Raw genomic sequence first — 144,179 nt, 5'->3', positions numbered from 1 at the left:
GATGGGGCGAGGTTCACCGCTTTGTCAACAACTGCGTGAGCAAACAGTCCAACAGTTGAGGAACATTTCTCAACATACAAGTGCAAGAAACGTTCTGCATGTGTTACAACCGTGTGGCTTCATAGTAAAAGACTGAGTCTCACAGTCTCCCGTTGCAAAGGTGGGTGTGGTCCGTCATGAAGCGCAAAATACTTACAACGGAGACACGGACTGTTGACTACATGGAGTTGTACATCAAGCAAGGATGAGACAGAATTCCACCGACAAAGCGTCAACGATTAGTGTCCTCTGCTCCCAAACGATAATTGAGTGTTGTTCAAAGGAAAGGTGACGTAACATAGTGGTAAACACGCCCCTGTCCCAGGTTTTTTTTGGGAACGTGCTGCAGGCAATCTAATTCAAAAATTAGTAAATATTTCTAAAAAAACAATAAAGTTTATCAGATTGAACATTAAATATCTTGGGTTTTTTTTTGTCGTGTATTCAACTGAATATAGATTAAAAAGGATTTGCGAATCATTGTACTGTTTTCATCGACGTTTTACACAATGTCCTAACATCTTTGGAATTGGCATTTGTACTTTGCACAAACTCTGGAGCTAGAACTCTGGAATGTGAGTGACTATTCACACTCACGTTCACATCTATGGGCAATTAAGTAAGTCCATCCATCCATTTTCTGTACTGCTTCTCCTCACTGGGGTCACTGGCGTGCTGGAGCCTGTCCCAGCTATCTTCGGGCAGGAAGTACAGTACACCCTGAACTGGCCGCCAGCCAATCACAGGGCACATAGAAACAAACAACCATTCACACTCACATTCACACCTATGGGCAATTTAGAGTCTTCAATCAACCTACCACGCATGTTTTTGGGATGTGGGAGGAAACCGGAGTGCCCGGAGAAACCCCAGGCAGGCATGGGGAGTGTGTTTCAGGTGTGCCTACTTCAAATACATCCACAGGTGTCTCTCTAACGCAAATGTTGTCAATAAACCTATCAGAAGCTTCCAGAGAAATTACATCATCATCATCATCATCATCATCTGGGCTTCCAATTTGTTTAAAAGGCATAGTACTTTTACTGTATGTAAATGTCTGACTTAGCAAGAAGAAAGTAAGTACCGGTCAGTAAGAAAGCCTTGAAAAATAATTCTTTCATTATTCTGGCATTTAGCAAATAGAAATTATTTTGGTAATCCTAATTGACCTAAAACAGGAAAAGTATAGTCTGATTTAAAAAAAAAACGAAAAACCATGTCTTTTTATATAGTGTATGTAACTGACAACATCTGGTTTCAACTGTTTGTAAACCACGTTTTCTAAATTGATTGATCTACCAATCAAACTATTCAATCCAAGAATTTGTTATAACATCCACACTGAAGGATGCCTCAACATGAAGCAGAGAGTGGCATCACTCAAATAATAAGTGTCCTGTTTCCATGTTTTCCAAAGCCAAATCCTTACAGACTAAGCTCCCACCACTACATCAATATAGAGGGAAACCCAAATGTTTTCTGACTTGTCTTCCATTCAGGTCGGTACAGTATATGGCACCTAGAACAGGTCTTCACACCCTTGAGACCATTGACCCAAAGTCAGTGGTCATCCTTACCAGCTCCAGCCATGGCACTATGCATTCACTGTGGAAGTAATGGAGGCAGGGGAGCTTCCGGGCAGATTCCCCTAATGAATACTCCTCCCTACAAATTGTACACTCCAATCTGCACTCTGTGAAACAGGAACAGGAAGTAAGAGCTTATATTGATGAGAACAAGACAACAAGCAAAAAGATACCAGTCAGAACATTGTGAACGATTCGTCACAAAGATTCAAATGAAGGCCGTCGAATAATTTCGTGATCATTTTATGTTGCGGTGTTCCGTTAATACAGTGTCACTAAAGGTTTAATAGGCCTTGCATTCCTCGATGAAAGAGATGTTTCTCGAAACTTTATGAATTGTCACCCGCTTTTTCTCTACAGTCAATAAGTCACAGTTTTTATGGTGCGCTGAGCACAATACTTATTTGTTGTTATCTAGGTCACATCGGAGTGGAGCGCCATACCTCCAACTATCATTTTTCATCTCTGGCCATGCCGCTTGGCTAGTAGTCAGCAGCATATCAAGTCATTCACTTCTTTAGACATCGTGGCCATAGTTATGTTATTGGGTTTTCGCACAGCTCGTCGTGCATGTGCGCTGTGGCAACATCCAGCCAATTGCAAGGCACATACTTAAAAATACACAAAAATTCTAATTCACACCCATTGACAATTTTGAGTCTTCAATTAACCTAACATGCTTTTGGAATGTGGGAGGAAGCCATAGCACCCGGGGAGTGGGGGGGGCAGACTAAAAACTAACAGCTTCTGGCAATAAAAAAATTCTCAATCTAGTCTGTTTCAGTTATCGTTAGCTAAATCTGCATTTTTTGTTTGTTACTCAGTTCATAATTTGAGCAAAGCTATGGAAACACTTTTTGTTACCATAAAGGTTGAGCCAATGCGAGCTAGCGCTTGGTTAAAGGTCCCATGCCATAAATTTATTTTTTAAAATAGATTTTTCTGAATTTTTTATGTCCCTCTATCAGGTTTGGTAGATAATTTGGGTTGGAAATGCCCAGAATGCCCTGTTTCAATTCATTCTACTCGATATTGATTCATATAAATAAGCGTTGCTCTTATCTGATTGCTGTGATTCTGAATTTAAATATTGAAAACAGCTTTGCTCTGATTGGTCCTCGGTGATATAACACGTCTTGTGGCGGCCAAGCGTTCATAGCGACGTCGCATTTGGATCCTACTATGTAGGGTCTCACTCTGATTGCGAAGCAGAATCCATCAAGCTTTGGATTGTTGGCCCACAAATAGAGAAAGTGAGCTGAAAAGGGCCGTGGGTGAAACTAAAAAGAGGGGGCTATAGGCAGTAACAAGCCGACATTCTGCAGGCTCACCCAAATCACCCATTTTGCAACCCTTATGCCGTTTGTTACCTTTTGCAGTCAATCGACAAACCGCATAGATGTCAAACTTAAAACATTTGCTGGATTTTGTTGGCATGGGACCTTTAAAAAAACTGACACAACATGATTTTTGTTTATTTAATCAGTATGGGCTGGTCAATAAAAGTTTTTTTTGCGCATTCTTTTTTTCTTGCTGCACTAAGTTATTAAAACAAGTGTTCTATGTAAAAAAAAAATATATATATTATAATAATCATTGTTTTCTTTCATATTAAGTACATTTCAGTCTGTACTTTTTTACTTTGACTAAAGTTCAGGAGGTGAACTAATTCTTATTTTACCAGATTCCTTTAACATACGTATCTGTACTAATACTTAAGTACAGTGTGTGAGCACTTTTACCATTGCTGATATATTTACATAAACTTGACTTAAAAACGTAGTGGAACTGGAAAAAGCTGCTGAATCTTGTTTTCAAGCTCTCACAGATGCATAATTGCATAATAATTAATTATGCAAAAGGTTTCAGTCATAATTTCCCACACTGACAACAACGGGTATAGAAGTACCCTGTGGAAAATAAATTATTATTGGAATAATATTATGAATAGATTATTATTATTATTATCAACAGAGTGCAGAAGCAAGATACATCATTCACATTCTATACATTTATATTGAGGGAAGATAGGAAGGCCAAGGAAAGGGGGAGCGGGGGGTGGGTGTAGAAACAAAGAATGATGTAAAGGGAGAAGGCAGTGGAGATAGGAAGTTGACAGCAATTTTTGTTTTCTTTTTCTATTTTTTGCAAATGAGTGGCAAGATAAGTGAGGATGGCTTAAAAAGATGAAAGTTTAAAAAAAAAAAAAAAAAAGATGAATTCAATGAGAGTATAGCAGAAGCAAAAACATAGGATTCAAAGGAATAATTTCTTGTTGATTGTTATGAAGTAGATGACTTGTTGTGGATAAATACCAGTGCCATAATGGGATTCCCACCTGTTTGCTCTTGAGAAATGTAAACTGTCGGCAAGGATGAGATCATGTTCTTTTCAGCAGGGGGTGGACCTGTGTTCTCCAACTGTCCTAACAACTGGGATGACAACAAACTGGGTTGCAATGGTGATGTGATGATGTCAGAGAACAAGCTTTGCCTTTTAGCTGGATTTGCACTAATTGTAATGGTTCAAGAGACCCAAATTGATTTGTATTCCTCCCATGTGGCCCAGTTTGGACAATCCGTCAGGACATTTTATGCATGAAAAAAAATGCGGTGCATCAGAGCTCCTCAGATGTGAATTAGGTTTCAACTACTCAATCCATCCATCCATCCATTTTCTGAGCCGCTTCTCCTCACCAGGGTCGCGGGAGTGCTGGAGCCTCTCCCAGCTGTCATCGGGCAGGCGGCGGGGTACACCCTGAACTGGTTGCCAGCCAATCGCAGGGCACATACAAACCAACAACCATTCGCACTCGCATCCACACCTACGGGCAATTTAGAGTCTTCAATTAACCTACCACGCATGTTTTGGGGATGTGGGAGGAAACCCACACGCAGGCACGGGGAGAACATGCAAACTCCACACAGGCGGGGCCGGGGATTGAACCCCGGTCCTCAGAACTGTGAGGCAGATGCTCTAACCAGTCGTGCCGCCTCAATTACTCAATGTGGATTAAAAATATATATATCTGCCAATGTGCAGTAAGTTAATGTGCCAATGGATGACAATGGCACAAACGTCTACGCCCAAACAACACACCCAGTGGGGGTCCTAGCTTGAATGGCACCCTTTGACGTGCCACCTACATTTCCCATCGTTCCCCAAGACTCCCACGGCCCACCAGAGGGCAACTCCACAAGGGGGTGCAAATTCCCCATACAAACTGCAGTGATCAATGTTATGATGTCATCGCCCAATCGAAAACCATTTCACGTAGCGTCTTTTTTTAAAATTTTGGGGCATGTTGCAGCACTTCAAATGCAGAGCACAAATGTGGCCTTTACCTATTTACTGCAGGATCCAATGCTACTATCCTTCACGGCCTCACGTATCCCAAGATTCATGGTGCGCCATTATTCAGTCCACGTTAAACCAGACATGTTAAACTTCATGGACCTTGAAAAGGTTACATTGCCGCCACAGGAACAGAACTCTGTCGTAAACAGTTTGCTCACTGCTGCTTACATTTCTGGAAAGGTGTACACTTGTCTACCATTCGAATGCATCAATGTAGAGGGAATTACGAATTGCACTGCAATTCCACAAAGACAAAAAGTGTATAGTCTGACCTCTGTGATGACTGTATCCAGACCCCCCTGACCCCATGCATAATCTGCAGGGTTTGAGTACAGCTGTAGCATGCTTGTTCTGACAGAGAAACAGAAAGTGAAGAGGAGAGTGCGGTCACTCCTCAGTGAGATGAAATCAGGAGTAAATAATGTGATGTGAAAATAGCTATTATTTTGATTTTTTTTTTTTTTTTTTAAAAAGGGGGGTGATTACAATGCAGCTGGTGAAGCGCCGGGGTTTGCGTTGGTCGTAAACAGGTTGGCCAAGTAGTGCTGCACAATCCTTGAGGGAGCAAAAAAACAGACCGTAAAGATCGTTGCATCCTGTCAAATGAACAAATCAAATGACCCTTGCAGCTGATCTAAGGCAAATAAAGTTTTTATTTTGTTGTGATTGTCTTTCTACCTTTACCTCACTGTCATGTGGCTGAAATAATCAATGCATACTTGGATTCAATTGTAGCAACCGCGAAGCTGCGTGGTTCCCAGCATCCATCACGCCATGCAATGCTGAACCGTTGCTGTAATAAGGATGTTAATCCTTATTGTTCAAGTTGCCATCAGGACGCCGCAGCTTCATAGTCAGCGTGGAGGTAAGTGGTTGTTTAAATTATTCGTTTTTATTAGTTTCTTTGCAAGTCTAGTCAAAATATGTCTTTGCATGAAACCGGTCCGTGATGCAAAACAATTTGGGGACTGCTGCTCTAGTGCACTTAAGTTGATGATGTTGTGTACCATCTCACATACCCTTCCACTTCAGGCCTCTGTGACCCCTCCTCTCCGGGCAGAGACAGAACCCGTAGCTCGCTGACCTCAGCATTGCCTGCTGGCACTAAAGGAAGACGACTTTGAGCGCTAAGCAACCTCTCGCTGTCCTCCTGCTCTGACTCCGACGACGGCGGGTGCGACAGCAGAGCAGAGCGCTCCATGAACAACAGCTGCCATAACTTGTAGGGATACAACAGGAAACAGTGAATCAAAACTTTGGGGGAAAAAGGAGTCGTCATATTGAAATATAATTAGCAACGGATTACTTCTGAGTACAACGAGTTAGAGTCTTCACTGGTGTCTGGCGTGTTGTTCTCCAGGAGTCTGGACATCATAGGAAAAATCAGGTTCAGTAGTGGAACCTTTTTTTTTTTTTCTTTTTCTTTTTAAATTTTTCTTAATTTAAACAGGAGCTCAATCCCAAAATGGTCCTGTACCTGGAGTCATCTTCCACCTCCTCAATAAAATCGGACTTGCACCTGGGGCAGACAAAATCCTTGGAGAGAAAAGAACATCCTAAATTCCCCACAGCGATGTAAACATATTTCACTTGCAAGCATTGATCATTCAACTAATTAATTCCTGAAGAAAATGCATACCCAACTCAAGTGCAAATTCTCTAATTAGGGGCAAGCCACAACATTTTGACCGCTTACAAAGAGCTCATTTAAAATTTTGACAGTCAGAGAGGTCCAGTATTCATTTCACAATATGTTCATCATTGTGATCATAGTTCACAGTGGCATACAACTGAATCGCATCATCCTACGTGAGAGTAAGAGCTATATTATACATTGTTCAATTGGTAGGTGTGTACTCTGTATTTTATTTTTGTCCACAAAAGTAGTTGTCTTTCGGATCCTTTAAGCTATAAGCGCTGTAAGGGTCCAGTAAACCTAAATCAACTCACTTCACTACAAGCAGCAGTTTGGCAGATAGTAAACTATTATTCAATAAAAAAGCCTCAAGCTGTTTAATGCCACTCCCAGTTGAAGTTTACCATCAAACCTAACACAAAACAAAGAGAATTAATAATTAATAAATATAAACAACAACATACAGTGCGGTGAAAAGTCGGTGCCCCCTTCTCAAATTATTATTTTTCTTTTTTTGTATAGTTTCCCCTCTTTAATGTTTACGACAGTCAAACAAATGTAAATATCAGACAAAGATAACCCATGTAAACATAAAATGCAGTTTTTAAATGGTGATTTGTTTTGTTTTTTTTATTCAGGGAAAAAAGTCAATTCAAAGCTACGTGAACCTTTGTGCAAAAGTGAATGCCCCCCTTGTTAAATCACTGAATTAACTGTGGCTAATCCCATTTTTGGGGAAGCGGAGTTCATTTTCAATGACCACATCCGAGCCTGATTACCTCCAGACCTTCTCAGTCAAGAAATCACATAAGCAAAACCTGTCTGACAAAATGAAGTTAGTCAAAAGATTTTTTTTTTTTTTTTTTTTTTTTTTAAAGCTGCATCAAAATGCCACAAACCAAAGAAATTCAAAGAACAGATGAGAAATAAAGTAATTGACATCTATCAGTCTGCAAAGGGCTACAAAGCTAGTTTTAAAGCTTTAGGATTCCAGCAAACTACAGTGAGAGCCATTATCGTCAAATGGAGAAAACATGAAACAGCGGTGAACCTTCCCAGGAGTGGCCAGCCTACAAAACAATTACCCCAAGAGCAGAGCGACGACTCATCCAGGACAACATCTAAAAGAACTGTAGGCCCCCCTTGCCTCAGCTAAAGTTAGTGTTCATGACTCAACAATAAGGAAGAGACTGGGCAAAAATGGCATCCATGGCAGAGTTCAAGGGTAAAAACCACTACTGACCAAAAAGAACATAAAGGCCCGTCTTACTTTTGCATTAAAAAAACAAAAACAAAAAAAAACCCCATCTGAATAATTCACAAGATTGTTTGGATAATATCCTATGGACTGACGAGATAAATGTTGAACATTTTGGAAAGAGTCTGTCTTGTTATATCAGCCGTATATGTATGACAGCATTTCAAAAAAAGAACATCGTACCAACAGTCAAAAATGGTGGTGGTAGTGTGATGATCTGGGGTTGCTTTCTCCTCCAGGACCTGGACAACTTGCTGTCATTGATGGAACCATTCATTTTGCTGTTTACCATAAAATCACAAAGGAGAATGTTCGGTCGTCAGTTTAGGACCTCAAACTGAAGCGCACTTGGGTTCTGCAGCAGGGCAATGATCCAAAACACACCAGCAAGTCAACTTCTGAATGACTTGGGGAAAGAAAAAAAAAAAAAGAAAAATAATAATACAAAGTTTCGGCATGGCGTTGTCAAAGTGAATCCGATTGAAATGCCGTGGCTAATCGGACATGGTTTTGCCGATGAAACACCAATATAGTGTTCATTTCTAATGAAACAGTAAATGCTGTTAAGTGCCCTGCAGAATGATGTCATTGCACTGGAGGGAACTCTGACTCCATTACAATCATCCATCCATCCGCTTCTCCTCACTCAGGTCGATCAAATATGCATTTTTTTTTTTCTTTTTTCCCTGAGACGAAGACGTTGTTGTGCCAGGTCTGGCGTGGCCGCGCGCAAACACAATCAACGCTTACAACACCCGTGGTGACGAGCAGGAGATTTCTTTTACCGCAAAATCTCCTGCTGCTCTTACATCCCATCAGCAACAAGTGGAGATGGAGAATATCTTTTCATACCTTCTTAAATCCACCGGATAGAACAACCAGAAGGGCATCCAAGAGAAAGTTTTGGGTGAGATTCAGCGTTTGCATGTTGAAAATTCCTCTCTGTATCGGTTAGGCCCTAATTAAGACATCTGGGAATATTTTTGACACAGAGACACACCTTTTCATACTCACATTCACACTGCATCTTGCTTGTTCGGCATAAGCAAGTTATTACTTTTCTCAACCCACTTGTCACTAACATTATTGTCTACAGGGAGATCAAAAATGGGATTATTGAGCAAGCAACGACGTCATGGCAATACCGGGAGATCGTAACACTCGATTAAGCATCCAAAAGTGCTGATGTCATCCATCCCTATGCTGCTCACACCTCCCATGGGACATATTTGCATGGTCCATCATTACAGTCCTCATTTCTCGTTTAATGTGCAATTCAAATGACAGTTTTCAGCAAACCCAACATGAATGTTTTCGGAATGCGGGCGGAAGCTGCAGTACCCCGGAGAAAACCCACGCAAGCCTGGGGAGGAACGTCCGCACAGGAAGGCCGAGATTCGAACATCAGACCTCAGGACTGTGAGGGAAGCAGAGGTTTAAACCTAGTCTACGTACTGCGGCCTTGCAGTGCGTTTCCACCCACTACAGACCACAATCACATTTGTGTAACGATACCTCTCTGACCATAGCACTCCAATCAGAAAATGATGATGTTTTAAAAAAAAAAAAAAAAAAAAAAAAAAGACATTTGTCGATACGGATCTCATGACATTGTTCAAGCGGTCATATCGTCATGGTTTGTAAATATGTTTTGAAGTGAGCGTCTGTTGGGGAAATGCGTGACTCACAATGCCCAGCCCCCCAGCCCCCCCCCCCCCCCCCCCCCTCTTCACCCCGTGTCTGGCTTACAACATGATGCAAGTAGCGACAACTGGACACCGGAGGAGCCTTCTAAATATGGCCATGCAAGTGTATCACCAAAGATGTTGACATGTCTCGTGCATAAAGGCAAGCACCAAACACGTTCACCCAAGTACAACAATTGTACATTTAGAAATGCTCTTAACTGAAGAAAGTATATAGGCTGCTAGTGTTACATTTAGATCAGCCAACTTTAACGTCAATCGCAAAGCATGAGGCGCATGGAAGTGTATCTAAAAAGGAAAAAAAAGAAAAGAAATGCATGTCATAAGGTCTTATCAACTCCAAATAACTTGCCGGGAGTAAGGGTTGCGTTTCACGCTTGCAGCAGTGACAGAAGAAGCGGTGCTGAAGTGTAGCCGCGGCGGCCTCCGCCATGTTCCCGTCGAGGCGCACAGGATGTCCTTATATGTCCTTATAAGTCAGCGCGGCAAACACAGCAACGAGACCGTTCGCGTCACGTAGCGCGTGACGCGGTCCTTTCCACGTGATGACACGACGTCTACCGTCCTGTGTCACAGCTGGACACGCGCAAACAAAAACGCTCATTTGTCTGTCTGCATACATGTTCTGCAAGTGCGCGTTGTTTCAAACTCAACTGTAGCGCGAGCGCGTGCGTGACGTCATGCACGCCCTCATTGCGACATCTTCCTCGTACTGGAGGCATCAATCTTGCTCCTTGAACAACGGGCAAGTGGAAATGTGAAGGGAGCATATGGTGTATTTTAATTGGAGAGAAAGATTTTGGCTGGTTATTTATGATCGTTTTATGTTGTGTTATTTATGTTTTGATTTGTGCAGCTTGTTGTACATGTGTTCATTTATTGAATTGCCTTGCTTTCCTCTTCTACCTGCAGCCAGGTTGGCATTGTGGAAAAACAACAACAATTGCCTGACCTGGATAAATGAAGGTTCAACAAAACAAACATAAGAGATAACAAAGCAGCAATAAATGGACAGCTCGTGTAAGCAATGCGTCTCAAGTGCGGCAGGTGTCGCCAAAAAGAGCACAACATAGTACCCGTAGCGTGGTTGTCGGCACATCTGCCATACAGTCCAGAGGTGCTGGGTTCGAATCTCGGCTCAGCCTCTCCTGTGTGGTGCTTGCGTGCATGTTCTCCAGGTGACCCAGTTTGCCCCCACAATCCCAAAACATGCACGTTAGGTTATTTGAAAACTAACATGCATGTTTTTGGACGCCGCTCCTTTCTTTAATCCTGCCCACAAAACATGTACATCATCAAATGTCCAATATTTCCCCCCCCAGATTAGATTGCTTTTGCTGCATTATTTTCCAATCCATTGTATTCATTCATCTTGTTAAGTAATTGGTCAATTGCCTCATCTTGAAAAATATATTTTAAAAATTTATAATGTTACATACAGTATACATTATGTAGCAATCCTATTAACTGTGTAAATCGTCACCAAGTTATTTCAAATAATACATTTTTAAAAATGAGAATGTAATATTCTATTTTTATACTATAGATAGTATTTGATATATTTTGACTTTTTTTTTTTTTTTTTTTTATACACACATGACCAGATCCATCTGTCCATTTTAAAAATCAAATGTAGCCCCTCAAGCACAAGCACTGCTTTGGTGCACTCTGAAAATGTTCTGTAGGTTTGAATGGGAGGGTGAATATGTCGATATGTGCCCTGCGATTGCCTGGCGACCCGTCCAGGGTGTACCCCGCTTTCTCACCCAAAGTTAGCTGGGATAGGCTGCAGCTTTTGATTGAATCCATTACATTGTTATTCATCACTAACAATAACTAAATCAATGACTGCGGTAGACTCAAAGGTATGCATGTCAATATATTTGCATTAAAACAAAGACGAGTCATAACAACAAGATGCACCAACATAACGATACGTCAAACAACATATATGCATTTCTTACAGTGTGTGAGAATTTTGGGCAACAACGTAACTAGGCATTCTTGTTTGGAATTGTTAGTTTTATACAACAAAAGCATTTTGGTACAAATTGAAAAATTAGGCTTTAGGTGTTTAAATGGAGACATTTTAGCATGAGCTCATAAACAAATGGCCTTAATTCGATGGTTGCAACCGCATCAACGTCATTAAAAATGGAAGCGATCGAGGCTCGTGCGGCTCCCACATTGTAAATTTGGCACTCTTGTTTCTCAAAGCCTTTGCCCTGTATTCACTCAAACCTTCACAGAGCCAATGAATGTAACGCCAGCTGTATGAATCAACACTTAGAAATGTTGACTTGGTATTAAACACTTCAAATAACCATTTATACACATTATGCAACCCCCATGGTCTCATGCACTTGTTTAGTTTCCTCTGGGTAATTACAGAAACTCATGTACGTCACCCATTGAAATCTAATCACCGGTGGGAAAATCAATATCCGCCTGATCCTTTATCAGACTGAAGGCCTTCACTCAAACTTACCCACCCCAAACTACCGAGTCCCTCTTAATCAGCGGGGTGACGTGAAGGCCCCTTGAGCAGCATTGGCAGCAGCGTTGGCAGTAGCTTGGCGGACGGCCTGATTAGCCATGACTCCAGTGGCGAACTCGGCCTGGGCCTTTTGAAAACTGGCATCGGTCTGCCTGTAAAGACCATGGACCTGCACAGGGAAAGACGATGCGTTATTGGCTACATTTTCTTGGACAGCAGTAACTTTGTTCTTTATTTATTTCTTATTCTAAATTAAGTACCATGCACAGTCCAAATAGCGTCTCAACATTGCATTAAAGTGAGTTTCATGCTCAAATCACGCATATCTCAAATAATCTTTCCCTATTGAAATGAATGACAATGCCATTAATTAGTTCCATCCCCCCCAAAAAAAAAAAAAAAACATAAGAAAAATGTTTTTAACAAGGAAAATAGCACTCTACATAGCGTGTCAAACTCATGGCACGGGGGCCAGATCCAGCCCACCACATCATTTTATGTGGTCCGCAAAAGCAAATCATGTGCGCCAACTTCCATGACTCTTGCTAAAATCTGTACTAAAATGTCTAAATGTCATATGTAATCAATTATTATGTTGAGATATTTAAAAAAAAAAAAAAAAAAAAAAAAAAAGCTTTGCAATTCACCCCCATCTATCTAGGATACCAGCTATACAGGTGAATGTAAAACACTTTCTGCACTAATAAAATGTATGAATGGCATGAACAATTTCTTCATCAAACCTCATAAAGGTTGTGGAGGTCTTTTATGGGTCCCAAAATTATTGCGCAAAATGTTTGAAAAGCGCTCAGCTTCATAGATTATTCGAGACATGGAATGAAAACCTAATAAAGGTTCTCTCTCGTCCATTTTCTATTCGACTTAAGTCACATGAGGGTTGCTGATGAGCTGCAGCCTATTCCAGCTGACTTTGGGCCAGAAGCAGGGCACATCCTGGACTGGTCGCCAGCCAATGGCAGAGCAAATATAAAAACTATTCACACTCGCATTCACATTTATGGAGAATTGGGAGTCTTCAATGAACCCAACATGCATATTTTTGTAATAATAATAATAACAACAATGAGAATAATGGGTGAGTTTATCTTTTCATGGATTCAATAAATCCCAGAGACATTTAAGACTAACTTTTGCCCCGGGGTAAAACTTCAGTTACACCAGTTTCTGTGATATTCCATTAGGTGCAAAAACATATGCTGAATGTTCTTCAATGGTTACCTTCTTCAGCATGAACACCCCAATTGCAGCCTGGGCAGTAAAAAGGATGGCGTTCATCATGGTGATTACACCGACAGCGACACTTCGTTTGAGAGCAGTCAAGCTCACGATCCATCCACTGGGAGAGAACGACAAGAAGAAAGAAGACGTAGTGATAAAGTAAAAAAGACACGAGGAATGAACAAATAAATGTACTTTTTTTTTTTTTTTTAATTAAGGATATACACTAACCATAGTGCTCAGAGTCATTACCTGAAACCCCATCCAGGGATGCCAATTGTCATGATGACGTAAACAACCACTTGAGCAAAGAAAACAAAGAAGAAGACGAAGAAGTTGAAGGAGCTGTCACTCCTAAAGGGAAGACAGAACAGAATTGTTGAAAAAGCAACAAAGATAGTTATAGTTTACTATTGCAAGAATGTAAAGAAACTAAATCGCTTGCTTGTATGTGATTTTTATGGTGCAAATAAACCCAAATGCTTAACAGTTCCATGTTTTGAGTGACAATGAAGTTATAAAAGATCTGTCTCAGCTAAAAAAAAAAAATAAAGTTTTTAAATTATTCAAGACATCAGTTCAAGACATTTAAAAGGGCAGATGAAGGTAATTAAACATCATTGTAATCCATTACCCAAATGAGAACCGTTTCCCTTAACATGGAGGTTGCACCTGAAGGCTTTGTACGCAGGCCGATACCAGCAGACGAAGGAGCATGGTGTGAAGAGAAGCGCCCAGAGGATGGCAAGACCCAGACCAACACCAACGGATGTGTCGATGCAGAACATGGCCAGCGAGGAGATCAGGTTGAAGAGCAGAGTTCCAGTGCCGACTGCACATTGACAACAACAACAAAGAAAAGACAGCACAAAAAAGGGTGAGTAAGATTGGTAAAATTGTTGAAACATTTGTTTTTGTTTTTTTAAAGTACTGTCGCAGCAAAATTATTTGCAATAGCATCATACATTTTGAGCAATATCTATGCAAAAGACATCACCGGCTAGCTGCCACAATAAGTGGTACCAAAAGGTAGAATGTTTAATTTTGTACATTGCTTGATAGGTTCCCTTCTTTTTTCACATTTAACAGTTATTATGTTAAAACTTGAGATGCGTGAGACATTTCACGTAAAACATTTTCTGGACAGTTAATACATTAGTGTTCATTCCAACAGTTTCACCACGGAACGGGTTCATTCCATTCCAGTGGAAGAGCCATCGCTGAGTTAATTTTTTGCCTTACGTTGCGAGCCAAAATTTGAAACATGAGCGAGCGCAAGATAGTCTGATGCGCGAGTAAAGTGGGCGAACCGACAGTCACCAATACCGTTTACTGAACGGGGCAAACACACAAATGCAAAATAAAAACACTCGAGGGAGCATGGAGGAGACGCTCAAAGTCGGAAACCCCACTGACCCGTCAAATCACTCGTACCAATTTTGTGACTTGCAGCTTAAATAGCTTATCTTAATTCAGCTTTACAAAACCATTTTATTTTCTTTGCATTGGCTTTGATTACGATTTATCATGTTTTTATATTTAACAATAATGTGCTATTTAACTGTATTTAAAACCCATAACCAAAAAAAATATGTTTTTGTGGAGGCTGGAACAGGTAAATGGCATTTCAATTCATTTGCAAAAGAATGATTTGACTTACAAGTAAACTGAGTTACGAGCGCAGTCACTGAACGAATGAAACTCGTAAGTCAATCTACCGCTGTATTTCCTCTGAGACTATTTGTTTTGACATCTGAACAAATCCGAAAATCCCTCTGTGAGGAGTTTGCATGTTGTCCATGTGTTTTGGGTGGGGTTTCGCCATCTTCTTAGCACATTCCAAATGCATGCATGCAGGTTAACTGAAGACTATAATTCCCCAAAGGTGTGAAATTGTGAATGTGTGACTGCCCCCTTTATGCCGTGATTAACTGATGACCAGCGCATTGTTTACCCTGCCTCCCACCGTAAGTCAGCTCGGACAGGCTACAACTCACCCGTGAAACTGAACAGGATAAGCGCTAAAAGTGACTTGTGCTCTGGACTCGCCTGCATACTTGAGTTAGAAAACATCCCCTCACTGATTGTTAACAAGTTAATAAGTGCAGTTGCAATTGTAGTAAAAAATATGAGAAACTCACACAACCAAAAGTAGTACATGATGGTGACGGTACGCTGGAAGCGCTGGCTAATCTCCACATTGATGTCCTGGTAGAAGCATGGACCAACGGGACAGAATGAAGGCAGGGGAGGCCAGTTATTCTGACGGGCTGAAGCGGAGCACAAAAATGGAACCAGTTATTTTCCAAATGAAAGTGTCCTTGGGAGAAGGGAATATAATTTAGAGATGGCAGGTTTTGTAATTTTGTAAGGTTTTGTAACTAGGCATCACTTGAGAGCCATAAGATACATTTCTCGAGTCCATGTTCAGAGACGGGCAGACAAAAGTAGAGACTATACAGTATATGACTATTAACATTTGGAAGCGGGCACATTATCTCTATCTTATCTTGTTACTGGATGATACAGTGGAAGGAAAAAGTATGTGAACCCTTTGGAATTTCGTACATTTCTGCATAAGTAAATCATTAAATGTAGTCTGATCCTCATCTAAATCAAAAGAATAAACAAGTCTGCTAAACTAATAGCACACAATTACATGTTTTCGTATTTGTATCCAGCAAAACATAACTATTCACAGGACAGGAAGGAAAAAGTAAGCGATCCCTTGGATTTCATAACGAGTTGAACCTCTTTCGGCAGCAGTAACCTCAACCAAACGTTTCCCGCAGTTGCAGATCAGACGTGGACAATAATCGAGATTCATTTTGGATCAATCCTTTTTACAAAACGGATGCAGTTCGGCAAGATTACTGGGATGTCTGGTGTGAAAAGCTCTCGAGGTCATCCCACAGATCGAATCGAGATTGAGGTCAGGACTTCGAATGGGCCACTCCAGAACCTGTATTTTCTCCTTCTGTTTTGGATAATTTTCCTGGTGCAACACCTATCGTCTTTTAAGCTTTAACAGTTGGATAGATGCCCTCAAATTCTGCAAGGCACACCCATACTATAATAGGCATGGTACACATCAGGCAATCCTTCTCTACAAGAGACAATTCTGAACTGGTGTGTTTTCTCATGGCCAGAGCAGCTTTCAGCCACATCCCCAATCTTTTCTCATCGATAGGACTCCAGGTTGGCTCACACCTGACTCTGATTAGCTTGTGGAGAATCCGTAGCCTCAAGGTACATTTGCTTTTCCTCCCATCCATCCATCCATCCATCCATCTTCTACCGCTTATCCAAGGTCGGGTCGCGGGGGCAGTAGCTTCAGCAGAGACGCCCAGACTTCCCTTTCCCCAGCCACTTCATCCATCTCTTCCGGGGGGATCCCAAGGCATTCCCAGGCCAGCCGAAGGATGTAGTCTCTCCAGCATGTCCCGGGTCGTCCCCGGGGTCTCCTCCCGGTGGGACCTGCCCGGAAAACCTCACCGGGGTGGCGTCCGGGAGGCATCCGAATCAGATGCCCCAGCCACCTCATCTGGCTCCTCTCAATGCGGAGGAGCAGCGGCTCTACTCTGAGATCCTCCCGGATGACCGAGCTTCTCACCCTATCTCTAAGGGAGAGCCCGGACAGCCTGCGGAGTAAACTCATTTCGTCCGCTTGTATCCGGGATCTCGTTCTTTCGGTCACGACCCACAGCTCGTGACCATAGGTGAGGGTAGGAACGTAGATCGACCGGTAAATCGAGAGCTTCGCCTTTCGGCTTAGCTCCTTCTTTACCACAACAGATCGATACAAAGTCCGCATCACTGCAGACGCTGCACCGATCCGCCTGTCGATCTCCCGTTCCAGTCTTCCCTCACTCGTGAACAAGACCCCAAGATACTTGAACTCCTCCGTTTGGGGCAGGATCTCATCCCCGACCTGGAGAGGGCATGCCACCCTTTTCCGACTGAGGACCATGGTCTCAGATTTGGAGGTGCAGATTCTCATCCCAGCCGCTTCACACTCGGCTGCGAACTGCTCCAATGAGAGTTGGAGGTCACGGGTTGATGAAGCCAACAGAACCGCATCATCTGCAAAAAGCAGAGATGCAATACTCAGGCCACCAAACCGGACCCCCTCTACGCCTCGGCTGCGCATAGAAATTCTGTCCATAAAAGTTATGAACAGAATCGGTGACAAAGGGCAGCTTTGGCGAAGTCCAACCCTCACCGGAAACAAGTCCGACTTACTGCCGGATATGCGGACCAAACTCTGACTCCGGTCGTACGGGGAGCGAACAGCCCGTATCAGGGGGTTCGGTACTGCTTTTCCTCCCTGTCCTTTAAATGTTTACGTTATTTTCAATAAAATTATGAAAACAATTGTTTGAGTGGTATTAGTTTAAGTAGACTGTGTTTATTCTTGTGATTTAGAAGACCAGATTATATATTATGACCAATTTATGTAGAAATGTAAGCTACTCCAAAGACTTGACATACTTTTTTTTCCACCCAGTGTATCCCTAAAACATTAATAATGAATAAAACCTTATTCATTATTAGATCTGTGAATTTTTCCTTGAACCTCTCCCTGTCTTACAGGCTCCAGGACCCAAGCTATGAGACTGCAGTTCCCGCTCTCTCCTTTCCAGCTCCTGCGCTTTCCTCTCAAGCTCTTCTTGCTTTTTCATCAGCTCTGTTGTGGTGGCATTTACTGCAGTCTGAACGAGAAAAAGAAATAAATATATATATATATATATATCATAAAAGCATAAAAAGAAATTATTTCATATGTTGTTTCTGTGGAACCCACAAGAGGGGAGTATGTCAGTCCTACCTGGGAGTTGTGGGTGTTATAGGAGCCATAGTTACGAGGCTCAGTGGGTGTTGTCCGGCTGGGTGGGGTCTGTGCAGGCACAGATGGAGCAGAGGGAGAGGTGGCTTCATATGGCGGTGGAGGCTAAAATACAAAAGGGTAAAGAATTTAGTCATACTTCTTATTCGAATGGCGCACAGGTTTGGTGGAGCGCTGACCTTCAAAAGGGTTTAATTAAATCTGGTAATAAGGAAGTGTATATGGAGGATGCCTTGAAAACATGGGAAGTGACGTACTGCAGGGTTGAACTTCAGAAACAAAACTCTTATTCGCCAACAATAAAGATACACCTGTGCTTTTACAATGAAGAATTTTGAATGTACACATTCAAGCAACTTGTGCAAAAACGTCTATATACTGTATACAAACAGCTGAAACTGTATGTACAATATCCCTTAACGACAAAGAAAAACATTTTCAGGCATTTGTGTAAATTCATTGAAAAAAAATGTAAACATTCAAACATAATAGGTACATAAGTATTCACACCCTTTGCTATGACACTCAAATTTAAGCTCAGGTGCATCTGATTTTCACTGATCATCCTTGAGATGCTTCTACAACTTGAGTGGAGTCCACCTGTGGTAAATTCAGTTGATTGGACATCATTTGGAATGGCACACACCTGTCTATAGAAGGTCTCATAGTTGGCAGTGCATATCAGAGCAGAAACCAAGCACTGAAGTCTAAGGAGTTGTCTGCAGACCTCCGAGACCGGATTGTGTCAAGGCACAAATCTGGGGATGGATACAAAAGAATTTCAGCAGCAACGAAGGTCCCGAAAAGCACTGTGGTCTCGATTTTTCAGAAATGGGAGACGTACGGAAGCACCAGGACCCTTCCTTGATCTGGCCGTCCCATCAAGCTGAGTCACCGGGGAAGAAGGTCTTTGATCAGAGAGGTGAACAAGAACCCTATGGTCACTAAGGCGCAGCTCCAGTGTTCCCTTGCAGAACTAAGAGAAATCTTCCAGGTCTTCTACCATTGCTAACACACACCACCAATCAGGCCTTTATGGTAGAGCGGCCAGACGGAAGCCACTTCTCAAAAAGGCACACGGCAGCCCGCTTGGAGTTTGCCAAAAGGCACCTTAAGGATTCTCAGACCTGCAGAAACAGAATTGTCAGGGCTGATGGACATAACAGAACATTTTTGCCTGAATTGCAAGCGTCAAATCTGGAGAAGAAGCAGTACTGCCCATCACCCGGCTAACATAATCCCTACTGTGACGCATGGTGGTGCTGTGGGGCTGTTTTCCTGCTTCAGGAACTGGGCGACTAGTCTGCAGAGAGGGTAAGATGACAGCTGCCAAATATAGAGAAATTCTTCAAGAGAACTTGCTCCAGAGTGCTCTGAAACACAGACGAGGGCGTTGATTCACTTTCCAACACAACAATGGCCCAAAGCACACAGCCAAGATAAAGGAGTGGCTTCAGGAGCAGCCTGTGAATGTCCTCGAGTGGCCCAGCCAGAGCCCGGACTTGAATCTAATCGAACAGCTCTGGAAAGACCTAAAAATGGCTGTCCACCGACGCTGCCCTTCCAACCTGACTGACCTTGAGAGGATCTGCAGAGAAGAATGGGAGAAAATGCCCCAAAACCGGTGTGCCAAGCTCATAGAGAAATACCCAAGAAGACTTGAGGCTGTGATTGCTGCCAAAGGTGCTTCAACAAAATATTAAGCAAAGGACGTGAATACATATCTACTATTATGTTTAAATGTTTACATTTTCAATACATTTGCACAGCTGTCTGAAAATATGTTTTTACGTTGTCATTATGGGATATTTTATGTAGATAGAAAACTATACTCAAATCAGCTTTAGAATAAGTCGAGAAACATAGCAAAATGTGGCAATGTTTTATATTGATGTTATTATTTGTACTCTCTTTTGTGGCCTTTGAGTACCGTAATTTCAATCCTCTGTATGTGTTACGCATATAGAAGAATTGACAATAAAAGCACCTTGAAACTTGAACCTTTAAAGGTGAAGGGGTGTGACTACTTTCTGGTGCATTGTATGTATCATGATATCCATCCTCATTCTCAATACTAACCACGATCATAGTAATCTCAGTGCACTAGGGATGAAAGTTTACCGATAAACCATGGTGTAAAAAAAAAAAAAAGGGGGGGGGGGGGGGGATTGTATTACAGTTTCAAATTTTAATTATTGTCATGTTGTATATGGAAAGACGTTAATTGTCTCTGAAAAAAAATCTTTCATTTTTAAATGTATCAAACGAAAACACAGAGGTGAATGTTTTCATAATGCCAGCAGATCAGTTATAAACCTCTGCAATAAATGCCTGCCCGTTTGCTTTCTGATCCAGTGCTTGCTCATTCCAACAGCTGACGGGAGGCAAGCACAGACCCAAATTGTTTCTTAGCAACAATCTTAAAAAGGAAAGCAAAAGTATAGGATAGTCGTAATATGCATCATTTTCAGAAGAAAAAAAACAATGCACTGGTCTAATGACTTTCTGCTGGTACAAGTACATAACAGGAAAGGTCCAAAAAATTGGGAGGTCTTGGGAATGGGGATAAAGCTTAATACACAGCCAGTCTAATAAAACAATAACGTACCTACTGCTTCCAGTCACAGTGAGAAAGGTACGTTAATAACTATAGCCAGAGTAATTATCAAATCATGGTGCGTTAACAATGTTAATAATCCACATTGCTTATGTAAAAGATAAGATTCACATATACTCACTGCGACCACATTAGGTTAACCTACCTGCACAATCTAATTGGATCTATTACAAGAGCTGAATCAATAACTCTGCCTTGACACAGAAGATAATTATTATGTTGATTGACACTATCAAAGCAATATGAATTTACTTTACAATTCAATTACTGTGTTGCAGTGTAACGAATACACTATTCTAATAGTGTTTTCTAATGTGCTGTATTTGTATTTACCTTAATTCATATGAAAGGGAGGAAATATAAGAAACATCCATCAAGCATGATGCAGTGCAGTTCGATTATGCAGGTGTACCAAATGTGGCGGCTGGTGCTTGTACTTTATGTACAGTAGTACTTACGGTACTGTACTGAACTGTGTAAACACCTTAGGTCTGTCATTTCCCTGTTAAGTGAATTACCTTTTTTTCCACAGTGTCATTTTGGCATAGTCCAGTAAAACAAAAAAAAGTAGCACGGATATAGTTAGCAACATTTCACACACACAAAAAAAAAAACACACACACAAATAGAAACAGAAACAATTTCCCTAAAACTCTGTAGAGGGCTGGTGCATGGCCTAAGCAAGAAGCCATCAATTGTTGGTAAGGATCTGGATAAAGGGGGTTCTACCCCCCACCCCCACCCCCCCAAAAAAAAACACGTAGTCTTTTGAAGGGGAACTAATCTTTTCCCCAAGCAGAATAAATAGTAAAGCCTAATACGATGGCTCCCTTTAATCAGTTTGTAGCCACATATTCATCTAACCCTAAATGCCGTACCTCAACTGTGCCCTCAAATGGGTTGTACAGGTCCAGTGTGGCGTAGCCCGTGTTGCTGCTGTGTTGAGTAACTGCTGGGTCCTGAGTACAAAAAAATAATAATAAAGTGATTACTTAGAACAAGAACAATAACCGAACCGCTGTACTGTGCTGTCTTAGTATGTTTATCACGAAAGGAAGCTACAAGTGGGGCAAAACAGTTCAGCAAAGAAAACTCGTGGTGTCACATGATGAGCGACAACACGCTAGCTATGACTTGCCACCCACTCGAGTGTCGGCTTTTTTAGTATATGGGCTCATTGGAGCATTTTTTCTTTTTTCTTTTTTGTCACACGTCACTCACCTGGAAAGGGTTCTGGTCGTCCAGTGGCTCGGGAAAGCTGGTGTATTTTGACATAATGGCAACTAAATAAGACCTCACGTCAAAGTGTCAGCGTCAGTGTCGGTACGGTAAATGGAGTCAGCGTCTTTGAAACGAAACAAACAGGCCATGCGGCTAGCTAGCCATTCATTCACATTGCAATTTGAACGACGGTTGAACGTAACCACCCCCCCCCACACACACACACACACACACACACACACAGGTAAGAAGCTGTCGGTGTATTTTCTTCTTTCGGTTAGCCGAATGTATCCGTTAGTTTTCCCGGCAGGAGAGCAGAACGTCATACAGGAAGTAATGAGCCAAAGTCATGGTCATGTGACCAATGACCACATGCGGCGAGAAAAAAAAAAAAAAAAAAAAAACAACAACAACAACAAAAACGAGACAGCTCGAAGGGGCGCGGTCGGGTCTCTTCGGATCTGCCATTTGCTCGAAACCGCGATAAACGAGATTCACTGGTGGAAGTTTTATGATGATTGAGACTATTGTACACGTCATAATTTCTGCATTGAAACGATTATATACGAATTCCAGTGTTATATGCGACTTTCGATAGATTCAAGTATAGGCCCCCTCCATGAAATTTCAAATAATCCATCCACAAATTACTGAAACGTGCACTTGTTATGTATATGTATATATGATCAAATGGTAAATGCTAAATGTTATTTAAAATATCAAATATCTCTTGAGCAGCCCCTGAAACGGCTTTTTTCCCCCTCTTGACCCTCCCTCTTGATGACCATATCAAATATAACAGATACATTCTAAATCATTTTTTGGGATGTGTGATTTTGTTACGTTATCCTTGTACGCAGGGCTTGACGTTTACACCCGCCAAATGCAGGTGCCTTTTAGCAGTGGCGGGTAACACCGCCAATCCTACTAGCCACCTTGCCAGGTTCAATTTCATATATAAATATGAAATTGTAGTTTTCTCAAAAGGCATCTGGACTACGAGTGTACGAGACTACAACTCCCATGAGCGCCACGTTCACTCAGTGTTTGCTCATTGGTCCATTTGTGAAGCCTTTTGCTGACGTAGAAAGAAAACGAGAGGAAACCTGATGAGATGGAGGAATGGGAGATGGAAAATAAAATGTTTTTAATGGAAAGTGTCATTGGTGTTTGTAGCAAAATAAATAATGATTACAGTTGCACTTGTCTGCACCCCTTATTTCCCAACAGGAAGACAAACTTTGGATGTCGCGCTTTGTTAAAATGAAGAGAGCACTGACGAGAGAAATTTGGTGGCCGTGTTTTGTGATATTTCATTTTACGATATTAATTTCAGTATATAGAGTTATGTTCCTCCTCAGTTTCTTAATCAGGTGCTCTGAAGGGCACTTGGAACTTTTAAGCACGTGTAGTTACATTATGTTTAAAATATATAAATAATGGCTATTTTTGAGTACAGTATTTCTCAATTGCTAAAACACAAAACCGTATTGTCTGAACAGTACCTTGAACCCACTTGTTGAATTGGTCACGCTTTTGGTAGAACCTTAAGCACTTTTCACCTAGTCAGACAAACATTTTCACCCACCAAAACTTCTTCTTTACCTTTCGGTTTTGTCCCATTAGGGGTCGCCACAGCGCGTCATCCTTTTCCATGTAAGCCTATCTCCTGCATCCTCCTCTCGAACACCAACTGCCCTCATGTCTTCCCTCCACGACATCCATCAACCATCTCTTTGGTCTTCCTCTAGCTCTCTTGCCTGGCAGCTCCATCCTCATCATCCTTCTACCGATATACTCACTATTTCTCCTCTGGACGTGTCCAAACCGTCGTAGTCTGCTCTCTCCAACTTTGTCTCCAGAACATCAAACCTTGGCCGTCAGTCCCTCTGACGAGCTCATTTCTAATTTGATCCAACCTGGTCACTCCGAGAGCGAACCTCAACATCTTCATTTCCGCCACCTCCCGCTCTGCTTCCTGTTGTCTCTTCAGTGCCACTGTCTCTAATCCGTACATCGTGGCTGGCCTCACCACTGTTTCATAAACGTTGCCCTTCATCCTAGCAGAGACTCTTCTGTCACATAACACACCTGACACCTTCCTCCACCCGTTCCAACCTGCTTGGACCCGTTTCTTCACTTCCTGACCACACTCACCATTGCTCTGGACGGTTGACCACAAGTATTTCAAGTCCTCCACCCTTGCTATCTCTTCTCCCTGTAGCCTCACTCTTCCCCCTCCACCCCTCTCATTCATGCACTTATATTATGTTTTACTTCGGCTCATCTTCATTCCTCTCCTTTCCAGTGCACGACTCCACCTTTCTAACTGTTCCTCCAGTTCCTCTAACTGCTTTCACTGCAGATCACAATGTCATCTGCAAACATCATGGTCCATGGGAATTCCAGTCTAACCTCATCTGTCAGCTTATCCATCACCACTGCAAACAGGAAGGGGCTCAGGGCTGATCCCTGATGCAGTCCCACCTCCACCTTAAATTCCTCTGTCACACCTAAAGCACACCTCACCACTGTTCTGCTGCCCTCATACATCCATCCATCCGTCCATTGTCCGTACCGCTTTTATCCTCACATGGGTCACAGGGGTGCTGGAGCCTAACCTTTTTCCTTGTATGATTTCCTGTACTGTCAGGTTCCACCATCAAGTCTCCTTCTCTCCTTTCCTGCCAGAAGATACACTAAGTACTCTCCTGTCCGTCTCTCCGATCACCTTGGCTACAGTGGTCCAGTCTTCTGGAAGCTCCTCCTGTCTCACCTCTTCCCGAAAAGCTGCACAACACTCGTCCTGTCTCAGCTTCCACCACATGGTTCTCTGCTCTGCCTTTGTCTTCCTAATCTTCCTCCCCACCACCAGAGTCATCTTACACATCTCCATGCTATGCTGTCTAGCCACACTCTCCCCTACCACTACCTTACAGTCGGGAACCTCCTTCAGATTACATTTTACACAATCCACCTGCGTGCTTCTACTTGTACCTCTGCTCTTGTAGGTCACACTATGTTTCTGCCTCTTCTGGAAAAAAGTGTTCACTACAGCCATTTCCATCCTTTTTGCAAAGTCTACCATCATCTGCCCCTCCAAGTTGCGATCCTTTCCCACCAAAACACATTTTTCATCATGGTAAAGACAGGTAACAAAAGTGAAACTCAATGAAAGCACAGGTATCTCAACATAAACACAGCAAGTGAAAACTGATCACACTTACGGGTAATGATGTGAAGAAACCAATATAAAGGAGTTGAGTGAATACTGGTAACAATGGATAGAGACAATCAGAGAGACAGGCAGATTAAGAGTAAGAGGTGGTCGAGGAGGAAGAGGAGGTACCAGAACATTGATATTTTTCAGATGAAATATGGGCAAATTGTGTCGACCTTGTTCTTGTCCACGTTTTGACAATGAAGGAAGCGGTAATGCAACCCAAACTAAACAGATTCATTGTTTCCATCATTGTCTGGAGATTCAGAGACGTGAACAGGTAATTGCTTTTTTCATTACGTACATGTTTACAATATGACTCTATATAGTGCTGTATGCAAAATTTTGTTTCAATACATCCATTTTCCATTATACTTGTAGTTCTAGTACTTTTTTTTATATTTTTCATTTTCTTTTTTTACCACAAGTGCTAAACAAAATATTTGTTTTGTTATGCAGAATGCATTGCTATTGTGACCAATAGAGATTATTTCTACAGTTTTAGGATCTGATCCTTGTGTTGTCCTTCCATTGTGTTTAATGACTTTTCAGTGGTGTGGGTTTTTTATTTATTTATTATTATTATTATTATTATTTTGAATGACTCGGGGTCTGTTTTGAGACAATGGTTTGGTTTTGCAGGAAGAGCCAGTGGTTTTGTGAATATAGCTTGAATTTTTGGATTTGTGTTTGAGGTATTGAGGCATTGGGGGGTGGTTTCAAGGAATGTGTTTCAGCAATTGAGAATAAACGTCATACATTGGTGGGCGGGGTTAACGAGCAACAGTTGAGAACCCGCTTTTGTTTAATAGTATCTCGAGGAACATTTTTTAAAAAACATGCACCTTAACTGTTCTCGCAGCAGATGTCCCTCTTCCGCCTTTATGGATTATGGATTTAATGGCCTGCTACTGAGGATAAGCCCTGTAGAAAATGGATGAATGGATGGTTTGACACCATCGTGTACATTCAGTGTGTGCGTGTGTGCATGCGTGCGTGTGTGTGTGTGTGAGAGAGAGAGCGAGACACGAAAGTATGTATTTTCTTTAGTGCCTCTCTATCTGACTCCCAATCACTCCCAACATCTCATCGTATTTATCACTTTCTTACATTTATCTATTACCTTCTGAACAGGTGTTGCCGACCTGAATCCATCGTCAAGTCAGAAATTTGAATGAAATTACAATTATATAATTTGAACTTTCATCTACCATCATTTTTTTCTAGAGTAAAAATGTTGTCTTTGGTTTCTTAACGGAAAATTTAAATCCCCATTTGTATGAACAGTCCTCTACCTTTTTTAAATAGCTTCTTGTATTTTCCTTACAATAAACTCCAGATTCTTTCCTCTTTTCCAAATTGCTCCATCATCAGCAAAGAGTGATGCACTCATCTCATTCCCTTTTCCCCAAAACACATCATTTATCATTCATGAAAATAGCAGAGGACTAGTAATACTTCCTTGCGGTGTTCCATTATCTATAATATAGTTACTTGAATATTTCTTTCCGATTCTAACTTCATTTTTTTGTCCTCTAAAAAACAAATCCTTAGTCCATCTATAATTTTCCCCTGTAATCCCTTAGTTTACTTCCATCCAGCCATCCATTTTCTGAGCCGCTTCTCCTCACTAGGGTCGCCGGGGTGCTGGAGCCCATCCCAGCTGTCATCGGGCAGGAGGCGGGGTACACCCCGAACTGGTTGCCAGCCAATCGCAGGGCACATACAAACAAACAACCATTCGCACTCACATTCACACCTACGGGGCAATTTAGAGTTGTCAATTAACCTACCATGCATGTTTTTGGGATGTGGGAGGAAACATATTTGACCCTTACCTGGTGCTGTCCTTTTGGTCTTTATTATTAAGTTCAGTTTTTGTAAATGGCTTATTATTAAGAAGCTAATTAGAATCATCCTCTACCTGTAAACCTTTTTAGTTGACTCCCTTCCCTTTTTCCCCAGCTTCACTAATATTATGATATTAACTTTGACAAAATGTTTAACAAGCATTTCTGCTTTCATTTGTTCTTTTATTGCTATTATTTATTTATTTTAAAATTAAACATAATATCCATAATCTCTTTTAATTCCATTAATTCTTGTAACTTTCTGCATTTTATCAGTATTAGTTTCCCTTCCCACTATGTGACAAAAAGATTTACGATATTCTCTTTTTGCTTCCTTTATAGTTCTTCTTAACGTCACTTGTTTACATTAGTATTCAATTAATTTCTGATAGCTATGATTTCTTTTTATTTCTTAAGTTTAAAGGCTTTATTCCTATTGCACTTTTACATTCTTTTGTCCACTAGGGTACAATTTTCCTCTTGTGCTCACCTCCCTTCTTCTGAATGGACAACGACACTGCTTCTAGAATACGTAGACTTACACTTTGATTTAAATGCTCAACATTCATTTTTACTGATTCATATCCATTGTTTGCGTTTCCCCCCCCCCACAGTTATATCGGAATTTCTCCCAATTAGCATCATGAAAATACCACGTTTTGATTCCTATCTCACTTTTTGCTAAATTCACAAAAACTTCGAAAATTAATGGATCACTGTCCCTACCTGTAGTTGTTCTCTTAATTACCTCCCACTCAGACAGAACGGCCTGATGCTATTAAAGGTACAGTATATTGCTGTTTCTGATCTTGTTCTCATATTCCTACTTGTTCCTTTTCCATCCTTCACACACACAAGGTTTTTCATCTCTATCATTTCTTCCACTACTATTCCATTGTCATCATATTTGCTATCCCATAATGTCATATATGCACTAAAATCAGCACGCCATATCATCCTACCTGTCATGTACAAATTACAGTACTAAATGGCCCGTGGTGCTACAAAAGACAGTACAAATAATAACATCAATATAAAAAGCTAAGTAAAACTATGGTATATACAGTATAAAAAGTACTAATGTAATGTGCAAATATCAAAGATCGGGTGACGTGTGCAACATAGTCAAGGCCAGAGAACCAAGGCAAATAAGACATATAAATTAGATGACAAAACCCCAACGCTGCTAAAGTGGCTGGTGTGACCCTGAGTCTGGTGTGTGTGCGTGCGTGTGTGTGTGCGTGTGCATGTGCATGTGCATGTATGTTGGGCGTCAGAGTTCAGGTGGGCAGAGGACAGTAGAGGTAGAGGGGGCAGACCGGGAAGAGAGTTCAGATTCCTGACAGCCTGATGAATAAAACTGTCTTTGAGTCAGCTAGTCCTGGCCCGCAGACTCAGCAGTCTCCTCCCTGATGGCGGCAGACTGAAGAGGCTGTGTGATGGATAGGTGGCAGCCCCTGCTATGCGAAGGGCTTTGTGGGAGAGGCGGGTGCTGAAAATGTCCTGCAGGGAGGGGAGAGAGGTTCCGATGATCTTCTCAGCTGCCCTCACCATGCGATGGAGAGTCTTGCGCCAGGATGCGGTGCAGGCACTGTACCGCACAGTGATGCAGTTGGTCAGGATGCTCTCGATGGTCCCATCTGTAGAATGAGCACATGATGGGGGTCGGGGCTCTGGCTCTTCTCAGCTTGCGCAGGAAGTAGAGACGCTGGTGAGCTTTCTTGGCCAGTGATGAGGTGTTGCTGGTCCAGGAGAGGTCCTCGGTGATGTGCACTGCCAGGAACTTGGTGCTGCGCACTCTGTCAGGGCTGCTGTTTCAGTCCAGCCCATGTGTGTGTGTGTCATGAGTGCTTTGCAGGGTTGACGTGTTGGAGTCTAGGAGCTGCACCTTGCCATCCTAATTACACCTGACTGCTCTTAAGACTCTGTGGGACTCCAAGTCGTCGCCAGACTATCAACGCTCTATGTCGAGTTCGTAGCCTAGCCGCCTTGTCCACCTTTTGTTTCCTGAAGACCTCATAATTTTATTTGTATTTCTAACCCATTCTTGCTATTTGTCCCCAGTCTGCCGTTTGCCTTTGCCCCCCGCAAACCAGCGTTCACCTCCTGTGGCCCACCGTCAACCCGGACTCAAACCCTACCAGACTGGTTCTCCTTGGAACCCTGCTAATCCTGGATCTAGTTCTCGGAGGCCTTTTTGTTCGCTTCCAAGCCGCAATAAACCTTTATTCACAAACTCACCTCCCTGTCCTCTCTGCATCTGGGTCCAACTTGCAACCTGAATCCTGACAGCATAGTCTTGCACGTCATGGCCCCAGCGGAGACAGATCCCCTTCGCCAAACAGTTACCCGACAGAGCATGCTTTTGGACCAACACGGCCAAGCCCTCACCCTGCTGATTCAAAAGGTACGTGACTTCTCACAAGCTCTCGCATCCCTCCAAAATCAATTTGCCTCACTCCGACCTTGCGCACATGTGAGCGCTCTCGTGGGCCACGGCGGAATGGGAGAAACCCTCAGCCGTCTGTGCGTCATACTCTTCTTTTTCCATGGAGATGAAGATTTTTGACCACCCGGTGCGCGGGAGGGAGGCCGCTAAACGGCTGATGTCACTCCTGAAGTCTGCAACAATCTCCTAGTGGTAAGCTTAAGTGTAAGCTTCTTAAATGGATTATAGTAATTTATTATTTTAATACTACCTTCTTTTCTGCGATTGGCTGGCGATCAGTTCGGGGTGTACCCCGCCTCCCGCCTGAAGATAGCTGGGATAGGCTCCAGCAGCCCGCAACCCTAGTGAGGAGAAGCGCTAAGGAAAATGGATGGATACTACCTTCTTTTGTTAACATTTATATTACTTTAGATTTTATTTATCCCTGTATCCCTATAATGCGATATTGTCTAACATGTTTGATAACAATCGCACATCCACGTCCACTCCTCTCCTCTCGATCTCTTTTAATGTTCTTTCACTTCATTCGCTACACACGTTTTACAACATAATGAAACGAAACACATTCTGTCTCTACAAATCAGCATCAGGGAGGTATTATTTAACAATATATTTCATCTTGAATTTGTAGTCTGAAGTGGTGTAAAATTGACATGTTTGTAATATTTTCCTAAGGGCTGAAGTTTTTTTTGTGCTTTTTTTTCTCATGAGATTTTGCAGGTGTACTCAAATAGTCCAAACTGCAACATCTTAAATTTAACCAGTGGTTATTGCCTAATCCTTGTAGTCCATGCACTATATTGCCCTACAAGTCACATGGGGTCACATGGGTGAGGGCAGTCATATGATTCAGGCACATATGGAGTCTATCCTGCGGTTGCATTCCTTGTACTCTCTGATTATTGCCGATACATTAAGAATGCTTCAGTTTGCAACATGTGTTTGTATATTTTAAATTTGTAAAACCTTTGGGCTCGCCATGCAAATGCCGAACAGAAAAATGTTGGGAGTGGGACTCTTGGACTCTTATTGAATTATTTCCCCCCCCCCCCCATTTCCATTGGAAATAAAGCATACCCTTCCCAAGCAATCTGCAACCAATTTGCAGAGAAGACCCACCCTTGCATATTTAAGACGCCAAGGACAAGAGAGCCAGTGTACTGGATTGTTTTACTTCTGGAAAAGTACTTCTTTTCCATTCCAAAATGTACCTTTAACATAAAACAAGAGAGAGAAAAACATGATCTGTGACAATTTTACCAAAACCAATGAATCATTGACTTTCCATAGCTCTTTAAAAGGCAAATAACCTGTTTGGTTAACTTAAACGTTAAGCCTTACAAGGGTTAAGGGTCAACTTATATAGGTTGCCATATGCCTCAATCTACTTAGCGACTAGGAGAAGGTGATTGACCCTACATACCTTCACTGACTTTGCTCAGAATGGAAGTAAAACGGGTCAAATCCAGCTATCTGTATGTGTGTACCCGCTAAAGTCTGTTCGGTGTAAAGTCAAATTATTAGGGAGAGCTCGAGCCCGTTCAGTATGAGCTCATCCCTCACCCATTTGCTTTCAAAGGGGCGAAGAAATGATATTTTCATTCACTGCATTGACGTTGCGCTAGGATGCAGAATCACAAAAATACTACACACAGTAAAAGGCATTACCTCAATGTACGCTTTATGAACAAAAATACCTCGCCTGAATCCATTTTTATCCAATAACATTATAAAAACCTAAACAATGTAAATTAAATATACCACACTCACCAGAGGTACTGATCATTAAAGATATGTGTGCAGAATGCTGCAGACGTGGTTTGCTAATCAAACTTGCCTGTACCAGATTTACACATCTGCACGTCTCCGGTAAAGTAAGCATCAATTATATTTCGCCGACCACCGCGAGTTAGGACGAACTATAATCCATAACAGGTGGTTTGGATAGAGGGAGGATGGAAACAGCTGCTGGTACTCTTTCAATCACTTTACTGAACGAACGGTAACAAAATACAGTAAACACAAGCAAATTCTTGCCGACCTGCGATGACCTCAACTGACGCTGTCGTTCCGCACACACAGCGGCTAAGGCTAAAGTCAGTAAATAGCCGGCCCTTTGTGCATCCTCATTTGCTGACTTCCACGTCACTCAACAGGCCAGCCCCCCCCCCCCTTTGAAAGTACACATTGGATGTCACAGTATTTCATGGAATGAGGGAATTCCGATCCCAAGTGTACAAAAATAATACCTGTACCTCACTTGCGTATATTGATTGTTGGTAATACAGCATGTGCATGAAGCTATGAAATATATATTCTTGGTGCTACTTCACGATTTCGTCTATTGTGGACGTGACCTGGAACGTAACGCCCTCGATAAAGGAGGGATTACTGAAGACAAATCTAACATCCACATACACAACTCAAACATCTTTGAATGAAGTAGAACGGAGATTGTGAGCCATCTCCTGTCTTTCAACATCAGTGATGTCACAAATATTCTTCCAGATGAATGGACAAAGAAAATCCCACAGACACACTGAGTGGAAGTAGTTAGAGCTGCTAAGGGGGAATGGGACATTTTTTGTTGGCTGCTGTCTACTTATCAGGTTCAGGTCATGCACTTCGACAGCATCTTGTGCTGATATGTTAGTCAGCAGACTCTTGGAACTCTCCTGTAATACCCATGATTGTTTCAGATGGCCCCAAATCAAAAGTCAGCCTCCGGTGTCTCTAGGCTCTAAAACCGCAGTATTCCAAAGCTGATTGTGCTACACACAAGGCCCCATTACATCACTGCTGGGGGAATGAACTGGCACCACGGTTCTGTGTGGAAAATGACCCGGTTAACAAAGAAGGATTGAATGGTTTCGAATTCTCTTCCGAGGATAACAACTTTTCGTCAAGGGCCGTCATTTAGGTAGATTCAGTATGTGCCTGCCAATTTTTTTTTAAGAGAGAAAAAAAGCAGAGAACTTTCCATCCACCCTGGAGTGCAGTAAAATGTCTGTGTTTTTTTTTCCCCCTCACCCAACGATGTGTGCGTGGTTCAACGAGGCCATTGAAAACCTTCACCTTGATGCATAAAAGTGATGAGAGAACTTCGTAATGAGGACTCGCTCGTTCACTCATTGAGGTCATTGAGTATATAGTATTTATCTCAGCATTGTATCCATGAACTGGATCTATTAAAATATATTTTGAGCCTGTTAAAATTGAGACTTTTGGCATAAAATGGCTGTAAATACTAAATGGCTTTTTTTTTTTTGTGTAAAAAAAAAAATGTAATTAAAGATGAAGGTCTACACTTCAATCACATGTTGATTTCAATTCCATTGTGGTCTTGCATACAGGCAAGACTTTGGAGGACTGCTTCATCGAGACTCATTGCACCGTGCACTGGTCTTGGCCGGCGGGGAAAATTGATCCGCTAACGCACAGATAGGAATAGGTAGGTACGACGAGCCCCTTTTGAGATGCGGACGCTAAGCTCGTGGAGGTTAAAGTCATCAGCACGTTCCATGTGTGTGGACGGCAAGATAGCCAAAAGAACACGGGTGCAAGCACGTTGTGCTGCATACGGGTCGCCTGCAACGGCAATGCTGTACAATCACCACAAGAGAAGTGGGAATACCCTTTCACCGTTTAAATTAAATGTTTGAATTTAAAAAGATTTTTTTTTTTTTTTTTTAATATTCAATCTGTATTGATAGCACATGCTTTGGCACTGACAAAAAAAGTCAACCTTGTGCAAATCGGTTGGAAATTGAGCAAATTGAGACTACTTGTATTGTGTTACATTGTTTTTGCACAGCAGAAAAAATGGAAAAGTGGAGGGGGCATCTCCCCCCTGACACCCCCACCCCATAAATTATACCTATTATGCTTGGACCTAACAGTAGTGCCTTTTTACCTTTAAGGGAGCCAATTGTCAACAGTGTTGCCCAAATGATTGCTGTACTAGTAGAAGCGGTAGAAGTACAATATATGAGTTGTAATTTTCGCACTACTCGCTTAAGAGTCGCTGTCAGTCATAATGGTAGCCAACGGGGTCTGCGTGGTTGGTACAGTGGTAATTGTTGCATTCCAGGCATTTATAAATGGAGTGATATGCAATGCCACTAGCAATCGTAATGTGGTGGACCTAAGCTTAAAGGGCAAAAAAAAAAAAAAAAAAAAAAAGAAAACCTCAATGTTAGACAAGTAGAAGTGAGACTGCTGGAACCCATTCAGTGAAGCAGTTCTTCCCTCACCTCAAAATACATACAGTAATTGAAAAACATGAAAATGACCACTACGCTGCAAATAAAGACGAATAATACTTTGTACATTTCTTTATAGGTATGACTATCAATATGGCGGATCTTGACTTGGCGCTCCAAATTTGCCAAGGGCAGTTGCTGTGCACAACTTCAGATCACAACACAGTTTTTAATTGGTTGTGCTCTGACTTGGCCATTGCAAAATAGGATTTTGATCACTGTGTTATATTTGAAAAGCATAATGGATCACGTTTATATAATAAAAAACTTTGACAATGGTTTTGAAAATAAATGTGTCATCTTTTTGTTTGATACATCAACACTCCATTCAGGTTTGGTGATACAAAAAAGTAACTCCTGCACATTGGACACCAGCCTTAACTGGAAATAACAATTGATAAAAAAAAAAAAAAAAGAACTATAACCACCATTGCTATAACAGCTTCCAGATGCTGAGATTTCCCCATATCAACAAAAGTAATATTTCATAATTCATTGATTGTTAAGTGTCCCCATAGCAGATCAAGGAAATAGACAAATTTGTAAAGATTCATGAAATGCCCATCCCCACTTTGCGTGGCTAATAATTTGGGGAACTAAGAATCCAAGCAAATTTCTAAGTGATTACCGAAGCGATTGACACATTATGTCGACGGAATCATTTTCTGCAGGTGGAACTAAATTGGCCTCACTCAGAAGACAAAGGGAAGAGCAAGATGAGGAACCGTGACGCATGTCCGAGGCACAAAGGAGGAGTATTGTATGACAGCCTCGTCACGTCCTCATTCCCTTTCATAAACTCTGGTGCAGACAACATCCCCTGCTGTCATTGTCTGGGGAAAAAAAAGAAAGAAAAATGGTTTAACCAAGAAGCCGTGAAGCCTCAGGCTGAACAGTCAGCATTTATATGTGTGTTTGGAAATAAATCTTCACTCAAATGATTTACCAATATAAGCTCTCCATCATTAGTCAGCTCTCGAGTCCAGGCTGTCTTGGGTCCCTCGCCTTTCTGTAAAGTCTGCGTACAACTGATCTTGCTCTCCGATTCCCAGGTCGGAAAACTCTTCATAAAAGACAGAAAGGCCAAAAAGTGCTTCGGGTTTATTTAACCAAAACGCTCACATTAATTGCAGTTTGCCAAAATGGCCTTAATGGCCTGTCAATGGCTGGGTCCTTTACCACCAAGTATTAAAACTAAGACCAGAACCCGGCAACATCACACTTCCACTACAATGATTGCCGTATGTTTTTTCTTCTCTGTGCAAGTGTTGGTCTTTTCCACTAAGGCAAGAATCCATGTTCTAATGCTCAACGTTAAATACCGTGCAGGGGCGTCCATCTACTGTGGTCTCATTGAAAGACTGACCCACAGTGAAGGAGACATGGGTTGTGCGGATGCTGGTGGATGTTTTGATGGACAGACTCTCCCCCTCCTGGGTGATTTCCACTGCAGGACTGGAGGCTGCCGCCCCGGCTATTTTCCTCACAAATACATTCACACCTGAGCACAAAGCAACAAAGAAGTCAGGTCAAATCGACAGCTGTGTTTTTGCATCCCTCCAAATAGCTGCGACCAAGTTGCCCTCTTTTTGCAGCTTGTGGTTTTGGCTAATACAGTTGACTATCAATGTGCGTTAGGAAGGTGATCCAATTGCATCTTTTTTTATTTTTTTTTTAAGTCTTGCTGCTCCATCAGATCATTGAAAACAGTGGTGCCTTGAGCTACGAGTGACCCGACTTAGCAGGTTTTTTTTTGTTTTTTTTTTTGCTTTGACTTGGGAACAATAATTCAAAGTGAACTCAAGTCATTGACTTCACAACAAGGAACAGTTTGGCAGATTTGTGAACAATTCTTCCAAAAAAGAGACTCCAAGCTGTTTAATGCCACGCCCAGTTGAAGTTTACTGTCAAACTACACATAAGAAAAACAGAGAATTACACAATGTGCATTTCGCTAGCGTAATGCTAACAAACAATGCAAAATGCCATAGAAGGGCTAACGAATAGCACCAACGCATGTAAACAGACAATATGACAAAACTCACAGGAATGTTTTCTTTATCCTCTCCAACAAGTGACTAATATTACTGCAGCTTACTGAGTCACAGTAGTTATGAAAGCGTTCTTCGTGTCTTCATGACTTTATTATACTGCCCCCGGTGGCCAATTTGCACACACCAGAGAGCGTCGCAATGAACCATGACGCACAAACTGTTTAATTCTTTATATTCTATTTATGCTATTACTATACGTTTGAGAACGTAAATATTATCAAGTGCTATCTTCCATCTTAATTAAAAAAAAAAAAAAAAAAAAACGTACAAAATATATGGGTTGTTTGCGGGGGGGGACTGGAACGGATAAGTGGCATTTCAATTCATTTCAGTGGGGAACCATGATGTGAGATGCGGGTCTTTTGGGTTATGAGCATGGTTACAGAAGCAATTTAACTCGTATCTCAAAGCGCCGCTATTTTGAATGTGTAATATATATGTATACTTATACATGGGAATGTTTGATACCACTTGTTTTTCAGACCGAAACCAGGACTAGTATTCACTCTTCAGTACTCACAGTTACCGATATCGAGTACCAATACCACGAATACTTTTGATGCATGGAGTTTCAATGAACAAAACGACACTCAATACTTTCTTTCTGACGTAAATGATGATTTGCCAATGTCGTGACATATTAAGAAGCATGACTTAATCGAGTAGGATGTCACATTTTTGCAAGCGAATTACCTCTCGGGACCATTTTAGGAGCTAGACACATCCAAGTCGCATATACTTGTATACAAATTCATATCATATCCTGCCGTTCACACCGGATGAATACTACCATTTTTAGAATCCATCAGAACTGAAATATTGGTTCGCGATTCACTGTGTAGTTTGTCGGGACGTGCATGCATAAATGTGAATATTAGCTGTTGAAAAGGGAAGTGAACAACATACTTTCAGTGCGCCGTCCTGCTCGTACCATTAAGGGAAGCGTAGCGCGCACATACCGCATTAGATTCGGTTTCGGGGAGGCCCCGGGCCGTGCGGAGAAGTCTGTCCCGTAGCTGCTGGATGGCCGCGGGGGCCCATGTCGAGGCTCAGTTCCGTTTACACTGACTCTAATTACGTCCGCATGAGGAGTACCCTGCTTCAGATGAATCTCACATTCCTCCCCAGCTTGTTTGTCTTTTGATTTTTAATGGATGCCACGAGTTGGCCCCTTCCTGGCCTCTCGCGCGCAGTTCCACCTAACAAGCGGTCTTGGCCTTTCATTTGATAAGAAGAGCATTTCCTGCGACATAAGTGATTGTTCACATTTGAAGTGGGACTTTATAAACAGTTCTTCCTATGGTTCTTCCTATGTGGCATGATTGCAAACATGCAATTACACGTTAGGTCCTAGAGTTGTCACTGTTTTAATAGACTAGAATCTTAGCTCGATAGATGGATGAATGGTTAGATAGATAGTCTGAATAAATGAATACATATATTATGTATTTAATACATTCAAGAATATAACAGGGTCTGGTCTTTGAACGTTTTCAGTGACAGTATACCGACTTTAAGGGTCTTTAAAAGGTCTGTTACTCACCCAGCGTTTTCAAGAGCTCCTCAAAACTTTCCGACGACTTCATTTTCCATTTTCCAGAGAAGTCCGGGATTTTATTCTCCATCTTGACGATCTGTGTGGATGGTTTCTTTCTGCACAAGATCTGCGTGCGTGCGTGCGTGCGTGCGTGCGTGCGTGCGTGCGTTGTGTCGCCGTTAACCAGGTCTGCAAAGTCCACTCCTCTTTCTTGCATCTGCGTCTCTTTCCTATTGGCTAATAGCTCGCCTGGATGTGAAGAAGCTCCAGCCAATAAGAAGAGCAAGCAGCGCTCTTGCTGCTGCACCCTCCATCAGCGAGGTGAGACATTTGGATTCGAGATGGAAAAAAACGAGGATCTGCCAGACTGGTCAATATTAAAGCAAATAACTGTGACTTTGCGCCATGCCAGTCCAAAAAACTGAAATTTGACGTACCTAAAATTCCGATGAACACATTTATTGTTTCGGAGTTCTAACTTCTTGCAACGTTGACGCCAGAAGGGGTTTCACAGCTTGGCAGCAACCAGCAGAGGGCGAAAGATATTCAAGCCCAATTTTGCAAAATCAATTCGACATTCAGATATATATATATATAACACCTTAGCATATCTTCTAGCCAAGGTTTCGGCTTGGTATCATATTTTTAGCTCTTCCCCCAGGCTAGTAGGCTGAGGTATGTATTATATATATTTGTTATTTTTCATTGATTTCCACAAAGTGATGAAGGATTTTTGCTTGAATACCCACCCAGCCTTCCAACATCTGGAATGTGAAATCTGAAAACCGGTTACAGTGTACAGGTAGGGGGTTTGAGAGCTTTTAACTAACAACGAGCAAGCGATAGGACTTCCACCTGGAGGCATCCAACAGCTATTAATCCTATTGAACCCACTTGGACTTTTGTTTGTTTTTGTGCCCGGATAAGTTTCATGTCTTTGGGGCTACATACCAGGTTTACTGACGAAAGAATTTGCAGAAGACCTCCTCAGTGAGCTCAAAATGACGAGACTTTCGACTCCCAAGATAAATATCTCGTCAGGTTTAATTCAGAATATACGTCTCTGGATGTCCACAATCCTGGAAAACAGCATAACAGAGACCAGGGAATATTTTCTCTCATTATTGTTCAAAGTAATGCGTTCAACATTTTTGAATACGCTTATTTCTCCAAGGCTTTGGCCCACTAACTCTCCAAGATATGGCAGCTGCTGTTTATGTAGTCGGCGGCACGGTGGGCCAATGGTTAGAGCGTCTGGCTCACAGTTCTGAGGACCGGGGTTCAATCCCCGGCCCCGCCTGTGTGGAGTTTGCATGTTCTCCCCGTGCCTGCGTGGGTTTCCTCCCACATCCCAAAAACATGCATGACAGGTTAATTGACACCTCTAAATTGCTCGTAGGTGTGACTGTGAGTGCAAATGGTTGTTTGTTGTATGTGCCCTGCGATTGGCTGGCAACCAGTTCAGGGTGTATCTCGTCTCCTGCCCCATGACAGCTGGGATAGGCTCCAGCACGCCCGCGACCCTTGTGAGGAGAAGCGGCTCGGGAAATGGATGGATGGGTGGATGGATGTTTATGTAGTCAGACCAGGAGGAGAGCAATATGCTGCCTAGTGCTCAAAGTGTTCTTCCTCTAGTGTCAATGGGAAATTCTAATGTCACAGGGCTACAGTTTCTGTCCCTGCATGCAGAGGTCACCCCAACCTGTACCAAGGCCTCGAGCCAAGTGGAAGGGTGTGTGACACGTGTATTCAACGTGCAGTGTACAACATCTTCAGCTAAACACAGCGGAATGCTTATTACATTTTTCATTACGTCTAGTCAATTTTATTTATATAGTGCCAGTTCACAACTGAAGTTACCTAAAGGCACTTTACACATTACACCAGCAAGACAAAAAACAAAAAAATTCAAATTCAAAACTAACTGAACCTCGCATGAGCAAGCACTTGACAATGGTGGCAAGGAAAAGGATGAAACCTTGGACAGAACCCGGACTCTGTGGGGCGACCCTCTGCCTCCTCCAGTTGGGTTTGGATGGAGAGGGACAGAGAGTAGAGAGAGAAAACAGGGTTGAGCAACCAGAAGAGGGACAAGAGAATAATGGGCACAACAGCCCTATCAACAATAGTAATAGTCCCATGATGACAGCAGCAACAACAATACTGTCTCCCAAATAAAACAATTTGTTGTTGTTGTTGTTTTTTTACAATAAAATCAATTAAAAATGCCTTTTACATTGAGGGGACTTTTACATTGATTGCTAACATCTACAAACTATTGTAGATGGTCTTACTCATCCTGAAAGGTTGTTGATAAAATTAAAATCCAAACCAAAAAAAATAAAAAATAAAAAAATCCCAAAAAGAAAGAAAATTAGACTTGAGTCACCATTACTTAGACGTTCATGAAGCACAGTCAATTAAATGAAGGCTTTAAAGTGTCACTTTGATGAAGGTAACCTACTGGACATGCGGAACCTTTGAGAAAACGTTTCTGTTTCTAGACGGTCAGCATTTTCGCTACCACTGCCATCGTCATGGCGAGACATCTTCGCTTCGTTGCCCGGACAGTGATGGTCCAAGACGGCAACGTGGATGGAGCGTACAAACATCTCAACAGGTAAAATGTATCAAATTATAATATTTATATTGCTATAAAACTTCTTTTCGACCAATAATAAGCCGTCTATTCAGTGTTCGCGAGCCAACGTGAGCTAAGCTGGCCTACCGCTCAATGTCAGGCAACTGCGCCTGCGCAAACGTCTCGAGCGTGTTGGCCCGTTTCTGGGATACGTAAGTGCGTCCGCCATATTGAATGTGTTAGCGCTGCCCCGTAAACGAACGCAAGTCAATAAGAATAAACTTCATAAGGCGCCTTTCGACAAATTACACAAAGTATATGCCTCTCATATCCCCATTCGGACACACACTGTAGTAGTCTCAATAGCTCTGCAGTAAGCAGTGTGCTATAATGTGAATGTGATGGAGGACTAGCATAGATCTTTAAGTGCACTTGAATGAAATCTGGGTTTAGTCAAGATTATGATCAAATATATCTTCCCTCACTATGTTTAAGATCCCACATTTCGAGTTTATTCTCATGAATTACCGTTGATTCCCATGTAAGGTTTCCAACTTGATAAATTCCTGGAATGTTGCAACGCCACGCACAAAGTGTTATCGCCACCAACGATCACTAAACCAGATGTCTGCGCCGCTGGGCATCCAGACTGCAGGAAAATACAAAGAAAAAAAGAGTAGGCTACTCGCTAACTCTCTTTAGGTTTTGCAATCTAAAATACGGAACGTGTAACTTTTGCGATCGTGAGCCCTCGCAATCAAGCAGGCGAGGCAGAAAAGATCCCTCTTGACACAGCCCGGCCGGCCCATACCCCGAGACAATCTTTCAGGATAATCTTTTCGTGACATCTGACAATCGGGCGTCTGCTGACCTTCATCGGAAAAGAGCAAAACTCCTCCTATTAGGCTCGATTATGTGTCCACCCCGCTTCAGATGTCTCTAAAAATGAAATGATGTTATTTTCTTTTTCTGTATGTTTATCTCCGGCATTGACAGACATTAAGCATATATTACAGGATCCTGACCCAAGATGGGATCATTGAGACAGTGAAGCGCAAGCGCTACTTCGAGAAGCCCTGCAGAGAGCGTCAGCGGAAGAACTATGAGAACTGTAAGCGTATCTACGACACTGAAATGGCCCGGAAAATTGGTTTCATCTCCAGGACAAACAGGACGGATCCTTGGCTCGGCTCTTAGTGAAATGGCGAGTCATAAGGGGATGTTCACAGTGGAATGGTTGAAATGGAGTCTGCAAGGTGGAAAAAAAGGAAACTCGGCCCAGTATTAGTGTCACCAAATGGAGAGATGGAAAGAATGGGATACATTTTCTCACAAGGAATGTTGTAGTCCCACATTATTTTGTTTTGGCACAAACGTTTGTATGAAAAAATACTGTGGTTGTCCTTGGAAATTATATTTTTCCTCCTTATGAAAACGGTTGAATCCATTATGTATTTAAAACATTTGTTGAAGTAAAAAATGGATTTCTTTATTATTATTTTTTTTTATTTCTAAGGCTCCCCAAATATATTGTATAAAATGTTTCAATACTGCTGGATACCAGACTGTCAGATCAGTTGAATAGATTATTATTGACACATTGAGTGAAATCCATGTTTCATCTTTCATCCATGTTTTCTATAGCACTTGTTCTAATTATATTGTGGGTGTGCTGGAGCTATCTCCAGACTTCATTTATCAGGATGACATTTTAAGTAGTTTTGTCTGTTCACACTAAAGCTGTAGGGAAGCTTCTAAACTGGTAGAAAGTGTATTGTAATTTTGTTTTGATATCACACTTGGCCTATAAACTGAGCAGACTTTCGTTACCCCCCTGTCAAAAAAAAAAAAAAAAGTGTCAATATCTGAGGAGTCATTCATGTCACAAAAATAGTTCCATGTGTAATCTGTAATGGAAAAAGTTTCTTGCAAAAGCTCGATCGCAACAATTTTCACCAATGTGGATTGCAGAAATCCGTATCCGAGAATTGGCTTTGTCATTCAAACGATTCCTAAGAGAATTGCACAGTCGACTCTTAAAAGTAAATGACATAAGTAGCAATATAAAACGGGGAACCTGCTCGGACCATATACATTTTGGCCTTCGTTGCAGATATTGTATTTTTGCATGAAAATAGGACTATTTTCAAGGTTAAAGATAGCTGAACTGTATTTCACTCATGCAATGCACCTAAAGAAAGAACAATGTATTGTGAATAATAACTAATACAAATTTGATGAATATTTTACTGCATGAGAGGCTGTAATTGAGACTAAAATAAATTCATAACTCAAGGCTCCATATGTTCCTATATTGCCATCTGACTTTTGCGAATTGGAAGTTGTGTGTACAGTATTGCAATGCTATTGCAATACAGACATCATGCTAATACAACCGATGAGGTCAATGGACATTATGACTTTTTTTAAATTAAAATTATTATTAAAATATGCATTATAATATCAGAATTCAGCACCTGGCTCAGTCAAGTTACATGATAGTCTCTGTACACGTCCATCCATCCATCCATTTCCTGAGCCGCTTCTCCTCACTAGGGTCGCGAGCGTCCTGCAGCCCATCCCAGCTATCATCGGGCAGGAAGCGGGGTACACCCTGAACCGTTCGCCAGCCAATCGCAGGGCACAAACAAACACTCCCACTCACGTTCACGTTCACGTTCACACCTACGGGCAATTTAGAGTCTTCAATCAACCTACCACGCACGTTTTTGGGATGGGGGAGGAAACCGGAGTGCCCGGAGAAAGCCCACGCAGGCACGGGGAGAACATGCAAATTCCACACAGGCGGGGTCGGGATTTGAACCCGGGTCCTCACAACTGTGAGGCGGATGTGCTCACCAGTCGCTCACCGTGCCGCCTTCCCTGTACACGTGAGTGTCAAATACTGTACATCTTGCATTCCAATTTCACCTGCTTTTAAAGCTACAAATCTGCGTACAAAGCCTTTGTTGGGCCCTGCGCAGAATTTGATTGGGGTACTCACACTTAAGTAGAAGTGAAGTTTCTCTCATGTAGCCCACTGAGGTTACAGTAAGTAAGCGCGTACTCTGAAATGTACTCAAGTACAAAATGTAAAAAAAAAAAAACATTATTATTATTATTTTTTAAATACAATAGGCCAACCGATTTGAAAATCTCAGCACACAAAATAGTTTGCTCTTTTATTAACTTATGATACCTGTACAGGTCAGGAAAAAGAACCGGTTAAACGTCAAATGTTTTGTTTTGTTTTGTTTTTACCAAGAGTTGCAACCATTTGCACATTTCATGCTATCAAAATATGTTCCTATAGCAATTGTTAACGTTGGGAACGGAGTAACTGCAAAATTAGCTCAAGATAACCACTCAAATACTAAATACAACACGCATCAGCTGTAAATAAATACTCAAGTATTTGTACTTCGTTACTACCCTTCGTTTCCAAACCACACGTATCAAGTCAACAGACGCAGGCTGCTGCCTCGTGACGCCTCGTTTCGCTGCGCCGCCACACTCACAACACGTGCAGCTTCAGCATTTACAGCCAATCAGGCCCAGGAAGCCTGCTGATTGGTCACGCCTCCCAGCCAATGAAAAAGGGGCGCAGAATTCATCAGCCAATCCGAGGTCTGTACTCATCCCGCACGTGTATTCCCTGCTGCTGGAGTTGTACTTGGGCATGATGATTCGACTTGTCAGTAGATGCGCCCGCGACGAACAAGAGGGAGAGACGTCTGTAATACTCCAGCCATAGTTTGAATTCGCATCATTATTATATTAGCTGCTGCAGGTCTTTCGCCGGCCCTTGCCTCGATCGGTTTGAGTTCATAGCCACAGTTTCAGAACACCACTTCGGCCGCTACAAGGTGAGACTCTCAAATGATAATAAATAGCTTCAGTTCGATGACAACGCGCGTACGAATGCGTTGTCCTTCCTCCATGCTCTTGTGTTTTTGAAAAATAAATACGTGCATGTTTAATTCGGATCAGTCACGCCTTTTATTATTATTATTATTATTATTTTTAGAAGCTGTGAATGTCCCATTGCGATGTAAACTGGTTTTAAAGCAAATTCCAATAAGCACAAACTGTATATGTTGCTGTTCATGTCTGACATTCGCTTTTAATGCATTGAAATTCATGTCTACTAAAATAGATTCTAAAAATCTGTTGCGCACGGATTTGAGCGTGACTCATGGAACGTGACACTGAAAGTTTGCTGCACGTGTATATCAAAGCGTCATTTTTAATTTTTTCTTCCACCAGATTTGCTTCAATAATGACTCAAATAAAATGTAAACAGAAACCTTCACTGTATATATATATATGTGTGTGTGTGTATATATATGTGTGTGTGTGTGTGTGTATATATGTGTGTGTGTGTGTGTATATATATATATATACACACACACACACACACATATGTATATATGTAAGATGATACCTAAATTCTTGACTCTTAAAGCTGTAAAATGTTTAGTCAGACAACCACAATGTATCCCACTGGGCATGCTGCGATACAGTTTATGTTACCACAAAAGTTGATCAGGTTACGATAACAAGGTGAACAGTATCAATGGATAGACTGATTTGCTTTCTTGTACCAACCGGGCACAACATGTTTCCCATTTGCGCAATCTAATGAAATAATATTGTATTCTTAAACAGAAACGTTGTTTTTATTTTTTGGGGTGGTAATTATTCATTCTTATCAGTGGCACCTGTCTTGCAAAAAAAAAAAAAGGTTGTCATAATGTTTAGTAATCGTGCTCCTAACTCTCCCACCAATATTTCTATCTGCTGAAACTTTTTGGGAATTACATTATGGGAAAGCTGTCATTACTTGATTCAAATTGAAGATAACATTTTTGTTCCTTGTTGAGATCTTGTGTAATCTTTGAATGTGATTGAAATAAAGCTGCAACCCGTTTTCTGCGCACAACATATCCATGGTCGACACAGCATACTGATGACTTTGTAGGCCCTCTCGTTCAAGTTGAAGCGTGGCTGACGTTCAATGTAAAACATTTTTGAAACATTGTGTATATTGCCAGTGAGATAATCACCATTACAGTGAGGAAATAACTTATAAGTTGCTATTGAAGGGTGACATAGAACTGTATCATTGGCCCCATGCTGCTAGGATTTAAAAAAAAAAAAAAAAAAAAAAAAGACCTGAAGCATTGAATAAATTCAGTTTAAGAATAAGACTGGCCAAGATTTCAACAGGAACATTAATTTTTGTATTTTTATTTTTTTCCCCTACCTCACTTTTTCTTACTATTTGTCTTCAGATATGAATCAATTGGGGACTTCGTCTCAATGGGCTTCTTATGACCTGCACCCAACCACCCCGAACTACATTCTTAGCGAGAGTGAACTGACTGAAGATGAAGCTGACATTTTGTCAGAAGGAGAAGAGGAATTGGGCACATGCAAGGCTTTATCAGGCTTTGAGGAATGTTTCCGAGGTCGCTTGGATAAGATGTACTCGAGGTCTAAGAGAGCCCACCACACTGTACATGTTAGTGGTAGAACCAGGTATCACCTTTCTCCCGGTGCACCCGCAAGGGAATCATCACCTTCAGCAGGAGACATCGCCTTCACTCAGAAGGTTAGTGCTTGGAAAATGTGTGTTTTTGTTTTTGCTTTCTGCTGAGTGGCTGATCACCTGTATTTCTCCATTTTCTAGTGTACAGATTTACGCAAATTCATCTGTCCACTGATGGAGCTTCTTCACGGACTTAAAACTGGCAGATTTGATAAAGGTATGCGTTTGAGCTATAGAGAACATGCATTTGCATCCCATCAGTCATGTTTGTTTGTTTTATTGGAGTCAGTTTAAATGACATTGACATGACAAATGACGCAAAGATATGACAATTACACATTGAAGATATTTTAAGATCTTTGACATACATACTCATACATAGCATTTAACACAAAAGCATCAGTCCCTCACCTGAATGGATTTTGGCTTTGCAACCAGAGGTTTAGGTTTGAAGCCCGCACCGGACCCCAAAAAAATTCATTTAGTTTTTGCAGCGTTAAATGATACAATAAGCTTCAATTATGCCTTATGGTTGTGTAGCATATATGGAATTTAGAGGGCATTGCTGAAGACAGGTTGACTTTACAAGTATAAGTGCAGTCGGAGCTCGACTTAAAAGCGACCTGACTTTTTTTGTTGTTTTTTTTTGTATTTGTTTTTTAGATATCTTTTTTTGGGGGGGCCTTGTGTTGTGAGCAACGATTGGAATTATGACATGCTTGCAACGTACTGAGCTTAGTTGTACTGTATATGTATTATACTGCCCCCTAGTGGTCAAGATGTACACACCAGATGGAGCATCACCATGTCTATTGAATGAAAACATTTAATCATGATGCAAAAACTGTTTAATTCTTCACACTATTCAATTATGCACTTATGGGATGTTTTATACAGTAGAGTAGTGTAGCATGCTATTTTGTATCCTATCCTATCCTTTTTTTTTTTTTTTTTTGGTGGGGGGGTGGGCTGAAGTGAAATATGCATGATGACTGTTATAATTGATTCTGCTTCTCACTGATTTGAGTCAAGCAATTGCAAAAGCAGTTTCCTCGTCTTTACATGTGCAATTTCCTACGGCAGGTTTAACTGGTTTCCAGCAGAGCGTTGCCATGGACAGATTGCAGAGGATTCTGGGAATTCTGCAGAGGCCTGAAATGGGGTAAACTTCAATAAGATTGTGATTATCTATCAGCCGCAGCACTGCAATTAATGTTTTCCTTTATACCTATTTTTCCTTGCAGGGAGCGATATCTCCACAACTTGTTGCAGATAGAGGGCATGCTCAAGTTGTGGTTCCCTCAGGTGGCACCTCAACCCGCGGTCACGTTAGCCCAAACCTTCACCCCCAGACTCATAACTCACTGGCGGCAAAACCAGCTCAGCATGCCCGTTAAGGTGAGCACCATACGTATTGTTGTACTTCAGTCTAAGTATATTTAACTTCATGTGAAGCATGATATTGATGATGATGCTGTACGAATAAAACATGAACATTAGCGTCATGGACTCTTTACTGTATAAGCTGTAAAGAAATCTATCCACTGTTGTACTGGCAACCCTATAGTTATCTTTACTCTGATACTCTACTCTCATAGCATTGAGAATATAAAAAACAATGGAATTAAAATAATGAGCTGTTGGGGGGGGGGGGGAACAATTTGCCACAACAAAAATGAAAATGTTGATTTTAAATTAGGACATTGAACCACAATCATAATGGCACCACCCGCTGTCATTCTTCATACCTATGAAGTAGTCCACTAATAGATTGACAAACAAACACAGTTATGACTTTTCCCCAAATATTATCACTTTTGATAAGTTTAGCCTTGGCAGAGGTCTCTCTGCTCTACTGACGACATTACTGTTGTATATGGTCATTTTAGAAGTGCTAAAACAACACATCTAAGACTTTTGCACAGTTGCACTGTACTTTGCATTACAATGTGATGTTACTTGCTGTCTGTCTGTATCCATCTCTTATCCATTGCCATCTTTACAAGCTCTTATCAGTGACACTGACATTTTACTGTTAAGCCACTTTTTATTTTATTTTATTTTATTTGTTTCATTCTAGAAGCGGAAGTTTACCTGGTCAGATTCAGACTATTCTGGAATAGACCCACCCAAGAAAACGATTCGCCTACATGAAAGCTGCCCGTCTGTGATGCCATGCACCTTTTCCACGGGTATATCTGGAACAACAAGGAAGCAGGGAGCTCCTGAGAATGGAAGAACTGCGTCAACTGAAGTCAACTGGACCAACAGATTTGCGTTGACTAACAACACCTTAAGCAGGCTGTCACGTGTACATGTCAAAGAAGAAACACAGGAACATGAAATATAACCCCCCCCCCCCCACACACACTTCTTCCTGCGGATGCACAGTTACACAAGACAAATCAATATCTTCAAGTGCTGATGTTAATTGTGTTGACGTGTACTATGACGACACCAAAATGTGCCAGTCTGAGTGGAAGTTCAAGACCTCAATTCCATGCACAGGACTGGAGTCAGTCTTTACTATGTCAGAGAAAAGGGTAAGGGGTCAACGTTTGTCCCACTTCAGTGTGGGTACTGGTTGTACATTTTATAGGGTCAAAATGTTATCAAACATAGTTCCCAAGCCTTCGTAATCATTGCTTCGCCTATAAAAGGGGGAATTCTATTTACACTAGTATTTTCTAATCATGCACATTGTCTAGAAATAGATACCTGCACAATTACAACAAATGGATATGCAGTAAGAGGGCCCACAATTGGTGTCATGCCCCAAGATATGCGTTTTTGGTGTGTTGCTAAAGGGTGCCTACAAACAAAGTGTCACATTCCCCATTTTGTCTTTATTCTAGAGCATTCAGTCCAATCATCAACTAACTCCTTACGAATCCTGACAAAATCTGCCTGCAATTAGTATATTGCACTATATGTGACCATGTACAGTATATTTTATATACATATATTACAAAATTGATTATAGGGCAAATTAAAAAAATGATTTGATGTCCCTATTTAAAAGATACACTATTCATTTTGTATTTTTTTTACTATGCAGTCTTAAATCAGAATGAATAAGTATATGAAAGTAATAATGAAAACAAATTTTGAATGCCTTAAAGATTTGGGGGGGGGGAATTAAACCATTGTACTTCATTTCCTAGTAGATGAATGAAATGTTATTGCACCTTAAGAGACTGCTATTATTTATATAATATTGGCTTAAGAGAATCAGCACATACTGTACCAGCCATGATTGAAACTGCAGACTTGGTTGTTTTAGTGGTTTACATTCACATTACATAATTGTCACTTGTGTATCACTTTGGCCTGACAAGATGTTAAATGTCACAGAACTGAATTAAGCTATTTAACATCTTTTTTTTTTTCTTCTCCCCTCCCCCCCATCTTTTGTGCAGCACTTCTCTGAGCATTGCTTTTATGGGGTTTTCTTATTGCTGCTGTTTTACAATTAATTAGTAACAAGTATTTTACTTGTAATATTTAACATAGTGGAGTACTTTGTTCTGAACAGAAGGTAAACAAAGTGCTTGCTATGATCAATTTTGTACTGCCATGTTTTAAATTAAAAGTCATTCATGTTGAATGGTATATCCATTTTATCACCAGTAAGCCTTGTTTGTTTAGACCAGTATTTCCCTATCAAGCCATCCATCCATTTTCTACCGCTTATCGGAGGTCGGGTCGCGGGGGAAGTAGTTTTCGCAGGGACGCCCTGATTTCCCTCTCCCCAGCCACTTCATCAAGCTCTTCCGGGGGGAGCCCGAGGCGTTTCCAGGCCAGCTGAAAGACGTAGTCTCTCCACCGTGTCCTGGGTCGTCCCGCGGTCTCCTTTCGGTAGGACGTGCCCGGAACACTTCACCAGGGAGGCATCCGAATCAGAACCCCCAGCTACCTCATCTGGCTTATCTCAATATGGAGGAGCAGCAGCTCTACTCTGAGCTCCTCCTGGATGTTTCTCACCCTATCTCAAAGGGATAACCTGCGGAGGAAACTCATTTCGTCCGCTTGTATCCAGGATCTCGTTCTTTCGGTCACGACCCACAGCTCGTGACCATAAGTGAGGCTAGGAACGTAGATCGACCGGTAAACTGAGAGCTTCGCTTGTCGGCTTACCACCTCCTTTACCACAACGGCTTGATACAAAGTCCGCATCACTGCAGACGCTGCACCGATCCGCCCGTCGATCTCCTGTTCCATTCTTCCCTCACTCGTGAACAACACCCCACTATACTTGAACTCCTCCACTTGGGTCAGGATCTCATCCCCGACCTGGAGAGGGCATGCCACCCTTTTCCGACTGAGGGCCAAGGTTTCAGAATTGGAGGTGCTGATTCTCATCGCACCCACTTCACAGTCTGCTGCAAACCGTTGGAGTTGGAGATCACGGCCTGATGAAGCCAACAGAACCACATCATCTGCAAAAAGCAGGGATGCAATTCTGAGGCCACCAAACCGAACCCCCTGTACGCCTCAGCTGCGTCTAGAAATTCTGTCCATAAAAGTTCTGAACAGAATCAGTGACAAAGGGCAGCCTTGGCGGAGTCCAACACTCACCGGAAACAAGTCTGACTGACTGCCGGCAATGCGGACCAAACTCTGACACCGGTCGTACAGGGACCGAACAGCCCATATCAGGGGGTTCGATAACTCATACTCCCGAAGCACCCTCCACCACAAGACTCCCCGAGGGACACAGTCGAACGCCTTCTCCAAGTCCACAAAACACATGTAGACTGGTTGGGCGAAATCCCATGCACCCTCGAGGATGCTGCCGAGGGTGAAGAGCTGGTCTACTGTTCCACGGCCAGGAAGAAAACCACACTGCTCCTCCTGAATCTGAGATTCGACTTCCCGACGGACCCTCCTCTCCCGCATCAGAGAAGCCAGACTCTGCTTCCTCGTGGGAAGACGTGTCAGTGGAATTGAGGAGGTCTTCGAAGTATTCTTTCCCACTGACTCACAACGTCCCGAGTCGAGGTCAGCAGCGCCTCATCCCCGCTATATACGGTGTTGATGGTGTACTGCTTCCCCCTCCTGAGGCGCCGGATGGTGGACCAGAATTTCCTCGAAGCCTTCCGGAAGTCTTTGTCCATGGCCTCACCGAACTCCTCCCATACAGAGATTTTAGCATGTACCAGGAAGTCTGTAGGGTTTTTCTTGACTTCATTGCATTCTGTGCGTTGCTCTTGCAGTCATTTTTACAGGACAGCCACTCCTATGAAAAAGCAATACTCCTGTATTGTTGTGACTTAGCTGAAGAACAGGTTACATTTTATGATCAATTTGCAACTGTATACTGTAAGAGTTTGGGGGAAGCGATTCAATCGGATGCACTCGTGGTATAGTGAATATGGCTGAGGAGGCATCAGCCTTCTGGCCCATTGCCCTTGTTTTTTTTCTGACATAGTTACGTAGTAGTGGTCTGAATTAGTGGTCAAACTATTTTTTGCCTCAGTTTTGAGGTTCTGACTGAGTTCCCATATATCTGTTCCAGCCCTCTCATGTGGAGTTTTGCAGGTTGTTCTTTTGTTTGGTTTTTCTTTCAAACTCTTAAATTATCCACATACGTGAATGTGAGTGTGAATGGTCGTTTGTCTACATATGGCCTGTGATTGGCCGATGACCAGTGTGTACCCCGCCTCTCCTGCTCCAGCTCATCCGTGACCTTAATGAAGACGAGTGCTTTCAAAAATGATAGATGGATTCTCACACATCAGTCGTGGTTTTCACGCGTTTTCAGCATTTAAAATGTCATTGTCACATAGACAAACGGTTTGATTTGAGCAAAAAGCAGTGTCCTCCAATGATGTTTCAAATGTTCTAATACATTGTTGCCAAATATGTTTCACACTGGTTTTTTTTTAAATCATAATCTAATTTGGACACACCTTCCCTTTTAATTATGTGTAAACAAGGAAATAAATAGCTCAAAACAAAGGTGTCAGTGACCATGCAAATACTGTAAATTGCTTTACTGTATTTACACCAATAAGAAACACATTACACAAAACATCCAGTAAACTGTTCTGGAGATCATGAAAAGCATTAATGGTCATGAGATCATAACAAACATTCATGATCTGGCCCAAATAACGTCACAGACATATGAGATAAGAGCAAACTTGTTTCGTGCAAGCCAGGTTTAGCATTGTCAGATTAGAACATATAAACATAACTTTTTTGTTGTTGTAATATATCTTTCGGATATTGCGCTACCACAGACGGATATCCGTCTACGATCGGTGTTTCAGTTGCATTTTCCGGCTAGGAACGCGGAATTTCAGGCTTCACAGTACAAAGTACTGCAACGCACGAAGTCGTCCCAGTTATCTGAGCACGCTGCATTTTAAAGAAGACAAATTGAACTGATACCATACCCACTCGCTTTGCTTTCATACACGCATCAACTGCGTGTAATTAGCAGACGCAGAAAGTTTAACGCGTACTGTTGACTCTTTCGTAACATGGCAATGGCCGTTCACAGCGACCGAGTCTGTGCTACGGTAAGCTAGCCGGCTAAGCTAGCCATAGCTAACTTTAATGCATTTTAGCGAGGACAACGTGAAGAAAACAAGGAACTCTCGACATGGAAGCGGGAAGAGGGCGCGATGCTGGTGCCTCTTTTGAGGCTGTACTGGACAAAAAGTTACTCAACGTGACGAACACTATGGATTCCATTCAAGGGCTGTCAACGTGGTGTATCGACTACAAGAAGTACCACAGCATGATAGTGCGACAGTGGAGCAAGTGTTTAAAGAAATGTAAGTAGCAGTAAACTTTCTATCCCAGGACGTCGAGGACCAACTGGCTGCTCAAATTGCTGAGCGGTCGAAATTTTAGCTATAGTATTTGGGCTACTGGACTAGCTTAATATATGAAGACGATAGCAATGTATACATTGCCATTAGCTTAGCCGTTTCCAAAGTAACGCCTGAGTGACAGTGAAGTACCGACTTAGGTACTCGACTCCTGCCTGTGTGACCACTAATGTTACATAAAATGTAAACGTAGATTGACGGTGCAACAACACTTAATATCAGTATAAAAATGAAGCAAAAATACTATATTATTACTCCAGTGACGTGACTGTTTACTAACTAATAAGAGCAATGTAGTCGAATCTCTTGTGGAGCGCCATGGGTTCCGTGGAACTGATCGACCTCTGATTTGTCTTGATTTCAAAATTGCTTTTCCCATAGTAAATATAGATGCATATAAATTACGTGGGCCAGGATTAAACTGGCGCCATCATGGAACCTTCTACACTGCTACAGGCAGTGTTTTAAGTAACATTTTAATTGAGTCTTAATTTTTACTGTTGTGTTAAGTGTCAAAGGTTTGTGAAAAGTTAACCGATCTATAAGGAAGACTAGCAAAACACTGCCTCAACTTTTGATAACAAGTGGCAATCTGTATTACACTGGACCTTTCCTTGTTTAAATGTGATTGTCCATACTTCACATAACTTATATTGTTAAAGTTTTCAAGGGATAGACCACTTAGTGGCCAAGTGGACCGATTATTGGTGCCAATATTCAGCATTTTGACATATATCGGCACCTGCCTTTTTTAAAAAAGTTTTTTTATTTAAAAAAATAAATAAATCTGATGTCCCATATGAGATCAATTTGAAACTGGGTAAACTGCAGGAAACTCTATCTATCCATTCATCCATCCATGCTGACTGTGGCAACTCACTGCACTTTTTGTTAGAATTTTAAAACAAAGATGTCTATTGTCCAAGATAATAAAAAAACCTTTAGCATGTTGCAAATCTGAAAAGCTTTTTAATAAACCCATGTTTAAAGAAGCACGAATTCTGATAAACCTATGCTTAAAGTTTTAAGAGTTTATATTGTCAAAACGTTTGATGCCAATATTTTCCCTTTTACTGCAAATGAATATCAGCTCCAAAAATCAGTATCGGCTGTGAAAAAAAAAACAACCCATTGGTCTATGCCTATTTCACGTTATTCTTTATGCAATGGTTACATTACGTTCCGGGTGACCGCTGCAATCACATTTTAGGTCACTGTGGATTAGACAAAATTGACGTGAAACAATGCAGGATTGACGTGATGGGCAAATGTGACAAGCTGTGATTGCTGTGGATATCTGGCCAGCTTTTTAAACTGTCAAAAAATTAGCCACAGCAGTCAACGGTGCTGATGACAAACCTAGTCGACACTAGTAAAAAGGGCTGAACGCAACAAAATTGGGCAGTTAGTAATAGGCCTAACAAACTTGGGGGCAGTCTTTGGTGGAATGGGAAGCATACGTATTTCCCCCGGCATCTCACGGTCCATTCAACTTTTGTCATGTTTAAGTGCATTTGGTGTGTATTTTGCCTGACGGCATGTGAAAAAAAAAAACAAAAAAACCTTGATCAGAATATGAGGAACGTGAGGGATCCCAGAGCCAGCAGACAACATACTGGCATCAGTGTCAGATGACGGGCTGACTTCGAGGTGTGCAATTTAATAATATACAGTATATCAAAGTGCGATATAAAAACATCTACAGAGAAAATTGCCATTATGTAATTTTAACGAAAATAACTTAATCGGGATATATATCATTATCAGGATATAAGAATACCAATATCGGGATCCTGCATGGCACCCTGGATCCTGCATGGTGTTCTAAAAGTTTGAGTAACTTCAGATGCTTATTTTTCCTGAAAATATCTACATAGTCTACACACAAAAAGTTAGGGACATTGGACTTTGGGGTGAACTTTCAAGATCAACTTAAAATGCCACTGTAACTTTTACAGGTGAACGTTTGTGCCCAAATGTTCAGTGTTTCAGTACTTTTTGCACAACTTGCTCTTCTCTAACGAGGATCTAAATAGTATAATTCTCAGCAGGTGTTTGACCCATGAAAACGTCCAAGGACATCATCCACTTCTATGCCTTTCTGTGACTTTGTTGCAACCTGCTAATGACACTCTGTGACATGCTAAGCTTTGTGGTTGCATCCATCTGAGAACATTCTGATTGAAGCCTCGCAATGGTGAAGTACTGTTGATCAGCAGTTAGGCCCCACCGTCTTGGTCGCATGATGTTAAAATGGGAACAGCATGATAAAGAGGAGTGTTTCAATACCAATGCTAATTATACCAGGAAATGAAGTGGTCCATTTATGGGTTAAAAACCTGTTGTGAATTTGCTGTTTAGCCCCTTGTTGGATATAGTCTTGTGTAGATATAGATCTTGGGGCATTGAGTGTCTGTGTGTTGGTTTTGTTTTAAATATTCTGACTCTTGTGATGTTTTCAGTTTCAGACAACGATATGTGATTAACTTTACAAATGGTTGCATGCCATCTAGTAACAGTATGTTGTCATTTGGCTGTGTCCATGTTGATAGTTATTTCTACTGTGGTCCAGGTTTGGGCAAGTAATTGAAATTTAATAGTGATTTCGATTTTGGCTTCTCTTGAACATAAAAACTAGGGAGACACGATATTTTGTTTGAGCATCGTCATCACGTTGTACATGTGCGGAATAGTCACATTACAGGGTCTGCTGCGATGTTGGTGTACTGTAATATATTAATCAACTGTAACAGTAAAAGTGACCAGCAGAGGGACTGTTTGGACATGCTAATAGAAAGAATGTACACCTGGTGCATTTCCAATTTTGTTCTTCAGAATGAAACTAGGCAGGCACGAGGCGGCTGCGAGTGTGTGAAGTGCATTCAGCGACACTGTGTAAATGGGAGTGAATGTGTTCTTTTGTAATACATAGTTCATAATTGTAAAAATGGATTACTATGGAAATTATTTGTATCAGAATGGTTTCGTTAAAACACTGTACCATCAAACTGTGATTGTACGGAATTGATTTTGTTTTGTAATATAAGAGTAGATAGATTTTGTTAAGATAGTCAACCAGAGCTGCAAGGAATGCAAAGTTATCAACATCGTTTCACCATCGTTCCTGTCATATTCTGTTGCGTTTTTTTTTCTTTCTCACATTAAGGACAAATTATCCTGTTTTAATTCCCAATTAAAAAACGGCATTCAAGCAACAAGTTTTTCTTCATGTTTTTGATATTGTAGGCTGAAAGATGCAACTGGCTATGAGGGTGGACTGAATGGGTGGCAGCAATGGGGAAATGAAATGCCAATATTTTGAATCATCAAAATGTTTTTACTGTAATTGATAAGAACATTAATTAACATTTAATATAGTTTACCATTTCAACCGCTTTTATACTCAAATCTCTGATAAAAAGCATCACTCGTGCCAATCTCCACTTTATCTCTATACTTGGCTGACACTGACAGGACAGCTACTGACCAGAGGATCATAGTCAATTAGTCAATATTCTACTGTGATGGAAGGTTTTTCTTTGTACAATTCAATAGTAAAATCGGCGGCATGGTGAATGACTGGTTAGCACATCTGCCTCACAGTTCTGAGGACCGGTGTTCAAATCCCGGCCCCGCCTGTGTGAAGTTTGCATGTTCTCCCCGTGCCTGCGTGGGTTTTCTCCGGCTACTCCGGTTTCCTCCCACATCCCAAAAACATGCAGGGTAGGTTAATTGAAGACTCTAAATTGCCTGTAGGTATGAGTCTGAGTCCGAATGGCTTGTTTGTTTATATGTGCCCTGCGATGGGCTGGCGAGCAGTTCGGGGTGTACCCCGCCTCTAACCTGGAGATAGGCGATAGGCTCCAGCACGCCCACGACCCTAGTGAGGATAAGCGGAACGGAAGATGAATGAATAGTAAAATAAATATTTGTTACTCCTACTAATATGGTCATACCTAGAATAATGTATTTCTTGTGTTAAGTGAATAATGCGGAAGATACCAAACTCCCCCCCCCCCCAAAAAAAAATTGCATGCTAAATCACAATATTTGTTTAAAAAAATAATAATAATAATCTCCTCCCAATTAGAGTATTTTCCCAAATCGTTCAGCCCTTGTCCCGATTGATGACTAGGCAGTTTTAATTGGGTCCACATCATTAAAAGCTTATCGGCTTCCCAGTGACAAGGACTGGCTAACTGTGGGTAAAGGTTTAGCCACATAAATACACTCGATGTTGTGGCACACAAGTGTGGCTAGGAGATTTTTATACTGTTTAGACGTATTGACTAAGTGGTTTCATGACCCAGGGCCAACCTTGCATGACAGTGGCTGGATCCCCATGGGAGATGTTTTACCTTTACTGTGATGATACCAAGCAAGCCAGCTGACGTGTCATTGGTTAAGTTAAAGGTGGACTAAAACACCCCTGAACAGCTGCAGTCTTACAACTAGACACTAGTGTGTGCCATAGTAATCCATATGCTATTAAAGAACACGTAAATCTCAGCAATAAAATTTTTGATCAAATTAATTTCATACTTGAAATTGATAGAGGCTTATCCAACACATGGTACGGTCAAATATCTTTACTGGTTGCAAAGGGGGGAAGAAAAATAAATAAATAACATTATATTTTTTTTAATTTGGGGGTATTGCACAATCATAAAAAAAAAAAAAAACGCGAAATAGCGGGACCGCGAAGCGTGAACCGTGATATACACTGCGTAACAAAGTATTGAGATGAGGTATTCATATGATGAAAATTACAGGCCTCTCTCATCTTTTTAAGTGGGAGAACTTGCACAATTGGTGGCTGACTAAATACTTTTTTGCCCCATTGTATTTTATTGTTTCACCCACCCAGTTGACTGAGAGTTGACTTCATTGAAGTTCTGTGCGGTGTAGGCTTGAGGCTCGGAGCGCGTCAGACGCTACACATCGTGAAAGCCTCCACAATATAATTTCATAACGTTTTGCAGTGAGGTGACTGGTCATTAATTTAAAAAAAGTTAAGACACACCTTTGTTCGCTGCTGCCGCCGTTAGGCACAAGCATGTCTTCGTGTGCGTTCTTCTTCGTTGGTTTTCGCCACTTGTTCGGGGTGGGCGGACTGTAGGCATCAAAACTGGGAACCGACATTTTAAAATTGGAATGATTCCGGGAGAACCGGAACGTTAATTCCGGTTCCAATCAGTTCTCGATTTTCGATGTCAGGGCAACAAGCCTGTTTTCGTTGAGACTAGACTTTACACCAATCTGATCGGCTTGATCGGCATCGGCCGATAATAAGCATTTTATGCTGATCGGCTTTAATGTCATAATTTGCCATTGATCGGCTCCCCAAAAGACATTTACTCTGCGTCGCCATTGTGTACAGTATATTTGAATCCAAAAGCTTATTTTTAGCCTTGTCGCATGTTTTTTGACAGTACTCTAAATATCTGACAACCAATAAAGTCATTTAAAAATAAGACATGTCGGCGGTGTGGGACAGACAACATGTCTGAGACAGACAACACTTAATGCGTGGATCATACGACAAGACAAATTTGGTCTTTCACGATTGCACTATGTCAGACTACTGCAATAAAATCTTGTATTCCGATACCACCGCATCGCGTCGTTTACGATCCCTGGGCTTTATCTTGTCAACTCAACAAGAGGAAACACCGGCGAGAATGAATGAAGCATACTCACGCGGCAAGTACAAATGACTTGGAATTCAAAAACAGCGACTTTAAGTCTGGGCTGCAGTGTGTGTTGAGCTCTGTGATGTCTGTACACCATTTTTCGTTGATATAGAAGCATATTCCGCCACATCTTGTTGTCCCTGATAGGTCCGTGTCGCGGTCTGCACGGTAAAGTTTGAAGCCAGGAAGCGTTACGGCGCCATTGGTAGGGTTGAGCATCGTTTAAATTTGAGCGATTCCGATTCCTTATTTTGACTCCGGTTCCAAACGATTCTCGATTCCGATTCTTTTAGGGTCTGGGCAAAAAAAAGTTTGCATGGTTTAAATAAAGGTTGTCCAAATTATGAACATCCATTTTCTGAGTAACCCACAGCATAGACAAAAATGAACATTTGACTCGAGGTTCGAGGTGAGTGCAGTGATGCAGACTTTGTATCGATCCGTTGTGGTAAAGAAGGAGCTAAGCTGAAAGGCGAAGCTCTCGATTTACCGGTCGATCGACGTTGCTACCCTCACCTATGAGGAAAGATCAAGATCCCGGATACAAGTGGCTGAAATGAGTTTCCTCCGCAGGGTGTCCGTGCTCTCCCTTAGAGATAGGGTGAGAAGCTCGGTCATCCGGGAGGATCTCAGAGTAGAGCCGCTGCTCCTCCACATTGAGAGGAGCCAGATGAGGTGGCTGGGGCATCTGATTCGGATGCCTCCTGTACGCCTCCCTGGTGAGGTGTTCTGGGCACGTCCCACTGGGAGGGGACCCCGGAGACGACCCAGGACATGCTGGAGAGACTACATCCTTCGGCTGGCCTGGGAATGCCTCGGGATCCCCCCAGAAGAGCTGGAGGAAGTGGCTGGGCGTCCTTGCTAAAGCTACTGCCCCCGCGACCCGACCTCGGATAAGCGTTAGAAAATGGATGGATGGATGGATGGATGGACTCGAGGTTCTTTATAACCAGTATCCATATCAAATAAGGTTGGGCATCGAGAATCGATTGGAACCGGTTCTCCCGGAACCCATCTAATTAAAAACATTTGGTTCCCTGTTTCGATGCCTAGTCCTCCAGCCGCGAAGAAGTAGCGAAAAGCAACGTAGAAGAATGGGCGCGGTGATGTTCCACCAAAACAAAATCCTCCCCAATCATTGATCCATCATCTGATCGTGTAAAGCCTACTTTTGACATACCATCACATCGAGCCAGCGGCCACTCTCTTGTTCTGTTGTACAGCTGCTACTTGGCTGCTCATCGTCGTCACTGTTCCGACCTCCTAATCGGCTCAAACATGTACGGTTTGACATTACCCAGTTCAGTTGGATGCTCCTGTATGTCAAAATCCTCCTCCTCCTCCTCATATTCCTTCTCGTTGCTCGCCATTGCATATAGAGTGTAGCGAGCTATGTTTGTCAATTACAACGTCACTTCTGGTAGCCCTTGTGGTGGATAGAGTAACCACACCTCGGTGTCTTGAGGTATATTCGGGGAGGGCTCAATATGCGTCATAAAAACAAATAAAAACTTGCTGGATGTTACATGCATGTATTACATAACATATAAACAATGCAAATATGCATTTTAACTGACCCCATAACATCTTTGTCATCTGACATTTAAGTCTTTACTGGTCTTTGTGAGAAGATGACGCTCGTCTATTTTGTTGGGTAGAGAGCATAGATTTGCGAGGTGAATCGACGGGACCGGCATTGGGAATCCTTACTGTCGCAGCGTAACTTGCACTGCGGCACGCTTCCTTCTGTGGCGCCGTCTTCGCTTTCTCCATGATCCATAGGCAGCAGTTGCTCCGCCGGTAAGTAACTCAGAGAAAGAAACGATGTAGATTTGTGAAAGTAAGTCCGGAGTAGACTCCCTAATGTTAAGCCTTCCCTTGTGTAAGTAAGTCGCGCAATGTCTCCAAAGACGAACGAAAAGGAGAAAAACATAGGCTGTACTAGAGCGCGTGTTACCAAGGCGAGCACTCTGGTAGGCACCATCGTGAAATTGACAGAAAGAGCAACTGACCCCTGAGGACTTAACTATCACTTCTCATTTCTAACAAGTGGGAATTTCTGTCAAATGATCTGCAGACTAGAGCCCCATACACACAAGCCACACAGGGAGGGACCAACATAGCAAACCTGTTGACAGACTAGTGTTGCACCAAAATTTCGGTTTGGCCGAAAATAGCCCAGAAGCGCATTTTCAATTTTGGACTGAAAGACTTTTGTCACGGAAAAAAAACGGTCAAAAATAACATTGTTCATTGTTGCTAACTCATAGCTTTGTCGTGGCCGACATGCGAGCTTGTACAATACAGAGTTAAGAAGTATTTGCAATTACCAAGCAATGTCTATTGGGATTTCCTGACTATGTAGGTGAATTGACTGGCATGTCATTATTTTACACACAGCCTACGGTCACAGTTTGATAATGACATAGTCATGGACCATAAACCATAAATGTAACAGTGAAAAAGGCACACATTCAACTCGTAACATGAACACACATTAACAACAAAAATGAATGTCTTTATCATGACAATAATTCAAATTAGCATTTTGCAAGGAATTGTGGGAACCGTATGGCTTTACCATCATTATGCTAGTGGCTAGTCCAAACTGCAGCGTGCCTATTGTAGCATAACCTTGCTACTTTCGCTTTTCGGCTACTAAGGTTGAGTACTTGTTGCATGTTGTGTATTTGCGTCGCACCAGCTTCACAAGCAACGGATAACGCGACCGCCGAGATGAACGTGGCGAAATACGTTGCCTTGCTGTGGAGGCGAATGTGCGCATCGCGTCCATTGTCAACGGAGCATAAGTTACTACTCATCGCCTCCATGACAGCGAATAAACTATTATCGTTATCACAGAGGACGGATAGCGAGGAAGCCAGTTGCTGAGGTATCTTAACATTTTGGGTCATTCACTCTGTCATTCCTCCTTGCATATCCAGTTCAAGCCAGACCTACAGTGGTTACGGAAAGTATTCAAATCTCCTTAAAATTTTCACTCTTTGCTATATTGCAGCCATTTGCTAAAATCATGTATTTTCTCCCCCTCAATGTACACACAAAGCCCCATATTGACAGAAAAGAAAATTGTTGAATTTGTGCTAATTTATTAAAAAAGAAAAACTGTAATATTACACAGCCATAAGTATTCAGACCATTTGCTCACTATCAAGTAGAAGCACCCTTTTGAGCTAATACAGCAATGAGTCTTTTTGGGAATGATGCAACAGGTTTTTCACACCTGAATTTGGGGGCCCCCTGCCATTCCTCCTTGCAGATCCTCTCCAGTTCTGTCAGGTTGGATGGTGGATGTTGGTGGACAGACATTTTCTCATTTTGTTTCTTTCTGTTTTCTCATTTACAAAATAAAAGTAGGGCTGTGAATTTCAAAATAAGAGCAAGTAAATAAATTTAAAAAACAGTATTACGTCTTCAAATAAAGTGTTTAACTTCAGCATAATTATTTGAAAAAACTAACAAAATACAGATAGTACTTTGTTTTGATCATATGGGTAGATGCAAAATCATGCATTGTAAAAATGCATTATAGATCAGGTAGAAGGGTTTTCCAGAATTTTGAGGTCAACTTTGGGGTTGCGTATTACACATGGATGCGCATTATACACAAGAAATTACGGCACTTCAGTTTGACCCAGTTTTGTATCCGCTTTGTCCATATTTGGCTAAAACTCCCCCCTTTCCTCTGATTGGTTGCCTCCGTGTAGAAGACCCTCTCGTCAGAGCACGTGTTTATATTGACAGCGCTGGCCCGGGAGCGGAGAGATAGGCGAAGCTCTTCGCTATTGACTTAGAGCAGCTATCAAGTGGCCTGATTTCAGGCCTTTCGGCAGAATAAATGTCTGACACTCAGAAATGCGTGGATGATTTTAATTTATATTTCATGTTTACTGAGGCACCATGTTTTTTTTTTTGGTGCATAGTTTCTGTGTAGTGACATGTCAACTCTCAACAACTCTCCGACAACGCACCTTAAGGTCGCCTCCCTTGCTCACCGTTGCTCATACTAGGGTGCTGTTGTCAACATGTATTCACGTGTACGAACTAATGTTTACTGAAGCTTTAGAGCATGACTGGACAGAACGCAAGCTTGTTTACATACCAACATTAGTGCTCACACTAGCTTGCTAGGCTACATAACATTATGTTGCCTGCTTGCGTGCCGTATTATATTAAAAGTACGTGAATATACCTGAAGCATACGACACCACGCGTTTCCTCTTGTTTTCTTTTTTCGCCAACACAATACAATACAGTGGGGCGATCCATTGTTGTTTTTGTCGCCATGGTAATGGGTGTATCTGGTCCTGTTGACCGGTGACGTTATCTGGTTCCACCTCTCCGACAGTGTTTGATTTGTCAAGATAAATCCCAGTGATTGTAAAAGACGGCATACGGTGCTATTGGAATACGTGTCATGTAATGTTGCCAGTACAATCATGAAAGACCAAATTTGTGTTGTAGTCTAATCCAGGCATTAGCAAGGTTTACACGGAAAGCGATATTAAATTAAAATATTAACCCGACAGTACTTGGAAAAATACACTGGTAAAAGGCTTCCTGATTACCATGACCGGATTAAGCTCATATTCAATGATATCTGTTTAGCACATTATTAGAGGTGCAATGATTAATCGAATAATCAACAACTAATTGATTATCAATGCATTCGATAACCGATTTTTGATAATCAATGAATCATTTAGTGGTATTTCAGCCTATCAACAGTAAATATTACTAATTATATTTAGCAGTAAATATGAATAATTATGAGGACCGGGGTTCAATCCCCGGCCCCGCCTTTGTGGAGTTGGATGTTCCTCCATCCCTGCGTGGGTTTTCTCCGGTCTCTCCGGTTTCCTCCCACATCCCAAAAACATGCATGAATTGGAGACGCTAAATTGCCCGTAGGTGTGAATGTGAGTGCGAATGGTTGTTTGTTTGTATGTGCCCTGCGATTGGCTGGCAACCAGTTCAGGGTGTACCCCGCCTCCTGCCCGACGATAGCTGGGATAGGCTCCGGCACGCCCGCGACACTAGTGAGGAGAAGCGGCTCAGAAAATGGATGGATGGATATTTATTATAATAATTTAAGAGACCAATTATCTTAGTATTTCATCCAAATAAGACATTTGCCAACATGTTCCTTTACTTTGGAAAACAATTAACAATTTTGCCTATTTTCTGACGTTAAGGATCAAACAGGTATCTGAATCATTAATATACCACTAACTGCACATATAGCCTGCTTAATTTGTCTTTCATTTTCTTTTCATAGTAATGATTATTTTGATTATTAATCACGATTAAGCCGCATGTTAGGTGAAAAATATTTTTTATTGCACCGCTTTTCAACAAAAAACAAAAACAGTTTTCAGTGCAATATGAATCATTAAATATGAATAAATGATAGATAATAAATGTACCCCAAAAAATTACATATTACATATATACTGAAACAGTATATGAAGATATTGTATGTGCAAAGTTAAAAAGCCCAGACTTCTTTGAAGAGGATTGTATAGGAAAACAAACTATCATTAAAATAAAGTGCAGCAATTACAGTAGTAATGATAGTAATAATGATTTAGCCATGTTCTGTTTGGGACTATGATTTTAAATAGGTAAATTAGTTTGTTTTGCTTATAAATAATTTGCAAAATAGTGTGAATAATCATAAACATTACTTTTATATGGTGGTGGTACACTTATGCAATCATTTTGAAATGCATTTCAATCATATGGTCGTGGTAATGCTCAAAATTAAGTGCTTTTCCCAGGGGAAGTGTGTGAGGAGCCCGATAAAAGCTGGCCCTTCTGAGTCGAACAAATGAGCAACTAAAAGTAAAGCCTTTGTTTTGTTGTTGTTTAAAAAAAATAAAAAAATAATAAATTATTGACCTTTTTTGTCTGCTAGTGCTTTTACGGATAAACTTCTTGTTCACAGTAACATATTTTGCAAATATCTTATCTTGAGTCACTGTCAATCGAAACTATGATATGCCATGGTCATGCTGTACTTCCTTAAAAATGGTGCAACCAAATAGTGTGCTGGTGCGACCAGCTGAAAAAGATGGTCGCACCAGTGCTACTAGTGCAAAGGTTTGTGTAGAGTCTTGCACAATGTGGGGCTATGTTACATAACGTAAACGTAACTGCAATATGCACAAATCTTGGTGGGATACAGTCGACAATCAGCCCGTTGAATATATCGCCATTGGTCAAGCAATCAGAATATTGATTGTTTGGTTAACCGCACATTGTTCCCTTGTCACTTGGGGGTTTCCCACTAACACATCAATTCACAGAGTAAATCAATCAACATTGTCATAATTTGTTCGTCACAATAGTGTATTTATTTATTTCTGTTATAAACTGTATGAACTCAGCATTTTATAGACATTATAATATACAGGTCTGATTCTAGATGTTTTGGTATGGACCTCCTTCTGCATTAATTTTTTTCTGACCATATTTTCTCTCCTCTGACAGCTGACACAGCTCAAAAGATCAACCTGTTTTACCTCGCCAATGATGTCATTCAGAACTGTAAAAGGAAAAACGCTATGGTTTACCGTACTGCATTTGCTGATGTGCTCCCTGAGGCTTTTGTGCTAATAAAGTAAGTATGCATTTGTTTTGACAGGTTGAAGAGATTTCCTTGATGTCCAAAATGGAAAAGTACCTTGAAATCATTTAATCTCTATTAGCTAGGGTATATCGCTGTACGTGTCAATTCGCTACAAAGTGTTCTGCTGTACAATTTATTCCAAGCAATTTCATTTTAACGGCTTTGTTTACATGGCATACAAAGAAGAAACTGAACAAAACTGAATGACTGAACAGAAAGAAATCGAAACCTGAGGCTCAGAGCTAAACCACTTCACATTTACATTTTACATTTACCTTGTTAATTGTAACAAGATGCGAAACTTCAACCCACTTATGCTTGTTAAGAATGATAAGGATGTCAACATTCGAGCAGGTAAGCAATGCAGTGCTCCTTTCCTCCTTCGTACCAATCTTTGTTGTAGGTTCCCACATTAAATGTAGCTTCTGCTTGTTTACTTTGATTCTATTTTTTTAATAGAAGCCTGTTTCACAGCAAAATAGTTAGGTCTTAAATGAATTAAGTGTGCTGATGGTGCAAAGTGCTAAAACTATAACTGCTACAGCAGTGTTTCCCAGACTTTATTGTGCCATGGCACAAATTTTGTTGTCATAAAAATCTCATGTCACATCACCAAACAAAAATGCCACAGTGGGTACAGAAAGTATTCAGACCCCCTAAAATGTTTCACTTTTTTTATATTCCAGCCATTTGCTAAAACCATTTAAGTTCTTTTTTTTTTCACAATGTAAACACAGCACCCCATATTGACAGGAAAAAAAAGGAATTGTCGAAATTTTTTCCAGATTTGTTAAATAAAAACTGAAATATCACACAGCTAGGCATAGGTATTCAGACCCTTTACTCAGTGTTGAGGAGAAGCACCCTTTTGAGCTAATACAGCCATGAGTTTTGAACGTGAATCTTTGGCCCAGTCTGAGGTTCTGAGCACTCTGGAGAAGATTTTCGTCCAGGATATCCCTATACTTGGCCGCATTCATCTTTTCTTCGATTGCAACCAGTCTCCCTGTCCCTGCAGCTGAAAAACACACCCACAGCTTGATGCTGCCACCACCATTTTTCACTGTTGGGACTCTATTGGACAGGTGATGAGCAGTGCCTGGTTTTCTCCACACGTCACTTAGAATTAAGGCCAACAGTTTCTATCTTGCTCTCATCAGATCAGAGAATCTTATTTCTCACCATCTTGGAGTCCTTCATGTGTTTTTTTTAGCAAACTCCATGCGGGCTTTTATGCGTCTTGCACTGAGGAGAGGCTTCCGTCGGGCCACTCTGCCATAAAGCCCGGACTGGTGGAGGGCTGCAGTGATGGTTGACTTTCTAGAACTTTCTCCCAACTCCCGACTGCATCTCTCAGCTCAACCACAGTGATCTTTGCTTTCTTTTTTACCTCTTCTCCCCCAATTGCTCAGTTTGGCCAGGTGGCCAGCTCTAGGAAGGGTTCTGATCGTCCCAAACGTCTTCCATTTCAGGATTATGGAGGCCACTCTGCTCTTAGGAACCTTAAGTGCAGCATAAACCTTTTTTGTAACCTTGGCCGGATCTGTGCCTTGCCACAATTCTGTTTCTGAGCTCTTCAGGCACTTCCTTTTACCTCCTGATTCTTCTATAGACAGGTGTGTGGCTTTCCTAATCAAGTCCAATCAGTATAATCAAACACAGCTGGACTCCAATGACCATGTAGAACCATTTTAAGGATGATCAGAAGAAATGGACAACACCTGAGAAAATATAAATATGAGTGTCACAGCAAAGGGTCTGAATACTTATGGCTGTGTGATTTCAGTTTTTCTTTTTTAATAAATAAGCAAAAATTTAAACAATTAGGTTTTGTTTCTGTCAATATAGGGTGCTTGTGTGTACATTAATGAGGAAATAATTAACTTAAATGATTTTAACAAATGGCTGCAATATAACAAAGAGTGAAAAATTTAAGAGGGGTCTGAAAACTTTCCGTACCCACTGTATACTAGAGCGGCTCCAACTACCGGAGACAAATTCCTTGTGTGTTTTGGACATACTTGGCAAATAAAGATGATTCTGATTCTGATATACACTAAACTAAAATAATGATCTAAAATAATAATCTTGTCTCGATTCACTCACAAATTTACTTAACTCTGTAAAATCTGGCCCTGTTTATTTGAACACAATGCCATTCTGTTGTGTTGAGTGGCCACAGGTGGATGCACAGGTTAATAAATTCTACCTGCTGCCATGTAGTGGAAAAGCATTTTATTGTTCTCCCTGTCACTGTCATAGATTATTATTTTTAGTAGATGATAATAATTTTCAAAATTTTTTTGTGAAAGTTGATTATTTTCCATGGCACACCTTATGATCTCTCACGGCAAAGTAATGTGTCGTGGCACAGTGGTTGGGAATCACTGTACTACAGTAACGTTTAAAAAGAAAGTCATTTGGATGGCTCAAACTCCCGCTGATCGTCAAGCATTTCTACTACCGTCTTATGAATATCATAACTATGTGGCTTTCCTTGTTGTGTGGTCACATAGACAAGAAGGTGATGCCAAGATGGTGAAATCTGTGGAGAGGATACTCACCATATGGCAGGAAAGAAGTGTGTATACAGAGGCTCTGATTGCTGAGCTCAGGAGCAGCTTAGTCAAAGAGGAGTCCCCACCTGTGACACCCTTGGAACAAAAAAGTAAGTATGTGACCATTGCACTCATCTTCTGAGTGGAATTTTATTTCCAAGATTTGACTTTGAAAAGTTACAAGGTTTGTTGTAGCATTATTAGCTTTGTAAAATATATGCTGCATTACGTATGACCTCCCTAATTTTTATTTGAATTGATTTAAAGCTCCAGTTGAGTCCAAGGCAGAGCTCCGGTCCAAGATTGTTGCAGAATTTGTGGTATGTTTGAGGAATCTACTTATCTAACACAGACTGTAACTTACTCAACTAGGCAGAAAAGCATTACTTCAAGTATGGTTTGCAATTTTACATTTTCTTGTTTGACATTTCATTTTCACATGGTTCCTCAAGCCCCAGTCCTTGATTGACCACCTGTCTAAATACAAGAGGTCTCTGGAGGATGTGGACCTACGAGAAAAACAATTGGCAACTATGAGGGTCGACATCTGCAGTTCTGAAGCCCTCAAGAAGCTAAAAGGTCCAAAAATGAAGATACTATCATTTAATCAACACCAACACACAATGGTTTGGTTTGGTTTTCGTATTATGAACTTTTGTTTCTCTTTTTCCTTTCAGATAAGGCAGGGGGAAAGAAGTTCTCCAGGGACTTTGAAGAAGGCAATATACAGCTACAAGAGTTTGTTAAGTTCTTTGACAGACAAAACAAAACAGGACCTGCTCTTCTGGAAGCCCTGAGCAATGCAGATATCTTTTATGAGATGCAGTACAAAGAGGTCAAGATTGTCGCTAATGTAAGTGGAATCTTTGAAAACACGATTGTTTTATGTGTTAACATTTATTCTTCTTAATTTCTGTATAGTTCATAATTATTATTCACCATCATAGGATACAAATGCAGTACTTAAAATCTAGGGCTGCACAATTATGGCCAAAATAATAATCACGATTTCTTTGATCAATATTGTGATCAAGATTATTAATCACGATTATTCCTCATTAGGGAAAACTTCTGTATTTTTATTGAACTACTTTTCAACAAATATGTAAAGAGTTTTTAGTGCAAAATGACACTTTAAATGAGAATGAATGATAGATCAAAAATAAAATTTCCCAAAGAATTTCAACTTTATCAAGGGCTAACTGAATAAATCTGCTATGACAGAGTGCAATCACGAAGTGCAACTCAATGGAAGCAAATACGATTTATACATAAAAGGCAATCACATTAGGCTCCAAGCAAGCTGCAAGCATGGCTGAAAACTGCAAAGGACTTGACAGTTGTGATTTCCCTCTTTACATGTACATCTCAATAAATTAAAATAGTGTCAAAAGCTTTTAGTTAGTTAGATTCCAAAAGTGAAACTCATAGTGATGCACAACACACACTCAGAGTGAAATATATACTATATTGTCAAAAGTATTCGCACACCTGCCTTGACTCAGATATTAATTTAAGTGACATCCCATTCTTAAGCCATAGAGTTTAATATGATATCGGTTCACCCAGGTTTAGGAGTGTGTTTATGGGCATTTGACCTTTTTTTCCAGGAGTACATTTGTCAGGTTGCACACTGATGTTGGACGGAGTCTGTCTCCGCACTCATTCATCCAAAAATGTTCTGTAGGGTTGAGGTCAGGATTGTGCAGGCCAGTCCATTTCATCCACATCAAACTCTCTCATTCATGTCTGTATGAACCTTGATTTGTGCACTGATACACAGTCATGTTGGAAGGGGCCATCTCCAAACTGTTCCCACAAAGTTGGAAATTTCCAAAATATTAGCCCCTGAGCTACAGTAAAACAAACTCTTTAGCATACCAAGAGATTTTGGACAGTCAGTTTGGGGATTACCCCTTCCTGTTCCAATATATTATATATTGAAAAGTAAATGTTAAAAAATGTAAATCCAATATTCTTCAGAAAGTTCTTCCCAACTCGTTGTGGATGTTTTCATAACTGTGTGGTACTTGTAGGTTGTGTTGCTTTCCCTCTTTTGTCCAGTTTACAGTTAAAAGTCTGGAGACTGTAGCTTTTTCTATAATTCAGAATTTTTTTAACTTTGACAAATTTAACAAAAAACATCCTAAATTTAAAAAAGTGAGCAAAAGAGGATGGAGTAAAAATAAAGGTATCATACTGTAATAAGTGGCAAGAAAGGTTTATTACAATATTTTACGACTAATAATAAAGTATAACTAATATGCAAACGAATAAAGTATTACAAAGTGCAAAGGAAACTCATTTGTGATGAATTTCACAAGGAACGAAGATAAACAGTAATTTTATTACAATGTAAGTATGGCTATTTTGTGCCTAGTTTTATCAGTTTACTACAGATTGTGTCATGTGAATGCTGGCCTTTGTTCAACTCAGCTTGCTCGATCTAACACTCTGTGACCCCGAAACAGTGGTTAAACAGCCTTTAGCAGTCTGCTGCTTATTGCCTATCCACTCAGTTAGCCAAAAGCTAGCTTCCTTGGTACAAGGCTCAGACCTGCGTGGGACTCCTGTGTGCCTCCCGTCTACATTCGACACACCAACGACACCAACGAAATTAGCTTGCTGCTAATTTCGAAGCGCCAAGCTTTTCCCTTTCGCCAGCGAAGCTACAATTAGTACGCTCCACTTCTCAGCTGTCACCGTAGTTTAACGGCATGGAAATGGCCCAACTCTTCCACTCCTTCTGCCATTACAATCAAAAGGGTGTGCGTTGGCTCAGTACAAACACAAAGATAATCGGGCTGTTTTTGTGCCGATTTTGCCCCTCCCCGACCAAGTATGGTCAAACACCAGACAATCTTAAATCTTGATAAGATTATCCTTTAAGATGGTAATTACGTTTTATCCAATCAAGAGCACCCTGACTCAAAAAAATGACACGACCGTAAATAAAACAAGCATGTCTTACCAGATGATGTTTTTTATGTATAGAAGTGAGTTCCCTAGACAACAAGTATTATTTTCGTTTTTTACAAGGCTCCCGACTCCGGTAACTGTCGGGAAACATCGGTGCAAAGCCAGAAGTATTTCTTATTTTTCGGTTTTGTGAGATCATGTGTGATTACGTGAGATTTCAAGATCGGTGGGGGACCAAAATTGATTGGATTACAGACGTCTGTAGGCGTTTACTTTTTCATTCACAGAGCTGTCATTAGTGGATGTGGCGTTACGCAAGGCTTGAAATTAAAATTAATTTAAAAGCACAACTTCGCCAAGCAGCTAGGTCCGCCGCTGGCCAACTCAGTTCCGCTAAGGAGGGAAGAAAAATGTTTTTTAAAACTTCCCAGACAAGAGCTCCTCCAGCCTGCAGACAAATACCATGTTTGCCATTGTGTGAGACAAGGAAATTAAGCCCTCTCCTTGTCTATGTTTTTACGTGCACAAATATTTGCAATATACAATCTGTTTTTGTTTTTTCATCCAAACTCATGTACAGATACCAAATACTTGACACTGCTGTATTTAAAAACACACTAAGAGCTGGCCATGAAGTCATCTATTTTTTATTTATTCATTGACCATTATCCAGATAAGATAAAGTATTTGCAATGTTGACCTGGCTGTAGACAACAGAGTAAAATAAAGCAAAATAGAAAAAATTCATAAACAAACTGTACAATGTGATAGCGTAACAAGTTACATCTTACATTACATCGTATCACATGGTGAATAAAATGTCCATAAAGGGCATGTGTACTGATGTTCTCTAAAGCTGGAGAACTTGCATTAAAAAATAATTTAATCACCTGAATGCAAAGACATTAAGAAAAACTTTTTCATTTTGAATGAATAAATAAATAAATGTAAAAGCCTGCAAATGACTATAGATGTGATTTATTCTCAGATTTGTAGTTAGGACTGTGTTTGTGTTTTCCAGCTAATAAATCACATCTATAGTCTGTACAATAGAAGCTAACTTGAAAGCTTCAAATACAAGCATTTTCTTTTTAAGATCCAGTAGGTGTCGGTAATGAGCAACATTAGCCTCATTTGCTTAAGCTACCCAGAACTAATAAGTGCGATGGAAACACAAACCACATGGGCCACAGGAACCTTTTGCTACCAGGAACTCAAAGTTCCTGGGCTGGTTGATTGAAAACCTCCTAAGGTATTCTAGAAAGAATGTGCTGCCCAGTGCCGGAAAGCTTGGTCTCAGTCGCAGGTCAAACACACCGCTAAAAACACGGCAAGAATGACTAACGGCAAAACATTGGACTATTCTGAAGGGGCCTTCTATGAGCCCTGATCTAAATCCTATTGAACATCAGAGGAAGGAGTTTAAACATGCCCTCTGGAGAAAGCACCCTTCAAACCTGAGACAAATGGAGCAGTTTAGTCACGAAGAGTGGGCCAGAATACCTGCTGAGAGGTTGCAGAAGTCTCATTGCAAGTTACAAAAATGGTTTAATTGCAGTGATTGCCTCAAAAGGTTGTGCAACAAAATATTAGGTTAAGGGTACCATAATTTTTGTCCAGGCTTGTTTCATGATGTTTGAACAGATTAGTTGTTACCTTGCAGGGCAGACAACTCTGCTGTACTCTTTACATAGGACTTCTTGTTCTACGTCACTTGCCTTAAATCAAAACATGTCAAGAAAACAGATGTTGATCCCTTTTCGAGACACAAGCTCCTCATCATGATGCTCCTCATCTCCAATCTTAAATGTATTAGTTGCTTCTCTTGGCATGACTCACGCTCAGGAGTCGCAACGAGAGTGACTGCAGGGTGTGTTGGGCGCCACTCGCTTTATTTAGGGATAATGAAGTCTTTAATATGTGTTTTCCTCCTGGTGGTTGGCTGACTGCTGGTTGAGAAAGTGCTTCTTATGCAGCAGCGCCCATATTTTAAATATAAAAATCGCTGACGAAAAAGGTTAATTTAATCATGGCAGCCAAAATCTTGATCACCATTAAACTTTGATTAAGCCCTATTAACATCTTCGTTTGTTTACATACCTGTATGCATGTGAGACAAAGGGGATGCAAGAACTTTGTCATCAATCTTTTATTATTAAAAATTATTAAATTACAATAATTTTGTACTGACATGCAGAGCTACTTCTGATCAATACACAGGATGTCCCAACTGTGTGCTGTACATACTTTGAATAATTCTAAAGTTAGTGTAAAATACAGTGGAAAATAATGTGACTACTTCTGATCAATACACAGGATGTCCCAACTGTGTGCTGTACATACTTTGAATAATTCTAAAGTTAGTGTAAAATACAGTGGAAAATAATGTCATTACATCACATATATTAATAAAACCTTTATTAACTGTACTGGCTTTGTTTTGAAAATTTTAACTGTCAAAGAAGTGTGGCTAAAAAAGGTTAATTGTGGTATAATCAGAATGTAAACAGTGACACTTTTTTATAGCCTCTTTTACCTAGAAATCCCACATTAAATCATAACAGATCGGTAATGTGACACATGCAACATTAATTAATAAATAAACATGCATGGTAGGTTATTTGAAGACTCTAAATTGCCCATAGGTGTGAATGTGAGTGCGAATGGTTGTTTGTTTATATGTGCCCTGCGATTGGCTGGCAACCAGTCCAGGGTGTACCCCGCCTCCTGCCCGAAGATAGCTGGGATAGGCTCCAGCACGCCCGCGACCCTGGTGAGGATAAGCGGCTCATAAAATGGATGGATGGATGGATGGGTTAGTTCCATACACATTGCCTTTTAGTTCATAGGTTTGATATTGATCCTGGTTATAAAGAACCCAAGTCAAATGTTCATTTTACTTTATGCTGCGGGGAGTTAAGAAAATGGATGTTCATAATTTGGATACCCTTTATTTAAACAATGCAACATATTTTGACCCAGCCCCCTAAAAGAATCTAAATTGATAATCGTTTGGAGCCGTAATTGAAAAGAGGAACTGGAATCGGGACCTGAATTGCTCAAATTCACATGATGCCCAACCCTATCTAAGACCTTCAACCTTTTCCCCTTGATGAAGTCCCTTGTTGTATTGGCAGTGTGTTTTGGGTCATTGTCTTGTTGCATGCTGGAGCTTCTCCCGATTACTTTGAATGCATTTTTCTCTAAATTGCCAGACAAAATGGTTTTGTTGACTTCAGAATTCATTCTGCTGCTACCGTCATGAGTTACAATTATCAATAAAGATAGTGAGCCCATTCCAGAAGCAGCCATGCAACCCCAAGCCATGACATTACCTCCACCATGCTTCACAAATGTGCTTGTGTGTTTTGGATCATAAACAGATCCTTTTTTTCTCTCCATACGTTCCATTTCTTTGGTAGATGTTAGTCTTGGTCTCATCAATCCATAAAACTTTGTTGCAAAACTTTTATCTCATCTCTGTACTACTTTGCAAAATCCAATCTGGCCTTCCGATTCTTTTCGCTGTTAAGTGGTTTGCATCTTCTGGTATGGCCTGTATATTTCTTCTCGCGAAGTCTTCTTTAAACAATGGATTGTGATACATTCACCCCTGCCTGTGGAGGTTGGCAGTGATGTCATTGATTGTTGTCTTTGGGTGTTTCTTTACAGGTCTCACAATGTTTCTTTCATCAACTGCTGTTGATACCGTTGGCCGACCTGTACAATGTCTGTTGCTCAGTACACCAGTAGTTTTTTGTTTTCAGGACATTCCAAATTGTTGTATTGGCTATGCCCAATGTTTGTGCAATAGCTCTCTCTGATTGATTTTCCCCTCTTCTCTCAGCTTCAAAATGGTTGGCTTTTTTTCCCCATAAACAGCTCTGTGGTCTTTGTGTACTTAACAGCAAATGCATTTTTCACAGGTGAAACCCAAAGCCAAAAAACAAGCACTAATGTTTAAGCACTCAATCTAAAAGGCGACACCTGAGCAACTACAAACACCCATCAGTCACGTTTGAATACTTTTGCTCACTTGAAAAGTGAGTGTGTATAAGCAAAAGGTGCTCTGCCCTGAGTTTAACACAGCTAGATGTAATTACCACGACATAAAAGATGGAATTCTGAATATTTGTCTCATATTCATCTTTTGGTCTGTAACCCAAATGTCTTCAGTATACAATAAAAAAAAAAAAAAATTGACCTTGCTGTTCCAATACTTTTGGAGCGGGACTGTACATGTATACATAACACCATCCATCCATCCATCCATCCATTTTCCGAGCCGCTTCTCCTCACTAGGGTCGCAGGCGTGCTGGACCAGCCTATCCCAGCTATCATCGGGCAGGAGGCGGGGTACACCCTCAACTGGTTGCCAGCCAGTCGCAGGGCACATACAAACAAACAACCATTCGCACTCACAGTCACACCTACGGGCAATTGAGAGTTGTCAACTAACCTACCATGCATGCTTTTGGGATGTGGGCGGAAACCGGAGTGCCCAGAGAAAACCCACGCAAGCACGGGGTGGACATGCAAACTCCACACAGGCGGGGGCCGGGGATTGAACCCCGGTCCTCAGAACTGTGAGGCAGACGCTCTAATCAGTCCCCCACTGTACCGCCTATACATAACACAACTCAGTGTTTTCGGACAAGAATAAAAGGTTTCACACAAACAAAGGCCATGATAAACAAATACCTTTTGACGTTACAGGACAGTAGTCAACTTAAATGGAAGCAATGTTAAAAACAATAATGTGAGCTGTTTTATAAAAGCTGTCGGGACATTTTCTCAATTAATTCATCAAACCTTATTACCCTCCCCTCAAGGCCTACCAGACATTTGCTAACAGAGTGTCCCACCTGAAGCGCAAGCTGGACAACCTAAAGGCCACATTACCAGACCTGGATGATTCGCCTATTCCTTCGCCCTCTGCTGACGCACCATCCCCAACAGGCTCCGAATCTCCTTTCCACGACCTAGAACTGGCCAAGCCTCATCCAGATGTGGATGATTCCGCTATGGATGATGAAGCAGAACCTCCAGCCCCAAGTCCTCTGTCCTCAATCGGAGATTCCCCAAAACCAGTGTTGAATCTCGGGGAAGATAACGTTAACCGTGAGGTGGAAGACATGGAGCTGTCTGAGGATGAAATAGTCAGCGGAAGCATCATAGGTGAGTTATAAAATGGGTTAATTTTTTATTTGCATATTTTTTCACATATACCGAGTGGAAAGACATCAAATGTGTTACAGCTAGCTTCATGTTTTGACAGTTAAATTCCAAGTTTACAGAATAGCATTTTCTGTTCTTTTTTTCTTCATAAACCATTCTCTGTTCATATTATATTGGTACAATAGGTTTGTTTGCCCTGTTGTAGTGCTCTAAATGGAGACATTATTGTTTACCCCACTGAACAACATCACAAGTCTTGGCTTACACTGCATTTTACAGAGGTTCCTGCTCGGTGTTCAATGCAGAACTTGAAAAAAAAATGAAAAATATAAACGTTAAATTTTGTCAGTCATTGTCAGAGGTTACACACACACACACACATACACACACACACATACTATTCGCTCACCACCCTTGACTCAGATATGAATTTAAGTGACATCTCATTCTTAATCCATAAAATTTAATATGACATTGTTTCACCCTCTGCAGTTATAACATCTTAAACTCTTCTGGGAAGGTTTTCCACAAGGTTTAGGAGTGTGTTTATGGGAATTTGTGACCATTTTTCCAGAAGCGCATTTGTGAGGTTACACACTAATGTAGCATGAGAAGGCCTGGCTCCCAGTCTCTGCTCTTAATTCATACAAAAGTGTTCTATAGGATTAAGGTCAGGATTGTGCAGGCCAGTCAAGTTCATCCACATCAAACTCTCTCACCTGTGTCTTTATGAACCTTGATTTGTGAACTGATGCACAGTCATGTTAGAACAGGAAGGGGCCATCTCCAAACTATTCCCACAAAGATGGAACTGTCCAAACTAGCCCCTGAGCTCAAGTGAAAGGAACTCTGAATAGTTCAGCATACCAAGAGATTTTGGACAGTCAAACAGTTTGGGGATTACCCCTTCCTGTTCCAACATGTCTGTGCACCAGTGCACAAAGCAAGGTCCATAAAGACATGGATGAGAGGATATGTATGGATGAGCTTGACTGGCCTGCGTAGAGTCCTGCCCTCAACCTGATAGAACAGCTTTGGGTTGATTTTGAATAGACAGTAAGCCAGGCCTTCTCATCCAACATCAGTGTGTGATCTCACAAATACGCTCCTGGAAGAATGGGCAAAATTTTCCATAAACTCACTCCTAAACCTTGTTGAAAGACTTTCCACAAGAGTGTAAGCTGTTATAGCTGCAAAGGGTAAACCAACATAATATTAAATCCTCTGGATTTAGAATGGGATATCAGTTAAAATCATGTGAGTCAAGGCAGGTGAGTGAACACACACACACACACACACACACACATACATACATACATACAGTGGAACATCGATAAAACAGAACCCGATATAACGGATATCAGATCAAACGGACTGCCGGGACTGAACAGTGTGTCCAAAAATAGTTTCCATTTGTCACTTAAAATGCCGTAGACAAGTCTGTTAGTTCCAGAACTGCCCGCTTTTGTTTACTGGGGCTGTGGCACAATGCAGGCAGAGAATGAGACTGACGTATTTCCGGGTCACAGATATACAATATGACTAGATCTAATTCCAAAAGATATGTGGCAGCCATGTTAAATGTGGGGCATTGATGTGGCGGTCATGTGATGATGGTTTTATCTATTGTCTATTGTACGTAGAGTGCTCCGCAGACATGGTCTATAATTTTAATGGGAGGTGGATTTTAAAAGGGAGAGACAGAATATCAAAAAGATCTACAAAATCACATAAAACAAAACATTCAAGTTATTTTGCAATTCATTGAGGGAAATAACTATTTGACTCCCTGTCAAAACATTACTTGGTACTTGGTGGGGGACCCTTTGTTGGCCAGTACAGAGATGATTCTTGTACTTCATCACCAGGTTTGCACACATCGCGGGAGGAATTTTGGACCACTCCTCTTTGCAGATCCTCTACAAATCCTTAAGGTTTCGAGGCTGTGCCTTGGCAACTCGAAGCTTCAGCTCCCTCCGCAGGTTTTTCTATGGGATTTAGGTCTGGAGACTGGCTAGACCACTTCATGAACTTAGTGTGCTGCTTCTTTAGCCAGTGTTTCATTTCCTTGACTGTGTGCTTTAGGTCATCTGCATGCTCGAAGCTCCATCCATGACCCATTTTAAGTTTTCTGACTAAGAGGAGGAGGTTGTCACCCAGGATTTCACGGTGCAAAGCTCGATCCATATTTCCCTTGATACGATGAAGTTGACCTGTCCCAATTTGCAGAGAAACACACTCAAAGCATAATGCTACCACCTGCATGCTTGACGGTGGGGGTGGTGTTCTTAGGGTGAATTCCTCGTCCTCCAAACACGACGAATCAAATTGATTCCACACAGCTCGATTTATGTCTCATCTGACCACTTCACCTTCTCCCAATCATTCTCTGAATCATTTAGGTGTTAATTGGCAAACTTCGGACGGGCCTGTACATCTTTCTGTAAGGCCTTTAGGGCGGACCTTACAGGCGCTGCAGGATTGTAATCCATTACGTAGTGTTACCATTGTTTTTCTTGCTGACTGTGTTCCCAGCCGCCTTTAGATCATTAGCAAGCGCCTCCTGTGTAGTTCTAGGCTGATGCCTAACCTTTCTCATGATCATTGATACGCCACAAGGTGAAATCTTGCAAGGAGCCCCAGATCGATGGAGATTGACAGTCATTTTGTGTTTATTCCATTAAACTAATTATTGCACCAACTGTTGTCTCCTAGCGTAGTCTCTTGCCAAAGGTCTTGGTCTTGCCTATGACGGACAGGTTGGTGTCTGATTGATTGATTCTGTAGACAGGTGTGAGATAGGGGTCTTTCATACAGCTAACGAGTTTAGATAAGGAGTGTTTTCTTAAAGTGAGAGTACTAGTCTATGGGAGCTGGAATTCTTTATTGTTGGGAGGGGATCACACACGTATTTCACGCAATGAAATGCAAATACATTTTTATCTTTTTTATTTGGAGTTTTCTGGCTTTTCCTTTAATGTCTCTCACTTTTAACATAAGAAAAATTATTATAGATTATTATAGATAAATTATAGACCGCTCATGTCTTTGTCAGTGGGTGAACCTACAAAATCAGTGAGGGATCAAATTATTTCCTCCACTGTACAGACATACATACACAGGGATCTCATTACATTGTGAAAACCTTTCAGCTTGTTTATTTATTTATTTATTTATTTGTTTATTTATTTTAAATAAAAGCCATATGTATCTGACCCATCATTATGGATGTAGTTGAAGTCATGTTGCAGTTTTAGCTCTGGTGGAAGGCATCATTGTTGACTAACCACACAAAGATCTGACACATGCATAAAAACTGTCATCTTGCGCTGACATAGGCACATTGGTCATTGTTCACATTGCCATTTTTTCTTTCACAGTTGAGGAGAAAATAAAGTGTTCCAGCCCTTTGAAGGCATCAAATCCCATCACCCAAAACAGAGAGCCATCAGTAGCAACAGCACAGCATACCTCATCTGATGAGGCATCTGTAGCAACCCTTTCAGGAAGTGTGGAAACTGTTGACCTGGGTAAAATTGGCTCTATCCTCAACAGTTTAAATGCGGCCATGAAAAACACAGGTGAGAAGACTGATAATGGTGGTGTAAGTCTTATTACAGATGGATAATTGTTTAAAATAAAGATTTGCCGCCATTGAGAGTGTACAGTACCTTTATACCAGTGGTAGGCATTTGACTATTAATGAGCCATTAATCGACTGTTATTTTTAATGAAATGGGAGTCTAAATGTTCTGCACTCCTATTTTTATGCCGATCTTGTGTTGAGGTCCCGTCAGGCTTGCATTTAAAGCATGTATCCAGGGGGTATGTACTGCAATCACTTTGGCATTAGGGATGGGAATCGAAAACCACTCATTCGATTATTAAGAATCATTTATTTGCTTGCCTGACAATTCCACTTAATGATTCCTCGTACGTAACAAATGTGTGGATGTCACGCGCAAGAAGTGTAAAGTACTGTAGGATGACACTTTATTATGAAGCAATAACATGGCTATGTTTGCTAGTGAATCAATATGCTAAGTCTTAGCATTTTAGCATACAGTACTGTTTACATTCTGGCACAAAATGGCCGATGCATTAGCATTGTTTATGTTATATATATGTAGCCCACCATGCAACCTGGCTTTTGTGTTGCATTTTGGGCCACCGGTTCCTATGGTGAATATTAAACAATGTTGTCGGCACAGCTTATCTATGGGACAGCACAGAAGATGGCACATTAAATATGCAAGCAAAGGAAGGGGATTTAAGGGCGGACTGATTTGATTTATTATTATTACAATTAGGCCTGAACGATTTGTGAAAATAATGAAATATAATAATGTTTTTTTCTTTTTCTTTTTTAACAACCCCTCCTTGAGCCGTCACCTTATCGTGGTGGAGGGGTTTGTGTGTCCCAATGATCCTAGGAGCTAAGTTGTCTGGGGCTTTAAGCCCCTGGCAGGGTCACCCATGACAAAAAGGTCCTAGGTGAGGGACCAGACAAAGCACGGCTAAAAGATCCCTTATGACCCCCTCAGTTTTCCCTTGCCTGGACGCGGGTTACTGGGGGCCCCCTCTGGAGCCAGGCCTAGAGGTGGGGCTCGAAGGCGAGCACCTGGTGGCCGGGCCTGCAACCATGGGGCCCGAGCAGCCCGAAAGGGTAATGTGGGTCCCCCTTACCATGGGCTCACCACCTTTGGGAAGGGCCGTCGGGGTCGGGTGCAGTGTGAGCTGGGCGGTGGCCGAAGGCAGGGACCTTGGCGATCCGATCCCCGGCTACAGAAACTGGCTCTAGGGACGTGGAATGTCATTTCTCTGGCAGGGAAGGATCCCGAGCTCGTGTGTGAGGTCGAGACGTTCCGACTAGATATAGTCGGACTCGCCTCCACACACAGCTTGGGCTCTGGTACCAGTCCTCTTGAGAGGGGTTGGACTCTCTTCCACTCTGGAGTTGCCCACGGTGAGAGGCGCCGAGCAGGTGTGGGTATACTTATTGCCCCCCGGCTCGACGCCTGTACGAGAGGGTAGCCTCCCTCCGCCTTCGGGTGGGGGGGGACGGGTCCTGACTGTTGTTTGTGCCTATGCACCAAACAGCAGTTCAGAGTACCCACCCTTTTTGGAGTCCTTGGAGGGGGTGCTGGAGAGCGCTCCCGCTGGGGACTCCATCGTTCTGCTGGGAGACTTCAATGCTCACGTGAGCAATGACAGTGAGACCTGGAAGGGCGTGATTGGGAGGAACGCCCCCCCCCCCCCCACCCGATCAGAACCCGAGGGGTGTTCTATTATTGGACTTCTGTGCTCGTCACGGATTGTCCATAACGAACACCATGTTCAAGCATAAGGGTGTCCACATGTGCACTTGGCACCAGGACACCCTAGGTTGTAGTTCGATGATCGACTGTGGTCGCGTCATCGGACTTGCGGCCGCTTGTCTTTGACACTCTGGTGAAGAGAGGGGCGGAGCTGTCAACTGATCACCACCTGGTGGTGAGTTGGCTCCGATGGTGGGGGAAGATGCCGGTCCGACGTGGCGGGCCCAAACGTATTGTGAGGGTCTGCTGGGAACGTCTTGCAGAGTCCCCTGTCAGAAGGCGTTTCAACTCCCACCTCCGACAGAACTTTGCTCACGTTCCGGGGGAGGCGGGGGACATTGAGTCAGAGTGAGAGGAAGAAAAACAAAATCAAGGATACGTTACCTCAGTTGCCACGCACAGAGCCAATGATTGTTACGCGATGCGAGAAAAAAGCTCAACTGATTTCGCGACAACCCCACCACAGTTCACAAATTAAAAGTACTATAGTACGTAAATTGAGGTTGCACTGTATTTCATTTTCTCAGGTCCAATAACACTTGAACTGGATAATGGCCCAAGGCACTGTGATTCTTGCAAGGAATGCAAACATTTCATTAAGCTTTAGTTTTTTTTTTTTGTTCTCTTGACATACTTTGAGAAGTAAGTTGCCTACTTTTCTTTTTTTTATCCATTAGGGTACATTACAGATTATAAGTGTATACTGGATATGCTGCAACTCGTGTCCAAAGTTGAAGATATTAAAGAGGAAAAGGAACCAAACCCAATTTGTTTTATTTCATTCCCTCACACAATGAGGATTGATAAGAGAATTGATAAGGAATCAAATCTTTAAACAGTATTGCTAAATTCTTATCGATTCCTATCCCTAATTTGCACATTTCGCTTTCAGATTTTTATCCAAATTTGAAAGAGGCCTGATTCTGGTCTGACAATATCCAATCTCATGTATCTGTTTTATTAATTATTTATTTTTTATTTTTTATTTCACTCAAACCATGTGGAGTAAATCATGCATGCAGTGCAACTGTTGCTGTACGGCATTACAGAATTTATTATGGTATACATGTTCTATATGATTAACAGTTTAACCTCCCTAAGGCAATATATTTTTAAAGGAAAGCCACTATAAGTGTGTCCCTCGTTGCAATGCAGGGCCACCAGTGGAGAGTCCTCCTACAGCTAACCCCTACATATCAGTTGAGACGATACCGCCTGCCTCTGAAGATGCCACTTCTTTGGTTGACATCCTGGCAAAGGTGGACATGAGTCCTGCAGATCTCATCAGTGCTCTGTCTAAGGTCCAAGCTCAAGGTAGCCTTGATGGTGAGTTTATTTTTTTGTTTTACAACAGTAGCCATATTTTAGGTTTATATTTACACCATGTACTGATTATGTATAATTGACTTCTCTTCAATCAGGCATCACTTCTCATCTGAGCAGCCCTGCTGCAAATGTCCCAGCAGAGTCCTCCAATACAGGCAAGACTCCTCCCTTACCCTCATTCACATCAGCTTCAGCAGCTACCAATCAGAGCTCCACTTCCTCCTCTGCTACACTGGTGCCTTCTTCACCATCAAACGCCACTGTAAAGCAGAGCACAGCCTCGCAAATGGTTACTGAGAACAAGCCAACCTCTGCCCCAGTGCAGGATGTAGCCAAAGATATGGATTTGACAGCAGTGACAGCACAAGTAGTAAAACCAGACAGTTTAGAATCCAAAATTCACAACTTCCTGCATGGCAATCCTGTTTTTAACTGCTTTGACCTTGGTTTCGCCATAAACCAACCCAATAGGGTGGAAAACTTGAGTCCTGTAACAGGAACCGACACGCAGGATGGGACACCAGTGCGTGATGAGGGTGGAGGCACCCCAACCCAAGATGAGGTCATGGATGTGCCAGTGGGGCTCCCAAAGTCTTCAAGCACAAACACAGAAACTGGGATGCCAGCTCTCTTTGCATTCCATAAAAATACTTCTCAGAACCCAGAAAACACCAACCTGCAAGACCACCTTCAGCCAGGTGTTGCTCAGAATGGACAGACGTACCAACCATACCAATACAGTGAAAACAGTATGTCAACTCCTGTTGAACAGTATCAGCCAATTTCTACTCCAGGTGGAGGTCCTGCAACTCAGGGCAGTGCAGGCAGCACACAACCCATGGAGGACTTTCAGGGGATGGCTGATCACGGTTGGTATGGTCAGCAACCCACAGGCTACAATGTGCAGAGGCCTGCTAAAAACCTGACGACAAGGCCATTTGAGTACCAAGCCGAACAAACCAGAGAACCTCAAGGGTTTCATCAATCTTCAGATTTCTTTAGAAACATCCTTCCTCCTGTCCCCAAGTTACCTCCCCCTCCAAATGTACTCCCAACAGCTTCCGTAACCAGCCAAGCAATGACTCTCCCAGAGCAGCAGCCAGCACCCCACGCAGACATGGGCGAACCTGGTCAAAGCAGAGGTTTGCCGAGGATGGTGGTCCACGACCATGGACACAAGTCAGTCTTTCATCCAGATGAATCATTGTATGATCACCCCGAGGATCAAGACTCTAGCCTAGACAACATGCATTACCCTAAAGACCACGAGCATTACCACGATGACATCCTCCCACGCCCTAGCCCTCATTTTCAGAACAGCCCTTACAGCCGACCTGAGGCCCCTTTCTACCAAAGGGGCAGCCCTCGACATAGCCTCCCCAGAGGCAGAGGGCGCTTCACTTCGCCTTCCTCACCCTCCTCCCAGGATGCTTTTGACAGCCAGGATTACCAAAGACAGAGCCCCCCTCATCCTCACTATGCGCCCAGATGTCCAGCGCCACCACTCCGTTTTGAGATGCGCCCCCCTGGTCCGCGACCTCCACAGCGGGTTCCCCGTCCTGCCCATCACCCATTCCCCAGGGGTCCCCCACGCGCACCATTTCCTAATTTTCATGGGCCTGATCCAAGACTAAGGGGGAAACGACCGGGTCCGAGAGGAGGTCTAAATCCTGGTCCCATGTTCGCTCCCAAAAGACCATTCCCACCTCCGTGGTACTGACTGTAGTATTGCAACAAAGGTTCATTCTGTGCACTGGGAGGTCAAATGTGAAAAGGCTAAAGGGGGAGGTCACTCAGAGACTGCATTAGAGCTGACAAATAAAAATCGTGTCCAAATCTCCAAAAAAGACTGTGGGAAGGAGAGAGAGAGAGAGATGAGAGAGAGAGGGGTACAGATCTCACCAGAAAAGAAAGCAGAGGCTCCTAGAAGAGTGCTGAAGACAGAAGATTAAAGAAAATAAGAGGTGGATATATATATATATATATATATATATATATATATATACTTCTTTTCACAGAGTTTGGAGCTTTGCAGTAAATATGTCATTAATCATCAGTTTTTGATACAGTTCAGAGTGTGTGCATGGTATGCAAGTGTGCATGCAGTTAAGCATCATACATAGGTAGCCACAGAATGTAAAGTCTCGAGTAACTTTAGCCTGGAAGTGTGTTTGTTTCTGCTGCCATTTTTCTTTCTAGTTAGCAGTTCTCACTGCTTCATTTCATACCAGCCATTCTTCCGGCTTAAAGCACCACATGAATTTCACTTTTGGAGTGAAAATGATGTATATTTTTTACAGTTTGTGTTCCTATAACAATACATGTTAGCTATTTCACAGGTGGAACTCTGATGTTTATAGTTGTGAAGCGATGGTCTCTTCGTTATTTGACTAAAGTTTTTCTTCGTTGAGAGCGGCCCCTTTCAACTGAAAAGGAGACTGGGAGTAAGATTTCTTTTGGCTTCTCACCCTACTCGGAAGTGAAGTTTTGGAAGGGGGGTGAAGATGCTTCAGTTTCTTTTTATTTGTACTGTCAAATAAAAATGTGATTTTGAAACATGGTGTTGTTTCTGCTTTACCGCCATTCCTGGCTCTCATTTCCCCATTGAAACCATCAGGCATCAACATTCCACAGTTCACAGCCTTAAACCAGTCGAAGCAAAAACAAAGATAGGAGCCTGCTGATTTCTTTTAAATTTGTCACTTACATATGCAATCCATACCATGAATAATCTGTTACTATGCCTACTACTACAGACAGTAGCACAAGTAATATTGCAAACACAATTTAAAGCCGCCTTTCAATTTCAAAATTGAATCCCAACTAAGATTGGCATTTCAGCCTTAATTCCTTTACTCCAATGTCTGTTAAATGAAACGCTTTATTCAGGCTACTATTTAAAAAAAGAGGAATGCATGTGGAACGCACATTTATTATGACCAAAGTCAAAACATAGTAGTCCTCTTCAGCCAGTTTGTGATGACTGGGAGAACAAATTCTACTTGTGCTACAATTTAAATAGCATCTGGAAGAACATGTCTCCTATATGGATTTAATTTTGCATATCATTGCTGTCCAACCACATCTAATTGTTTTCATTTTATTTGAAACCAGAAGAATTGTTTTTATTAATGATATAAAAACATGACATTTCAAAATACATGTATGGAGCTACATGCTTTTTCACGCCACATGGATTACTAAAGGTCTTAATAGGCTGTCCTAAAATGCAGGTTGCACCAATTTCAATCTTCATCTCAGTGAATTTGTTATTGCTCTTTACCAAAATGTCCCTCTTGTCAGCTATGATTAACCCACTAATTTGTAGTGAACAGGTCAAACTAGACACAAAAATAAAGAATACTAATTGTGTGCAACGATTCTTTCATTGGCATTAAAAATGTCTGCACAACATTGTTGAGAAAATAGAGCCGTGTTAAGAAACGACACCACTTTTAACCGTATCTTTCAGTAAACTAGACATGTTACGAGGCCTAAGAAAAAGTTTTAACAAAATAAATATGCAGTTAAGTTAGTCACAGATGACTTATCATATGCACTTAGATAAAACAAATGTAGCCCTGCAGCACTGTCTTGATCGAGTTTGTGAAATTCATTTTTTCATTGTTTCAGCTGGCTATAATTCAAAGGTCCTTTTAGATGCATGCTGTAACGTGGTGTAGTCCTCAAAATGAACGAAATTATGTCTACAAAAGGAAAGAAAGTTATGCCTATGGGTTGCAATAACTAGTGTACGTAGTGAGTTTTAGGGGCGCCTCCTCTTTAATGATGCAATAAAGACGTAGTACTGTTGACATGGCGTTAATGTACATCCTTTGTTGTCTTTTGTAATGATGTGATCAAGCAGTCTGTCTTCTATGCTGTATGAGGAATCACTATAAGCTTGAGTCTGTGTTGCATTGCTCCATTTGATCCTGCTTGAATGGCAATTTCATCAGCCTCCCTCCCTCCCCTCCTGTTTGCGTCCTCAGGGCCCCCACAGCCACACTTTGAAGTGTCACATGTGATGGGAACCTTCTTCGGATCATCTTCACTGATGCAGGTGTATGTCAGCGGGTCCATGGTGATTCCTCTCTTTGAATCCAAGGCCTGTAAGCCTCCATCTTATTGCATCACAGTCTTGTTAGCAGCTGAATAGAAGGGAATTGTTTGTGTATTTACTTGAATCAGGGGAGTGTAGTTTGCCCACACCTAAGTTTAGAAAATCTCATTTAATGATCTATTCCACATTTTTTTCTGAAAATGATTACCCTGAAGAAAATTGGTTATTAAAATGTTTTTTTATTTGAATAAATTATATTTTACAACCATCCATCTGCAAGAACTACCTGTAGTCATATTTAGCATATATTTGGTATACGTTGGCCTAAGGCAAATCTGATGTCACGCACCTCACGTAAAACTTCAGTACTGTATGTGATTTCTCTCAGCCTAGCAAAGTGTAAAAAGGCAATGATTGAAAAAAAAATGTACAAAACATACATAATATGAAATTAAATTCACGTATATTTAAAAATTCCTAGTACTTCAAGGGTTAAAGACAATGCTTATATGCACATTTTACTGAGCTCATAGTCATCTACACTATTGATAATACACACACACAGATACTGTATTCATACAGTATATGGATGCATATATATGTATCCATACCATGCATTCATGGTATGAATACATATATATACATGGTCATATATGTATTCATACCATTGATAGCTATATTAATCTATGAATATACTGTATATATAATCCTTTTGCATTGTACAGATTTTCATTGTTCCTGTAAGAGAGAATAAAGTCCTTTTTAAAAAAAAAAATATATATATATATATATTTATTTATTTATTTTAATGCTTGTAAATCCGCCCGTCGTTCTGTATTATGTGACGAACAGCTTTTGGGCACCAGATGTCGTTGTGGGTCTTTCAGGGGGAGAAAAAAAGAAAGGGAAATGCAACGATCGTACACCACGTACAGTACTTTATGGTTCCGTTAGTCAAAGTGGCCGGCGATGACGTCCCGATAGATGGACTCAAGCGTTCGCCTCCCATATAGGCCGTGCAGGCTTATGAGGATTTAGGGAGCAATAGCAGATGGCGGTCTTATGTTAAAGAGCAGCCGATGCGGTCCCCTGTGGTAAATAAAAGGATCGTCTGTGGATCCATAAAATCGTCGTAACCTAGCGAGCCCAAATCGCGCCTCAGTGTGCGAAGTATACGGACGCGCATGTCAGCCGTGTGCAGCCTGTAGTCATGTGGCCTCTTTGTTTACATAGAGCCACATTGCATTCAGGGCGTGCGTGTGTGCGCGCGCCACGTGAAATCACAACTTTAGCGTGTTCACGATCACGTGAACGGATTAAAAAAAAAAAAAAAAAAGCGGTATTTGCTGTCACACCGCATTGGGGACGATGAGGTCCAGAAGTTGTTGAAGCATTTCAGCACCACGGCCAGATCCACGACCAGAACAAAAGACGGATTTGCGTTGCTGGATGTCAGGGAGCGTCCGTAAATGCTCTGTCGACGTGAAACGAAGATAAGAGTGAATTCTCAGCGCCTCTTTGTGGCCTTATGGTTGCTGGATGTATGGTGATATTTTCTTGACAGTCAAATTTGCATTTGTCTTAACACATCTCGTGGTGTATAGACAGTAGACAGTCCAGATTTGGAGGACTGTTTACGTACCAACCTTTTTGGAAAACCAAATGGGTATGGGGAAGCGGCAATAGGCTCCATCACAGTCACAACGTGGGTGTCCAGGTTCAAAGGTGAAGAATAGGAACCAGGAAAGGAGCGGCAGAAGATCTTTAGTGGTTGATCCTTGGAATAGTGCTTTGGCTTTTCACCTTTGCTTCTGGAGACCCACTTTAACTATTGCAACTTCCCCATCCACATTTTGCAACCTTTTAACCTTGTTTCGGGATGGTTCCCCTACCAAAGCAAGAAATTCATTCACACATCGCCGCTTCTGACGAGCATCCAACAATGATGTCATTTCCAAAATGGCTGACAGGAAGAGGACAGGCCGAAACAAGACGTATTTATTTATTTATTTGTTCATTTGTAGATAACCCTTCAAAACTAGTAATTACAAAACAAACTGTATTAACAGTTGACGACAGACAGAAGACATAACAATCATGTCAAAAAGCTGATTTACAGCCACGTTTAGTACAGCAACAGTTACATTTTATCTCAGGACAGCTATAATTTACCCGAACAAGTGCATGTTTCTTCATCTTGTGCATGGACTATTTCAAATGTGATGGGAGCACTGATGACAGCAAATGTCCCCCTATTCTGGAATGACGGATACATTGTATAATTCCCATTTGTATCCTTCAGTTTCTATAAATGTACTGAGCTGTTCCTGTATTAGACGATGTGAAATCTGTTAGATAGTGTGTTAGTTGTTCTAGCTTGTTGTACGTTCAAGGTAACAAACAAAAAAACACCAAAACATTTTGTTTTCTAATAACACCCAGTTCTTGTTGAATGTTCTAAAATTTCAATGTGTAAAAAGTTTGTTTCACTTTTGTTTTGTCTTTCAGGGTGAATGCCATTCACTAGCAACGAAGAGGCATTTTGTGTGTGTTTCCTTTTCCAGGAAATTCAATGAATACATCAACTGGAAAACCTGTTTTCCCACATGGCGAGAAAATACAACAGTGTGAAAGATGCTACAACGTGTTTGGAAGGAGCTGGACTACTGACGTAACGCGTGTCGTGTCACAGGATGGGCGCATACAGTATTGAACATTTGTCAAGCTATAAAATCTATCCACTTGACTGTGTTCTTGGAATTGTGATCAATAAATCTTTCATCTTTCAACACGGAAGCCTCTTTAATTTAAAGTTTGGCCATGTAGTTACTCACCTATTTCTATGTCAAATGACATTTCTTTTGGCACACCCTGTTATATAGAAGTCAGGCGAAGATACGACTATGGCATCTGTGACCTGCTCTGTCTAATAAGATCCAGTTCCAAAAATGTATTCTACTCAGAGGTGGCAAAAGTACTCACTCTGAACTTAAGTAGAGGTACAGATAGTTTTTAAAATTAAAAAAAAAAAGACTGGTAAAAATAGAAACATAACCAAACTCAAATATTTCAGTAAAAATGCATAAACTCTGCAATGTAGTACAAAGATTAATTTCATTTCACATTTCAGAGTCTGTACTTTCCTTTTGCTTCAAGGGGTTGAAGCAATACTTACACTTGTACCAAAGTCTTTTTAAAACACAGGTTTTAAAAAGACTTCTTTAAAGGGAGGGTTTGTGCTTTTCAAACCACTGGCAAGATTTGAATGTCGTCTCACTTCAGACTTTATGCACGTTACAACAGTGTGGCTACTGGCTTCAGAGTAAGAGATTATTTCGACTAGACTGACCTGTCTCCCATTGAAAATGTGTGGTGCATTATGAAGCGCAAAATACGACAATGGAGACCCTGGACTGTTGAGCAACAAAAGTTGTACATCAAGCAAGAATGGGAAAGGAACAATTTGTGTCCTCAGTTCCCAAATACTTAAGAGTGTTGTTAAAAGGAAAGGTGATGTAACACAATGGTAAACATGCCCCCGTTCCAGATTTTTGGGAGCATGTTGCAGGCATCAAATTAAAAAGGACTGAATATTTGAAAGAAAAAACAATCAAGTCGTCGTTATCAGTTTAAACATTAAAATTGAATTAGCGGCATTAGATGGGGCCAGGGAGAGGGGCTTTTTTCAAAAGATAACTTTAATTATAGTCTACTGTCAGGTCATACAGACACTTTTAACATATGATGATGAAAGTGTGTTTAAAAAAAAAAAAAAAAATCCTGAAAACTCTCCCTTTAAGACAACATATTAGTAGGCGAGTGTAAATTAGGAGGGGGAAAAAAAACCTCTTCTACTGGAAAAAATAGAACCGACGGCGGTTTTTATGTACAGTACTGAAATAATAAATGCTAATAGTTTAGCGACGGTCCCTGACGCTTGACTGGCACCGCCCACTGGAAGGATGGAGGGAGATGGACAGGGAGGGAGACACCGGTTTACGACGTCAAAGGAGTGTACACGCGCGCGCGCGCACACACACGCTACACGATAACACACTGAACAAACGCTCAGAGGATAGGACGGGAGAACCAACAGACTGCCAATTCCCGGCGGTCAACTGAAGGAAGCAGAAATATCCGTCCCAACACATTCACGGTGGCCGGCGAGACATTTTGTTTGTTTTTGTCTTACATCTGATTCGCTAGGGAAAGAAACAAATCCCGGGAGCATCTCGTAAAAGGGGGAGGGTGGGGGGGACTCGCCGTTTCCCGAATGAAGGGTTGTCTTTAGCGTGGTTTAAATTGGTTACCCCCCCCCCCCCCCCACCCAAAAAAAAAAAACAACAACAACAACAACAACAAAAATCAAGAGGCACGAGTAGTCAAATGAATTGAATCGTTCGGATTGAACAAGTCCGAGGCGCAAGATAGGAAGACGTCCACTGTTTTCGTCGATTCTTTGCCAAGAGCAGCACCACAGGTAGGATTTCCAACTCTTTCTTTGTTATTGTTGAGTCTCTCTCAATTTCGCCCGAACGTGTGCGACCAAGTCGTCGTCGTCGTCGTCGGCTTCTTTTGACAAAGACTCATTAGCCGCGCTGTCACACGCACTCAATGTTCCTGTCAGGGATTAAATGTTGTCAGTGCAGGTATTGTTTCACAGCCATCGTCATCCGCGAACATGGACATTCGAATCATTAGTATGGATTCAAAATGTTCATGTGCCATTTTTTTGGGGTCATTTCTATTGTGACGTGTGGGTAAATGCAACATAAATAGCACGTGTAAATGTCACATTTACATGCAAACGCGGTCTTATTATCCTCTGCCATAACAAAGCATCCCGTCTCCGCACATTTGGCAATCCTATCATAAGGTCCTAAAATGTGTCTACGTACGTCGGTCCTCGTTGTAATGTGTGTCGAGCGGTCATAGTCATTTCCTAAATGGCAAATGCCATATTCTTTTCAATCTCTTCCTCCGAAAGTCTACTCTCCAATCACATGTTGCTTGTTTTAGTTCAAAACGGTTTCGAAAACAGCATCTACAAAGGCAAGATCCCCCAAAAGGCTCATCCTCCAGCATTCATGGCACGAGGGTTTGCAATTGCTTTCCCCCTGAATTCTCCCATCTGCACCTCCTGTTTGCACCTCCTGTGCAGTGTGAAGTGAAGCCCACAGGCACCTCCTCGCAGCCTCCGCTCAGTCTGTTTGTGTGTTTCTTGCTCCTCCGCAGACTCTCAATGAAGGAGCCTGATGCAATCAAGCTCTTCATTGGGCAAATACCCCGAAACCTGGAGGAAAAGGACCTGAAGCCCATCTTTGAGCAATTCGGCAAGATTTATGAGCTGACGGTGATAAAGGACAAATACACGGGGATGCACAAAGGTAAGAGAGATTTCCAAGTTACCACATTGAGTGCGTCAAGACTCACTTTCGGGCCGGCTTTTCGCTGCCATGTCAGTCGGTATTGATTGACGCTGTCAGACAGAAATGGATTCATTGTATTCATAATTAATAACATGTACTATAGAATCCCACTACATCATACTCGGGGGGGGGGGCGGTGTTTTACTGGGAATGATGTTGTCCTTCGCTTGGCTTAATAAGGCAACAAAATCGCCTCTCCACATGATGAGTCAACAATATTTGTTTATTATTTGGGTTGCGGTTTGCAGCGGCATCACATTTGTGTTTGGAATATTTCGGTGACATGTGGTAGCTTCATTCGAAGGGCAAAATACAGCATTTAGAGACATCCCCCCCAGGGACAACAATCATAATTCAATCAATCCGCTGGGCCCCGCGAAACTAAACATGATCGTCAATGCAGAGATTTCGGCTATCTTAGGAAATACTTGAACTCAACAGGTTTCTGGGATCGAACCTAATTACTCACGCCACCGCCTGAGTAGAAAACCCGGAGAGCACATTATACGCCTGCTAGGATGGACGGAGTAGAAATGTAAGGTTCATAACGATCCTCGCTGTGGTTTCAAATGCAAATCGCGGCGTGGAAAACAGAGGCTTCATATAAATTCACAGAAACCATCAGTCGCTTGAGAGACTTGTAGGCCAGGTGGCATCGGTCCTCCCAACACCTATGGCACCTCATCTGCATATATTTACATATTCATGATTGTTGGGAGCCCTAAAAGGTTAATGAAGGCCGTTTTCCGTTATGAGGCACGACGTACCTTTAGATACAATGACTTCATATTCGATACCCATGTGCGGATGAATCGTTTGCTCGAACCGCAGTTTGTTTTCATGTTTTATTTTTGTCTCAGTGGCGGCGGGTTGCCTTATTTATTTTTTTTTATTATGGACAGAAGTGTTCAACACACTTCTCGATGTATTTTTCAGTCAGTCGAGGGTTGGACAAGAGCTCTTAGTTCCCTTGAATTAGGAAAGCCGTTTCTATCTAAAAAAAAAAAAAAAAAAAAGAGGATCTTCTGCTGGTATGGTAGACTTTTAACTGTAATCGTGGCATTTAACAGAGCAAATTATCAGCGACATGTTGATCAACCCATGACAGTTGGGCCCCTCTAAATGCAAATCCCAGAACATTTTGACATCACAGATGGAGAGGAATTACGGGTCCCAAAAGGGCGAGACATTTAGTCTCTTCACACCAATGCTATTGTGAGCCATGGCCCCTTATCCAGCTTCCAGATAAATGATCGCAAAAAAAAAAAAGAGCCCATTTTGTCGAAAGTCTTCTTGGCAGACTGCAAAGGGGGGGGGGGGTATTCCACGTTCTTACATTTCCACTTCCTGTTGGCGTAACTCATGGGTTCCCCACTGCTATTTGTCCAGTGTATCAGTAAGGATTGCCTGATGAAATACGAATTTTTGTTATGTTTCATGCAGAGCTGTTGTCAGCAATTAAAGTTACCACGAGTGTTGCTGTTTTACAGTTTTACATAAGAAACAATAATGCTATTGTGGGAAATAGTAGGAAGGCGGCACGGTGACCGACTGGTCGGAGCGTCTGCCTCACAGTTCTGAGGACCGGGGTTCGATCCCCGGCCGCGCCTGTGTGGAGTTTGCATGTTCTCCCCGTGCCTGCGTGGCTTTTCTCCGGGCACTCCGGTTTCCTCCCGCATCCCAAAAACATGCATTCGTTGGAGACTCTAAATTGCCCGTAGGTGTGAATGTGAGTGCGAATGGTTGTTTTGTTTGTTTGTTTGTTCCTATGTGCCCTGCGATTGGCTGGCAACCCGTTCAGGGTGTACCCCGCCTCCTGCCCGATGATAGCTGGGATGGGCTCCAGCACGCCCGCGACCCTGGTGAGGTGAAGCGGCTCAGAAAATGGAAACAGTAGGAAAAGATGTACAAATGTAGACATTCCAGTCCGTTTTAGATTCGTGCAACTGTACAATTTGTAGTTCAAGTATTATTGTCCTTTATTTTCATTTTTGCCTTAGCTGGGTGTATTTGTTTTTGTCATCCATCGTCCAAATCATCGTTTCCCCCCCCTTGAACTGTATGTGGCAAATGCAAGTGTAGTATGAGTATTTTTACAATATTATTTCATTTTTTGGAGTGTTTCCTGTTTGTATTCTAATAGAAACACTGGTCATCATTAAATTGCTGAAACAAAAAAGTCATCTGATGATGTTGACTTAATCTCCAGTAAACCTGTATAGGCTAAAGTCCTGCTGGATGTTCGGGCCTGCCTGCCTGCATGCCGGCTACATCCGTACAACACGACACGCCCAACACTGACACGCACATTGAGTAGCACACAAATTTGACATTCAAATGACATGAGTCGAACATTTGCTGATCTTCCTCTGCTTGCCCCCGTTGCCCAGGATGTGCCTTCCTGACGTACTGCGCACGTGAGTCGGCCCTCAAAGCCCAGAATGCGCTGCACGAGCAGAAGACACTGCCAGGGGTGAGTGGTGCCTTTGTCTTTTTAAGGTCGTGCCAGCTCGCGTGCTTGTAAAAAAACACAAACAAACAAAAGACTCAGACAGTCTCGGAGTGACGCAAGGGGAAAACTAACCAAGTTTGACTTGCGCGCCCCAACTTCCCCTTTAGCTCTCCCTCTTATGTTTCACATAGGATGCAAGCAAAACGTAGCCATCCACTCCTTCGCGGCATGTCAGCGCCACGAGGCTTATGCTTCTCTCCCTTCCGTTCGTTCCCCTTTCATGTGTATCTCTTTCAACGCGGCACCTCCTCCCGAATTTGAATCAAAGTAGCTGTATTAGCATAGCCAGGCAGCAGGTGTGCCAACATCTCCAGAGCTAAATATGACATGACAGCCAGGTCTCTATAATAAGCCACTATATGAGAGATGAGGCGACAAGGCGAGGGATGACTGAGACTGAGTGAACGCCCAACTTGCCGTCGCTTCCTCTTTTCCCAACAAGACTTCATATCCCCCCCCCCCCCCAACAACCATTTCCTTTTTTGTTATTTTGGTGGGAGTTGACATTTTTTTTTTTTTTTTTTCTCAACCTCCCCTCTTCTCGAATGTCAGTCCAGAGACTTCTACATTTTGTTTTGCCACTAGACGAATCATTTAATAAATATGCAGTTGTATAATTAAATGCTCATCAATTTCCGGTTTAGTAATTCTGTATATTCATGACAAATGTATTTCTATATCAACCAAGAGGCGCTTTTAATCACCGATTGTTTAATTCCTTCTGGGATTACTCCCCCAAAAGACTTCAAAGATTTCCATTAATGGGCGTTAAATGTTGGTACGGGTCCCTGCAGATGCAATAACGCAAAATATTACCTCGTCAATGGATCTTATTTCTAGTGAAAACATCTGACTGTACTTATTTTAAGAAAGTTTCCATTTCCTGAATGTTCAGCCAGACAAGAAGATACAGCAGTGTTTTAGATTAGATTTTATTTCACATTGTTTTACATAAAAACAAGATACATATATATTTTTTGTCCCTAAAATAAGTGAAAAAATCTGCTTAAAATAAGATCTTATATCTCAAAACAAGTCTTTTCGTCTTGCTCGGATTTAAACTGCCTTCAAATAAGTACACTAAGAAGTTATCACCAGAACTAAGATAAATTCATAAATTCAAATTCATATTGGGTATCTAGAAAGGTGGACAATTAGGGTCTTTTCCAGATTAGCATTGTTCAGTCTTGGTGGAGGTCTGCTGGTGCCATTCGAGATTTACCTGCGTATTTATTTGTCACTTGAAGAGCGTTGTTGTCAAGGCGGCCATTGCTTATCGTGGTATTTTCGGGACAGTTTGACAGGGGAGGCCGCTCGAACGGTTGTGACAAAACTAATCCCAGTGTTAGCGTGACAGTCGTGTGACCCTTCCTGACCTCTCGTTGGGGGATCAGCAGGTCCCACGGCCAACGTTCCCCCTCCTCTCACTCCGCTTCTTTTTTACTTTACCAGCCCACAATATCTTACCTCGAAACTGTGCGTAACAAGGTTTTGTGATCACTAACCCCCCCCCCCCACCCCCCACCCCACCCCCCTTGTCTCTGCTGGGAAAAAAAAAAAGGACAAAAACCATCTTATTAGCTCCACACAGGCCAGACCTGCCCACTCCTGCTCCCAGCTGTGGTGTAATTGTCATCTAATTGCACCTCCACTGCCTAAAGGATAATGGACTCCGGCACCTCATCACCAGGCCTGTACAAAATAAAAATTAAAATTAAAATGAAAAAAAAAACACGACTGCAATTACAGGAGTGAGGGGCAACGCACACCTGAATATAGAATAAGAATATTGATGCGGTGAGCTATGGTTTCAAGCTGAGAAATAATAAGAGTTCCTCACTATTTAACTGATTTAAAGAAAAGAAATAAAGTAACGTGTCATAATTCTACATTTTAATGGTACACAAGGTAGTAAAACAATGTGTCGTTACCACGGCAACCCTGGAGCCCCTTCTATGATATTGATGGAGCAATCAGGGCATACAAACCGTATATTACTTGACCGTGGCTGTTCAGAGTTGTATGCTGATCCTTTTCCATCCAAAATATATTAAGAACATTATCTGTACAGTCTATTTAAAGTTTGCTACCACTGCAGTCCACAAGAACACTTATGAACTCGTACTGTACGCCCTACAGCAAATTGAATTGCGCCACCACTGGTACTGTATCTTATGGCACTTATCATATGGGGGAGGGGGACGGGGGGTTAAGTATCCTTTCTTCCAATACATGAGAGAGACCCAACAAACCCCCACATGAGCACAATAAGAAGGCAGACGTTGGCAGATGGCAAACAACAGCGCCTGGCCTTGTGTTTCATTTCAGGTGAGAGCGTGCGAATCTCCAAGTGAGATTAGAAAGCCTGAGCGAGGGTTCGGAGATGCGGACCCTTATTTTTGTCCTTTGACTCCTGACCCCTCATTATGGAGCTTTTCAGCGTGCAAACATACATCCTACATTGAGAGAAGCCATTATTGAACAGCAATGCCATTTGTCGGTGTTGAGCGACCACACATCCAAGCCTCATCTCTGCTCCATTAGAAACGTCATATATGGCCCTTCATGAAAAGAGACTTAGCTGAATTAATATGAGCTACAATGCCCCGCTCTGCATTTTAAATGCAATCACTATTTAATCACGTGACAAGTGGGAACGCGTGTGTGTTTGTGTGTGCAAGAGGGGGGAAGGGAACGCGGGCAGGTGTTCACACTAACACAGTTTAATGGGGGATGTATTGCTTTTGTGTCTGTGTCTCTTTGCTTTTTGTGTGGCGTGCGTGCATCCCAAGTGAAGAGCACACTCATTCATAGATAAGGGTTCATAGATGGCGGTTGTGTTATGGGATTGTTTTTCCCATTGGTGCACTGGGAGCGTGTTTGAGCTGTCCATATGAGAGCAAAGAGCTGCCTCAAGAGTGGAACGTGTGACTAATTGTGACAGCTAGTCAGCTATAAGCATCCAGACAGAGCAGAGGGGGGGGGGGGGGGGGGGTTTATCAATAGTCTAAAATAAAATTCCCTAACTATAGCACACCCCTTTTACGCAGGGCGTGACGACAAAGGAAGTGGTTGGAGGCCGTAATGTGTGCCCCTAAAGTTTCAAGCCTCTTGCTTCACATGTAATATGATCATACTGTTATCAACTAGGATCGCAGAATTTGCATTCTAGCCAGGAAAAAACAAAACAAAAACAAAAATCCATAAAATGCATAACAATGTTTGCCCTCAAACGACCTGTGATGAATTTAGATGAAGCAGTGCCCCCTGATATTTAGATTATTTATGTTAGTGACGTTTTGGGGTGATGATGGTGACGATGATTTGACCAATCCATCTGGAGCGAAAAGCGTTCTCTCACGAATAAGCATCTTCTCGCTGGAAAGACAAGAAAATAGCAAAAGACTGTAAGAAAATGTAATAAATGAAAAACAAAAACACCCAAAAAACATTTGCTGTGTTCTTTACTTGCCTGCCTTTGAACAGAAAGTTGTAAGAGCATGGTTATCCATCATTTTTCTCGATATACAGGTAAAGCCAAAGTTCGAAAAGATATCCATCCATCCATCCATTTTCTGAGCCGCTTCTCCTCACTAGGGTCGCGGGCGTGCTGGAGAGCCTATTCTAAAAGATATAGTTGATAAGAATTTGAGTAATCATTTATAAACAATGAACAATTGTCGGTTGAAGTGTATATGTCGTTCGAGGTTTTGTGATGATGATCATTTGATGAAACGTATCTGGAGTGAAGCGCACGGCCGCTCTTTAGTGTGCGTGAATATACAGATGCAAAAGACAAGGCAGCGCTGTGACAACAACAAAAAAAGGTCACTTGTCACTCTGCAGCGAATGGAAAAGATGAATGCTGATTGGATTTTTAAAGGCTGCACACGCCTGCGAATTCAAGTGAAATTGGGCACACAGAGCGGGGTGGGCTACGTGGTGGAAATGATGAAACATTTGACAAAACGAACGGGGGGTTGCAATACGGGGAAATTGGGGGGGGGGGGGGGGTGTGTTGTAGGTTGAGGCAGTGTGTTTATCAGCTTAAATACAGACATCTGTTACTGGGAAAATGTGTTTTGGGGGTGTGTGGGGGGTTGTTTGATTGTGTGTGCATGCAAGGGGATTCACACAAAAGTGGGAGGGGGTTGCGGTGGGCCCTTGGAACTTTGGCATTATTAGGCCGGTAATCTAAAGTGTGTGTGTGTGTGTGTGTGCGTGTGTGTGTGCCTACGCGTAGCACGGCAGAGTTTTCATGGCACGGACAAGATCCGACTGAAAGTGAGTAAAGTTATCTGTCCTCGCGTACTGTACGACTGTGAGGGAAATGTGTCTTAACACTCCACTCTGTTCCCTCTCTGCTCCACTGAGTCGAGTCAAACAGCAGCTGACGTGAATATTCAACTGTTTGAAGAGATGAGAGTTTTCTGTTATTAAGGTAGTTATTTTTTTCCTCGCGGTTTGTTTACAGGATTACGCACAGAATAGCTAGATAGCACACTTGCGGGGCTGCGTCAATCACATCTCAGCACGTTCAACTGATTTCCACCAAAATCTGCAGCGAGAGAGATCAACTGGAGAAAAGCGCAGACCATTGATTTTGTGTGTGTGTGTGTGTGTGTGTGTGTGTGTGTGTGTAAGTTTTGTTGTCAGGGGTGGTGGCATGGCTCAGGTGGTAGAGTTGTCATCTCCAAACTCAAAAGGTTGTGTATCGATCTTCAATCCACTTGTGACCATGTCAAAGTATCCTTCAGCAAGATACCGGACGCCCAATAGCTCTTGATGTCGCGTCGTCAGTTGGCGAATAAGCACTTCGAGTACCTTCAAGGTAGAAAAGGGCTACACAAGTGAGAGCCCATTTACCAGTCATGTGAGTTTGGGCCTTGTTTTTGTATTTTCTTCATTTTTTTTTTTTTGCTCAATAATGCATGAATCCTTGAGATAAAGTTCGAACAGCCACACCAGTCTAACGAGATGCTACTTAAGTCCTGTCCTGTATGTAAAACAAAGCTTCCTGGACAAAATTAAGAATGCTGAATTGGGATTGACAGTGTCAGAGAGGTATTCGTTTGGCGAAATGTTTATTGCTGTGGTTGTATTTTGCCGTGATGTCGAAATACGCCGCATCAGACCGCAAACAGTTTCTCATCTTTTGGAATTCAGCGACATTAACAGCAAAGGCAATAATAGTTGTCACAACGAACCATTGCTCTGGCGCTCTATGTGTATGTGTTCCCAACTCCCTGACATGAATTGAGATTCATTTTGCCCCCCAATGAAGGTTGATCTTTGCCAGCAGCGTGACTTGAAAACCACAGGGCTTTTGATTCTGATTTGATTTTGACTGGCGAGTTGACGGTGGTGTGCGTGTGAGACACAGTGGCGCGGCAGCTTTGACACTCCAGACCGAATCAAGTGATTGAATATTATTGAACTGTGCCCTGATGAGCTGTCAGTCTGCTGGATATCTGGGCTTTGTCTCAGAAGCCTGATTCATGTTACTGCTCTCCTTTCTGTGTGCGCATAGAACAATAACGGAGCGCTGCCGCATCTCCCGCTTGCTTTATTCCGACTCTTTACGCAACATTACAGTCACATATATTTATCGCCTTTATATCTGTATTTTCACATATGAATGTACCAATTCCCACCTGTGCCTTCTCTTTCTCCCTGGAGTGTGTCGACAAGGATGAAGGCGCAAAAGCGGCAGCGGCAGGAGAGGAAGCGAGAAGGGAGGAAGGGGGAGGCGGCAGGTTGATTACGGTCGCGGGTCTTGTTGCCTGGAGACAGCTGGGACAAGGGATGCCAGGTTGCTAAGCGACCCGGCACGATGCAATGGCCAGCGCTGCCTGTGTGACGGAGCTGAGGAGAGGGAGGGCCGGAGAAGGAAAATTGTCTTTGTGCCCCACAGCCCCACCCCTCTAAACACTCCTCCCAACCCACCTCGAAGTCTGCCTCCGCGCTGTAAATGTTCTTGAAAGAGCGACGGAGATCCACTGATATATTAGCCACTCAGAGCATTCTAAAGCGAAATGAAAGAGAACGGAGGCGAGAAAGATGCAACACAGGCGGAAAGCAGGGAGATTTACATCCTCTGTCCCATCATCGAAAGGGAAGAAAAATGTCACCAGTAAATCGCCAACTGTGATTTGATTGGATAATCTATGGATGGAATATGTAAAATCCCCTGTTGCGTCACATCGCATAAAGATGATGTGACAGTGTGTGTCAAGAGAAGATGGATCATGTGTGTTTAGCCCCGTAATCGATGCGTATAGCTGCACGCATCGTTGTGTGTGTTGCGCACCTGTGTGATGTCGATGAGGCATCCTTTGCCCGAGTGTTGTCTCTGCACAGTATTTTTGTAAACAAGCCGTACAGGGGAGGGGAGGGGAGGGGAGGGGGTGGTAGCAACAGGGGGAGGAGGAGGAGGGAAAAGGTTGTAAAATGCGTTAGAGATGAAGGCTCGGAGGGAGATCTGCTCTCAAGGCGAACATTCAACAGGCAAACGTGTACCCTTCGCCACCCACGCCGTTCTTTTTCTTCCCCACCCTCCTTTTCTACATGTATCCAATCCCTCCGTCTCCCGACTGCCGACCCATAAACGCCCTTTGTCCTCTTTTCATTTGTTTATCTCTCATCTCCTCTGCGTGCTGTTTACCTGATTTTGCCGGTGGTCCCCGTCGCGGGTGTTGTCATGGCAATGGCCAATGCGAGCGAGGTAGTCATCCGAGCCCGGAGGCCGGTTGCCGTGCCGATCTGGAGTGGCTCGGGCTTGACGGCCTCCGACTTCTCGCTGTTGTCCGTCTCGTCTATTTGGATTTCGATCGACCGGGCCCGTCTGCCGTGCTGCCCTTATCGCTGTCATCGCGGCCCTCATCACTGTTTGTCTTTGTTGGCCACCACCAGCGTTCAATTCAAACATGAAAGTGGAGATGATAATGATGTTATTTATACTAATCTGATTCCATTTTTGTTTTATATTTTCTTTTATGTATATAATTCATATTAGCTATGATAGTCGTAAAAATAGCCAGATCCAGTTCCTATTACGTTCACCGCTATATACAGATTTTTGTTGCTGATTATTTGGGGATTTTTTTTTGCTTAAGAATCTTTCTAAGAAAAGAAAACAGAATTATAATAATTGTCTTTATTTAGGAAATGTACCAGTCCAATGGCTTTTTTCCCCCCCTTCCACTTAAAGTACCAAGTATATGCTTCCTTGCCATAAAAGCTGTGTAAAAGAGAATAAGTGCGCTGCTGTTCAAACTAAAAGAAAGGTTATAATGAAACATTATTCAAAGCAGCATATTTAAAAAAAAAAAAAGAGAGCTCCAAAAAAAAGAAATACATTAGCACACCAAACCTATATGCAAAAGTGTTGCCTAGTGTAGTAATTCTCAAAGTGTGGTACTAGTACCACTAGTGGCACGCGGGTTGGCTTTACTGGTCTGCGAAAGAATCACTGTCTATGTACAGTTTTGTTGGATTTAACGTTTTAGCACAATACATTTGCATTCATTTCTTTAAGAATAGTTTGTTTTTAAACTTTAATGTACTATATATCTCATACTTAACTTGTGTGCAATACATTCGAATCAAATCATTATTTCAGTACTTTTTTAAAATGTATTTATTTTTTTCTGTCATGTTTTTTTAGCACAGTGTTAATGTCCAGACTGTGCCTAATGTTACAGTGACTTACAATAACAGTAAATATACTTTTTAGGAATAAAACATCCGTTTTATACAGGAGGTATAAAGAAAAATTATAAGAACGAGATCGGAATGCATAGTAGCCCGTTTTATAGTGTCTTCTACTGTATAACACTGCAAAGCTAATTAAATCTGCCCAACAAAAAATCCAATACCCTTAGATTGCTTTGTTGATATTTAACTATGAATTATGGTGCCATATATGTTTCATAGCCTATTGCATATTAAGATTGTATTTTCATTGCAGTGAAAAAGAATGTTTTTTGTGTGTGTGTGTGTGTGTGTGTGTAGTTACCCCACTTTAATGTTTAAGATCATCAAACAAATGGAGGTACCAGACAAAGATAACCCAGGTAAACATAAAATGCAGTTTTTAAAGGGTGATGTTATTTATAAAGGAAATAAAATATTTAAAACTCCCTCGCCCTGTGTGAAAAAGTAATTGCCGCCCTTGTTCAATCACAAATGAACTGTGGCTCATCAAATTTTGGGGGAAAGCGAGAGTTGATTTTCACCGACCACACCCAAGTCTGAGTACCTCCAAAGCCGTTCAATCAAGAAGTCGCATAAATAGAACCCGTTGTCCAAAAAGATCTCAAAAGAGCTGAAAATAAGGTCACAATGTACAAACGCCACAATGTCAGGTATACTCTCAAATACTTCGAAATATGATGCGGTGCTGTTACACTACAAATCATACATGATTTTTAATTGTCAATCAACACAGAATATAAATATGGGATTTTTGCGTGCGTTTTTACAATCAGACATGAAAGTTAGCGTGTTGTAGGAAAGCGCTACACACATCGCTGTCCTTGCTACACAATATGGCGTCGCTCAACATCAGTAATAAAAGAAGAGGGACCGGTTTACCTTCAGGACCTTGCTCAAGGGCACCTACAATGTACTCAGGAAGCAGGCAAGCATCTCTCACACAATGGACTGAGCTCCTAGAAGTCCTGCAGGTGTTACATAAAAGTGCCCAGCTTGTGATAGCAAGGATGAACAATGACCACCGACATTAAATTCGAGTCACCGGCGTTCGTTTGCTTGACTGATTGCCGTATCATTTTGAGACTTTACCCCTGCGGCGACTTTCCCCTTTCCCCACTAATTGGTGCGATCAATGGGACTCCCCTCAATGAGGGCCCCTTGCAGCAGGTGTTGCTGTTATTTTACGGCTGACTCCAGAGCAGTTGTGCATGCAGGGTCCCGGAGGCCGAGGACGATCAATAGTGTCTCCTAGTGACCGATCACAGCGGATTAATCAGTGACACGAGATCACTGAGTCGCTGAAATGTCACCAGCTCCATAATTAAGACCTTCATTAAGACACAGTTAACAGAGTGGCACTCTGCTACATGCATACCCCCCCGCCCCCCCATCCCCCTGCCCCCCAACACACACACACTTCACACATGCATACTTACACACCCCCATCCTCCATCCTTGTCTCCATATGCTCCATTCTATCCCTCAATCTGCACTTCTCCCTTTAACCCCCCCACCCCTACTGTTATTTTTCCCTTTTCATTTTGCTCAACACCCCCTCCCCTTTTTTCGGGCTCTCCATATTTGAAAGCCCTATATGAAGTGTGCAACTTCATATAGGGCTTGGCTAAATAAAGAAGCAGGCAATTTGGGAGCGAAAAAGTCCTTTCAGCCGCTCGTCACTTGCTGAAAAGGCAGTTGAATCCTGTGTTGTTGTGCTAGCCCCCTCTTCGCTCAACCTTTCATTTACACCCCCCACCCTTTAACCCTGTACGCCTCATCTCTGTCAGGCTCAGAATATCTTGGCTATAGTCTGATGCTGCATGCTCCTGTAATCCAGATTAGCCTGGCGAGTGTTCTTAATCTCATCACTCGCCCAATCCGGTGTGGGTGGGTGTGCTTTTCCCGGTTTTGGCGCGATAAGGGCAGAAGGAAACCATCGACTTGGGATTAGGGTGGATTCTGAGAGAGAGTCATGGAGAGAAGGTAAGGCGGAAGAGCCGTGAGTAATGCACTCACGGGAGCACTCCATTAGTTACACCGAATAACATAAAACTAAAACGTGAGCTGTACCACTCAATTTGGATTGAAACCATTTGAGTGGTAGTCATCCATCGACATGTTTGTTATTGAGGTTGTGCTGTATGATGCTGCATTGTATCATAGTGATAAGCTTTTCTAAGATTTGCCCTTTTCACGTAGCGATAAATAAGGTAATAATAGAGCTTCGTCATCACTGCAAAGTACAGCCACACTAACAAACGCGTGCAGTACGCTATCAAATAAATACATTTCTGAGTGCGATAACCGACTGATATATGCTTTCTTTGTAGTTACAAAATCGGTGACACACTCCATAGATGCTTTATTATTAGATTGGATTCAGGTGTGTTGTGGCCAGTGAGTGTACTGCTAAATCAAAAAAAAAAAAAAAAAAAAAACACCTTTGGGAGACTGATAACAAAATATAACCATACACGTTATTTAAAAAATTGTTTTAGGGAAATAATGGCTGTGACAAGCGGGCGACATTGCAGCTTTTTTTTTTTTTTTTTTTTTTTTTTGGTATTCTACATTTGAATTTGTCTTATTTTTCTTGGGCTCTCATAATGTTTGAGCATTGAAACTGACTGTGTCGCATGTTTATTTGTTTCCAGATGAACCGTCCTATCCAGGTGAAGCCAGCAGACAGCGAAAGCAGAGGGGGTAAGAGACGCCTGTGCCCACCTACAGCGCACACGTATACACACGTACACACACACACACACACACACACACACACACACACGCGTACACGCACTTGTTCGAATAGCACAGACAAAACTGGCATCTTTCTACGCCTTTATCAGGTTAGCAGCAATTAAAATTGGACTTGAAATATCTCATTTAAATTTAAATTGGACATCATTACAAAGATCCAATTGAATATATAATGTGACTAAAAAAATAAATACATGAATAATAGACAGTAGGAGTCATATAATGAGTATTGTGATATAGTTGCAACACTGAAATGTTTGTAGCGGTACTAGTCACCGACAGTGTAGTGGTTCGTTGGGCTGACTTGCGTACAGGCGGCATGGGTTCAGTTTCCACTCAGTGAAAGTGTGAATGAGAGTGTGGAGGGTTGTCTCCTGTGACCCCGATCAGCGGCGTAGAAAAATGATCGATGGATGAAATAGGACTGAAGTTGTATTTTACAGGTTAATGCCACCAAACTATTTGCACTGTCAAGAAATGTACAGTTAGATGACATAGTTGTACCTAACGCTGCGGCTGGTGTGGCGTGTGTCGTCTGCCATTTCAGGTGGCTTTCGGTTTCCCTTTTGTCACAGAACTCATGTTATCGATCAGTGAGCAACTGCTGAATTCAATTTCTGCTTCAGTCTCGCCGTCCCTTCGCGCTGACTCACGCGGCCACCTTTCAAATATTCACAATGAATAAAAGATGAGTCCCTTTGACAACAACATACCTCAACTCAATATATTTTATTGGATTTTGTCAGCGCTCTATTAACAGTTTTCCCAATGTTATATCCAATCTCGTGTGCTGCACATTAACAGTGGCAACTGAGGTGTACATGCCTTGTAGGGAATGAGCCAAAACATGCAGACATATGACGTCAGAGATTGAGCCCTCGCTGCAAGATGTTTGTGTGTGTGTCAAATCTTCAGAGCCACTGCGAGATTCGGTTGGTCTGTTTCAATGTGCATTTGCATTACCGGCCTCTGGTGGTAATGCTAAGAATAGCACATAGCGGCAATATTCGATACACCATCTCCATGCATCCGTTCACACCGTCACTGAGTTGGAACTCAACCCAAGCGGCCTGCACCGAGGTCGGACGAATGAACGTACCACTTCAGCATCAGTGACCATTAGATACACGTGCGCTACACATTCCTGCCTTTATTATGATTCTCAATTTGACTCAGTGCTTGAGCAGTCAAGATTTGAACATCATGATGATTTAATCAAATGCGATTATACCTAATATATGAGGTACACCTGCACAATCCATCCATCCATCCATCCATCCATCCATCCATTTTCTGTACTGTACTGCACACGGACAACCGTGCGCACTCGCATTCACACCGTCACTGAGTGGGAACTGAACCCACACTGCCCGCACTACATACCGTACATACTGTATCTCCCAGTCCCCTCTATGTCCAGGTCACACCAACATTATCTAATTATATCGCTGTGTTTTGTCTCTCTCCTCCTCCCGATACCCTCCTTCTTCCTTAGAAGACAGGAAGCTGTTTGTGGGCATGCTGGGAAAGCAGCAGACGGACCCCGACGTGAGAAAGATGTTTGAACCCTTCGGCAGCATCGAGGAGTGCACGGTGCTCCGTGGGCCCGACGGCACCAGCAAAGGTAATAACTCCCCAATCTCAGAACCGCACGTGCTGACAAAGGGCAATCTAATAAGAGACACATAAAAGCGCAATCTGCTTTCCCTTCACTTTAGAATGTTTGATCAAATGATGGCAGCTTTAGAGTGACTTCTGAGCCATGAGTATTAAGACGCCAATACTTTGCCCTGACATGAATGGGCCTGATTATTGTGCGTAACAATGCTAATGATATTTGCCATGTAAATCAAAAGTGTGACGGCGGTTCCAACAAAGACGCAAGGTTTGCTCGCGTCTGTTGCCTTGAGGCATGACTAATGGTGCAATAGGTTTTATGGGTCATTGCTAATGACGCGAGTGGAGGTATACAGGCTGCGATTGATGAAGCGTTGTTTCCCGGACCATGTTTAATGATACCGAGTCTAATGATGGAGCGCTCGAGTTAAAGGCCGCCCCCCCCCGAATGTATTTTGAAATGGACGTATCCACTGTGTGTGAAGCCAGGCTTTGATGGTGTGTCGTCCCCCCGTCTAGGGTGTGCATTTGTAAAGTTCCAGAACAACGTAGAGGCCCAGGCTGCTATCAACGCTCTGCACGGGAGTCGTACTACTACCAGTGAGTCCAATACACACGCGTGCACATGCGGGTCATTTTCCATATAGTTCGATCAATACAACATGCAACATGTTTTCTGAAGATGCTAATTATATTTTGGATATAGAGTAGTTTTTTTTTTTGTGGGTTTTTTTCCCCTCTCCTGTTGCTTAATATGCAACACAAATGCATCTCAGCGTCTCCAAACAGTCCTCCTTTGTTGCTCAAGCTGTCTTTACCGTTGATGCCACCGGGGAGAGGCATCATTATGTCGTTGCCAATACGCCGGAGGGATCTGGGATGGGGCAGCCATTTTGCATTCACACAATAACAGACAGCAAAATAAATGGTGTGAATTCTGAGATATGTATGAATTTGTTAAAGTGTCGGCACTTTTGCATGTCTTTGCCTTTTGTTATGATTGTACTGTATGGAGACAAGAGTGTAATGGGTTTAATATGTAGTTAGAATCTTTTATGCACTTGTATCTGCAGAGTTTGAAGGGCAACGCGTAAATTGTTTTTGTCGTTCCTGTTTTTAAAAGAGGTATATTTCTATGGGCCACCGCCATTTGCTGTGTCGATTAGGATTCTGAGATTCGTGGTTTAAATCTCAGTTCTGGCCTTCCCGTGTGGAGTTTACGTGTTCTCCCTGTGCTGGTGAGGGTTTTTTTTTTTTAAAAAAAAAACATTTTTCTCTGGCACAAATGCTTTCTTCCACACTCCAAAACATGCATGTTAGGTTCATTGAAGACTGCAACATTTTCTGTAGGTGCGAATGTGAGCGTGAATAATTGTTTGTCTCGATTTGTCCCTTGCGATTCGCTGCAGACCAGTCCAGGGTGCACCCGCCTCTCGCCCAAAGACGGCTGGGATCCGGCTCCAGCTCATTAGCAACCCTGATGTGGTGTAGAAAATTAAGGAGTACTTGATATCTCGAAATAATGCCAATATCGGCCCGATACTGCTACCTGGTATCGGTACATGCCCATCCTTATTCATAAATACTCAACTCCTGCATACATGTGAAATTTGTCTTTAAAGGGGACATATTTTGCCAAACCAACTTTTTCTAGTATTTGGGATGTAATATTGTCTCTATGGTGCCTCAGTAAACGTGAAATATGTATTAAAATGGTCCTTGCATTCCTGAGTTCCAGACATTTTTCCACCGAGAGGCCTGTAATCAGGTCATTCGAATTTCTGGAGCGTATTTGCGTCACTAGCAAAGATCTTGGGTGGTCTTAGCCAAATATGGACAAAGCGGATGCAAAACTGGGTCTAACAGAAGTAGCTGTCCGAGGGGCATTTTCTGGACACTCATACGACAAAACCAATAGCCAAAATACGGGCAGGGCCTTTAATATTCAGGCCTTATTCACGCATATATTATCAATTACATTTGGATTAGGAATTGATTTTGTGGGGCAAATATACTTGTTATATCTCTACAAATCAAAGATTGAATTCAATTTTGGTGCACATTTTCTGCTCAAATGAAAACAACAAATCTATTTAGCAAGAAACGAAGTAGACACACTTTATTTGCTTTAGTGGGCCACCAAGAATGGTGTGACGGGCCGGATCTGGCCCCCGTGCCTTGAGTTTGACACATTAGGGCTACTGAATAGTCCCTTTAGACTTTGTCACGTTAATACAGTACGTTCATAGTACGATGTTTACTGTGTACAGCACCAGGTTCCAGCTAAAATTCAAATGACTGCTGTGAAAATGTTTTGTGTTCGCCCCCCGCCCCCCCTTAGGGAGCGTCATCCAGTCTGGTCGTTAAGTTTGCCGATTCGGAGAAGGAGCGGGGGCTTCGGCGAATGCAGCAGGTGGCATCTCAGCTGGGAGTCATCAGTCCCATGACCCTGCACCTCGGGGCCTACAACGCCTACACGCAAGCTGTGAGAAACGCACGCACGTACACACGCAACCACAAAAATGTTCTTTTCACACTTTAGAACGAATGGAAGTTTTCAAGTGAGAGCCGATATGTAGAGCAGTGAACAACTCAATCTAATGCTGCCATTATTACATGTAAACACGTCCTTATTTGGCCACTTCTGCAATGTAACGGGGGGCAAATACAAGTTGTGTCTGCCTTTTCGAAGACAATGATGCTCAGTTTGAATGGACAATATGAGGGAAGACTAGTGTTTCCCAATTGAACATTGGGAAAAATCTTCCGCCAAGCAAAAACGGTCCCAAAATTGATGTGAATAGAGTGAAATAAGGGCGTTCTCATTTCAATGTACTTATTCGGTGTGGGCATGTTTCGTTGGGCACAAAGCTATTCTCTCCTGTTGAATGAACGGCAAACGCACCTTCATTGTAAATTCTGCCATCTAAGTGGAAGAGCATTGAATTGTTCTACTTGTTACTAGATGCCACTGGCATAGAAACATTGTTTGCGATAAATAATAATTTTCTGACAAATGAAGTGAAATCGGATCCTTTCCCGCGGCATACATGATAATCTCTCACGGCACACGAGTGTGCAATGCGTCGGACACTGGTTGGGAATCAATGAACTAGATGTTAGCGTAACTAAAGCCAAATTAAAAATGTTGTTCGAGCTGAGAATATTATTACAAAGTCTGCACTAAATATTACATCAAAATATCCCATGACAGTTGCCGTTTATCCCATCTATTTTGGCCTCCTGTCAATGCCAACCTCTTCGACCCCCAGTTAATGCAGCAGCAGGCCCTGGTTGCCCAGTCAGCCTACCTCTCTCCTGTTGCCACGGTGGCGGCCGTTCAGATGCAACAGCTGGCTGCCCTCAACCCCAGCAGCATCATCGCCACACCCATCGCATCCATCACCCCCTCCTCAGGTAACCGGAACCGCCCGGCGCAGCCATTCATCCGCGATTAGATCTCTGCTTGAAATATGACAGATACACAAAGAGGCTTGGACCTATGGTGACAAAAGAAACATTGGTCTCATCTCATTTAACCAGGTAAATGTTAACCATTCAGTCTAGCTATTACTGCATGTAGCCAAACGTCAACTATATATCAATGCGGACGACTCCCTGAGACGGCGTTCCCCACTTGCTTTCTCTGTGCCCAGCCGGAGGTCGTTGGATTATTATTTTCTTACTTTTTTAACTGTGTGTATGCGCATGTATGTACTCTGTCTGTGTCGCTGAGTGATGGGAGGGGATTGGTTTTAAGCGCTTTGAGATCCATATCATTGTATGTAAAGTGCTCTATAAATAAAGTTTTGATTTGATTTGATCAATGCTCAGTGCTTAACAGATTTATTGGAGGCCACTACCCAATGTAAGGTTGATGTCACAGCTGCCTAACAGCACTGGTAATGTACCAAATTCATGATGTTTCTGTCACGGTTCATACACCAGCATGTAAGAGCATTTTCACCCATATATTTTGAATGTTAAAATATCATTATTAATATTATCCATTGGCTTTAAATGTCCTTTTTTTTTTTTTTATCCTCCCAAAATAGTGAAGCGCACATTATTGTTTCTTGATTAAAATGTACATGCATTGAGCAGAAAAAAATAGTGAGGATGGATGTCATGCTTGATTCATTTCTGGCTTCAAAATGAAGGAAATTCTGTTTGAAATTCTTCATTGCTGTTCAAAATGGCGAAATGTCGAGAGCTCTGGGAAATGAAAGCAGAATAAATAATAAAGCACTTAATGATGCTGGATGGGCTCCTGACAGATGGTCTAAAAACATTTGCTATGCACCTGTTTGTAGGAATCAGAACAATAAGTGCAGAGAGAAAATAAGATAAATCATAAAAACAACAACACTACGAGAACGACTACGACGACAACTACTACTACTACTACTATGACCACTACTCATAATAATAATAAAAACAATAACAATGATGATGATTATTATTATTATTATTTGGAAACAGTGTAATATAGGGCTACTAATAATCCAGAATAATACAATAGTTATTTTATTGTTTTTATATTGCACGTGTAATGTCGTTGTTTTGTAAGGTTAAGCTGATTTTAAAAAATCTGCTTTTCAATTATTGATCTGCTTAATAGTCGCATGGTGTGATTGCTTCAATTGAAAATGTTCTCTCCCTCCCTAAAATTCAGTACGGACTGCATTTGACTGCATTTTCCAGATGCAAATGTAATGTTTAGCTAACTTCAAAACTGTCAACAGGTACCAGCACTCCACCCTCCATTGCTGCCACACCCGTTCCTGCTCTGCCTCCGCCAATCGCAGTGAGCAGCTACCCCTCCGTGGCGGCACCCCCAAACGGCCAATCAGCAACTGAGGCCCTGTACACCAACGGGGTCCATGCCTACCAAGGTACTGTGTGACCATAGCATCCTAGTCACCGTTTTTGGGAGTGAAACGCCTCTCCCCAAACTCACAGGCTCCTGCTCTTATATGCCACAGTGGGAGTGTAATTAAGAGCAAATAAAAACGAAGCGAAAGCGCTGCGCGTTATTTGGAGCGTGCTGATGTGCATCAAGCGATTGGTGGTGATGTTTTTGTGTCACAGCTCAGAGTCCTGTGCTGGACCCCCTGCAGCAAGCTTACACAGGCATGCAGCACTACACAGGTGAGGCTCAGTTGCCATTCATTCGACAGGTGTACAATGTAGAACTCCAAATGCTTCTCGTATCGTGTGTCTAATGTGATGTACAGTCATGTGAATGTACTTCCGGTTCAGCATTTACAATGCAGCATACCATACAGTACTCGTCAATAGTGGATGCCTAATGGTTGCGTGTTTACTTCATGATGAAAGTAATACATTTCTAATTGGGGGGGGGAAGAAATAAATGTCTGTATTTCAACTGTACAGAACCTTTCTCTCACACCCAAATATTAAATGTTGAAATCTTTCTGGCTCTCCCTTCCATTTTACACAGGATGTGTGACCTGAATACAAAAACCTCTTATGTAACATCATAAAATGCTGCCAAACAACCTGTGCATTGGCCCATTTCTGGCAAACTCTTGTCTGTTTAAAGCAGACATCCAAATTCCCGGTTTCTTAGAATTGTTGCTGTGCAAGGAATCTTATTCAATTGCGTGTTTAAAATGTTCCCGAATAATTAATCATCCCATCAGCCACGCCTTTAATAGGCAGCGTGTTATTTTTTGGGCCAGTCGGTTGTCATCTTAAATAGCTTACCTCAAATAAATGCCTCAATTTCTTTCAATGTGTCTTAATAACAGTGACATACATTTGTCAAAATACCCAAAGGACAGAAAAAAATCATAGCACTGTATTCACTCTTTCATGTCGTCTCGCTGAAATTCGCCTATTTAGGCCGATGCCACGTACGTACGGCTTTTCGTTACCACGATGGCTAGGAGAGAAGCTACTTGCTGAGCCGCGAGTATAAATCAGGAAGTGTGAACAGCAAAGCTTAAGCGAGTCCACGTGAGGATCACACCCAAATATTTACTTTGTACAGTAAGCGGCTGTAATTACAGTTACCTTTACAGGTACCCATACTGTATTACAGGTACCCATACTGTATTACAGGTACCCATACTGTATGATACCGCCATGCGTGGTGTTAGATAGCAACCGTAACACACACCACAAATGTTTTTTTTTTTTTTTTTTTTGGGGTCCATATCTTTCTCTGTGTGTTTCTCCTGTCGCGCAGCCACCTATCCCGCTGCCTACAGCCTGGTGGGGCAGCCGTTCACCCACCAGCCCACTCTGCTGGCTCAGCAACCGCAGCAGCCGCAGCAGCTCCAACAACGTGAAGGTAGATTCCAAAAAGTGTGTGTGAATCTGGGACAATCTCAAGACGTGTTTTACGACGTCATTTGGGGCATTGCAGTGTACAGATTATCATTGTGCAAACAGTGATGCAGTTCTGCCGCTTTATCGGTTCTTTCCTTTATCAGCCTTTCTTATTTACCGGGGGTTTACATGATGATTACTTATTCTCATGTACCAGTAATGTAGTTTAGTGAGGTACAATGTAATTGTGGCACATGTTTCAACGTATACTATATGGAGTAGGGTATCGTAATAGAAAATAAAATAGAAAACATTGCCGCAGCATCCAGCCTATGTTTTACCATCTTATTCTTTGTATAAAGGTCCTGAAGGCTGCAACATCTTCATCTACCACCTGCCACAAGAGTTCACCGACTCTGAGATCCTGCAGATGTTTTTGCCCTTTGGAAATGTCATCTCGGCCAAGGTCTTTGTTGACCGCGCCACCAACCAAAGCAAATGCTTCGGTGAGTCACAGTGACGCCGATAACTGCTATTATGCTCATTGTTGTCAACCGTGTGGTATTTGGAAACAAAAAGAAGAAAAGACAAAAGATGTTGGATTTATATCTTATCTTATCTTATCTTATCTTATCTTATCTTATCTTATCTATCTATCTATCTATCTATCTTTCTATCTTTCTTTCTTTCTTTCTTTCAAGTCACTTAATACTCTACTCAGTGCTTCCCAACCTTTATTGAGCCAAGGCACATATTTTACATTAAAAATATCTCGCAAATCAAAAATGTCACAAAAGGTACGTGGACTGAAGTAATGATGATCTCATCACAATTGACTCACAAATGTACTTATTTAGTGGAAGCGCAATTCATACAGGTGGAGACACAAGTCCATTTTACCTTCTGCCATCTAGTGGAAGAGAATTTCAATGTTCTGCCTGTCACTATATGGCACAAGGAAATGCACCATCCAACGATGCCGTGGTAGGCGGGAGTAAATGTTCATATTTTCCTCAGGTTTTGTGAGTTTTGACAACCCATCCAGCGCTCAGACTGCCATCCAGGCCATGAATGGCTTCCAAATAGGCATGAAGAGACTGAAAGTGCAGCTGAAGAGGCCCAAGGATGCCAACAGACCTTACTGAAGGAGGTGAGCTGCACATGAGGATATGAGATAGACAGCAGCCAATGCGAGTGAAGATTAAAGATTCAGCCATTGTAAATGGAAGCTCAGGTCGTCTCAAGAGGCTGATTTTCAAGTGGCACATGTCAATAACCTACGGTAGATTAACTTTAATGAGGTGCGGCACTCGCTATCTTTTTATGGATACATTACAGGCATCAGTTTTAATGTGTTAAAGTGTTCTTTTGTTTCAGTTTGGTAGCTGCGAATGTTATTGAGAAGTAGAATACATTCCGATCAAATATCCTGTGTTCTGTCACAGCTTTGAATGCAACTGCTGTCCATCATTAATTTTTCTTTTACTTTTCATTTATTGTTTTTGTGCTGTGCCATATGCCATTTTTCCTGAAACAAAATCATCACACCACTCTCAAGACTGTCCCGTCTACATACATAAATCGTGGAGACGTGCGTCGCTATGGCTACGGTTGCTTAGCAACCGCTAAAACCTCCCCCCCCCCCCCCTTCTCACTGCGTTGTAAGTTAATTGGCCTGTGTCGGTCGCTGTGGCGATATTGCCTGTGATGGTTGCCATTAGCAATGTTTCTTTTGGGGCCGTTGCCTTGATTCACCATGCCCAACTGCATGGCGGGTTACTGTGGCGACCGTGAACTGTGTTTGGTGCGTTGTGAGTTTCCTCTTATTATTTTGTCCTGGTTTCAATCCTTGCAAACACTGATCGATAACAGTCACTTTACCGCCGCATGTGTAAGTCACTGATTATCATGACATGCTCTTTTGGTGATCTATTCCTCCAAATTTTCAATCAGACCAAATTGTACATTGAATATGGATGTCTTCTTTTATTTATTTGTATTTTTTTTGATTTGTTGCCTTTTTTTTTTTTTTTAAATCTGTCATGATTATCATTCTTACACTTTCCCTTTGTTTAGCTGGATGGTGTGGTAGTTTTTCCGTGAAGTCGTGAGGGATTTTTTTGTTTGGTTGTAAACTCAATTCCATGTCACTTTGTGCCTGAACTTTGGTTGTTGTTTGTGATACTGGAGATGTAATGAACATGTTTAAATACATAAATAGTGGACAGGATAATATTTGTGTATGTTGGTAGGCGTGTGTTTGTGTCGGCGAAGTGAAATTTTGAGTATACATGTACGTGTGAAAGATAATAATAGTAATTGTTAACTTTACTGTAGAAAGTTTTGGGTTCATCTGTTTTGTTCCTGTGCTGCTGGTAGAGGAGCTGCATTCCTCTTTAGGAATTCCGGGGACCAAAAAACATACAAAGTACTTGTCCATAAATACGTTCATCTGAAATTCATAATCTACGTCGTGCTCACGAAAACAGTGTATCTGCAAACCACCAGCAAGACAAACGTGGACGTAAAAGTTAAGAGATTAAATGTTTTATTTGATTGTTTTCGGGAACATTCATTTAATAAGGCCTCGCAAATATGCAACATTTTTATGAATCCATTCTGATTATTTGGAAAGTAACTATTGAACCGTGAAGAAAGAGAGTTACGCTGCCGAGTTTTGGGTGCCGCTTCTTTTTAGTTTAAAACGGTTTCCTTTAAGCAGGATCCCTCGCCGCACAGTGACCAAAGGTAGAACCCGGGTTGGTTTTGCACCTGTCGGTGCAGCAAATCCTCGCCGAATATCCGTGCATCTCCTCGGGCTCGGCTCTTGGCCGCCACCTACCGCGAAAGCTCTCGCTGGAGGACTACGGCTATTTGGGCCTTATCGACCGCAAGAACGAACTACAACCGAGCACATATGCAGAAACTGTGCAGTAACTCAAAATGACGTCGACCATAAACACAGGCTAAAAATCTGGAAATATTTTGTATTTTGGGAAATACTGTATATACGCCGTTGCAGCTCTTGTCAGAATAAAGTAAGTAATATGATATTGTAAGATTCGTTTTCATTCAAGTCCAAAAATTCCCATTGGATGATCGCTTGTCCACATCTACTGGATACCCAATTCGAGTCCCCGCCAATTCAGACACAGGCCTTGCCAATACTATATAATACAATGAAAAATATATGTCTGCTTTATTGTCAAAAGACCATGTGTAAGCTATATGGTCTATCACAGCTCAGTATGTTAAAGCAGATAGTCGTGGCCAAAAATATATTAATTTGTCTAAAGAAAAAAAAAATAGCCCACTACTCTGACATTTAGCAAATAGAAATAATTGAGCTAGGCGACACAGCGAACGACCGGTTAGCACATCCGCCTCACAGTTCTGAGGACCGGGGTTCAAATCCCGGGCCCCGCCTGCGTGGTGTTTGCATGTTCTCCCCGTGCCCGATTTACTCCCGATTTAAAAATGATATCATCTACGTGTGGTTGAATCTGCAGATGCTCTGTTTTGAGCAAGTCCACACGAAAATGAATCTGGTGGATGATTTGACTTTGAAATATCTGAATAGCCGTAACTTACGGACAGACATTGGAGTCACTGCCCGCCAGAATTCCTTCTGTGCATGTTCTGAATTAATTTGCCTGCCAAAAGAGATGAAAAGCTACTTTTGTTTAGACGTGCATACGCGTGCAGCATTGTGACTGCAGTTTTCGGTTGCATGAACAGTATAATTGAATACTGTGACTGTGACTCCCCTGCAGCATCAATGCAAGCAATGGGTATTGACTGCAGTTATTATTATAATTTTTTTTTAAAAAGAGAGAAAATAAATAAATATATGAATATGTACTTACGGCATTTGCTTTAAATGTTTGTCTTTTCTCTCTCTCTCTCTCTCCACTTCTTTACCTCCAGGACAATTTAGGAGTTCAATCAAGAAAACCACCTCGGGATGTCCCAGCCTTGTTTGGTTGTTTTACCAGCCATAATAGCACATAGGAGCAACACCTCACGCACACAAAAAAAAAAAAACAGTATCACATGTTTGAAATACATTTATTTAAAAAACAGCAACTGCAGTAATATCAACAAACAAATCAGCAGAATATATGGCAACAATATCAGAAGTGCTCCAAGAGTTCCTATCATTCCATAGCTGGATTCATTTATATGATGTACTGTACATACTCTGTTGGCAACAAGTTCTTATCTACATATTAAAAAATGTTAAAAAAAAAAAAAAAAAAACACAAAAAAACAAAAGCATATCACTGATGTGATTCTACTGAACAGGGTCCTGCTGTATAGTGTGATTTGTGATCTAGAAGGTCGGTCAGTCAGATCGGAGGGAAAAGAAAATATATTCTGTATGATTACCACTGGTAATTTTGTTATGTAGAAGTAGTTTGATTATTTATACTTAAATTAAGCTCATGGTTCCGAACCGGGAGGAGAATTGAATGGATTTCCTCACGCTGTACATACCTTAGTTGGGGGGGGGTGGGGGGGGGGGGGGTTGAGTAAAAACATCTTCAAAATCTCTGCTGCCACTACTTTTCAACTTTACAAAGTGGAAGAAGGGGATTGGAATTTTTTTTTTCTATCTTTTTTTTTTACCTTTACTTTATTTGGTAATGAATTTGATAGCAGGGATGTTATTTCTTTTTATTTAATTTAAGAATAAAGAGGATTCCTTCTTCCTTCAAGACAATGAATACACTTATTATAGAGTTTTTAATTACATAAATGTAAGGAAGTAAAAAAAAAAGCATAATGGTTCTTTATTTATTCTCTACAATTGCTGTTTTAAAACACATCTTTAAAAGAAAATAAAGTACAATTTAGAAAAAAAAACCCTTCATTGTCATTGTGTTTTATTCACAACACGTGTGTTATTCCTTTATAAATATAAATGAATGTTGTACTGTAGAAGTGTCGCGAGAACAGCAAGACGGCTGTAAAGCAAATAAAACTGTTGTGTATCACGGTCTTTAAGCAAACTATTGACTCAACGACTTAAGTCATACTGCGGGTTAATGATGACGCTGTGTGAATATGGAGTAGATGAGGAAGTGTGGGGAGACAGCTGGTGTTTGCAGATCTACTCTGCCAAAGCATTCTGGGTTTGGCCTGATGTGTCTAAACACGCTTGCTTCTTTGGCATGTCTGAAATATGAGGGGGTGATTTGAGCCTCATTTTTAAGCACTCGCTGCTGTGAGAGAAAATAATAATGAAAAAAAAGGTTGTGTACTATTTGTTACTGATGTTGTTAGATGAGGGAGACGTATACAGGTGTACAAGTATATAAACACACTCTTGATGTGTGACCTAAAATAGACCCTTGGGGCACCCCACACTCGATTTCATGTGTTCTGGAGGAGCCTGTATCCATTTTGTGACTGCATTATGCTGGATGCCATTTAAAATCTTTAAATGGGCTGATATTTATCTAAAATATCATATCTATTTAAGAAACGATGCGGTAAAAAATAATTGCTTCAAAATTGGTTTGCTTACAAATGGTAGTCAAGGACAGTCGCATTTAAACAATGACTGAAAATTGAGAGGTAAAATACAGATAATTAATGGAACAGTACAGTACACAAGTTGCTATTGCTATATGTGCATAATATTGATATATGTATAACATTATTGCACAGCGTTCAGCAAGTATTTGTCTCAAACACAGTGTAGATTTGTTATATAAACCTAGTTAAATTAATACAGTGTTAATATTATCGTATTATTTGATTGCATTATGGAAAGCCGTTTAAACTTTAGTATCAATTGAAAGTTTTCTGAATTCGAATATCCATGAACTAGTACGCGCTTTCTCCTCACTACTAAGACGATTTAGTGCACCAGTGGAACGACTACATCTTACTCGTATTTTTTTCACTGCTTGTGCCCTAGTACGCCAAATGGTGCTTGTGCCCTAGTATGTCAAATGGTCTTACTAGTCATTTTTTTCACTACTAGTGCCCTGGCCACTCTGCTGGCGTACTAGTACATGGACCTTAATTTGGATATCAAGGATATTGAGTAAATGCTCAAATAGCTTTTCATATTAGTAGCGTGCTGATGTGAACAAGTGCAGTTTTGCCTCACTCGTAACAAAACCGCTCCCCCCCCCCCCAGACCAATACCAGTATGAGTATTCACTCTTGAGTACTCAATGATACCGAGTACCGATACCACTAGTACTTTTGATACATAAAATGTCAATTAACACAATGACATACAGTTGAATTCTGAACAAAGACCTTTCTTTCTGACCCACATGATGATTGCCCGACGTGTCAAACCGCCGCAGTGTTGTGCTAACTACCGGCGAGGAGTACTTACTCGATGTCCGATCTCAATAGCCGATTTTTTTGGGGGGGGCCATAAGAATGGGTGGCTGGTATCCGCAGCCTTCACGAGTACCCAATACCTTGAAATAAGGCCGGTATCGGTACTCACCCATCTCAACTAGTAACATGTAGTTGCCCTACTAGTCAGCCAAAAATTATCATACTAGTGTGCTTCTTAAAGTGTGGTACAAGTACCACTGGTGGTTGGCGGGCTCCCTTCTTGTAGTGCGTGAAGAATCACTGAATTAAATGTTCAACATAATGTTACAGTGGCTTAAACTTTTTTTTCCCAGTACAGCATACAGCTCAGTTGTAAATAACCTTTAAGTACGATACCTTTTTAAACCTAAATTTATTTAGGTAAAAAAAAATGTTTAACTTGTGCGATACGTTTTAACGGCGGCACGGTGGGCGACTGGTTAGAGCGTCAGCCTCACAGTTCTGAGGACACGGGTTCAATCCCCGGCCCCCGCCTGTGTGGAGTTTGCATGTTCTCCCCGTGCCTGCGTGGGTTTTCTCCGGGCACTCCGGTTTCCTCCCACATCCCGAAAACATGCATAAAATGGAGACTCTAAATTGCCCTTAGGCATGACTGTGAGTGCGAATGGTTGTTTGTTCCTATGTGCCCTGCGATGGGCTGGCGACCAGTTCAGGGTGTACCCCGCCTCCTGCCCGATGGCAGCTGGGATAGGCTCCAGCACGCCCGCGACCCTAGTGAGGAGAAGCAGCTCAGAAAATGGATGGATGGATGGATACATTTTAATGTAATCATTATTTAAGTGCAGGGTTTACGTTCAAACTCCATTAACATTAAATGTCTTAAAATAATAGGATTAAAGCTTCCATCTCGTCTTTGTTGAAGTATACTATAGTATTTTGATGTCGGTCATGATGTAGAAAGTATTCTTTAATGCGGTACTTGGTATTTAACGTTTGAGAACCCCTCCAATAAGACGCAGTCGTTCTACTAGTGGGCTGAATTGCCTTAGTTAATTTTAAAACAAAGAGAAAAAAAAAGACAAAGCGCGTATACGGACCACTGGGTATCAATGATATTTCACCTAAGTGTACGTATATGAATATTTTCTTGAAATAATGCGTTGGTATAATTGTTTCTGGCGCCCTCTAGAGGCTTAGAAAGCGAAGCCCATCTTCATTGACACGAACGATCAACCCTCATCCAAGGCTCACGTCACTTTGACCAGCCTGCTACCCGCCCCCCGGCACACTTTAAACCTACTAATACCAACTGTAATAGTCACTACGTGCACCCACTTGTGTCCGTCCGCGCGCACTGTGATAGCACACAAAAAAGTCGACATAACGTTGCCCCGTCCTTTTTGATAGGCTTCACAGTCTCCACTTCAAAGGAAAAGCGCTGCGGAGTAAAAGTACGACAGCTTTTTCCCCCAGAGGAATTGAGGCGAGCCGGAGCTGCATCGGAGGGGGAAACGGGCTGTTGGCAAATCATTGAAAGTTGGAGTGTCTCGAATGGGGAAGCGTACGTGAAATTCACTCAGCTCGAACAGGAAAAGAGGACAAGCAGCTGCAAACATATTGCGACGTACAAAGTGTCAAGAGGTAAGTTGGGCAGCACCGTTACACGACGGACTCCTTTCTTCAATTCACTCGGGTCGTTTATTCCTCTTGAGAGTTTCAACACTATTTCCACCGTGGCGCGTGTACTATTTGAGACAGAGTTTGTGGTGTCGTTTCATTAAAAAGGTGCATTAAAAAAAACCTCGCGTGACAGGCAAATTAACAGTGGCGGAAAAGAGCTAAACATCAAAGTTGAGCTAGCTAACAGGCCCTAACTTGTCCTCCTTTCTGTTGTTTGTTTAAGAGAACCGCGATAAGACAAGCCCACTAAACTGTTTTTGTTTTTTTTATTATTATTATTATGTTTTAAGTTAATTTCCCCCTCAGTGAGAACATGAACAAAAACTTGTTGAGTTTAGAAAACTGGTCCATTAGGTTCATTCCGGTTGTTACGTAAAAAGTTTTCTAACGTAAACTGTGACGTACCGCTTCAAAGTTGCTCATGCCTTTTACACGTGACATGGCCATTTAAGGCAGACAACTTGTTTTATTGCTATCGCATTTCTTAACGTGTGCGTCCTTTATGTCCTGGGAGACTCCCCGCTTGCGCCACGTTCGTTCGCGTTTGTGGACAGAACCGCTCCCTAAGCTTTTACGCAAAGTGCGTATAAAGCTGTGACAGACACACAAACTACAGCTTCGGTTTGAAAGTCAATACTAGGATGCTCAAACCTGTCAAGTCCGGGTTTATCTTCAATAGATATTAGAGTACATTTGTGCAGTAAGTCTAAATACAGCAAATATCTTCTTAGGGCTTTATATCAGTAATTGATGTGTGTGCTGTGACATTTCTGGGTCTAGTGCAGGGTGTAATGTTTTGCATCACCTCTGTCAAACGTTGTGATAGTAAAGTCAACACTGTTGCCATGGAAACATTTTAAAAATGAGTTTTCAGCACTCCCACACACTTTAAACTTACACGCGCACTTTTCTCCAAATGAGTGGCAAAGCGTGCTTGCACGCCGTTTCCTCCCAGTTCGAGTTTATTGCAAAACTCCTGTAGCAAAATCGATTTTCAAAATGTGTATTTAAACACCAACCGGTTCAATCAAGCCATATAATTTATATAACTAACGAAAAGGCTTAAATCTGAATGCTAACATACAACCCTAAACGCCATCGGAAATTAGCATAGATGTCACAGTAATTATGAACCTACGGAAAACTGTGACTTCAACACACACGTAGCAGCAACACATATTAACAGAGCATACAACAAAAGAGGATTAAACATTGTATATTTAAAAACCAAAATGTCCAACCAAACCATTTGGTTTCGTCTCACAAAGGTCTGCCAGCTTAATATTCACGTATAATGCAAAACACCATAGATGGGCTAACAGAAATTAGGTTCACACAACTGCTAGTTTAACCTACACGGAGCAGCAACACATGCAAACTGAGCATACAACAATACTCGCAGGCATATACTCCGTCTGCTCTCTGGGAACAACGATTATTACTGATGGGGACTCCAATGTTAATGCGGGACCACTGCCACCTCTTTTTTATTGCTCAGTGCGGCACAAAGTGATGCTACACTGAAAGTGTGGAACTTAAAATGTGCCCTTGCCTGTATACAGCACTGCAAAAAAAAAACAACTAAAAAATCTGCGCTAAGAATAAAAGTGTCTTCCATTGATGCTTCGTGTATCTGGTCTTTGGACTTTGGCATGTTGCATGATATAATGTCATGCTACAGGTATGTGGCCAAAAAAAATAGAATATTGAGGGAATGTCCATTTATTTCAATAATTTGTTTAAAAAAGTAAAACTTCTGTTAGTTCACCGCACACAAAGTGAAATATGTAAAGCCTTTGTTTCAATTTTGATGATTATGCCAGAAAGACAGAAAAAAATTCAGCATTTCACAAAATTTGAATATTTCATGTGACCAACAAAAAAGGATCTTAGCCACAGAAATGTTGCCCTTCTGAAAAGTGTATTAAAGTAATATGCCCTCAGTACTTTGGGCCTGGCCTCCTTTTTCATTAATTACAGCATCAAGGCATGATCAGCCTTTGGCACAATTCAGGTGTTATTGTAGCCCAAGTAGCTTTGATATTGGCCTTCAGATCATCTGCACTTCAGGGTTTGTGTTCCTTCATCGTCCTCTTGATAAAACCCCTTAAATTCTCAATGGGGTTCAAGTGAGGCGGGTTTGCTGGCCAATCAAGTACTGTTATTCCATGGCTCTTAAACCAGGTATTGGTAGTTTTGGATTTGTCAGCAGGTGCCAAATCCTGCTGGAAAATAAAATCATTGTCTGCAAAAAGCTCTTCGGCAGCTGGTAGCATGAAGTGCTCTACAATTTCCTGGTAGACAGCTGTGTTGACTGTGGACTTGATAAAAGATAATGGACCCACCCCTGCAAATGACATGGCTCCCCTAACCATGAGTGACTGTGGATGTGCTTCTTCTTAACACTGGACTTTAAGCTGCTTGACTTTTGTGCTTCTCTAGTTTTCCTCCAGACTATGGGACCTTGATTTCCAAATGAAATGCTAAATTGACTTTAATCTTAGTAGAGGACTTCGACCACTGGGCGACAGACCAGTACTTTTTCTCCTTAGCCCAGCACAGATGCTTCTGACGTTGTTTTTGGTTCAGGATTTGGTTGACTCATGGATTTGGTTCAGCAGTTGCTTGACTTATCGACGTCTACAGCTGTAGCCCATGTCATGTAGAGGTCTGTATGTGGTGGTTCGTGATGCACTGACACCAGCCTCAGTCCACTCCTTGTGAAGCTCTACCAGATTTGTGTATCCCGGTTGCTTGACAACCCTCTCAAGGCTGCAGTCATCCCTGTCACCTGCGCACCTTTTCCAGCCACATTTTCCCCTTCCTCTTAACACTGTTAGCGCTCTGTGAGCATCCAGCTTCTTTTGCAATTTCTTTTTGAGACTTTTTCTCCTTATGGAGGGTGTCTAGTGAATGGTTTTCTGCACAACCGTCAAGTCAGCAGTCTTCTCCATGATTCTGAAGCCTACTAATCCAGACTGAGACCATTTAAACACTGAGGAAAACCTCTGCAGGTGTTTTGTGTGAATTAGCTGACAAGATTGGGACACAGGGAGCCTGTAATTTTGAGCTTTGTCATGATATTCTAAATATTTCACTTTGTGTGTGCTGAACTAATATAACATGCAAGTTTAACTTTTTGAAACAAATTATTGAAAGAAATTTACTTTCCATCGATATTCAAATTTTTTTAGCACCCAAATTTATATACATACCAGACTGAATAGTCAGGGTTTGCCATCTCTGTCTGTTTTGTGTGTAATCGAACTGTACTGCTTTATGGAAAGTTCTAAACAGCTAAGCGTTGTCAAAGATGGGTTGATGGAACACACCATTACTGTTGATTGCAATGGGTGAAATTGTTTCGTTTGATTTTGATGTCCCTCACTCATTATTTCGACAGTCGCAAATTCGCGATATGAAAACACCAATTGAGCATGCTTTTCACTTGCTGAAGAGAAAAGTGACAACAGCAATACTCACAAAGTAGTAGCAAGTGAAGGTGGCTGCAGTGAAAGCCTGACAAAACTATGAAGTTGGTGATGTCTGTAGGCTCCAGTCAGTCCATGCAAGCATTCATTGTCAACAAATGATTTTCATCCAAGTATTAAAAACATGTTCATATACATTATGTCACTGTGACTAAACACCTTACACACATGTATATCATTTATTTATACAAATATGTTATGCAGTATATGTATACACGAACAAAGCCTAAACATCGGCTATTGTCATCTTTGGTAGCTCTTGAAGACATCTTGTAGATAAAAAAAAAAAAAAAAAAAAAGTAAAAGTAGACATTTAAAGTTCCTTGGTGTGCTTAGTCCTGGTCTCCTGTTCTAGGGTCCCACTATTTACCCGAGCTAGAAGGAAGTGCTTCAACCTGCTTTGCCGAATGCGGAAGTTGGTTGCGCATAACCCCCATGCAACTGAACTTTTCTGTTTGGTGAAAATGGCGCTTAAAAAATACATTGACACCTACATGTTGGTATTGGAAGTAGGCAAGACTTAAAGTTAGCACATGAAGCACAAGGAGAAAACAGACTCGTGAAGTCAGCCGTACAAAACACAATTGTTGTTTTTGTTGTTGTTGTTGTTTTTGGCTGTACCTGTATATGGAATATGGAATTTTGAAGATGTGTGAATTTCTTAAAAAGATGACATTTCTTAAAAAGATGAGGCACACTTGGCACCATTAGACAGCTGCCGCCAATTGGTCCAGCATCAGTGTTCAGGTGGACGCTGATTCCTCTTGCCATGTAGAGTTAAGAAAATAAATAAAATCAAACCACTTGGCATTAATTCTGATAACAGATCTGCCTGGGAGGTAAGTCACTTCACTTAAAGGCAGACTCTATGCAATGTAATTCTCTTTTTTTTTTTTTTTTTTTTTAACGACTTAGGATGGACAGATTTCTATTTTTTTATTTTTTATTTATTGATTTTTTTTTAAGGCTCCACTGTGCTGTTCGATTAATTGCTTTGAGAAAATGTTCGTGAGCTGCTGTAATTAGTTCAAAGGACATATCTGCATTTACTGTGTGTGGTGTTTAATTTTGTTGCTTTTTAGTTTAGATAAGATAACCTGACAGAATGGCTTTTGCGTTCAGTGAGTCATGTGCAAATGAGTGCTATCTGGGCTCGATGGTTTCCTTACAGTTCCAGTAGTTTGACAGACGAACATTCCGTGTGTACGCCCGGGTCCCATAATTTCGCTCAGGGCTAAATAAAAACCCAATCATTAACATGTTAGAACCGAAACGAAAGGGAGGCCTTTATCTGCTCTCCTGTTTGCTCATTTGAACCACAATGAGCCAGACTTATTGATGGACTCAGATCAGTGATTTTAGTGGTCACCAATGGGATACAGCAGGGTCAATGAAATCCTCATGATGATTAACATAATCAGATGAACTGAAAGAGTCACCATGACTTTATAACTGCCAGTTAATAGGTTTTAAAGTCCAGACTTGCGTTGTGTGATACTGCAAGACTTTGTATGGATTCCTTACCAAGTATATACTAGCGAGTCGCTCAACGCCAGTCCGAAGGTACATACACGCTGGCTCTCAAGTCGTACTTTTTATCTGCACGATCTATGCACACTCAGGACTGACAACAAGGCGCTCTAAAGTGGCCACACCAGCTGACTATCTGAAGGGGAAAATATATTTACGAGGTGTCGGCCCAGCTAGCTAGTTAACTGAGAGAGGAAATACGATCACTTCTAAACCATGTATGCAATAACAAATTGTATGTAACGCCTGCAGAAGCAACGCCTGTATGTGTCATCATATCATATGTTGTTTGTGAAGTAATTTCGTGTGCAAATGCGCATTTTTAAAAAAATATATGAGTTTGTGAAGTTTCTTGGGACATTTTCATGAAAAGGTTTTAGTGGCAGGGAGTGTAGTGATTGGTACATCCCGCAGCAGATGGTGCACCAATTCCTATCCACTCCCAGTCCCAATACCAGATAAAAATGTGTGGGTTGCGTCAGGAAGGGCATCTGGGGTAAAAACTGTGCCAAACCAATCATGCGAGTGACTCAATGTTGTGACCCCTGACAGGGAAACAATGAGGTTTTGCAACAAGATAATAATCAATAAATGTGGGGGGATTGTTGTCGTCGTTGTTATAGCTTATTAGACCACGAATGTACTCGTCCGTCCGGCCCACTTCACATCAATGAATGAATGATTGAATGTTGCCTCTCAACTAAAATGATTTGGACACCCCTGCTTTACAGGGTCTTTAACATGAAAACAGTTAACTTTCATATTCATCAGATTGAAAGTCACAAATGTTTTTTTTTTTTAAATGCCTGCTTCCCAAATATTGTTTACTTGCAAAACAGCCATAAACAGCATGCATAATTTTGAATCTGACAATTATAAATGATTACTTCTTAAATATTTAAGCAGGTAAGATCCAAAAGATATGCATTTTTCTAATGTTAGCATGAGTGTTTACGTGACACAATTACTGGGATGATAAATACAGAAATATTTGCGGGAGTCAACATTTTTAAAGTGACTGCCAATGTTTTTGGCGCCCATTTGGTGTGTTCCGCAAAATTATTTGCGTGTGTCATTACCTGTGCGCACTTAGTACAAATTCGCCTTATGACGTTCAGTCCGTTGTCTTGTTTGCGGGCTGATCTGACACAACATGGCGCACGCACTTGCGTCTCCAAGCAACGGGCCAACCCGCTCAAGGCGGGGTCTGTGCTCGATGTCCTCGGCGTATGCTTGATACAAATAACGCGCCTGCGCAGGGTGCTCCGATGACGTCACGCCTCCCGGTACCCGCCTTCGGACGGTGCCGCTAAATGTGCGGCTCCAGCAAATCACGCAAATGATTCGTGTGGTTTCGCCCGCGGGTGGCTCGAGGTATGCGGTCATGTGCACGCGTGATGCCGGCGGAGACATTTGTTTGGGGGCGTTGCTTTTTTCCCCCCAAAGAGAATAAAATCAGGCGCACCAAAAAAAAACAAAAGTTTTATGTTGGAGGCGGTCTTAAGAAAAGCCACGTGGTTTTCCTGTTCGTATCAGAGACGTTGTGTACAAAGCAAGATGACTTTGTTGCGTCTCGGCCAATTGTCGATTGATGTGCGGTGCTTCCTCGTGGGTGCAGTCTGTCAAACGCTCGTAGCTGTCCAACTGGTTCGCAATTACTGCACATACTTCATTAAATGAATGCACAAAGATTTTTGGATTATCTCCGCCAAGGAGGTAATGTTTTCTCCAGAATTTGTCATTTTGGCTTTGAAGTCGAATGTTTTCACTTTTTATTTTTGGTGGATTTGAGGCCTGAACCTGATTTATATGACTTTATATTCTCTATATAGCCAATTGTATGTGTACATATACACTGTATATTATTCTGAATAACGTTCTGATCCGTACACGCTCCCTTTTTGAGATACTTGACCAGAATCGGATCACGTACGTTGGTATGCTTTATCTGCCTTTTTGTAAGGAAAAAGTGCATGTTAAATATTACTAATTGTATTGCATTCTGCACATTCACAATTACTCCCAACGTGTTTGTGACAGAGAATTATGATTCAATGTATGACTGGCATTGTTGCCATACGAAACATGTAACGATGCACCACGACACACGCCTTCTGACTCCCAGAGTTCGTGCCTCCAATCCAAATACAGCCATATCAGCTCGCAGGGCTACCAATCATAATGTAATTATAATCATTATTATTACTTTAAATTCATTTTTAAAAATGTAAGCCTTAATCGATGATACATTTCCTCCAGGTGCTTGTCATGTGACTACTTTTTCTGGTGACTGTCATCTTACCTGAATGAGCAAAACTTGCTACCACTTGTGCTAGTTCGACTACGTGAAGTGGAGCTAGAGCTACAGATACCCCTGAAATTGCGGCCCCCCTCAACTCCTTTAGATCAGCGGTATGGGAGCATTTCGGCTACCCGCTTAAAACCAGCAATGGAATAGTGGGCAAGACCCAGACTATTTGCTGTAATGCTTCAAAAACCTCCCAAGTTAGGGGCCATATGTCGAACATGTGAATGCACCTTAAAAGACACCATCGCACAATTCATTTTGGTGGGGCATGGAAGAAACGGGCATGGTCAACATTGCCAAATGTATTTACTGATTATGTTCATAAATTATATATATTAGAAATAAATCAATATCACAAACATATTACTGGTAATATAATGAATATATTAATTTATTTATAAAACAATTCTATTTCTAAAACTGTACTCTTTTATAGGACGGGTGTCATAAATCAAGGTACAAATCGAATCTTTAACTTTAGTGTATTGTTACAGTCCTAGTACTGTATCCCTATGGTGCACACAGAGATCTTAAGCTTGATTTAGATTTTTAAGATGGACCTGGATGCTTTTTTTTCTTTGTTTGCAATAGCTTCATTCTGGAGGAATAAAGACTAATTTGTCAAATTTATCTTGCACATTCATCATCTACAGGGTGACCCATATCATCTACAGGGCGCCCATACCGAATTTTTAATAAAACTCCATGCATTACATTTTCTTCTCCTGTTCATTTCTTGCAAGAATTATAGTTCAGAAATAAAGTACAAGTCATTAAAAATAGGGAGTTATTTTTCAATCACCCGGTGTATATAAGAGTGCACTGGGCCTGTTTGAGGAAGAAGCATATCTACAAATGCCAGTGTCAAATGTATTACGTAATTACACGTCTCCAGTCAAACATTATAATGACTGTACTGTCACATACTTACTGGAGTAGGTAAGATTCAAAGAAGTGTTCTTATTAACGTCTTACTTTCCTGCAACAGCATTTGCCTTTTTTGAATTGCCAGGATGTTGTCTCGGCTAAGCGAGCGGCTATGGGCAGACTGGATTTGGTTTCCTGGAGGCTTTGGTTGGGCCGACATGAAGGACCCCAATGTCGTCCTACCTCAGTTACCAGACCTTTGGGCTTTCATCCCGATTGCCATCTGCTTCCTGGTTGTCAGACCGATATTTGAAAGGCAAGTCATTGTCAGTGTTGGTGAGCGCATTCTATTTGCCTGATAATCTTTCTGATAAGTTAGCATATGTGCTTTTGATTTTTACAGGTGGATAGCGGTTCCTCTGGCGTCTCTGCTGGGAGTGAGGGACAAAAAGCGTGTTAGCCCTCCCTTGAATCCCTTACTGGAGGCCCACTTCTGCAGTATATCCAAGCAACCCACACAGGTAAACAAAAGAACACAGCTACTTACTTTTGTTTTATTTGGCAGCGACACAACTACCAAACTCAGCGTATTGTTGACATAAAGCAGTATCTAAACACTCAAGCACAGCACTGACTTTTCTTTCCTCTTTCCTTGTTTTCAGAGCTCCTTAGAAAAGTTAAGTAAACAGACAGACTACTCCGTGCGACAGGTGCAACGATGGTTCAAGCAGCGGCGGAACCAGGACCGACCCAGCAAGATAAAAAAGTTTCAGGAAGCCAGGTAGCTCGAACTCTTATACTGGATACTGTTAATAAAATAATATGCATTTGTCCATTTCATCATTACACCTCCAACAAATATTTAAGTTTATTATACAGTGCTTTATCACAGTATTGTATCACAGTTAAGAATGTTCCTTCAACATTAGATGTACAGGTTTTATGATGGGGACAATTTGAGCCAAGTACAAATTTCAATATTGTTTTAAATTATCCCATACACTGCTAGACATAACTATGAACAGGATAAGCGGTGTTGAGAATGTATGGATGCTCGCCATAAATGAGTATGCGCTCTTTGAAAAGTAGACTTTTTATCAATTCCTCAGTGAACGCAAGTACAATTTTCATGATTTCAGCCTCACCTGTGGTTGAATTCTTCTGAACAAATGTTTTTAAATCTCAAATGTATCTAAACTATATACTCTATATTTAATCTTTAATTGATGTGTACTGATTTGCAGCATTAACTACTGACAATAATTTGATATCAACACAAATCTCATTTTTGTAATCAGCGGCCCACGTTTGCGACTATTTCGTAGTATAGTATGCCAAAGAAAAGGAAACTCGAGGTTTTTTGAACAAATCAGTTGGTTTGTACTCGTTTGTATTGATACCCCTGCAATGAGAACATCCATCCATCCATCCATTTTTGTTCACTTATTCGGGGTCGGGTCGTGGAGGCGGCACCTTAAGTGGTGTTCGTCCAGCTCTTCCGGGGTTATACGAAGGCATTCTCAGACCATCTCCTTCCACGGGGCTCCCAGTGGGACATGCCCCGAACACCTCACAAGGGAAATGTTCAGGAGGCTTCTTAATCAGATTCATGTCTACCAACGGTTTCCGAGATTGCCACCACAACCAGAACCAACCACTGTACGGTGACAGCTTCGATCAGCCACGGAGGCACCGAACAAGGCCCGCTCTGACTCAATGTCCCCTGCCTCCCACAGGACGCGGTGAAAGTTCTGTCAGAAGTGAAACTCTTTCTGACGTGGGACTAAGACCGACGTTTTCAACAGAACCTCACAATATGTTTGGGTCTGCCATTTCGGACCAACGGAACCAATACACCACCAAGTGGTGATCGGTTGACAGCTCTGCCCATCTCTTCCCTCCGAGTGTACATTGCCCGTGTGAGCATTGAAATCCCCCAGCAGAACGAGGGAGTCCCAGCGGGAGCGCTCTCCAGCAACACCCGTAAGAACATCCAAAAAGGGTGGGTGCTTTGATCTGCTGCTTAGTGCATACGCACAAACAGCAGCAAAGACCCATCCCATACCCCTCACCTGAAAAGTAACATCATAAGAGCTGTTTTTTGTGTGTGTGTGTGTGTGTGTGTGTGTGTGTTTGGTCCCTTTCCTAGCACCCGTTCTGCCCTGGGGGAAGCTAATAAAGCATAAAGCCCCCAACAACTTGGCTCCTAAGATCATTAGGACATCAAAACTCCCCCACCGCTGTAAGGTGACAGCTCAGGGCGAAGGTTATGGGAACAGTGGTTTTAAAATACGGTAACTTGGATGTCAACCAGCATCACACAACAGATTGGGTTTGATTTTGAAGGTTCCACTCTATGTACATGTCATTCATAACATACTGCAACTTATTGTTGGTTTTTGTTTACTCCTCTTTTATCTTTTTCTACCTTATGCACCTTTTTGAACTATTTGTCCAGCTTTATCTTTTTATTGTTCTCGTTGTCTTGTTTATCACATGGATTCTGAAATTTGAAGTTAAACCAACAAAATTATGTTTAGCAGTGTGAACGCAATGAATTCTTGTTTGTGCTGTTCATTACTACAGCGATGGTGTGATTAGGTTTCACTGGTATGACATGTTTTTCTTATGACGTAAAGTAGAAGGAAGTTATGAGAGGTAAGTACAGGTAAGAGAGATACTCTTGCACTTCAGCGCTAATGAAAATATTTTGTGTGACAACTACTTTCTCTTTTCAGTTGGAGATTTACCTTTTACCTTTTTGCTTTCTTTGCTGGCCTGGCAACCCTTATTGATGTGAGTCTGAAGTTATAGCGTTGGAAATACTGTTGGCATGGCAACATGTATATTGATATTCACGCAAATTAAACCTAATGGATGCATTTTTGTGATGTTGCCCACAAATGTTCTGGCGGGATCCTAACAGTTGTCTCTCCTCTCTCAGAAACCATGGTTCTATAATATGACGAGGATGTGGGATAACTTCCCAAAAATGGTATGCTAATCGATGGGGTGGCTACTTTCTTTGTTCATTTTCTGTCAATCATTTTTGAATTGCATGAATTTTTATTCAAAGCTGTTTCTAGCTGTGTTGTTCACGGAATCACTTAAGTAATACTAAGGTTCTGTTGTAAGTCTAAAACATCCATGTTTGTCTTTTTTTTTTTCCTCTAGCCACTCTTAGCATCTCAGTACTGGTACTACATGATTGAACTGGGCTTCTATGTATCCCTGCTTGTGAGCGTAGCGTCAGATGTCAAGCGTAAGGTAAGCACGTGGACTGTCACCTAAATATTTAATGCAGTGTGGATTTTGAAAACGCCAAACTACGTAATTCCTATTTCAAGGCCTTCTGCGTCATCAATCGGTTAGAGTCATGAGAGACCACACTTGGCTGGTGATGTGCTTTTTTGGTCACGAGGTGCCCTGTGAGTTAATGTGTGACTCAAGCAAGCAGGGCTGGACAACATCCTGTGTAGCCGACAGCTTTGCCATTTTTTGCACACAGGGTAGAACTGCTGAAAGCAGTTCATCAGTGACAACAATTGTTGCATTACTTCAGTGCACTAACTAGAGTTGTGACTGCCCTTGTTGATTGTTATAATGTCAAAGTCATATGTGTATGGTATTATCCCATGTTATCATACAGTAGTATGTGTATTGCCCCTGCTTTGGATTGTCATGAATCAATCTTGTTGCTGCTAGAACTCAAGTATTTTCCAAGAAAGGTGGCGTAAATGTAAATATGCCTTATTACTACATTAATGGCTGCAATGAGGTCAAATGGGTTTTCAAAACATGGTTGGACACAGTGCATGCAGTACAATACCTCAATGCATTTACATGAAACGATCAGATGCATGTGCAGACTTTGAGCTTTAATTTAGTTGACTGAGCAAAAAGATTGCAAACAAAATTGAGGAACTAGAGCATTTTATAAACACAATCCCTTCATTCCAGGGGATCATAACTAATTGGACAGAGTAAATAACTAAAAGTGTTATGTTCGTTTCTAATACTTGGCTGAAAGACTTTTGGTTGCATTGGCTGCTTAAAGTGTAACTCATTGACATCACCAGATGCTGGGTTTCCTCTTTTTAAAATGCTCTGCTATGCCTTTACTGTAGTGGTTTTCAGTGGCAGTTTTTGGGCCTTTCTCTCTGAAATTTAACCTTTAACGGGTGAAATGCATGCTCAGGTGACTGACTTGGCTATTCAAGAATATTTCCGTGATTTGCTTTAATAAAGTCTCAGGTTGTTTTGGCTGTTTTGGGTCATTGTCCATCTGTATTATGAATGCCGTTCAATCAATGTGGCAGCATTTGGTTGGATTTGAACCAACAGTATGTCTCTCGAGCACCTCAGAAATCATACGTCTGCTTCTCTTGTGTGTCACATCATCAATAAGCATTGGTGACCTCGTGCCCATTCCGTTACACTGCCTTCACCTTGTTGTACAGACGATGTGGTATGCTTAAGATCAGGGGTCACTGACCTTTTTGAGGCTGAGGGCTACTTCGTGAGCACCGATAGTATGAAGGGCTACATGACCTGTTTGCGGCAAACTTCCGAAATAACAAAACTGCACGGGTCACTTTTTAGTAGTAATCATGATAAAAATAGCAGTAGTAGTAACACTATGTGAAGAGACTGCTCACGATATGTGGTATGGTAATTATTTTCCTCAATAATGGTAAGAAAAACATGTTTAAACAAGAAACATTTATTTATGTTTATGTCCGCAAATATTTGAAAGTCAGGTGGAACACCTGCTGTCCTTGTAGTGCAGGGTTGTCAAACTCATTTTTGTCACGGGCCACATCGCAGTTATGGTTCCACTCGGAGGGCCGTCCTGGCTGCAAACCCGTATGATTGACTCATATTATTACATATACACAAATTAATGGATAATTACTTTTGAAATCAGAAGCCAGTAAAAACTGTTTGTTCAATGACGGTATGGATCTATTTTATTTTAAAATGGGGGTTGGTAACAAAAAAATGCTTGCAATATCGCAACATTTTTAAAAGTGAAGCCGATTTGCAATTTTAGTATTTTAGCAAGAAACACAAGTCGATGCACACTCTCCTCGCGGGCCACATAAAATGACGTGGCGGGCCGGATCTGGCCCGCAGGCCACCAGTTTGACACCTGTTTTGCAATGCAAATGATCATTTGTAACATTTGTAGGACATAGACATCATCCATCTTCTTGTCACAAGTTATAGTCCATTCTGAACATGTTTTAACATTTTGTGCAATATTGACATGATGCTTTCAAAGCCACCATATGGCACCAGTGTGTTGGAATCTGGTGTATAATTTGACACTGCAACTCTGAGGGAGTCTTGTAAATGCGCATCAGTCAGACGTGTTCTGTGTTTGTTCTTGATAAAGTGCATGTTGGAAAAGGCTGAGTCACATAGATGGGTTGAACCAAAAAAGCAGGAAATGTTCATAGCTGCTGTGCATACATCTGTACTTTTCTTTGTCCACAAGGCATCGAAAGTTTGGTGCCGACTGATGGGGTTTGGGGTGGAGGTCATTTTGAAGAGTTAGGATTTCTATCTCTACCTGTCCAACATCCAAGTTGAACAAAGCACCTAGCTGCTCAGCAGTGGATGTCATGTCCACTTGCATGAAGGGATTGGTAATGAATGGTTCAAGTTAATCAAAGTCACAAAACCTGTCTTCAAATTCCTGTCCTAGTCTGTTTATGACTTGGAGTACTTGTTTACTCCCTTTATCCAAAGCTGCAGTTGCAGAAGCATTGTCATCGTAACACTGACTGCACAAAGGGAAAGTGCAGCGTTTTTTTTTTTGCTCTGTAAATGCACCGAAACATTTTGCATCTTTGGTGTAAATGCATTTATTGCACTTATCATGTGAGCAACAGTCTTACCTTTACCTTGCAGCTCACGATTGAAATGCTTCAGTTTCTCAGTCAAATCTGTTAAAAACGTGAGGTCAAGTATCCATTCCATGTTCTCATGCAGTGATGCGTCTTCCCCCTTGAACTGCATGAACAATTTGATTTCACTCAGAAGTGACAAAAAAACCCTGCAGAATTCGTCCGTCCCTTGCTGAGCCATCGGATTTCTGTGTTAAGTAACTGGTCACCATATTCCGCGGACAACTCCTCTAATAGCACATGAAACCTCCTGTGTTGTTTGGCTTTGGAGCGGATGCCGTTTATTATGTTCACGACAGGGGTCATCACATGATCAAGGCCGGTCACTTTTGCACATATTGCCTGCTGGTGAATGATGCAGTGGTAGTGTAGAAACTTCGGGAAGTCTGGATCACCTTTGCCATTGCGCAATAAAGCCGGCATGCCGGCCTGTCGTGGCTGGTCACCGACAACAGCTTCTCTAATGGCACCTTTTTCTCCACCAAGAAGCTTTTCACCACGTTATAGATGTCAATTCCCCTTGTTGTTGTCTTCAGTGGCAGAAGTGTCAGGAGTTCTTCTTTTGTAGAATAATTATCAAACACCATTCGGATAAATATCATTAGCTGAGCTGTGCAGGGGCTGTCCACCGACTCGTGACACTGAATGCTAAACCACCTGAACGTAGCGAGGTCCTGGTCCAGTTGCTCTGTTAAGTTCTCCGACATAGATGACACTCGTCTAGCCATGACAAGTTTCGAAGTGTCTCTCCACATTCCTCCCGCAAATAAGACACAAACAGTTTTCTTTAAAAGGTGTAAAGAAGAACTGTTCTTCCCAATCACTGTGAAAATTTTAAGTCCTTTTCTGCCATGGTTTGTTTGGGCTAAAGCACAAGTAAGCTAACTCCGCTTCACCGTTGCACTGTATCAGGAAAGCAGTGAGGTGACCGCGCGCACACATGACCTTGAGTTCATCTGTCCAAAGAATGTTCTTCTAGAACTGTGCTGGCTTTTTGAAATGTTTTTTTTGTTTGTTTTTATTTTTTATTTGCAATGTCCAATCTAGCCAATAGCCTCTTATACGCTTAATTGATAATGACTTAACGAAGGGATTGGCAACACCTGCCCATGAAATGGCCTTTGAGTCAATTGTCCAATTACTTTTGGTCCCTTTTAAAAAAACAAACAAAAAAAAAAAAGGCTGGCACCATTTAAGGAGCGGAAACTCCTGAAACCTTCATCCAATTTGAATGTGGAAACCTTCAAATAAAAGCTGTCTGCACTTTGTGTCCATGTCCATGAAATAACTATTCTTGTAATATGTTTCATTAAATAGGTATATATATATATATATATATATATTAAAACAACTTAAATGCTACTTGACAGTGGTTGAGAGGAGACAGACTGAGCGAACTTTATAACAAAATGCATTATTCGAAGACAGCAGTAGCAAAGGCAATACGGTAGTTGATGTCAATTGAGAAGTCGCAATGTGTATCACAAGTAAAAATAAAAAAAATAAAAAAGCCAGACACACTACCTTTTTTGATCACTTGCATGATTATGGCAGCCAAGCTAGCTGTGAGTGAGTGAGTGTGTGTCGAAGGTATTGGCCTTTTCGGGGAGGCTTGTTTGGAGGATCTTCGTCAACATCAATCTGAAAGCGAACGCTAAATGATTCTAAGCTAACTTGAGGGCTTTCAGTTTTGAAAAGCACCGTTAAAATTGAGCGAAGGTTCAAGAGTGACATTACCGGATGTTATGCACAGATACTGACAGCTTTGACATGTTGAGAATTTGTCACGTTTTAACTGAACAAACTCAAAAGTGACGTGATCGTGCTCAGATACCGAGAGGTTTGATGTGATTTTGTTCCATTCATCCATTCTCTGCACCGCTTATCCTTTTCAGGGTCACGGGGTGGGATTTTGTTACATGTAATTTACCTGAACTATCTCTGTGGTTTTCTGGGATGCTGTTGTGTTGAAACAGGTTTAGCAACTGTTTGGTTCATTTGCTTCCCCCCCTTTTATGTAGATTTGTTAATGATGTGTAAATGTTCTGCACTGATGTGTAACAAAGTGTGAGTTAATCATTAGTAAAAACAGAACATCAGTTCGCTGCCCATCAGTAACTGATCTTTGCAGCTTAATCAATAAGTCACAAAGCACTGTACTTTTTTCTTTTTTCTTTCTTCTCCCCAGGATTTCAAAGAGCAAATAGTTCACCATATTGCCACCATTGTGCTCATCGGTTTCTCCTGGCTGGTCAACTACATCAGGGGAGGGACTTTGATCATGTTAGCGCATGACGCCTCTGACTATCTCATGGAGGTATTACACTTCTCTCTCACGCACGATAGTACGCCTCAGTATTTTGGTTTAACGTCTCAAACGATCATATCGCTAAACCACCACTCTTTGGTCAACGCATCAAATGTTGTACATAAAAACAAACCTGTGATGTATCTTTTTCACATTTTTACTGGCAATACAGTAACGTAACAACATCACACTTTCTCCATTCCACACTCGTTCAAAAGAAAATGGATTGATTGACTTTGAACTTTGATTTGACCATTAATTACTCCGTCATTTACCCGCACGCATGTTGAATGCATGCATAAGCAATGTGCAACATCATAACCTGTTGTTTTAGCTGTCCTCATGTCAAGAAACCTGGCATAACATCAATGTTACCCTGCTATAAAGTCCAAAAATGATTCCTACATTGCAAACCTTTTGAGTTGGTTATGTTTTATTTGTTCAATCAGTATTTTCTAGTTGGAAATGACTCAAGAAAATTGAAAAAGACCCGGTATATTCCAGCATCGAGATTCTTGCATCATCTAAAACATTGGAATCAAGTCAACATTTAGAACAGGAATTATTATGAGAATTGGATATCCTTGTATTGAGAGAGTATTATTGATTTTGGATGTCGAACTTTGTCAAAATGTAATGAAATAATCAAAATAACAATACATTTTTAAATCAGTCAGTTGCACATTTGTTTGCTTTTTTTTTGCCACTTTCTGGTAACATTTTCAGCCGAAAGGTAGCATAAACCAAACAAAACTCCACCTATTCATTGTCTCCATGTTGGGCGGTGTCTGCCCTCTAGATGTGAAAAATGGTCACGTTAATCCTGTGGCGTGTCTTTTTTTATCTTCTCAGTCAGCCAAGATGTTCAACTATGCAGGTTGGAAGAGGACGTGCAACTTCATATTCGTTGTCTTTGCTGTAGTTTTCATCATCACCCGCCTCGTAATTTTCCCTTTCTGGTAAAACATCCTATTGCACAAGACATTCTTCTTGTTTTTATAATGAGTCATTGAGTGAATAAGCTTAAGAGGGACAACTGGTGCACAATTGACTAGTCCAAGCAAATCTCGTCATGCTTGATGATGCTTTGAACTAACTAAAGATATCCACATTTGTATTGGATCTATTGTTTTGGTGCTGTTAAGTACATATATTTCTGTGCCTCCACAAAGAAAATCCCAAAGTTGGTCCTTGTTTCAGCTTCGGCTACTATACAGTAAATTGCGCAGCTGTCACAAGGCCAGTTTTTCTGTTACATTATACTAGTTTAGAAGTGTAACAAGCAGATGGAACTAGCTGCCAAAAGGCCATGTATCAAAGTACTGTAATTTAATTCTATAATTTGTCATTTTAGCATCGACACTTTTTGTGTGTGTATTAAGCGGAACAATTTCCATCATGACAACAGGCGCATTATCCACCATCGTGGCCTGGTTCAATGGGCTTTTGATGGCGACTGTAGGTGGTTGTGACTGCTCGCTCTGTTCTTGCGTGCAGCATCATACACGCTACGTTGGTGTACCCTCTGACCCTCTACGAGCCCTTCTTCGGCTTCTACTTCTTCAACGGTCTGCTGCTGTTGCTGCTGGCTCTGCACGTCTTCTGGGCGGCGCTCATAGTACGCATGGTCATCAAGTTCCTCCCCGGCAATGTAAGAAGCACGCATTTGGTTTCAACTAAACCGCCGCTACACATACTAGCTCTTGTTTTTCCCCATTGACAGGACATTGTTGAGGATGAACGGAGTGACAAAGAAGAGACCGAGTCCGAGGAAGAAGATGGCAGCGGCGAGCGGACCAGAACGTTGAAAAATGGACACAAGAACGGTCACATTCACAATGGCCATACCCCGCTCAACAACAACCGCCAAAAAAAGTACTAAGTGGACTTTGAGAGCACTGCAAGGTGGGGAAGTCGAGACCTTGCATGCGCCCCTCACTTGAAAGCCAAAGAATATGATTGTGGCATGCGGAGAGGCAACACGAAATATTTTCTCACACACTATTCACCTCTAAATAGTACCAATTCTGATCACTGGAAATTGACCAAGGAACAATGGAGACCATGATTATGTGCCTTTGGTACTGAGGTCTCTTGTTCGCTTTTTTTCACTTCATCAAATTTAATTGTTGCTGCTCTACTTGTAGCTTCATGGCTTGTTACTGGAAGTTTTTTTTTCGTTTTTTTTTTTTCATTTTTTTTTTTTTCTCTGAGGTACGGACGGACATACCCTTCCCGCACAGCATCGGGTTAACACTGTTCTAAGTAGTATTGCCTTTAAACCTGACTAATTACATTCAAGCCAGTGATACAAAGAAGGCAGTTCTTAGTATGGGCCATTTCCTGATTTAAGTCAATTTACTGACACGTAGTAGTAACTTTGTTACAATAATGTGCAAAGCAAAATACTGTATGGCAAATAAAATTTTAACAGTTTGCGAAAGTGAGCCGCCAAGGTCGAATTGCGCCTCACTGTTGTAGTTGCTTTGCAAGTTGTAGTTGCTTTGCCTTTTTGGCAACAAAACCTGCACACACAGTCCAAAATCATTTTAATGTGTTATTTTTGTTTATGCCTAATATATATTTTTTGTTTTGTGATTTGACTTGCTTTGTTTTATTTGTTTCCAGTCCTGTTTAAATGAGAAAAGTAACTCCGACCCAAATAAAGTCTTCCTTCTTTATGGGATGGCATGGAGTCAGTAGAATTTATTTTCATTTTTTTCCGTAACCAAAGATGCACTTTATGGCTTCCTTTATGGATCCGTTTAATTGTAGTCAGAGCATATAGGTTTACATTTGGATCTCAATCTAATTCATTTTCCCCAGAGGTTTGGCTCCTTTTGTCAGTGTTTTGGTTCAATGTTAACAAAAAGAGCTTGATTTGTTAAGTCTACAAGTGCCTTTATCCTTTGGATTGTGAGTTGTTACTAAATGCCATCTTTTGTACCTCAACACATCAACACAATACGCACTGTCGCGCTCTGAGCCGATTCTTACACCAATTGTTTCCTGCCTCCTCCCATCCGCTCCTTCCAAACAGCTTTGCCTATAAAGTGTTTTTAGTCTGTTATGTTTTGCTGTTGTGTAATATCACAATGATTAAAAAATATTTGTATAAAATGATTTTTTACTTTTTGGGGGCAATTTGAGTCAGCAATTTACCAGGCTACTTCCAGAACAGTCTTTGTCTTGAGGAGAGGAGCCCTCGTCTGCGCTCTTCTTGACAGATTGTACACAAGGCTGTCAGCGCTCTCTTGTGGTAATGGCAAGTACAACAGTATGCACAAAGTAGTTACAGTGCATATTTTGCCTATACATATACATTGTGTATATTCATTTTATATTCTATATAAAGTGGGGCTGATTGGACAAGCACCAATTGTGCAAGTTGTCCCACTTAAAAAGATTGAAAAACCTGAGAGAATGAGAAAAACAAATCCAGGAAATCACATTATATGATTGAAGAATTTATTTCTATGTTCTTGTGAAAAATATTTATACAGTTGCCAACCAGCAATAATTCTGGCTCTCATAGACCTGTTACTTCCATCTTTAAGAAGGTATTTGATCCTCCTTACATTACCCTCATTAATGGCACCTGTTTTGACTTAACTGAATTTAAAAAATAAAAAAAAAACCTGTCCACACCCACAGACAGACTCCAACCTCTCCACCATGGACAAGACCAGAGATCTGTCCTAAGGGTATCAATGATCTTGAGACTGGTGAATCAGCCCAAAACGATGGGGGGGGCCTGGTCAATGGCCTCAAGAGAGCAGGGACCACAATCACAAAGGTTACCATTAGTAACACACTGTCGTCATGGATTCAAATCCTGAAGTGCCTGAAAGTTTCCCCCTGCTTAAGCCAGGACATACCCAGGCCCCTCTAAAGTTTGCCAGTGATCGTCTGGATGATCCAGAGGAGGATTGGGGGAATGTCATGTGGTCAGATGAGACCAAAATAGAACCTTTTGGTATAAACTCCGCTTACCGTGTTTGGAGGAAGATGAATGATGAGTGCCGTCCAAAGAACACCATACCCACGGTGCAGCATGGGGGTGGAAACCTCATGCTTTTGCACTAGTTGACAACTACATGCAACTAATACTACTCGTGATATTATACATTTTTAGTTAATATATAGCACAGTCATTCTCAATTTTTTTAGTTTTTTCCCAAGTACCACCACCATGATGACCAACCTTAAAATACAGTTGTGTAGTAGGCCTAAGTGAAACTGAGGTTTTATTCCTTAAAAGTCTGTCATTGTAAGCCACTGTAACATAATACAGTTTCAACATTAATACCGTGCTTGACTATAGCAAAATTTTTACGAATGTACTTACAGTAAATAATGGTTAAATTAAGATTTATTAAATAAAATGTAAGCCACTGTAACATAATACAGTTTCAACATTAATACCGTGCTTGACTATAGCAAAATTTTTACGAATGTACTTACAGTAAATAATGGTTAAATTAAGATTTATTAAATAAAAATTCAATAAATAGTTTACATAAACGGTTGTTCAGCTAATGTGCCCTAGTCATTCTACTAGTCTGTTGGATTGTTCGTGAGGCAACGTTGGATTGTTCGTGAGGCAACCAGCGTACCGGTACATGACGACTGCTCAGATGGATTTCCATAGTTCTCAGCATACACAGATGGTAGTCCAGATATTCATATTTGCAAACTGACTCACCATTCGAGTGATTGCTGATGTAAAACGTTGGAGAAAGCGCGAGTGCGTGTTTATTCTTTTCAAACCAACAACCAGCTTTAGTTCCCTCCCGCCTCCCCTTGTTTTTGGCACGCAACCTAAAAGGCCTTCTAGGCTAATTGAACACAACGGCCGGTCACTTTACACGCACGGTCGTGAAGATTGTTCATTTGAATGTCGCAGGGTCAGTTTCTGCCCCGCCAGCGCCACGTGTCAATTGCGATTGCATCTCCTGTTTCGCCTGCGCATACTATCCTTACTCCTCCCAAATCCGCGAATGTTTTGTCCTCTTTGTGGTACCTAGTCTGCCTTTATGTAATACGTAAGGTCAGCATCTAAATTTGAACAGTGTGAAGTCTTAAGCGGTGACACGTAAACGCCACCTTTTGACAAGGGAACAAAAGTGTGTCGGGTGTTTGATTCACTTGCACGCTGTCGACTTATCAAATTCCCTCTTAAGTATTAATAAGGGCTTACAGCTCCAGAGGAGGCCGCAAGACGCAAGCGTACGCCATGAATGTTGCAGAAATGCGAGTACCCAATGTCCTTTAAGTTGTTAGGGACATAAATCAGTTCACACACGTACAATGTTATCTCAGTGCAGTGTAATGTTCCCCAAGGTGTGTGCGAGTAAGCTCATTTTCTCATGTAATGATCATGAGGGAAAGAAGATGAGCGTAAAAGCTGCGCTAACCAATCACCGTCTTATGTAAGTGACATTATAAGGAAGCAGCTGCGGAACCAACGCAGGTGTTTGAAACTCCTCAGAAGTTTGGACGCGTGCCGGAAAACCCGCAAAGACAATAGAGTCCTTGCAGTGCAAGCATGGCTGCGCGGTAAGTTAGATGATCTATTCACTGTACATTTATTTCTTGTTTGGGTGTAATGTTCCGATTGTAATCATGTCCGTGATGCTTGAATGTTTTGGTACATCCTGAATACCAAAATAAAAGTGTATGAATGTTTGTATCCCTCAAAATATAATGCATGCAGTGAAAATCATACAGGTATGTAAAAAAAAAAAAAAAAAAAAAAAAAAGTTGCATGTCCACTTTACAAAACGGGGAAATTCAAAAGAATTCAGTATTAACGACTTTTTTTCTCAATCTGTTATCTGTTTATCTTTAACTTGATCAAACTCTCAGACATCTCTCCATTTCTATCACGACATTTCTATCGAGCTCTAGCTTATCTATCGCTCAGATATTATCGCTCTCTATCTCTGTAGCTATCTTTCTCTATATCAATTGTTTTCTCAAAACTATAGCGCTCTATCTCTAGCCGTTTCTCTCGCTCTCTTATCTTTCCATCGTTATCTCTACCCATCTATCTATAGCTATCTCTCTAACTCTTTCTCGAGCTCTATCTCAGATATCTATCCATCTCTTTCTCTCTGTCTCTTTCTCAGAGATGTATTTCTCTATCAGATATCGATCGCTATCTGTCTCTACTTATCTCTTTAGCTATCTCGCTCTAGCTCAGATATATAGTTTTATATCTCTAGCCATTTCTACATCTCCATCTCTATCTGAGCTAGCTGTCTATAGCTCTATATCCATCTGTCTATAGCTCTCTCTAACTGCATTTATCTCCATCAGACATCTGTTTACCCATCTCTGCATATATAGCTCTATCTCATATATCCATCCATTTCTATCACTATCGCAGATGGCTATCCATTCCTGTATCTCTCTCTCTCAGTTATCGACTTTGTATTTCACTAGCTATCTCTCTATCTCTTGGGACAACTCTCGCTATCTGTCGCGACCTGTCTCGAGCAACAATTTAGCTCTGCTGTACATCTCGAGCAATTTCTACATATGGATCTCTGTAGCTCTATCCATCTAGCTATGGCTCTCTCGAACTACATTTAGCTCCCATATATCTATCTCGAACCAAATCTTGCTCTATTTCAAATAGTTCTCAATTTCTATCACTATAGATGCCTATTTCTCTATCATATAGCGGTATCTATAACTACCTATCTCTTTAGCTCTATCTAAGATCTATTGTAGCTCTATCTCAGAATCTATTGCTACCTTTCTCTATACTGGATGTATTTATCCCCCTCTCAGATGTCTATCTGACCACCTATCGGTCTTACCTAATCTATCTAATTATGCTACACCGAACACAATTAAAAATGGCAAAAGAAAGCAAGCTGTATATGCATACTTTATCAGTAAGCCATTTTCAGCGGGTTCTGTACTGAATGTTATCAACCATCTACAAGCAACAGACAAGAATGTCATGACAGTTATCAGAAGCGTGAAGAAACACTCTTTCATCTTCATCTTTGTCTCTTTTGTAGCATGGAGGTCCTCGGCGTCTCCTTGGTATACGTTTGAACTGACACTGGGGGGAATCGGCCACATGGACCACAGGACACGTCCTGCGCCCCCGTTGGAGGTTGATGTGGATCTGGGCTTTGCGCTCTTCTTCCTCTTCCTTCTGTGTTTCTTCCTGCTGGTGACGGTGGTGCGCTGTGCCCAGACGGTGGTCGACCCTTACGGTTCCATCTCCACCTCCACCTATCAGGAGGAGCAGATTACATGAAGACCCTGAAGAGTTGCGACGGACTAGAAACTAAATCAACTACAACAACAACAAAAATCTTACATACACTCTTGTAAATGTGATCTATTTGAGTGTTTGACTTACTGTAAACGTA

At 41.6% G+C, this 144,179-nt stretch overlaps 8 protein-coding genes and 1 long non-coding RNA gene across 13 annotated transcripts in view; 6 read left to right on the top strand and 3 right to left on the bottom strand.

The window, feature by feature from the left end:
- rnf115b (ring finger protein 115b) overlaps positions 1 to 11,028 on the bottom strand; it is a 12,411-nt gene extending 1,383 nt beyond the window's left edge. The window contains exons 1-8 of one of the 2 annotated variants that reach the window (XR_009767291.1): positions 9,935 to 11,028; positions 6,460 to 6,518; positions 6,289 to 6,346; positions 6,002 to 6,201; positions 5,469 to 5,537; positions 5,255 to 5,333; positions 3,964 to 4,057; positions 637 to 1,732 (exon numbers count right to left, since the gene is read on the bottom strand). Coding sequence is in view for 1 of the 2 variants with exons in the window: in XM_061665196.1 (XP_061521180.1) it covers positions 1,617 to 1,732; positions 3,964 to 4,057; positions 5,255 to 5,333; positions 5,469 to 5,537; positions 6,002 to 6,201; positions 6,289 to 6,346; positions 6,460 to 6,518; positions 9,935 to 10,015 (756 nt within the window). In the remaining variant the exon portion in view is untranslated. The remainder of the gene's footprint in view (positions 1 to 636; positions 1,733 to 3,963; positions 4,058 to 5,254; positions 5,334 to 5,468; positions 5,538 to 6,001; positions 6,202 to 6,288; positions 6,347 to 6,459; positions 6,519 to 9,934) is intronic. The other variant, XM_061665196.1, reaches the window with a different exon arrangement.
- A 420-nt stretch (positions 11,029 to 11,448) lies between these two features.
- scamp3 (secretory carrier membrane protein 3) lies at positions 11,449 to 22,353 on the bottom strand. Its single transcript, XM_061665186.1, has 9 exons — positions 22,003 to 22,353; positions 21,660 to 21,740; positions 18,147 to 18,269; positions 17,910 to 18,030; positions 15,460 to 15,588; positions 13,991 to 14,150; positions 13,571 to 13,672; positions 13,319 to 13,436; positions 11,449 to 12,248 (listed from the first exon to the last, which is right to left on the bottom strand). Exons 1-9 carry the CDS (start codon positions 22,054 to 22,056, stop codon positions 12,099 to 12,101), a joined length of 1,038 nt encoding a protein of 345 aa, XP_061521170.1. The 5' UTR covers positions 22,057 to 22,353; the 3' UTR covers positions 11,449 to 12,098.
- Positions 22,354 to 33,778: 11,425 nt separating this feature from the next.
- On the bottom strand, positions 33,779 to 37,540 carry crabp2b (cellular retinoic acid binding protein 2, b). Its single transcript, XM_061664852.1, has 4 exons — positions 37,381 to 37,540; positions 35,106 to 35,284; positions 34,730 to 34,846; positions 33,779 to 34,616 (listed from the first exon to the last, which is right to left on the bottom strand). The coding sequence occupies exons 1-4, from the start codon at positions 37,460 to 37,462 to the stop codon at positions 34,566 to 34,568; spliced, it is 429 nt and encodes a 142-aa protein (XP_061520836.1). The 5' UTR covers positions 37,463 to 37,540; the 3' UTR covers positions 33,779 to 34,565.
- Positions 37,541 to 39,891: 2,351 nt separating this feature from the next.
- On the top strand, positions 39,892 to 41,453 carry mrps21 (mitochondrial ribosomal protein S21). Its single transcript, XM_061664773.1, has 2 exons — positions 39,892 to 39,994; positions 40,972 to 41,453. Exons 1-2 carry the CDS (start codon positions 39,912 to 39,914, stop codon positions 41,150 to 41,152), a joined length of 264 nt encoding a protein of 87 aa, XP_061520757.1. The 5' UTR covers positions 39,892 to 39,911; the 3' UTR covers positions 41,153 to 41,453.
- A 2,177-nt stretch (positions 41,454 to 43,630) lies between these two features.
- On the top strand, positions 43,631 to 49,124 carry ciarta (circadian associated repressor of transcription a). The gene is made up of 6 exons (XM_061664783.1): positions 43,631 to 43,821; positions 45,250 to 45,569; positions 45,648 to 45,723; positions 46,590 to 46,668; positions 46,751 to 46,904; positions 47,587 to 49,124. Exons 2-6 carry the CDS (start codon positions 45,252 to 45,254, stop codon positions 47,854 to 47,856), a joined length of 897 nt encoding a protein of 298 aa, XP_061520767.1. The 5' UTR covers positions 43,631 to 43,821; positions 45,250 to 45,251; the 3' UTR covers positions 47,857 to 49,124.
- A 2,682-nt stretch (positions 49,125 to 51,806) lies between these two features.
- rprd2a (regulation of nuclear pre-mRNA domain containing 2a) lies at positions 51,807 to 84,548 on the top strand. The gene is made up of 10 exons (XM_061665195.1): positions 51,807 to 52,291; positions 64,555 to 64,684; positions 67,210 to 67,361; positions 67,519 to 67,571; positions 67,704 to 67,830; positions 67,929 to 68,104; positions 75,003 to 75,348; positions 78,729 to 78,929; positions 81,822 to 81,992; positions 82,088 to 84,548. The coding sequence occupies exons 1-10, from the start codon at positions 52,117 to 52,119 to the stop codon at positions 83,710 to 83,712; spliced, it is 3,156 nt and encodes a 1,051-aa protein (XP_061521179.1). The 5' UTR covers positions 51,807 to 52,116; the 3' UTR covers positions 83,713 to 84,548.
- A 1,339-nt stretch (positions 84,549 to 85,887) lies between these two features.
- LOC133395902 (uncharacterized) lies at positions 85,888 to 88,844 on the top strand. Its single transcript, XR_009767290.1, has 2 exons — positions 85,888 to 86,104; positions 88,564 to 88,844. It is a non-coding gene; the product is annotated as an uncharacterized LOC133395902 (long non-coding RNA).
- Positions 88,845 to 90,048: 1,204 nt separating this feature from the next.
- celf3a (cugbp, Elav-like family member 3a) lies at positions 90,049 to 117,200 on the top strand. Its single transcript, XM_061664302.1, is given in 15 exon segments — positions 90,049 to 90,535; positions 91,291 to 91,442; positions 93,875 to 93,957; positions 104,367 to 104,415; positions 105,965 to 106,093; positions 106,606 to 106,679; positions 106,681 to 106,686; positions 108,428 to 108,571; positions 109,359 to 109,503; positions 110,832 to 110,981; positions 111,178 to 111,237; positions 112,301 to 112,405; positions 112,746 to 112,889; positions 113,401 to 113,533; positions 116,311 to 117,200. Coding segments are annotated over 13 exon segments (1,362 nt in total). The 5' UTR covers positions 90,049 to 90,535; positions 91,291 to 91,297; the 3' UTR covers positions 113,529 to 113,533; positions 116,311 to 117,200.
- Positions 117,201 to 119,963: 2,763 nt separating this feature from the next.
- cers2a (ceramide synthase 2a) lies at positions 119,964 to 139,905 on the top strand. 4 transcript variants are annotated; one of them, XM_061664174.1, is made up of 11 exons: positions 119,964 to 120,330; positions 128,711 to 128,881; positions 128,969 to 129,086; positions 129,228 to 129,346; positions 131,304 to 131,361; positions 131,510 to 131,560; positions 131,740 to 131,832; positions 136,666 to 136,794; positions 137,638 to 137,744; positions 138,283 to 138,436; positions 138,509 to 139,905. In XM_061664174.1, the coding sequence occupies exons 2-11, from the start codon at positions 128,712 to 128,714 to the stop codon at positions 138,665 to 138,667; spliced, it is 1,158 nt and encodes a 385-aa protein (XP_061520158.1). In that variant the 5' UTR covers positions 119,964 to 120,330; position 128,711; the 3' UTR covers positions 138,668 to 139,905. The 4 variants fall into 4 exon arrangements, with proteins under 4 accessions (XP_061520158.1, XP_061520160.1, XP_061520159.1 ...); XM_061664176.1 differs by having other exon boundaries at positions 128,687 to 128,881; XM_061664175.1 differs by lacking the exon at positions 119,964 to 120,330 and adding an exon at positions 126,795 to 127,106.
- The last annotated feature ends 4,274 nt before the right edge of the window (positions 139,906 to 144,179 follow it).

Source organism: Phycodurus eques, chromosome 20 (genome assembly GCF_024500275.1).
Source record: "Phycodurus eques isolate BA_2022a chromosome 20, UOR_Pequ_1.1, whole genome shotgun sequence".
NCBI classification, from domain to species: Eukaryota; Metazoa; Chordata; class Actinopteri; order Syngnathiformes; family Syngnathidae; genus Phycodurus; species Phycodurus eques.
This window is presented reverse-complemented; position numbering and strand designations above follow the sequence as displayed.

Coding starts and splice junctions, on each gene's coding strand:
- scamp3 (XM_061665186.1), bottom strand. CDS start 22,056: ATGTCAAAATACACCAGCTTTCCCGAGCCACTGGACGACCAGAACCCT. Junction 18,031..18,146: donor ATAACACCCACAACTCCCAG/GTAGGACTGACA, acceptor TTTCTCGTTCAG/ACTGCAGTAAATGCCACCAC. Junction 12,249..13,318: donor GGGTGTTCATGCTGAAGAAG/GTAACCATTGAA, acceptor TTCCCTGTGCAG/GTCCATGGTCTTTACAGGCA.
- crabp2b (XM_061664852.1), bottom strand. CDS start 37,462: ATGGAGAATAAAATCCCGGACTTCTCTGGAAAATGGAAAATGAAGTCG. Junction 35,285..37,380: donor GGAGCTCTTGAAAACGCTGG/GTGAGTAACAGA, acceptor CTTTGTGCTCAG/GTGTGAATGTATTTGTGAGG. Junction 34,847..35,105: donor TAGATGGACGCCCCTGCACG/GTATTTAACGTT, acceptor TCTTTTATGAAG/AGTTTTCCGACCTGGGAATC.
- mrps21 (XM_061664773.1), top strand. CDS start 39,912: ATGGCGAGACATCTTCGCTTCGTTGCCCGGACAGTGATGGTCCAAGAC. Junction 39,995..40,971: donor GCGTACAAACATCTCAACAG/GTAAAATGTATC, acceptor CATATATTACAG/GATCCTGACCCAAGATGGGA.
- ciarta (XM_061664783.1), top strand. CDS start 45,252: ATGAATCAATTGGGGACTTCGTCTCAATGGGCTTCTTATGACCTGCAC. Junction 45,570..45,647: donor ACATCGCCTTCACTCAGAAG/GTTAGTGCTTGG, acceptor TCCATTTTCTAG/TGTACAGATTTACGCAAATT. Junction 46,669..46,750: donor CTGCAGAGGCCTGAAATGGG/GTAAACTTCAAT, acceptor TTTTCCTTGCAG/GGAGCGATATCTCCACAACT.
- rprd2a (XM_061665195.1), top strand. CDS start 52,117: ATGGAAGCGGGAAGAGGGCGCGATGCTGGTGCCTCTTTTGAGGCTGTA. Junction 52,292..64,554: donor GAGCAAGTGTTTAAAGAAAT/GTAAGTAGCAGT, acceptor CTCCTCTGACAG/CTGACACAGCTCAAAAGATC. Junction 67,572..67,703: donor AGATTGTTGCAGAATTTGTG/GTATGTTTGAGG, acceptor TGGTTCCTCAAG/CCCCAGTCCTTGATTGACCA.
- cers2a (XM_061664174.1), top strand. CDS start 128,712: ATGTTGTCTCGGCTAAGCGAGCGGCTATGGGCAGACTGGATTTGGTTT. Junction 131,561..131,739: donor GGGATAACTTCCCAAAAATG/GTATGCTAATCG, acceptor TTTTTCCTCTAG/CCACTCTTAGCATCTCAGTA. Junction 131,833..136,665: donor CGTCAGATGTCAAGCGTAAG/GTAAGCACGTGG, acceptor TCTTCTCCCCAG/GATTTCAAAGAGCAAATAGT.